The following is a 121896-nucleotide window of genomic DNA, read 5'->3' as shown; positions in this document are numbered from 1 at the left end:
CTTTATTCGAGACTGCAACTTGGGTTTTTGCTTTTTGCTTGGATCCCATGGAATCACTCCCACTTCAAAATTCTTGATAATTAACCCCCGCTGCCCAAGGCTCGCTTCACGCGTGGACCATGGGACTGTCACTGACTAGCTTGCCATGCAAGATACTCTACAGTCTACACTATAATAAAAAAAGAGGAACCATTTGTTTTGTTTGTTTGAATCTAATAGGCTCCGGAACTACTAAACCGATTTCAATCATTCTCTCACTGTTAGAAAGCCCACTGTCTGCGCTGTTTTTGGACTATTTTTTATCCGGGTAAGGGAAGAAGTTTCGCTTTGACGCGGATGCAACAGCGGGAAATAACATCAAGCAGGAAATAAAAACAAACGTTTTAAAAAAATCATTCATTTATTCAAAGTAGGCTGAAAATTCGGTACTTATTGAACGTCAAAATTACAAAAGACAGCTAAATATTTTCCTGGATATGTGTTACCTTAGTCTAACTTATGGATACGTTATAGGTAATAGAACTTATATAATTCTCGACGCTCCCTGGACGGTTAATTAAATTGTGCAATATTACTTACTTTACTCTGCAAAATTTACTGAGCAAAATTAATATTGAAGATAACAATTTTAATTGCTCAACATCTCTTGTAATATTGCACAATGTTATAGCTTCCTTATGCCAGGGTTGGTAACTATACAGAATTGTACCTATAATACATAAGTGGCGAAAAGAGCCTCTTACGTCGTAATGTGTAGGGGCGACGGACTTGGGGAAGTTCCCACCTCCTCGGCCCCGCGGCGGCGGCGCGCGAGTGTTGGCGCTGCTGGCGCGATGCCGGGAGCTCGACACCTATCTAGCGCTAACTCCTGAACTATACGTCACAACCTTCACCTTGTCTTTAATTTGTAGGGTTGTTGCTTACAAGTCGCGAAAGTTTAAAAAACTTTATAGCCTCTAAACGACGGGGTCGTTTCAAAACACTAAAGATATGGAACTGCTTAAATTCATCTAAATCGACAAGAACATTGCAATCAAAATTGTGTTTCAAAATACCCTTGTTTTAGTGTTTCTCTTAGAAACACTCAACTTGATCCTTTTTGCCTTCAGTCTTAAAACAAGACATTATAAATATGAACACAATCTTAATTTAGTTCAGTCTTTATCTCACTAAAACCGACATCTACATTAAAAAATAAATATTTTTTTACATAAACTCTTTTGAAAAAAAGGCATCTTCGCGAAATCTTTTTTTTAACGATTTTGTATATGTTTCAAAAGGTTTTAATGACTGGAGTATGTTACTAGCATCAAAAGGGTGAGAGTATATTCTTAATTTGAATTTTGGAGAATCGCTACTAAACTGGTTAAACATTGTTCTGAACTAGTTCTCGGTAGAAAGTCCTTCAGCGTTTTAAGGAGTTTTCGGTGTGATTTTAGAAAATCACTTCACCATTTACATACATTTACATTTATACTAAACCATTAAGTATAGCTGACAATTTTTCTAAAATGTTTTGATGTACCAAAAAGTCTATCAATCAGTTATTATAGTATAATCAGTTTTCTGAAAATCACATCGAAAACTATACAAAAACTTTCTTAGCAATTTTGCTAAAATTCAAATTTAGATTAGACTCTAACGCATGCTTGACAAGCCCTTTTGAAGCAAGTAATATTTTCCAGTCATCAAAACCTTTTGAAACAGACATAAAGTCCTTATATCAAGATTTCGCAAAGGTGCCCTTTTTTTGCAAAAGAGCGTTTATTAAAAATTCATAAAAGGTTTCCATTTCCACATTTCAATAATATAATCTTATGGTTCTAAAAATCTGGAGAGTAAAATAAATTATACTATTCATGTTGATACACCGTTCTAAAAATGCGTGGCAAAAAAACCCAACTTCTAGAGCAATGCTTCAGCATTTTACATTCTATTTTGAAAATCCCGCCAGTATAGCATATACTGGAATATTTTTTTACTATACCCTTTTCGCGGAGGCATGAGCCAAAAGGTAAACAAACCATAAAAAGGGTTCATTATAAGTGACGATTGAAGTAGTGAGCATATTTTATAATAACCACGGAAGTGTTACACTGACGAACGATGTCTGTAGAATCTGTGTAATCCTTTTAGACTTATTTGAAATCAAATATAATAAATGCCGTAAAATATTTTCTTAATTTTAACTAAATATGTATTAAGTCGTGTGAAAGCACCTAAAAGACTTAATTGTCAAATATGGAACCCTACTAAATTGTAAAGCACAGATACTGCGAACATCTTATAATATAAAAATGAATCGCAAAATGTGTTGGTAAGCGCATAACTCAACAACGCCTGGACCAATTTGGCTAATTCTTTTTTTGTTGTGTTTGTTATTGTCAGGAGAAGGTTCTTATGAAAAAAAAATAGGGTAAAGTAGAGAAGTCAGTTGACGGGAGCGAAGCCGCGGGCAAAAGCTAGTTTTACATAAAAATGTAACGTTTTGTCATCGGTCGGGTTATACCCGCCATCTCGAAAAAGGGTTGTTCTTTGTTTACCATTTGGCTCACGGCTCGGTAAATAGGGTATAGTGCGTCACCTTTATCTACTTATAGTTAAACAAGATTTAAAGATACGTATGCTTTGATGTTATAGTAAAAAAAAAGAGTTATTGACAAGGCAAGTTCTGTTACACACATTCTGAACCACACTTTTTTTGCTCACTGTTTAAAAAAATATTAGCATCTTTCTTTTTAACTTTTTTTTTTTAATATAAGAATGATGACGTATATCGGGTGTGTCGTACTTAATCATATTAAATTAAATACATTAATATACTGGTTTTTTCTTTGTGCAAAGAAAAAACGTAAAAATTTAAAAATGAATTTTTCAAACAAAGTAAATAGAATAAAAGTTAGAACACCATATAAAAGTCGGTCATTACAAGCAACCGAAATTCTCCCAAACAAAACAAAACATTCACTACTCTTAACTTTATCTCTGCTTTACACATGATGGAACACTGAATGGATTAGGTTATTATTTTTTTCAATTCGCCATAGAATATCATAGTATATATGATAGGATTTAATGTGATTAGATACGACACACCCGATATACGTCATCATTCTAATTTAAAAAAAAAAAAGTAAAAAAGAAAGATGCTACTTTGACGGGTTTCGAGTTATATCAGACTGAACAAAATTCGTTACAATCACACTGACAACAGGCGTGTAGAAACACGCCTTGTGTCCCCAGCAGGGTTGGTATCAGATTGACTAGATCTGAAATTGACCATGTCACAACGAGTTATGGGGAAACTCGCCCCTGGGCCGCGGCCCAGATTACCATGAGAAATAAGTGGCGTAGGTAAATCGACTCATTGGAATTTAGTTTCTATGAAATCTGGTAGTCTTGTGACATTTTTCACAGCTCAAAATCTTCAGGAGGCAAAAAGTACCATCAAATATAATATCAAGTTTTTAAAATTTGATAAAAAAAGTGGAGCTCCTAGATTAAGTCAACAATAATAGCAATATCGAAAAGACGTAAATATAATAAATAAGCAAATTTTAAAAAATACGGTGCTACAAAAAAAACTTCAACAAACCCCCTTTTGGCTTCAAAAGTATTTTTGTAATGCTTGAGTTGACATTGCACTTATGGACGTTAATATTTTTTGACGGAATTTATGAAAAGATCTAAGTTTTATGCCTCCTGACGATTTTTCAATTATTATTAAGTACTTAGGAGCTCAATTTGTTTTACAAAGTTTATATTTTAAACTATATACTAAGCGTCCAGCATTCTAGATGTAGTTATCGGCACGGATATTGAGCTCTCGGCGGAAGAGTGGGGATCGCTTTGCGCACTGTACACATAAGGCAATAAACCAATAAATCGCTTCTGCGCAGGTGAAGGTCAGGGCTCAATACCCGTGCCGATAACTATAAAGTATTTTACTTACAATGTCTTTGATGGAAATTATGAGAACGTTCTAAGTCTTTTTGCCTCCTGATGGTTTTGAGCTGTGAAAAATTTCACAACTACCAGATTTCATGAAATTAAATTCCAATGGGTCGATTTACCTGCGTCACTTATTTCTCATGGTAATCTGGCATGCACATTCAGCCGAGTTTTCCAAACTGTTTTTAGCCCGTGTAAGCTGGGTCGCAGCCCAGGGGCGAGTATTCGCCTAACCCGTCACAACGCCCAGCAGATTACCAACAGAATGTATCCAAACTCAATGATATCAACTCTGTATGGGCACGTAAAAAACCGTGTGGACTTCATTATTTATGAGATTTGATCTTTGATTATGCAATTAAGACATTTTTCGAATGTGGGATTTTCTTTTTCATCTTTTCCTAGCTGATGCCTAGATGGCGCTGATTTTAGTTCGTTACTGGAAGGGACGGAGCCTCACATCTTATCAAATCAACGTCATATAATTTTGAGATTGTATAACGAAACGTACTCGTCATCAATAATTTTAAAATATATATAAAATAGGGAATGAAAATAGAATAAAAGGAGAAAAGTAGTCAGTCAGATTATTCTCCGAATATCCCGAGATTTTGAAAACAATTGGTCCAGAATTTTGACTTTCTTGAAGCTACGTGTTAACCTTGTCATTTTAGCAAAGACCCGGTCGCGTAGTAGGTACAACGCCATCTATCACTGTGTAAGGAACTATCTTTTAATTTGTTAGTTGTCAAAAAGAAAACCTCCCATTTTCCAGTTGCGTGGTCAATTTGAAATCTAGTAATTCTGTTACCACTCTTGTAAATCGCCGCAACGCTTAAAAAAACGGTTTTACTGGATGGAAGAACTACTCTCTAAATGTTTTCCCTCTGAACGGCTTTTTATAAGAGAGTCTTTTTCTCTTAATTTTTCTTGGAGATTTGCCCAAGTAACAGCTTGCGTTTCTGTCTGAAATTTTTTGTTATTTTGTTCATATTTTTTTGCTAACTCTGTGGCATGTTGAGAGGGTTTATATTTCCGCTCATTTTGGGAAAGCTTTGAACTCTCGCTGTTTGCGGGGGATTTCACTGTTTGGACAGTTTTTCGCTTAAAGAATATGGGTTCTAAAGAAACCGCCTGTGTTTTTCTTTTAGTGGGCTCTAACCAGTTATTCACCTTCTCTATAGACTTTTTCATTTCTGTGTCTTGTGGCAACATTAATGGGGTACTGCTATTACAGTACGAAGAATTTGAAGTACTAGGTTTTTCCAACTTATTTTCAAAATATTCCGGAGTGCATAGTTTTACCGGTGTGTCGTTGTTAGCATACAATTTCAACAGCGTTGCTATGGCTACATTTTTTTCTCTTTTCAAATCATAAGAATTCGATTTCGCGGCGTCGCTAATTTTAAGCTTTAAATTTGTAGCATATTCTTCAATATTATTTTTATTTTCCGGTTCCTTGTGACAGTTTGATGAACTATTAGCTTTTGGTATGAATGCTTCCACTTCTGGGTTTAAACTGCTTTGTTTTGTAATAGCATAAAAGTAATCAGAAGCATCGCCAGCATCTTCTCCTATATAACTTGTATCTGTATTAGAATTATTGCTATTAACCTGAAAAGAAGCAAAACATTATTTCTGATGGGTAAATCCTAACTAGAGATAATTTGGATAAGGCTATGTTTAGCTATGGGCTATGTGCGCGACGGTGGCGACGCGTAGTGTTCACAACATGTGTTGAAGCTGTCAAATAATAACAATGTAAACAATTAAACATTATAATTTTCTTTGCAACTATAAATAAAACCAAAGATTAAAATAGTATTGTTGACATTATTTAAGTGCAATTTATTCAATAGTTTTACTGTAAAATTAATATAACAATAAAAACCGGGTTTGAAACTATTACCCATAATATTAGTTTCCAACCACAAACTGAGACAAAAGGCAATACATTAATAGAAGCCGAGCATGTAAGAAATGTGGAAGAACTGCGACATAACGGCCAGAGCTACTTAATACGAGCTCACGTAATTCGTCAGACATCTGTGACACTAACACCATACAAAACCAGTTTAAACGTAAGTAATGTTTATGTGATGCCAGAATGCTATTACATGTAAGTCATTTCCAATTTACTAATTGTAAGCTTCTTACCCTTCTTATTATTTTTTACAGATGGTGCTCGTGCCGTCACTGATTAAGATGTGACTGTGTCTAGGTATAATCAGAGCGGAAAGTGCAAGCATGTTAGTGCTTTATTATCCTATGTTAACAACACCAAAAGCTTGTCAAAGACCAGTAATGAACAACAGTGGGGCAATTTGTTCAAAATAAATATTCTAAAGGAAGATACTTTGAAGATATGTTCCCACCAGTTGCAAGAAAGAAATATAGTCAAGTGCTTTATTTTGTAGGACGCTCTTGGGAAAATATAAAATTTACATTTGCTATTGAGGCCGTTATTTTTGCAGTTAACAAGGCAACAACAGTCATGGCCCATTTCTTTGCTTTGATTTTGTACTGCAATCAACACATTTGACAGCTGATCATCCGCATTTGTTTCCAATTTCTGCCGTGTTGTGCGCTGCGGTCGTTATCTGTCCGCCACTACTCGCTTTGCACATAGCCAATACAACACTTTTCACTGGACTGGAAAGAAAACTATCAAGGTGACTTACCATTCTTATAATTTTCCGTAAGCCGATGAGATCTGGCGCCTGCTGCTCTGTTTGAATCGCGTTTCTCTCAACTCCATGTCCAAACATCATTTGAATTTGTTCATCAGCTGGCAAAAAAATAAAAATAAAATACTGATTGTAGTGTGTAACCATTCAGGTGTGCAAACAGCCAATTAATTTATGTGCTTCTTTAGCAATACTGTCTTGTAATTGTCTTAACATGTCTTTTCACACAATAAACCGGACCTTCAAACTAAATGGACGAATTATTTCAATTCTTCTAATCTATCGTGACCAGATCACACCACATGGCGACCCTGCCATACTAGCGACTTCATATATTCTACCTATGCATGGAATTTCTACAATATTTTTCAATCTTCTAGACTTCGGGGTATTGATTGCTTTTGGACATTGCATTGGCGTCCATCAAGCTTTTTTTTTTGGAATATCGACGAAGAACACCAACCCAGAACAAACCAACGCCATGGGCACAAGGCAAAGCAAAGAACAAATGGTCATTGCACAGTCTGCAGCCGGAAGCAACCACGCAAAAGCGACGGCGGAACACCTTCAGACGAACAATATCCTTCTGTCCATAATATGCCCTGTATGCTGCTGGCGGTGTTGATCGGATTCTTCTGCCTGTACAAACGATGCCACACCAACCGGATGCAGAAACAGTTAAGGAGTGGCGCTTTGGAACGAGTCCTCGCGCGTGTCAGCTACCGACGTCGCAGGTAACGCAGAGAGCATGAGGACCCAGAAACCAAGGTGTAACAGTGACCAATCTATTGTGACCAACAAGTTAGTGATAATTAGTACGCGCATCTTAATTTCTTTTATTTTAGTAATTTTACTTGTTTTTTTTTGTATTATTGAGCCTCTTAACACGGGTTCCGTCTATTTGGCAGAATTTTATTTGGCCGAATTTTATTTGGCATAACACACTTGGCATAATTTTTTTTCAACGAATGTTTTTAAGGCATAAAAAATATTTAGCATAATTATTGTTTCACCGAATATTTATATGCCCGAATTTACAGTTGCATACTTTTAAGATGGCAGAATTTTATTTCGCATAATTGCTTTTGGCACAGTTAGAATTTCGCATTATTTCGTTTAGCATAATGTATATTTTGAGAAACTATTATTTGGTAGGTATAGTCTCTTTTGGCGTACTATGAAGATGGAAAAATTTAATTTAGATTCAATTTATTTAGCAAATTGCCATTTATAACCTTCAATTAAAAAACATTGTATTAAAAATTGAAGCTAGTAACGAAAACGAATCGCTGCAAAACCGACTCCACATAGTCTTGTCTGCCCTAGCCCTAGAGTGCAATTCAAAACCGCGTAGGCGCGGAGGGGCGAGGCGACCTGCGAGCTGAAGCGCAGGTAGTTTTAACGCTTGCCCTCTTAACACTTGTTGCATGCAATTATGAGTATAGCATTAAAATTAGTAGATATTTATAAGCAATTAAACATTGTACGGTACGGATTTTATTTCTAAGTTAGGTCCTGCAAGAATTGTAGGTAGTAATTCTGAGAATAAGATTTTAGAAGCTAAGAACTTGTGTGTGTCGTTTATAATATTTTGAGTATTTTACCTAAAGATACGTCTGAAGAATTATTATTTTTAACCGACTTCCCAAAAAGGAGGGGGTTCTCTCTCTCTACATCTCTCTCTCTACATCGATTACTCCGAGGTTTATAGACCGATTTACGTGATTCTTTTTTTGTTCGACGCGGAATGGCTGCCAGTTGGTCCCATAGTCATCAAGTCAGGATCTGATGATGGAAACCCTGAGAAATCGAGGGCAACCTTCGAAAGTTGTAGGGATACATAGGATAAAAACTTGACACTCAGGTGTATGCCTGAAAGCACTATTCAGCAGTGAAGGTTTGGAGCTGACCTGATGATGGAGACCAGATAGGGTTGAGGGAACTCGACAACTGAATATGTAAAGTACCTCGTGTTTGGGCTTATATTCTTTGTATTGATGAGAACTTTCCTCTTATATGGATAGTGACAACTATTCGTATCACTGAAAAGCTGTAAATAAAAAAACTTTTTTACAAAAAAATTAAACCGACTTCCAAAAACACTAAAAAGCAAAAAAAAAATGGCAAAATTAACTTAGTAACATCCATTAGACACCGACTTCTAGGCACTTCGATGCACCTAAAATTAGTTTGTTTTTTTTTTTGCTTTTTAGTGTTTTTGGAAGTCGGTTTAATTTTTTTGTAAAAAAGTTTTTATGTTCATGTATTTTTTATAATGTACAAGCTGTTGATTTGCATCCGTGCCATATTCAAGGAGATAATTATGCTAATGATTCTCGACCCAAATCAATAAAAAATTTGGTACGTAATTTTTTTTTCGGAATTCCATAAATGTCATCTAGCCTTATTTAAACTTGGCGCGTATGTTACTGGCATTAAAACCGTGCTGCACCCTCACACAAACGCAAACACAAAGCATACGCAACGATCACTCATAAATTTCATTCATAAAATTGGATTACTTTGGAAATACCACGACATTACAATGACAAAAAAAGCAGTGCATATTAGTTATTTCCCATCTACTGTAATTCCAATCGATTATTTACGTATTGTATGCCCTCCTCCTGAACTATGGCACAAATGCAAATCAACACCTTGTATTTATAATGTCAGGACACCTTTTCACACAAGGTCGGTTAGCCCCATGCTAAGTTATTAATTAACTTGTGTTATGGGTGCTAACACTACTGATAACCTACATATAACTACACATATACAAATACATATTTAGAAATACATATTGTAACACCCAGACCACGGCCAACAAGCATGCTCATAACACAAATGTCGACCGAACCGGGAATCGAACCCGGGACCTCAGGTTCGGCAGTCAGGCATGGTGACCATTGCGCCATCGAGGTCGTCATGGTCACCATGCCTGACTGTATAAACAAATGCTATGATAAAATTTTGAATTTTGAAATGGAATCTATTTATTTACTCGTCTACTACTTGTTTGTTATGTCCTTCTGTTTGTTATTACTGTACAATAAAGAATATTCTATTCTATCTATTTCGAGTGGTAGTCAGAGTCAAGATAAATCTGCCACAATGTCGGTGGAAGGTGACAAGTTTAATTTAAAGACAGCTGTAAGCCTATTGCCTAAAATGACCGGTGATGATGAGGTGACTAATGACTTAATTTCTGCTATTGAATTGTATGAATCAATGCTTATTGATGGTGATATGTCGATTTTAATTAATTTTGTTTTAAAGAGTCGATTAACTAATGGAGCAAAAATGCGTTTAGCTACTTCTTATAGTTCTGTTGAGTTGCTATTAGAAGATATGCGTAAATATTTACTTACTCGCAAGTCAGATATAGCAGTATTTACTGTCTAGACTACAAAAGGCTAGGCAGGGTGAAAAGTCTGTTACAGAGTTTGCTCAAGAGATAGAGAAGTTATTCGTAGAATTTACCATTTCATTATCAAATGGTGATCATAAAGCGTATGAGGTATTACGTGCTCTTAATGAAAGGAACAATATTAAGTAGATGTTTTTCCGAAGGGTTAAGTAGTCAAAAGTTAGGTACATTTATTTCAGCACGAAATTTGACCTCCTTAAAGGATGCCATCAAGGTAGCCGAAGATGAAACTAGCCTAACTGCGGAACATCAGACCGTCAAGTCATATAAAAGTAGGTCTACTCGCACTATTAATTTTGGTCATCGTGGATTTCGTGGTCGAAATTCATTAAGATATTTTCGAGGTAACAGACAGCCGCATAGTGCGCATCAAAATTTAACTGCGCCAAGGAACACATGGCGGGGCAGCCGCGGTGCTCAGGTATATCGGCGAGGAGCGTCAAGTTACGGTGCCTGGTATATCCGTGGGAATCGTGGCAATTACGCAAACTATTCTAATAATAGAAATCTAAATCATGTTACAACAAATGAACGACATAATTTCTTTTCGACTTCAGAAAATAGTAATGATCTTTCTTCGGACCAGAATTTGGGATCATTTTTAGAGTTCCGTACCTAAAGGGTAAAAACGGGACCCTATTGTATTTTCGTTCCTCTGTCCGTCCGTCCGTCTGTCACCAGGCTATATCCAATGAATATGGTGATAGTTAGGGTTGAAATTTTCACAGATGTTGTATTTCTGATGCCGCTATAACAACAAATACTGAAAACTAGAATAAAATAAATATTTTGGGGGACTTCCAAACAATAAACGTGATTTTTCGCTAATTTTTGCTCGATATCGATAACATTGTCCTTTATTCCGAAACTTTGCAGCTATTGTTGTGCCACTAAACAAATTATGTAGAAAGAAGGTTCAATTTGAATTTACTACAGAATGTCAGAATGCCTTTAAAACTCTTAAAAAATTACTTTTAGTCCAGTCAATTTCAAGAAAAAGCAACACTTTCAGACAAACAAAAGTAGACACTCAGCTTTATCTTTTATCAACCTGTTTGAACCCATCCGAAACAACAAATAAAGTAAACAACTATTTTGTTAACGTTGGCAAAAATTTAGCTGAAAAAACCTTTTACAGAAAGATCAATGTTTGCCTGAGACACATAACTCTCTGGGGTCTTTCGTATTGTTAGAAACAGACGTCCAGGAAGTGTTATGTATAATTGATGGTCTAAAAGTTGCTGCTTGCTTAAAAAAGCTGTCGTAAGCCCTGTTTTTAAAGCTGAAGGACAAAGCCAATGTCACTAATTATCGACCCATTGCAGTATTAACAGGTCTTTCAAAGATTTTGGAAAAAATAATAAACAGTAGATTAATTAAGTATCTTGAAAATAACAACTTACTATCGGATCAACAATTCGGATTTAGGCCTAAAAGATCTATAAAGCAAGCAGTTCATAAATTAACAAATCTCATCTGTTCTAATCTAGATAATAGCATGATCACTATTGGGATCTTAGACCTTGCCAAAGCGTTTGACACCGTTTCTTGTTCCCTATTATTGCACAAACTGGAAAAAATGGGGGTAAGAGGAGCACAATTAAAATTATTTTCTGACTATCTCAGCGATCGTCACCAATGTGTAAAAATTGGTCAATACAAAAGTTCTGACCCAAAAAATAGTGGTTTCGGGATCCCTCAAGCAAGGCAGTATTTTAGGCCCCAGCCCCACCCTTTTCTTAATTTATATAAATGAATTAAGCAGCTTGTCTCTTGCAAATGGTGTCATTATGTCATATGCTGACGACACAGCTCTTGTGTTCTCAGGCAAATCTATAGATGAGGTTTATGAACTTGCCCAAAATGGTTTTAATATAGTGTCTAATTGGCTTCACAATAACCTACTGACATTAAATTCAGATAGAACCAATTACATTTTATTTACTATAAGAAATACTAACAATACGAACACTAACCTACACATTTATGCACACAATTGTCATATGAGTACGTCCGCTGACACAGCATGCGCTTGCCCTACATTAGTAAAAACTGACCATATAAAATATCTAGGTGTCACGATTGACGCCCAGCTTAACTTCCGGAAACATATTGACGCATTATGCACTCGAGTTCGTAAATTGACATTCCTTTTTAAAAACTTGCGTAACATAGCAGACTTCACTTTAATTCGGCAGGTGTATATGGCCTTATGTCAGTCTATTCTTGCCTACTGTATTAGCTCCTGGGGTTGGCGCCCCTAAAACTATCCTCTTGCCCTTGGAACGTGCCCAAAGAGCAATCCTGAAAGTCGCAAGCTTTCGTCCATTCAGATTCCCCACCCACCAGCTTTACAAGGAATGCAAAGTGCTAACAGTACGCCAGCTATTTATTTTGAATGTAGTACTACTCCAGCATGTAGAACTTGGTTTCAAGCCTGTACCTTCTGGCAAAAGAAGAAAGGATTTAGTTTGCACTAACTCTCGGACTAAACATGCTTTCACTAACAGGTTTTATTTATTTCTAGCGCCTTATTTGTATAACAAACTTAACAGATTGCTAAATGTCTATAGTGTTATAAATAAGTGTAATATAGTACTAACAGAATATTTACAGTCCCTCAATTACTCAGACACGGAAAAATTGCTAGAAGTGTTAAAATAAATTGCTTATCTTAGTAAATTATGTATAATTAGAATAGTGTTATAATTAAGGAAACTTTGCCCTTGCTTAGTCTAATAATTAAATAATTATGTAATATGATTATGTTGTTAAAATGATATCCGACAATGCTTCTGAGCCTTGATAGCCTGAAACACAGGTTTAAATAAACCTAGTTCGGGTGGTCCCTATGTTTAGAATTAGAACTGTTTTTATTTTATTATTGCCTGTATGTAGATATTAGCCTAGATTAACTTAGTTTATCCGAATGTTATTATTAAGACAGTTTGTTTTACCTCAACATCTGAGACATTTTAATTACTAATTCATGTGATCTATGTTTTTAAAATATTTTTTTTTTTTTATTTAGACATTTGAAGTTACATTAATTCACAACAAGCTGACAATTGGTGAGATCGTTTAAAATATAATAATATGTAAATAAAATTTCAAAGTTCCCCATGTTTCCCCTGTATGGAAAAAAAATATTCAAAGTCAAAGGTAAAAAAAATATATTTTTTTTGCGCTTTTTTGTAATTTCCAGCAAAACGGTAAGTTTTACAATAATAAACTCTTTTGCAAAAAAAAGCGGGCACCAATGGAAAATCTTGGTTTTAAGGACTTCCCGTGTATTTCAAAATGTTTTAATGACTGTAGTATGTTACAAGCATCAAAAGAGTTAGCCGAGCATGCGTGAGAGTGTATTCTAAATTTGAATTTTGCAGAATTGCTAAGAAACTGGTTAAAAGTTGTTTTGGACTAATTCCTGGTAGAAAGTTCGTGAGCGTTTTGAAAAGTTTTTGACGTGATTAAAAAAAATTGATATTGAAGACTTAATTAATGATTAATGTTCTTTTCTGTTACATCAAAACATTTTGAAAAACTATGCGTATTCTTTCACTGTTGTGAAGATGCTTTCCCCGAGTAACATAACAGGCCACATTTCTGGGTACAAGAAATTGTTCCCACGGGATCAGGCAGACAAATACTTCATTATTGCATTATTCATATCAATGTGGGGCTGTGGTTACCACCACATAACTGATAGCCAAAATGAGTGAGACAAGGCAGTGTTTTTATCATGCTCCAGTTTAAATTGATAAGTACATAAATGTAATTCATTAAATCTTTAGAAATTGATTTTAAGAAATTAAAGGACATCAGAGATAAGAGAATAATGCCCTGAAGATTTTTTACTACTACAAGAATCGTCTACAATTAACCCACAGGCTGCTATTGGACTTTGAAAATACAAAAAAATCACACAATGTTTGAACATCACATTAAGACCCCAAACTGAAGGAGGCAGGCGCTGCCTTCAAGCAACTCCTGCCCAACCTGAGGGGCCGAAACGCTTTTTTTTTTTTTCTTTGATGAGAAATCATCAAATGACCCCTCCCGCTGTAGGTTAGCAGCGTGAGGGAGTGTCATAGGTACTCCATTTGAGTAGGCACTTAACTAACAGTAAATAAACTAGATAGGCCTTTTTTTATAAGTAAATTGTTTAAACTAGCCGTTTTCCCGCGGTTTCACCCATGTCCCGTGGGAACTACAACCCGTACCAAGATAAAATATAGCCTATATTTATAATCCAGTAAAATACCATATTGTTGCGGAGTAGGTATCACTAAGTTTATTGGCAACTTTCAATATATATTATATATATACATATTTGTGCTATTTTATAAATATATATTTATTATATGTATATGTATTTATTTATTTTTTTATTTTGTCTATTTTTAGGTATTAATATTATACATAGTACACCAAAAACTACCTGCAATACAGTTATTTCTTTTTTATTCTCAATCCATCCAAAGGTTGTCTGTAAGAGATCGCTTTTAGCGATAAGACCGCCCATTGTGTCACCGACTTTTAAATCTGTAGATCAGTGTTTTGTTGTTGTTTTTGTTTTTTTTTTTTTTTTTAATTTGGTGTACATAATAAAGAGTATATCTATCTATCTATCTATCTATCTATATTATTTGCAGATAATGTAGCTTTCTAATGGTGAAAGAATTATTTAAATTGGTCCAGTAATTTTTGAGTTTATCCATGACACACAAACAAACAAAGTTTTCCTCTTTATAATATTATTATAGAGCAATACACTGCTGCTTAAAATAATGATTCAATTGATTAAATCACTGGTATTTATTATATTCACAATGATTTTCAGCTGCATTTCATTTTTAATATGAGTGTTCAAATAAAAAGTGTAGTAACAAAATTGATGACTCATGAGTGAAGAATGCAGTGAATGTTATGACATGTCTTCACTTGAAACAATATCATATGACAACGCATTACGAATTCTGCAACTATAAGAGTGCCTTATTGAGGAAAGTAAACAATGTATGTCTCAGATACGAGTATAATAAAATTATGGAACATGTTTACACATGAATTAGTTAAGGATGTGTAATTCTATATAAATACTATTAAGGGCAATTTGTATTTCTGTTTGTAATAGAACTCAAAAACTTTGGGAAATTATATGTCTAGCAACAAAATTATTTATTGGACACATGATTAAACTTCTAATTTTATAACTAAGCAACGGGGAAATGACATAGCCTCTAATAAACTAATTCGTCTTTTTTACAATGCCAACTAAATATTCTATAGAAAGCTTCAAGTAAAGGTCATCAATTATTGTGACTTGTCCTTCTTATTTATGCATTGTCATCTAATTTACTAACTCTGCCGCGTTTTTAGCATATTGCCATTTATAACCTTCAATTTAAAAACATAGTATTAAAAATTGAAGTTAGTGATGAAAACGAATCGCTGCAAAACCGACTCCACGTAGTCTTGTCTGCCCTACCCCTAGAGTGCAATTCAAAACCGCGTAGGTGCGGAGGGGCGACGCGGCCAGCGAGCTGAGGCGCAGGTAGTTTCAGCGCTCGCCACCGCGGCTGGGGCTGGCCGGCCGGGCCGGTTGCTTGCTTACATTTTAAACGTACTGAGTTAAAAAATTAGAAGCCAAATAAATATGTTTTATGATGTCATTTAATAGTATTTTAGAAGTTTACTGTTAGAATGCATGCTACAAATTTTGATGCTAAAAATAACCATCATGCTGAGTTGTATTTAGAGTGGATTACTTAGGAGATAACTAGTGGTTAAGATAGTATTATTTAGATACTCGTTAATTGTGGACAAATAGGACAAATTACAGAATGTGGTGTTTTTGTGATTTACCATGAGCCACTGAACAAGAAACTGAATGTGCAAGAAATTAGGTAAGGAAATTAATATTACCATCTTCCTCCAAAACAGGCGGCGGGACATCGCCCACAACGAGACAGGATTCTATTCCCTCATTTTTCCCAATTCTGCCCGAAGCTCTTCTAATGTCTTTTAGCACCTCTTCCTTTGTAGACCAAGCTTTCACGGGAGCCATTTTTCCTTAAAAAGATCTGGCGTCACCAACACAATTCGTTTTAGGGGTAGACAAGAAATGCTATTCAAAATAATACAAATAGGGAGCAACTTACAGATTGCTATGTGAAGCAAGCTAATTCTTCTTATTTTATTTATGGGCCTTGTCAGTGTTTGTGGAGCTGAAAAAAATGGCATAAAACATTTTTTACTCTTAGGAACAAACAAACAACGTCACAGTTAGAACATAAATGTTTAGTAGTAACAGCGAAATAAGAGTGTAATATGTAATAGGCGTTTGTTATAAATGGATCTGATTTACGCTGATAAATTTATATAAGACCTTAACAATGGGGAATTGACTAAACTTAGTAAAACTGGTATGTTAATACGTCGTGGGATATCATTAGAAAGAAGGTCATACAGGGGCGTAATAAAACGAGGGTAAGAAAATAATAATCCTCCAGTGTACCCTCCCTGTCTGGAACCAAATTTACAGATAGAATGATATCTGTCTCGATCTTAGCTAGAGAAACTGGTATGCAAACAAAACCAAGGCGCAGTGGAATGATGACAGATGTAGTCAATTTATTAAAATTAGTAAGTACCTATGCTTACTAAACCAATCTTTATGACGTACAAATGGTTGAAAAAATCCAAAATCTTTTTTACTTACCTTTAACCTTAAGGCTGTCACAGGGCGCAGCTACTCACAAATTACCAGAGTGCTTAGTGCGAGTTTTCGTGAATTTTTTTACGGACTCACATGAGAGCGCGTATACTAAGATTTGTATGGAACAAAAACAGCTCCACCTAGTGTCAAAAATTGGAACCTGTTTTTGTTCCATACAAACAGTGTTGCCAACAGTTGTAGAAGCTTACCACCAGAGTCAACTTTTAAAACCACCAGAAAACCACTAACAAAAATTTATCCCTCACTTAAAATCACCAAATTCACCACTAAAAAAATATTGTTTATATTTTATTGTAACCTAAAACAATTTAATCATCCAAAGATGTAACTCGGCAACGATAGAAAATTAAAACAGACAAAGCATTACATCTGTTTAGCAATTCATCCGACCCGATCCGAATCCTTCACAAATTATAATCGGCGTAGTAGTTTCACAAATTGTTTAGTTACGCATTTGACCAATGAATGAGTACTTAATATAATTATATAGTAGTCGTTCACCTTTTTGTTTTGTAGATGCTTTTTTGACATTCCGTGAGACTTCAAATCTCCATAGTGACTCCTTAAAGTTGTACCACAAAACTTACATTTCGCTACTTGACCCGCAGTACTTTCAACATTTCGCCACTAAATAGGGGACTTAAACCACCAGTATTAGTGGAAAATCCACTAAGTTGGCAACACTGCATACAAATCTTAGTATACGCGCTCTCATGTGAGTCCGTAAAAAAATTCACGAAAACTCGCACTAAGCACTCAGATGTAACAACTAGCAAGCGCAAGCTCGTGTGACTTCATGCACTGACTTCTGTCATGAGTCATGTCAGTCAATTGGCGACTTATGGTCAGTGTTGCCACTTGCCAGCGGCAGATAGTCAAACATAAAGCCCATCGCCATTGTGTACACGGGGTATTTGTATGTTGGCGGACTCAATCAATGTCAGCGTGCATTCGGCGAGTTGTCGGTTTTTTTGGCACACATCAAAAGAATCGTGGCTCAGCGTGGCCGGTGGTGTTACACATTGGGCCAATGTTTAGTTCATCACCGGCATTCACCGGCCGCTGAGGATAGTACACTTATGTGTTGCGTGTAAAAATAAATATAGTAGTGTAGTATAATATAAATATACTAGTGTAGTATACAAATAAACAGCCCCAGCCGTAATTACCTCGATGTCCATCGCAAGTGGCTTGCCAGGGCCCCGATTCTCCTAATTTTACTTAAGCGTCATACGATTCACGTTCGACTCGATTCGACTGAGGTCCAATCCCGACTCGATTACGATTGAAGCGTATGTGGCATTCCGCTATTATTTCTTTGAAATAAACATTTTTATCCTTTTCTGTCATTCAATAATGAATCATTTTGTCTGCAAATGATTTACGATTGCAAAATGATTGTACAGCAAACTACCGTATAGACCAAAATCACCAAAATAGCAGACCAATCGCACACCAATCAAATGTCAATCGAATACGATTGGTCTTTTATGAATAGCAGAATGCCCGATATGGTTAAAACTGCTATTGCGATCATATTCGATTCGATTTCTATTCGATTTTGACAATATTAACTTAGGAGAATCGGGCCCCAGGGAGCAATGAGCCATGCGCCAATGTGTACAAACACCCTTTGATCGTGGCCACATCATGGTGACAATTTGTGCATTGCAAAGCTTGGCCCAACACGGGCCAATGTGTACTGGGGGCTTAACAATTAACCTGAGGCAGCTCAAAAAGTAGCATTTTTACGAGAAAAGTAACATTTTTTTTTTACTTGACATGACTTTTTGACTTCGTTCGCGTGGAATAGTGACTTCCGGCAGTTTTTGGTTTGACCAATACGCGATGGCGCTGTATGACCGGAAGGCGGAATAAATTTTATTTTTAAATTTCTTTGTAATAAAAACTACCCTATGTCCTTTCTCAAGCTCCAAACTATGTCTGTACGTTTAGACGTGAAGAAAAGACAAATAGACAGAGTTACTTTCACGACAAAACGGCATAATATTATCTAAGAAATTCTGGTCAAATTGCTTTCAAAATCTCTCGGGACACTCCGGACACACGGATAATAATCTATTTTTTTAAAGAAAACCTACAAAATATTGCTGTGCGCTGCCTGTGGTAGGAGAGCGCTACAGTAGCGCCAAAATTATGGCCCCTGAAGTGCAACTAATGGCCGATGTAAAGTGCGAAGTCCAATCAAGTGAGATATATTAACTGTTCGAAATCTCTATTCGGAATTGCAATTTGTATACATAAACTTATATGCGGGCCACATTTACAATCTTAACGTTATCTTCTCATACAACATTTCGAAACTAAACGTTCACCGCTGACAGTGACAGTGATATAGTAATCTGTGCTTCAAAATTGACAAGAGTGGGAAGGAAGAGGATAAAAACAGGCTAATCGAAAGAAGCAACAACAAAATCAATTGTTTATTTCTATTAATCTTTGCTAAAGAACCGGAAATCTCTGATAAATAAATGGGTGACGAAAAGCAGCCTGATGATGCTCAATCAGATCTATCAAATGCAACAGAAAGCTTAAAAATTGAAGTTGATCAGAAAGAGAATGGAGATGCATCAAAATCTGACAAAGTAAAAAGTAAGATTCCTAACATTCCCTTCTCTTAATAGCGTTGTTAATGACTGTTGATGTTATACAAATAATATTATTCTTCATACATATGTATAATAAGTTACCTTTTAGGATGTGGGGAGTGCTGGATAATTGTCAGTAAACACAGATTTATTTGTATCCATAGTTTTATTATTGTTCATTTAATCACTCTGGTGTCAGTTTTTATGGTAACATCAGAATTTCTGTCCTAAGCTATACTGTAAAAGCGAATGTGAGTTGGTGATGTGGTCTGAGATGACAGTCATTGTCTGTGGGCTTGTTGACATGTTGTGACCTCACAATTTTAGTTAATAGGTGTATATAATTTTACTATGATTAATGTAAATATTTCAGATAATTTAAATAATATTTAAATAGAAGATATCTCAATGACGATATACCTTTCTTGTATGCCACTTATTATAGAACAATAGAAAATCAGTTGTGTTTCATGTTTATCTGCACACCAGTTTACAACAGGATATTACTTTGATTATAACTCCATTTCCAGTTGACATCCTGTTGAAAGCTACAGGCAATGCTCCAATTATGAAAAAGAAAAAGTGGGCTGTGGATGCAGAGAAACCCATTGGATGGATCATGGAGTTTGTCAAGAAATATCTTAAATTAGAAGCAGATGAGAAACTGGTATAATTTTATTTTAATATCTATCGGAAATAAATCTTTTTTAACAGTGTCTGTGGCTTAGTGAAGTCAAAGTCAACAAGTGAATATCTTGTGAATAGCAGAAATAGCCATTTCCCTAGCACATCTTACTTGTACCGCCACATAGCTTAGTATAAGTGGAAAGGGTCATAGACACATAGAGGTGATCTAATTCCAATTTCCATTATTGATGTGAACCTGCAATCCATCATAAAAGCTAATGTTAATATTAATTTTATTTGGAAAATTAATGTAGCTCATTACTAGTTTATTTAGCTTTGTTATTATCCAAAGAGGCAGTCATAGCATAAATACATAACATATGTACTTTATATTTTCAGTTTCTGTACGTGAACCAGACGTTTGCACCGTCACCAGACCAGTTAGTGAAAAACCTTTACGAGTGTTTTGGAACTGACGGTAAACTAGTGTTGCATTACTGCAAAAGTCAAGCTTGGGGCTGAAATGCCAACTGTGTTCCAAAGTAAGCTATATGAACTTTAAAGACAATTTTAACAAGTAAGGGCTTGAATTTACTGAATAAGAATTTATCTATAACATAAGGTTCATTGTGGGAAATCATTCACATTGATATTTTAAATGCATTCTGTTTTATCTGCAGTCTGATACATTTGACACAATGTAGAAGGGGCAAAATATGTATGAAAAAATGTCAAAATCAGAACACAGGTATTAAATTCTTTATTATAATTGTTGCTTTATCCCAAAATGTTTTCCTTTAGTTTATATCTAGTCATTGTCAATGTTAAGTTTTTTGGTGATTTATCAGAATTTGGGCAAAAATATATTTTTGATAGTGAACACTCAGACTAATTTCAAACAGCCATATGATAATAAAATAGTTTTGATTTCATTTGTTACTAAAGGACAATGAGCGTTTTGGTCTACCTCTCCTCTAGCATTAAGTGATATGTCAATAGAAAGCTTGTGTTATGTAGAGTATTTTCTTGTATGGCGGCGATTGTCATTTGTTAGTATTTAGGGAGTTAGAACGTGTTTAGTGAAATAATAACTATGCCTAAAATCTGCTGTAGCTTCTAAAGTACTGACAATTTGTTAGAGGCATTTTAGTACGAAATGTTCTATTTAAAAATGTTGTGTGTATAAGTGATAGTAGTGATAGTGTGTATATAATTCATTACTATATAATTCATTACTAGAGAAGGAATTTAAGAACTTGAAACTAACTATCGATACTATTATCTAAAACAAGCTCTAACTTCTAAAGTACTAAGAATAACTTGTATGTTAGTACAAAATGTAACGCTTGAAAAGCCCTTTCAAATGATGTATGACTCATTACTAGAGGGGGAGTAGACGGCGCCGGGTGTCGCGAGATGACTCCCGGCCACCGTAGGCGTGGGTCTGTGGGCGGTGAGTTCGGGTGGCTCATCGCTCATGTCTGTTTTTAGAAAACAGACCCGTGTCGGCGGCGCGCGTTGTTCCACGCGCTCCTCAAAGAGATGTCAGCAACCCCAGCGGGGCCCAGCAGGGCCAAGGCCTGCCGGGGGTCATTTGTTGATTTTTTACGTCGTTAAAAAAAAAAAAAAAAAAAAAAGGGGGAGTAGACCAACATCCAAACATTTCGCCCATTGTCCTTTGCCAGAATTTCCACCTGAAATAAAAGTTATTACAGTCTGTTGTATACATAAATAGATTGGAATATATGTATTTCAAAATTAATTCTTACATAAAACTTTGCGTGTAATCATGTTTTGGGTCCTATCAACATTTAGAATAAAAATATATGGCAACACTGACACTTTCTGACCACTGCTATATCCAATCAGACTGAGAATGAGAAGAAAAGATGGAGAAGTTTATTCCATTTACGTAATATTTTGCAACTAATATCATAACACCTAAACCATTCCTTTACAAAAAGTCTATAAAAATGGCAAGGACCTGGTCAAAAATGCTTGCTGGGAGAATGCTTGTGTGTGCATTTTTAAATGTGATATTATATAAAATATTAATTGTATAAGCGTATTTAATAAAGTTATAATGACATTTTAATAGTTTTTGTTTTTTTCTTAACTTATTTCAGGAGGAAAATAAAACTAAACATATTCCAAACAAGTTTATTCTATGAAAAAAATTTCGTAATAAATATAATTCGAGAGTCATGAATACTTAGGACCAATTGTAACATCTTATGGTAATTGCTTTCGCTACTATTCATGGACAGTAACGGAAGGCAGTCTGCTACGCAATCGCTTAGGCACAACACTCGAATATCTGGGCCTATTTTCTGTCACCACTGCCGCTTACATACTCTTTGCTTGTCGTCCGCGTTGGTAGGTTATCTACGGAAGGATTGGACATAATTAATCAATCACTGAAGTGAGCCAAACAATAAGTTGACGTGTTCTATTGTGCTTGGGGCCATACCTATGACCCACTTTCTAATAAAAAGTACTAGTAGTCCGATGTTTTTCCATCCTTACCTGGTGGTCTACAGCATTTGATTCCGGTGGGAGGTTTAGTTTTATCGGTCTTCTTGCTGTTGTCAGTGCGAGCGGTGTCGTCGCACGGGCAGCACGAGTGTACGCTGCCGCGCGTCGTATCCATTGCTTCGATTTTTTCAGTCTGGAAACAGATATCAAAACATAATTTTTCTATTTTTGTGCCTGTATTTTTAAAAATCCATCAAAAAACATTAGCTGCTGACCGCAATAATGCAATCAATATTTTCATCTTTGGCTTCAGCCACATCTTCACTTTTGTACTTAGTTAAAACATGTAAGCTTACCTTATTAGGTGCTGCGGGCACATAGGGCCGGTCTCCGGCGGCCTTGTGCGTGGCCTTCTCCGCCAGAGGTAGTCGGAGCTCGTCTTGTAACGTCTTCTGGGAGGTGGCCGACGTCTGCTTGCTTTTAGGCGGTGTGGTCTCTTTGTGGATGTATTGCTGTTTTGAAAGGAAGACTTTGAATATTCATAATTAGAATTTCATTATTTTAACTAGGAACCCGGATTCGCCCGGGATAACAGTATTTCTCCACTATTAAATGTACCTATGTTATTATACATATAAACCTTGCTCTTTAATCACTCTGTCCATTAAAAAAAATGCATCAAAATCCGTCGCGTAGTTTTGAAGATTTAAGCGTAGGTACAAAGGGATACAGGGATATAGGGACAGAAGAAGCGATTTTGTTTTATACTACACAGTGAAGAGATAAATAAAGTTTGGTGATAGTGTCAAGGCCTTGGTACCTCGGGCACGCGCCACACGATGATGCTGCCGGCGGCGCAGGCGCTGACGATGTAGCGCGCGTCGGGGCTGAAGCGCGTGCACGTCACGGCGCCCGCGTGCCCCAGGCCCATGTGCGTGTAGATGCCTTCCTGGTACTTCCACAGCTGGGCATTATACAAAACATACAATTGGGTTCAGAGAATAAGAGTTACTGAGACTAAAAAACCGTCGTGTTCCGTCATAGGCCTTTTATGTACCAGGGCCGCGGTATGAGACTGAATTCTGAAACTGTAGGTACCTATCCTACTTATTTATTTATTGCAAAATGTATACAGTTACAGAAATGCAGCCTTATCTCAGGCATACATTAACCTGTTGGGGCGCTTAAACTTAAAACTAGATAACTTAAAACTAGATAAGTGGGTGTTAAAATTGTATTAGGTACCGTGTACGTTACCCAGGCCAGATGTTGTCGAAAATGGTCATTTGAATCTTACAGATAATTAGTTGTGCGGCTTCTGTAATTGTTGCGCACATTTTTAAATTTGTTGCGCTTATAGTTTTTTAGTTATTTCACAAAAACATTTCCTGCTGGCGTAACGTTACGCCAGCCAGACCTTTTTCTTTCTAATGGGAATATTTAAATAAATATTACCTATAAAATTAGTTGTCTAGATAAAGTAAATGTTGTACCATATTTTGTATTTGTTCTTTCTTCGGTTGCGAAGTTATTCGAGATTTTGCTGGGGTAACGTTTTTGGTTTTGCTAGATCTTTGAAATGGTTAAGCGGATTCTTATCAAATTTTGTACAAGACTTCCTAGGAATTAGTTTAAATTTGTTCGGCAATAATAAAACCAAATTAAACCATGTTTTTTTTCAGTTAACACTAAACTTACATATGTTTTATTTAACAGTGTATATTTAATAGTGTACGCGTCTGTACCGAAATTGTAAGGTGTATTATACTAAACATTTCAAAAGATAGTATAATGTTCTGCGTTTTCGCTTTTTCGTAACCACCTAAACTTGGTCGGGTTACCACGGTCATTCACTTCCTAATGACTTTAATCGTATTATCTCATTAATTATCCAATGTACTGAGCTGAAATTTTACTGACATACACCTGATCTATATAACTAATTGTTGAGATAACATTCAGTTCATATATCCAATCCTGTGGCCAAATAACACCGCGCGCATCAAGACCGTGCTCGTGAAGAACTGAATATCATCATAACTTGTTAAATACTCACAGGATGCTAATGAAACTTCACATACATTTGAAGGCAGTTACAAGCTTTAAAATAACGTTTAAAGTAAGTTTTTAGACTTCTTATTGAGAGTGCTGGGACCAATTGAAATGTTTTTCCATTTAATGAAATAAACCTTAAGATATGCATTATTTTGGTTTTATTATTGCCGAACAAATATAAAATAATTCCTAGAAAGTCATGTACAAAATTTGATAAGAATCCGCTTAACCATTTCAAAGGTCTAGCAAAACCAAAAACGTTACCCCAGCAAAATCTCGAATAACTTCGCAACCGAAGAAAGAACAAATACAAAATATGGTACAACATTTACTTTATCTAGACAACTAATTTTATAGGTAATATTTATTTAAATATTCCCATTAGAAAGAAAAAGGTCTGGCTGGCGTAACGTTACGCCATCAGGAAATGTTTTTGTGAAAAAAACTAAAAAACTATAAGCGCAACAAATTTAAAAATGTGCGCAACAATTACAGAAGCCGCACAACTAATTATCTGTAAGATTCAAATGACCATTTTCGACAACATCTGGCCTGGGTAACGTACACTTAGGTACCTGTATATTTCTTAGTATTTACTATTTTTTTATATAAAATTTTACATTATTTTATAAAGATGACAATACGGTTCACTTCCAAGACAATAGGCATGATGACAAATTTTTAAATTCCTTTGTATGATGTAGGTATACGTCTATTTTATATGAAAAATCATTAATTTTAAGAAAATGCGAAGTTTTTTTATCAAATAATTGCATTTTTCTCTGTCCACTTTGAATCCGGCGCGAAAACGCTTGTCAGTGTCATGTCGTCACTTGTGACGTCACAACTGAAATTACAAGACGCAAGTAAACAACGCTCGTGCAATAATTAAGTTTTTTTGTGTTATTAAATATGAATTCGAAAGGGCATAGGTGTTGTGGGGTCCCCCAGTGTAAGAACACATCCAAAACAACTCCTGATGAGTTATTTGTGTACGTTCCTCACAATAAAAAAATACGAAACAAGTGGCTTAAACTTGCAAGGCGAGATTCAAAAGCAATATTGCCCAGGGTACAACTTTATTTTTGTGAAGATCACTTTGATGTAAGTTATTACATAGTTCTCTAGATTCTAGCATAGTTTATAATGTAAATAACTATTTCGAGGTTAGGTTTCATCTCTCATTGTTTTTTAATTAAACTAGTATACTTACATGGAAGTTTTAACATTTCTAAATTCAGCTGAACAAAAATCTTTATTTGATGCCAAAAACTTTCCCAGCATTATGATATCAATTCTAGGCAAATTAGCGCTGTTTGCCTTGATAAATCCGGGCTCCATAACTCGTGTTATAAACAATTAATTAATTAAAAACAAAGATCGCAGTGGAAGTTCACAATAACGAAATGTGACGTTCGCGCGCTTTCGCGCGAGTTGTTTTGAGAAATGACGTCACGAGCTCTGATTGGTGTTCAAGATATCATGGCGGATTGCCTTATTTCGTAATTTTATTTTATAAAAATACATATTAATCACATTATTAATAAAGAAAACAATGCGCGTTTTATATTCCAAGCTTCAAGTTTAATTTAATAAATATATTATTTTAATGATTTTTGATTACTGTCATCATGCCTATTATCGCGCAATTGCAATGCGCCAGCTATGGCTTACAGGCACGGAGGTACACTCACCTTAACCATCTGATCGTTGCCTCCCGTAGCGAAGAGTTCCCCGTTCTGAGTAATGTGAAGTCCATTGACAGCACCCACTTTGCTCGCTTCCAGCTAAATCATATTATGAATTTATATCTTATAACTAAAGAATCTAAAATTTAAGTGTTCCTTAGAACTCAGAAAAATATCAAATGCTCAGGAGTTTATTGTAAGAGAATTGTATTTTTTTCCCAACTATGTGATTTCTTCACTAAATAAACTATCTATAGATGTTCTTTGTATCATTAACACATGAAAGGGAATCTTACTTCTCTAGCCAGATTACCGCTGCCAGTCTCCCAGTAAGCCACGCGTCTATCGGAGCCGCCGGTGAGCAGCTGACAGCCTTGCGGCTCGAAGCACACACACATGAACAGCGTGTTCGCGTACATCACTTGGCGACGGGATAGTGAACTGGGAGTTGAAAATACATAAACATACATTCTCGTCTACTAACTCTGCCGCTCTGAACTAAGCTATTCTACGCCTCTCCTTTATAATTGTTAGGTTGTCGAGAACAATCTCGAATTGAACTGTCCAAAGCCTTTGACTACCTTCATCATGAGGTACTAGCTTCGTAAAAACCAATAGCTATGATATTATTGTTCGAACCGCAGTAAAACCGAAATAGATGAATTACCTACTTTAAACCGCGTCTTGCGAAAAACTTAATGCTACATAATGCTTATCTACTAATTTACATTAGGTGTTCCTCAGGGCTATAAACTAGGCCCATTCTTATTTGTTTGTGGGAGTTACAGGTTGAAAGTCCGTGCTAGTTTTGTTCACTCATTTTGACAAGCCACGAAGCAGTTACTATATTATTTGACTAAATGATTAGGACAAGGAATTAGCCCAATCTTAAAAATTCAAACTCCGACTAAGTATTTTATCTAGGCATTGTATCAAATGTATAATATTCAATACAAGTTAAAATAACTTACATCAAATCCCATATAATGCAGGAGCCATCAGTGCCAGCGCTGACTGCCTCAGTGTTGTTCGGCGACACCTGTATGGCGGACACGGGGCTCTTGTGTTCCTTCAGCACCTTCTTCAAGGTCTGGCGTTCTGGCTTTATGTCCCACACACGGACCTAACGTTGACAATTAATAGGGAAGATTATGCGGGCTGTTGTTTGTAAAATAAATAAAATGACAATTTTAATTGGACCGGACCATATGTTGATTAATTGATCCGTAGATCTTTCACTGTGTCTTGCTCTGTCTAATCTCCTCTCTTGGTGTGGAGAAAATTGACAAATCAAAACCATTTTTAGACGTCAATCTAGATGCATTTTTGGATAGTTTTCCAATAGAAATTAGGTACAATAAAATGGAAGGCACTAACACCGGGACCTTGGATCCTGTGCCCGATATCGGTGGCCATCAATTTTTATATGTATTCTTAAATATTTTTCTGTATTGAGTATTTGAAAATGTAAATATGTGCTATAAAATAAATGAATGGAAGGCTAACCTGCCCCTCACATCCGCCGGAGATCAGGGTCCTACCGTCAGTGGTCATGTCGAGTGCAGAAGTTCCCTTGTTATGCGTGTTGAAGATGCAGTAGATCAGGCGGCCCGTGAGGGGAGTGAATGCACGGATATTGCCATCGTTCCAAGCTTACAAAAAATAATTACTAGCATACTATTTAAAGTTCATGGAAGAGTAATCAGTGGGAAACAAATTCAAATTGAATTAATTGAAAGATAAATCACACAAACTGCACTAGATAAGCAAGGCTGTAATAATAAAGTTGTATTTCTCGTCTTAGAACGTTCATGTTATTACAATAATTATAGTACCTAAGATTTTTTTGAGATGAATATTCTAATATAATTGTTGAAGTTTCTAGAAGAGACACGCCTTCTGCAAACCCCATACCATACTTTTGTAGGATGGTTGGCGTTCTTTGGGGGTGGCCTACGTTCTGCAGTGGACGGTAATTGCCTGATATGATGATTATAGGGTATTTAAATCATAAAACACAAGAAATTACAAAGACATCTTACCTGATACAATAGACTTGCCATCGCCAGAGAACAAGACAGCGGAACATGTAAAGTTGGGCACCACGATCCGCAGCAACTCCTGACAGGTCTCCAGACACCACACTCTGACGTCACCCGCCCCGGCTGTAGCGAACACTCCTGACATACCTCTGAAATAGGGAGGTACCCAACTTTTTCAACATACATCCGTCTGTTTTGCTAAGCGCTGTTTATTTTGAAAATTGTATGAGAAAATTCATAGTAGGTAAACAGTCGTTTTACTAGCTACCTACTGAAGTGTGAAGTGGTGATAGACTTGTGATAGTGGTTGCAAACGCAGATTTATTTAAGGAGTAAGTCATTAATCGTTTCACATTCAGATATCTTCCACTTGATTGATACATCGCGGATATTATGGCGCCCAACACTATAGAATACTTAAATGCTGAAGATAACGAGGAACTCCACCTAGAAAATAGGAAAAATGTACAAATTCACTTCAACGTACCTTGGAAACGCAATATCATTGATAGCACATCGATGGCAGGTGACGACTAGCGTGGGGTTGAATGTGGCCACGTTAATGGCGTATATCTCGCTGCTTCTAGTACCGGCCAGGAGTAGGCGTCTGTTGCCTTGCATTGTAGGCGACTCCATCAGCTCCAAGGAGGTTATACTGCCTTCTAGCTTTGTTGATTTTAGCTGAAATTAGATTGTGACTAGATGTGGTCACACGTCTCGTCGAATCCAAGGTAGAACGGTCTCAAAAACGGGATTTCTGTATACCTAACACAAATCCCACAAGTAAACCATTATGTCCAGATAGCGGTTATGTAAATACCTGAGTAAAAAGGATGGCAAAAATAGACTGGCTAGGTAAAGAGACACCTAATATTTCCTAAGGATAGCATGAAAAAGCTAGACATCTTGAAATACTTACAGCTTTAAAATGAGGCTTGTTAGGGTCGAGTATCTTGCCCTTGGGAAACGACCCCTTCCAATTGATCTCGTCCAGCACATCTATAGTGCCGTCTCCACCTCCCACAATAAGACATCCGTCATCCATTATAAGTATTGATTCAATTCCTGAAAAAAAATATTTTGGCGTTGCATAATGCTGTTTAACTTATAACCCCTTCTTATCGAGAGAGCTGCAGTTTTAATCACCCAACAAGCAGGGCCGAATCCACCCCATATAGCCCGGTCAAAATAGACATTTGAAATAACAAAAATTCCCACAAAGCTGATTTTTGGTGGAGAGCTAGATTTGATCATTATAAATAAAATACTAAAAGTCCCCATCAATCCCATGTGTGCGTCAAAAGTTATTCGAGGTTAAATGTCAAAATTTTAGGTTTTTTGACTTTTTTTCGAAAACGGTAAGTTTTATCAAAAAAGAACATCAGACCAAAGTTGTAGATCTTAAAATTTTCTACAAAAATAGCATCAACAGTTTTCTCCTAAATGTTACCATTCCTGAGATATCGCGATTCAAAGAGTCACACTACACATGCTATGCACATATATAAGCAATGTATATACGAGGACTTTGAGTGTCAGACTCTTATTGACTAAAAACCGTCGTGTTCCGTCGTAAGCATTTTATGTACCAGGGCCGCGGTAACTCTTTCGAACAATCCCGCAGCCCCGACAGGCCTTGGCCCTGCTGGGCCCCGCTGGGGCTGCTGACATGTCTTTGAGGAGCGCGTGGAACAACGCGCCGCCGACAGGGGTTTTTTGTCTATTAACTAGACATGAGCGATGAGCCACCCGAACTCACCGCACAGAGACCCACGCCTACGGTGGCCGGGAGTCGTCTTGCGACACCCGGAGCCCTTGGTGTCTGCCAGGTCCAGCGCGGCGGCCGGGATGAGAGGTGCGAACTCTTTGTCGTTTCGCCTCCTTCTTCTCGGACGCGAGAGGTCGCCGCCGCCTAAAGCCACGGCGAGGACCCGAAGGTGCTCTTCCCACACAGGGCACACCTGGACTGTGTGGTCCATCGTGCCCTTGGGGCTGTCCGCACAGTGGTGACACCCGGGCGCCTCCTCACGACCGATTCGATACAGATACCTTCCGAAACAAATGTATCCGGTGAGCCGCCATGACTCCTTCTGAGCCACTCCTCAAAGGGGGGACTTACGGCCACTATGGTGGCGTGCCCTAATTTACAACATCATGTGTAAAACAGAGATAAAGTTAGGAGTTAGGAGTTTACAGTTTAACTTTCAGTTGCATTGTATAATTTTGTCAGCTTACTATTGTTAAGTAATAGACTGTTTGTAAAAATATTACTTTTTAAAAGAGTGTCTATGGAGTTTCTAGCCGGCTCTTCTCCATGAGACCAACTTTTTGTTTCATAGGAGCCTGCAAAGGCCTTTTTGAAATAAAAGGATTTTGATTTTAATTTAGAATTTCAATGTGGGCACTCTAGCTTCAGTGACAAGCCACGTGAAGGTAGTTCATAACCCGCCATGATCCAAGATAATATCGAGGCTAAGCGGCAGTTAATTCTCGCAGACCAACATGTAACATACCGTGACATAGACCCGTGGCCGATTATTTTACATTCCCCAAAATGAAGCAAAGTCTTCGTGGTTAACGTTTCAGCACACCTGAAAAAGCTGTTGACTCACACAAATCGGCCATTTTGACTACCCCCACTTCAGAATGGAATAAATGTTTCAAGAACTGGTTTAAATGCATGCAAAAGTGCATTAAATATCGCGGAGAATTCTTTGATAAACAATAAATGTTATTAACCTATTAGATTGTCTACACTTATTTCAAACGACACAACTTAAAAGGCAGCCCTCGTATATACGTGGCTCATATGTGCATATCATGTGTAGTGTGACTCTTTGAAGCGCGATATCTCAGGAATGGTAACATTTAGGAGAAAACTGTTAATGCCGTTTTTGTAGAAAATTTTATAATCTACAATTTTGGTCAGATGTATTTTTTTGATAAAACTTACCGTTTTCGAAAAAAACACAAAAAAACAAAAATTTTGACATTTGACCTCGAATAACTTTTGATGCACACATGGGATCGATGGGGACTTTTAGTATTTAATTTATAATGATCAAATCTAGCTCTCCACCAAAAATCAGCTCTGTGGGAATTTTTGTTATTTGACCACTACTTTTATGTCTATTTTGACCGGGCTAATAAAAAAGTTTGTGGGAATCTATTCTTTATGGTTGAAAATTTACATACATTCAGGTGAAGATGGATGAGTACAATACCTATCTACAGGGGTAGAACATAAGGGCGTTTATAAGGAGAATAAATGGGAGAGTACATAAGCAAAGTAAATAAAGAAGTAGGTACACAAAAACACACAAGGCTACCTGACGTAGGTGTTGAACCTGGGTCCCCGTAGTCACCGCGACCAACAGAACAGTTCGTGACCAACGGACCTACTAAAAAACCTTAAATAAACCTTCATAATATTTAGTAAAACCTTCGTAATATCACGAACCTTGACTATAGCAGAGAGATTCAGGTCTCTTGCCCTTCTTCCATGGGCCGCACTTGGCGAGGCAGCCGATCAGCGCAGGCTTGCACATAGCGACCGAAGCAGTGGGATCGGACGGGTAGTTGATTGAGAACTTTATCATGTCACCGGTCCTGGAAGAAAAATGGGGCGAGTAGAACATGTTAATGCAATTTGGATCATGGAGGATATGTCTGATATGTATGATATGATCTATGATCATACATAATTGGCAACAGATTTTTTTCTATTCTTTACACTCCTAAGTTAACGGATATTGGATTGCCCGGGTAACTGGGTTGAGGAGGTCAGATAGGGCGTCCCTTGTAAAACACTGGTACTCAGCTGCATCCGGTGAGACCGGAAGCCGACCCCAACATAGTTGGGAAAAGGCTCGGGAGATGATGACACTGGTAAGTTTATATCCCATAATTATTTGGAATATATTCCACTTGGTAATGGTCCCTAAGGGATTGAGAAACAACTCACGTAGTGCCCGCATATCCATATGTATCGTCCCTGCTAACCGCTATACAACGCACGCTGCGCCGGAGTTTGCCGAGCGACACGTCGACCACGTCCAGATTCTTGCTCTCGGCGCGAATGTTCCACACTCTAAGGTTGGCTTGAACATAGTGGATAGAAAATGCAAATAAGATGGAGCTCAATGTTTCATTGTTCTATATCGCTGGCATGTAGGGGATGGCAAAATAATTCAAATAATAAGGCTGATGTTGTTTCCTACTTTAAGTCTAGGTAGGTTTCCAAACAGTATTTTCTTTACTTCGATCATCCTCCTAATAATTCGAACATCAGTTGTAGAAGCCTAAGCCTGAGATAGTTCGCGCAGTTTACTTGGCGTGGGAACTTGTCATATTATCGCATACAAATCCGCGTGATACTTACAATCTCCACCAGTAACAAAAGAGTTGACCCTCAAATTGAGAGCAGTTAGCGTCATAGCATCTCCTGTAGTAAGCTTAGATGCCGCGGCGGTGCCCGTGGCTGACCCTGCGAAGCAATCCCAGAGCACCACGCAGCCATCATCACGACCACCTAAGGATATCATGTAGCGCTCGTCTGATGAGAAGGTTAGCGCCTCCACCCGGACCTGGTGACGGCAGAATAAACAAAAAAGTATGGTTAGTATGTAAAGTAATGGTTGCGTCTTCCACAGGTCCTAAATAAAATAATACCTATACCGTATCAGAAGGGCCATATCATACCTAAGCCTATAGTTTTATGATGTAGGAATTAGATATTGCACTTGCCTTATGCAACTCATGACTCCCAAGCAGCGTCTTCTTCTTAAAATCCCATACTTTAGCAGAAGCTTTGAAGCCAATGTGATTTATTTGTCCAGAACCCACGAAGGTGCCTTTAGGAGACAACGCGACTGTCGACACGCTGTTTGTGTGGCCGCTGAGGAAGAACATTTTCTTGGTCTTCCACTCTTGGATGCAGACTTTGTTACCCATTGGGTACACAATATGTTCACTGTCTGGGTGAACTTTTAGACCTCTGATGGCGGATCCTGGAAGGTGGGGGCACAGGTTTCATAAACATTTCATCAAAGTCAGACAAACTTGGCGACCCGTGCTCAAAGGGTTTTTTGAGTAGGTAACAGAATGCATGAGCTTGGCAACCATTTTTACCACTTTCATGATGTGTACAATTTAAAATTTTAGCAGGTAGGTAGCTAGTGTATTGTGGCTTGGTCTCACTTGAGTGTTAGGGTTATAAACAAGAACCTGTTGAATTGCAATAAAACTTACCATCAAATCCAATGATAGCATAAGACTCCAAGTTTTTTACATCACCCATGTTGCTACACTTCAGTCTTTTATGTTTTAGTCTAATATATGAATTACCTAATATTTGTATAATAAAATAGAGAATATTAAAAAATATTATCAATGCAGAAGACTTGATGTTTGTTATGGTTGCTTAGCAACATGTAAACAGACCAGTCATGGTTACCAACATAATGACAAAGCTTTGTTTCAAAGAGGTTGTAATAGCATAAAATATGTGTGTGTTCTTTTTGAAAATAATGGAATAAGAAATTAACAACCTGAAATTAATTCACATTGAGATATTTTTTGCACTTATTATGATAGAGCAAAAAAACTAGCATTTACAGAAAAGAATGAATGAAGAGGCACATAAATATTTAAAAACCATATAATTAAAATCATTTAATTGAACACATAATCATTATTATTAAGTTACAAGCTAATTTACATAATATGATTTCAGTTGAGTCTTATTTCCTTCCAAGGCATCTTCTTCGAACGGCTTTAGCTTGCTCATCAAACTGTTCTTTGGAAACTTCAGCCAGGCGCTTGGTTTCATTCACCATGTACTGTTTTATTACTGATAGGAATTCTGATAACTGGGAACAAAAGAAACATGGTCTATTAGCTTAGTAAAGATATAATCAGTTCATACAGTATAGTAATAATGTCTGAGTTCTGGTTTCTACTGCTAGAGAGATACAATCAAAACAAACACCAATGTAAAGAGCACAAGTTGATAGAAGATTACAATTAATTATTGCAGTTGAAAGTGTGTTTCTTAATCACCCTGGACTTTGTTGTTGGCAGTTGGCACTAAACACAACTTAAACAAAAACACAAGATAAACTTACCAGTAGTTCATCCTCCTTTTTACCAAGTTGAACAAATGCACATTTCATAGCATGGCTCTTATGTTCTTCCCAAGGATCATCTTTAGCTTCCCAGCCATCTAATTCCTTGCCACAAAGGAAACATTTAGCAGCATCGGCGTCCTCAATCCCCGTGGCCACTGAATAAAAGCCAGCTTCCGCCATGTTTCGTACGTTACACTTATCTTTAGCACTGAATGGCCAATTCTTGAAAGTCTTTATCCTTTCTTCGACTAAAAATAAGGGCCGGCTTTCTAGTACAGCCTTTGCCATTGTTGGTAAGTAATTTATTATTGAAATTAATGTAAAACAAAGCGTTAAGCGATTGTATGCAGAATGCAGAGGCGGTTTACAAAATTCAAATGTTCAAATGTCATTACGCTGACACTTGTCTGTCAGTCAAGTCAACTCTCAATGAAATAAAATTAGAGTGAAACGAAACGTAGATCGATGTGCGCAACTGCGCACTGCGCAGCAGGTATTCTCGATAGTAGTGGTTCCTACAAATTTATATTCAGGAATTTTAGCTCAGAAGCATACGAATTTAATACAAAAGTAAAAAACTAATATAAATCCAATAAGGCATTAAAAAGACACTCCAACTTTAGTAGAATTGTCTTATTCCGAGTATACTTTTTTATGTGTTTGATATTCTCATCACGTTAAATACGATTTTTTCCTGCGAAGCACACAGCTCTTTTTCACTGCTGTCCTGCTGTACTTCAATTCAATTATTTTCATTCATTTCCATTCTCTAGAATCGCTCGAGGTAGTAATTTCGTCTGATTTTTCGAATTTTAGGTTTGTTGAATTTTATTCGACAGTTTGATATTTTCAATAAAGCACGTAACATTTTATAGTTGACATAATTATTTGTCATTCATTAGTAGTTCATTACCTCTAAATAGAGCGATTGAAAACGAAACCCAAGTGCCTAGAACATTTTACAATCTTTTGTTGTTTTCACTATTTATCGACTTTCATTTGTTTTCGTTTGGTGTTTAGTGATTTTACAACAAGTATTGCGATGATCCGAGCTGTTTTCTAGCATCGTCCAGTTGAATAAAGTATTTTGGTAAGTGTTAATTTCTTTACTTTTCGTTTTTCTGAAAGGGAGGTAAACGTGAATCTAGCCATGCGTGAATTTTAATTAAACCTATTCAAATTAGTGGTTATTGTACGATGAAATGACCTTTAGAAGTAACATTAATACTTTTACTGCAACTTTTAAGTAATAAAGCCGTCACTACAAAAAAAAGGCGAAGTTTACGACTCCGTTTAAAATAATTTATTTCGGAGTCTGTACTGACGAAAATGGACATTTTAAAAATAGATCGTATTTATAACGTGAAAGAGCGCATTCCGCTTAAAATACTTAACCACAAAAATTCGTGAGGTTTAGTTGTCGTATTATCAAGGTAAAAAAGATGTGGTCCTAAAAATAGAGGCAAGATTTTAATAAACGTTATTTATTTTTCCCTAAGACGACCCACTGACCCATAATAATCATTTTTCTTGCCACTCACCTATAAATAATAAGGCAACATAAATATTTATTTTATAAGGCCCAACCTTAAAAATTCAAAACAAAATAATAATTGAATTAAGAAACAATAGAATGGCCATTTCTAAATTGTCAACTTTCTAAATCTAACTAGGTGTTCATAGAAGATACAAGGTTATCCACCAGCTGTTTGGTCATGTTAAACATATGGCTTCATTTGAATGAAAGATTGGCTTTTGATGGTTTTTATTATTACATAATAACATACCTGTAATCAATATGTTTACACCCATTTATGTTAAAACTTTCCTAAATAACATTGTTAATTCATGCCCAAAACCATCTATACTCTTATGTTCAAAGCCGTTTCAATAACTGATTTTGTTCATTATTACAAAGTAAGTTTCATTAATTTACATATGTAGTAGTATTAATAATGTACATAAAAACGAATGGTTATTCATGTATTAAAAAAAGTAAAACAATAAGTTATCCTTCTTAGTTATTTAAAGTACACAGGACATTAGACACATGAATCATTTGGTAGTAACTAATCTATTTATAGCTTATCTTTGGCCTGGTTGTATATGCCTGTCGCTCGCTCCTTGATTACCTACTGTACAAACTATTCAGTTTTTAAACAGTAAAATACAACAGTTACCATATATAGAAACTGAAAAGACGATAAGAACGTTTGTTTATTTTTAACGAACACTAATTACTCCCTGTAGGGGTACCGGACCATACAATAATTAATCACTACAAGTGCATAAAAATATCAAAATATATAGATTGTATGGAAAAACAAAGCTTAAATAATAAGTAAAAAATATTAATTACTCCCTATGTTATTGATAAGTAATTAAATAACATCAAAAAATAGTTTACTATTGGTGAATGGTTTATTTAAAATGTTTGAAATTAAAAACAGGGCAAAGCGTTGCATTGGTGTGCTAAAAAATTCAAGGCTATGCATTGTCTAAAGAGGTCGTTAGTCTTTAAAAGTACATCTCTGCTACTGAACAACATTGTAAATCATAGATAGCGATTACATCGTCCATATTTACTGAAACCAATTTTAGCACATGGTCCGAATTTTTGGCGGTAACCATCTAAAATTGCGCATTTGGCGCGCTTTAACATTCCCCCATTCTACAGATTATTAATTTTATTTCTGATTTCGTGGTCTGGGACACCGACGGCCGGTGTGACGTATTAGCTCACGCGATCTCCATGTGCATGTACCTCACGCCTACTCATTTGAAAGTTTCGCGGCAGACTTTGGCACACGTGAGGTCACAGATCACGTGTCTAATAACATGTCTAATAACATGTTTCGGGTACATTCATGCGCCGAATTTAGAGACATTTTCTTCGTAACAGAATAAAAGCCACCTTGTGAGACGTGAAGCTTCAATTTGCCCGTTTTTATCAGCAATAAAGTTGCAGCCCGTGTAGGTAGATATTTTATTAAAGGACTTGTTATTGCCTATCACGTTTAATTTCTTGGCAATGCCATAATTCTCAGACGGCGCGGCGTGGCATGGTGTTCATTCGCTAAGGTCACGATTGCCAAGACCAGCTGGAAATAGGAATTTTTCACATAGCTCGTATTATTATTAGTAAACGATGTACTGAAAATGGTTTATGAAGGAATTACTCAATTTTTTTAAAAATCTATTCAATCAATGTGCTCGTCTATTATTACTATCAAATCGTCTAGGAATTTATAATTCTCTAGAATTAGAGTTAATCTTAATCAATCATGCTTTGTGTCAATGGATTTAAAAACGATAAGCTGTTTTAGCGATATACCATTGAATCATTGCTGTGATGGTAGTTTAGAGAAGTAAAAAAGTACTGAACTTTTTGTTCGACGATGAAAGGTCAGTAAACGAGACTGAATCATAGGTCAGCCCAGGCCGTCTTATCGCACAAGATTCGCTTCGAAATTGAATTACAGTCCCAAGAGCTTCCAGAACCATCGATTCCTCTGATCAAGGTCTCGGAGTTGTACGAATATCGTACGATAACTTCTTACTAGTTAGTAACAAAGGTGCGTAGCTACAATGAATGCAGTTGTTCGCTAAACAATGATCGTGTTCGCATTTCGTCTTAATACGCAAACCGGATCACGTGTGGCATAACTTAACGCGATATTGTTTACTAATAATGAAGGCCATTGCCCGTCGCGTCGCGAAATAATTGAAAAACCACCAGAATCAATGAGAAGTTAATTTAGGACCAAATTGAAATCTATACATTTCTACAAAACTACATTAAGAAAGAGGTCACTCTCTTAATCTAGTTCAGAACCCTTTCGTAGCTTTTGGAGTTCTATCGTACGTAAATCAGCATATATCTGGCGACAAGAAGCCTGAGTTATGTTATGGTCCGACAGTAAAGTGGCGACAAATATCCCGATGGGATCAACCACCATGAGAGGGAAATGGAACGGCATTTGTGACTCGCATTTCGCTTTGTACTAGATTTGTTACTGTTGCTTTTATTATTTCGGTAAAAGTTGTTGACGCTGGTATGTGGGTGCTGTTATTTGTTCCTTTTTATGAGAGTTGAGCTACTTGGCATAGGTTGCTCTGGCATTGTTCATCAACTCCAGTAATTTATTTCCATAAAGGCGTTGCCTTCAAACTATTAAAGTAAATATCCATGCATCTCTGCCTCGTTATGGGACAATTGCGAGTTTTTCATTTAAGTATGGCAATAAAAATAATTAAATATTCAAGGTTAGTGCTCACGGCCTGGGCAGCTATATTGTCATCTTACAGTTACATATTGCTCACGAAGTCACGACTGACGTGTTAACTTGTCAATTATACAAGTATTTTTAACAAATTATCGATTTGGTTTTAAAGAAAATTTTAGCCTGACTAGAGGTAAGCTTAGGCTTCATCTTAAAATAAAAAATGCGATATCGAACCCGCGATTATAAGTCGTCAAGACCAAATTCTTCGTTTCTAATATTCCGCTGGTTTCTTCAAATATAAAGTTATAAGACAGGCCGTAACGTTCCATTTACTGCTTACATGAATTCCCGGAACATTTCGTAGGAGGATCATGTTACGGTTCCAGCAGGCTAAATGGCGCGGTGGTTTCCGGGATAGCTTGGGATAGGCCTGACGATCGATGCGGCAGCCGCACTGCGGCTCATCTCGAGTTCAACGAGCCTAAACTAGTTTTGAAGTATTCAGAAATTAGTAACGAGGCATTTAAGATAACTGCTTAAGCAGTTTTTAGTACTTAACTTCATAAGAAGCTGCCTGAAGTTACAAATCAAGTACCACTTAGTGGTGAGACTTGCAGACCTCCCAAATATTTGAAACCGCTTAAAAGGAAATTTAAAGGTAATCAAAGCAAATAAATCCCAAGAAAGAGCATTTATCATAAAATGTACTAAATATATTCTGACTTCATATTTGATGTAAAACTTCAGAGCGAACAGGGAAGAGTTTGTATCGGAACAAGCACTGCATTTCCTAACTTTTAACCGTCCAACTTGATTCTTGCACTGTTCTAACTTCGTGCCGTTGTATCTCCTGAAGTTTCTCGTTCTTCAAGGAACTTGAACTAATGAATTTAAACCCAAGCCTGACCAGTTTAATGGATTGTTTACAAAGGAAGCAAGCACTGTGTCAATCAATTAATTGATGTCAATGACTGCCAATTGACTCTAATTAGCTATTTCGAAAACGTTGCTGTAGTGATACGCCACATTATGATTTACATGTCAAGTGGTAAATAAAATTGTTGATGCATTTCTTATTTAATGAACTAGACTAAAAGCCTAATAGGGGTTACCTTCGACCATATTCTCTGGTGTAGCACTCCCTAAAGGGTGCTTTATCAATATTGTTTGTAATTTTACCCGGTCTCCCATATTCCGGTTTATTTACGAAATGGTTACCATGTCATTTAACGACTCAGACAGGTTACATGAAAATAAAGCTGATTTTTCTACACAACGTCAACTGGATAATGTTTCCCAAATTGAACGATCATTACGGATAATGAGCCGTACATAAGTATGCGTTTAGGTTTTATCTTCATCGATAATGGATTATGTTTGTCCTACATAAAATATTGGGTGATTTGGGAAATTAGATAGTCGACAAGGGAATGTGCTTTTTTTGATTCGCAAATTGAGCATTTTTATTCAATATTATACTTAGCGATGAATTCACATTTATTCTACACTTTATTTAAAGCAGAACTTACATTTCATTTGTCAACGTTAACTACCTTTTTCACCTTCTTCATTCTTCGAGAAAATGTACCAATATAGCTTCCTTCGCCAAAAAGCAATAATCTTTCCATGGAAAAGTTTAAAACTTGGCATAATCAGCCGGTTATTTATGTTTCTTTTTTTTTTCTCCTGAATGAGTGTGCAAGTATGTCTACTGAACACGTTGTTTATTAGTGTTTCTGTTTATTTTGTACATGGTAAATAACAGGTTTTTACATCATCGTAACTCATTATCTATCAAGATAATTTTCCAAGTTATACTATACCAGCTATATTTTGCGTAGGTCTATTACTTCCTGATCCTTAGGTAATCACTTCCACATAAATCGATTTCCGACTCGGACACATAGGTTTAGTCGTGATATTTCTCTCGGCGGTATCAGGTGTCAAGCGATTGACTATGTAGGTCATGTCGGCTATTTGCAACCGCCTCCCATAGCTTTTATTTGAATAGGACATTATGTTTGCTTCGAGTGTTAATTTAAGCGAACGGGGCCATGTCGAACATAGTCCGTTTTATACTTAGGACTGTGTACAACTCATGTTATGGTAATAACTACTGGGTATTCGTTCATTGCTTTATTATTACACTAAGCATAATGTGTGCAGTGCCTATGCCAAACAATAATGTTTGTGGCAATTGTAGTAGGCTTCATAGTTTGCAGCAGCTGTTTCGTAACTGCATTCTATCAATCGGACTGTATTGTCAAGTGGTCTTACGTGCCTAATACATTTGTTTCCAAGTGTTGTATTTTATGTCATTTTCCTATTTGTATTCATTGCTGGATATCGGTATTCTGTTTCCTAAATGTGCTTTTGTAATTATAACGTCGTCTATGTGCACAGCAAGCAACGTGGTGCTATCGACTTCTTAGTCACATTTAAATATGTAGTAATCTCTTACGACACTTTAAGGAAGTGACTAGATGTTGGCATCTGTTGCCAAGACAGTGCACACAGGCGAGTTACGAGTGTAGTAGTAAACTTACAACTGTCTATCTTTGACAGTGAACTAGAATATTCCGTCGGGCGCATTAAAAATAGCCAACTGACCTAAATTGAATCGAATACCGCCCGTCTTGTGCCGGCTCATCCAGTAATCCGTTTAAGTACATACATATGGCTTTATTAAACTAATTTAGATGCATCTTCGATAGATAGGTTAATGATACCTATCAATTTTAATTGTAACGTCATAGAACTTTAGAGTGTGATATATCATTATGTACATTATCTTTTATGGGAGCATTGTTTGCAGTATGACTTTTTTCAGGGTTTCTGACGATATTCTCATAATTTTTTTCATCGGTTTTATTTATGCGCATAGCTTATTTTTGTATGGAATGCGGCACCACTCTTTTAGATGAGCACCGGATAGATTTATAGTAACACCTCACCACGTTTCTCCTTCAAAGTTCATCAGCATATAATTTACAGCGCATACTCAACGCTGTTGCATAATGTGATAACGTTGGTGCACAGACACTTTTAACTGCGTATAACCATGCTAGAATGCACTCTATCAAACGGGTAATAAACCCGATAATTGATTGCATCATACTACGCGTAGGTATACCTAAACAGTCACATAGTATACAATATGTATTTGTTTTGTTTATAAGCTGAACACGTGTTGTAGATAGTTGTCCCAAAGTCTCTTTGTTTAAAAAAACAATGCAATACATAGTTTTCTTTACTGTAGTCGTAAGTATTGTTTATATGGTTATCGAATTATAAATATCGAATTGTTGTACCTACTAGTAGTACTAGTATATTTTCCAAATTGGTTGTATCGCTATCTACGTTATCCTGCCGATAACCCACATGTTATTCAATGATGGCGGCCTAGTTTCTGACTCTATTGTTCTCCTTGAAGATATTTTCATAAATAAAAGTGGTCTTTCCAGTCTTCCTGTCATTTGTCTTGTTTATTGCTTCTGGTGACGCGTCCAAGACAATATTTTTACCGCGTTTGAGTAATTTTGGTCCTTTATCATTTGAGTAACTGACTTGTGACGGTCGTTAGAAAATTTTCCTAAGAAATACAAATCTTATGAATCATATTGTTTCTCACCGCGAATAATGATCCTTGCAAGTAAGCCCCTACAGATAGTCATTCTTTTTAATCTCATTTAGCCCCGCTGAGTTATTGCTACACGAATAATATTTCATTTCAAACTTTTTCACGGGCCCTGAATGGGATCATGTTGGAAAATTCTCGTAATGAAATGAATTTTACCCGCTGTTATTAAGGCAAAAATATGCGAATGAAAACATTCTATTAGCATAGAGATTTTTGACGTTACACGTATGAGTGGGTCTGTGACTTTTGCTCATCGATATGGAGCAAAATGATAGCGGGTCTGGGTTAATGCGTTATTTAAGGCTGTTTATATTTCCACGTTTGTTCCTGTGGGTCGCATTTGACCTCTATACATCTTTCTGTCATACGCAAAAGGTTCTCCCTCGTGGTTTCTTTCATTTAATCTAGAAGCCTACAGAGTTGTTGGTTATTACATAAAAAGCTTTTTTATTAGTCCCTGCCCTAATTTACCGATTTTTTACCACAACATTTTCGGATAAAAATTCATTGATGGTTTGTGACTTACTTGGCAATATTAGCTCTGTGTAATAATCGTTTCATTGTGGAGGTCACGTTTTATTAACATTGTCAGCAAGTTCAGGTTTAAGATCGTTACCACACTCATTCATATTTGCTGAAACTAGACCATTTAAGCTTATGATTATGAAAGACTCGCATTAAAGAAGTTGCAAGACTTTGCAGTACTCCATAAAAAGTAATCTTTCAATAAGCACTAATATTTAGGACAGCAAAAGCCCTCTTGTTAATTCAACTACCTCTAAGAATGTCCAGGTACGCGGAATTTTCCAACGTGGTAATTTAGCCTAATTCTTTTAGCAGGGCCCGCACTTAGTGGTTCTCAGAACTTTGTTCTAGAGCTATTCGCCCTTGACCTTCATATAATGGTACTCGATAAAGGGCTTCTTGGAGCTTGATTAAAATATACACTCACTTATGACTGCGGTATAAAAGTAGATCCTAAATGCTTTGGTTATGACTTTGTTTTATGATATTTAGACCCTTTGTTTGGCATACAATGTTTTAAGGACTATATAGTTTACTTAACATGAAGAATCGGCCTTAGATCTTTAATGACTTTTTGCCTGACAGAAATTGAAAACATTCTTCGTCAGAAATTCCAGCCACGATAAATGTGGAGTTCTTAGCTTACATAACTAATTTTCTGGTTAGAACCGGCGCGCGAAATTGCCTGTTTACGTCAATTTTAAATATTCCAACATAATCGTAGAGCCTAATAAACCGGGATATTGTTTGTAGAGGCTTCAGTATTTAGACGCGCTCAATAGAGCTTCGCTTTCATCGCCGCCCTAAAATGTGTTTACATTTTTAGGATCCTTTTGCTAGTTAAATGCTTAGACCAAGGTTAGATGTAGGTTCTTCGGATTAAAGGATTTTTCAATGTGACTTTGAGCATTACAAATAATCTGCTTAAGCCGATTGAAAATTATTATTCTTTTAACTAAACTTGAAAAAATACAAATGTATGCAGTTCACTGCCTTGTGAGGGGCTGATGATCCCTTGAGCCATCGGGCTTAGATTCTCTCGTCCCTCAGAAGGTCACACGTGCGTAGTAAGTCAATTGTCTTGGATCCATGTGTCGTTAAACCCCTGTGTCAGGGAAAGTGGCTCCTTGTTTAAACAGTAAAATATTCAACGTCAAATGACAAGAGTAACAAGTCTACCAAATGTTGTGATTATTTATGCTCTTGATAATATTTGAGTTGTGCGAAAATTTATGGAATTTCCTAGAACTGATGATGCTGGATTTTCTTTAATATTTAACTTCGTGTAGTCTGCTATGCTTTCATAACTTATTTCGGATTTATTTCTTTGTACATTTCGTTTTATGTGTTTTTATATAGTGATAATATTCGCTGTATCTTCAACACGCAAAATTGTATTTAGCAGTGTTGGATCAATCTTTGCTATTTCTTTGAACCGTTGATGAAGCGCTTGATATTATATTTTTTGTTTTACCGAAAACTGACATGAAAGGCAGATTCTCTTATATTTGTATAACACAGTTCACTACAGCATAATCTCTTATTCTAAATTCAAGTGTAAAAAGCTCTACATCTAAATGTCTAGTGTAAAATTAATTTTCAACAGACGACATGTTAAAGTTTTTTTTGCAGCTGTCTGATAGCCTCCCCGTCCAACTCAGTTGAGAGTTGAGAGATTTAAAAACTGCGATGCAGTACGTCGACCCTTGGAAAATTGTAGAATATGCTAGAACAATTTACTCTGCCATGATTACTTAGCGTCGTCATGCATTTAATTTGAAAACTGTTTCTCTTAATGGAAATAGCATGCTCCATTTGTTTCGCTTTGCGGTACTCGTTCATTAATTTTATAGTTTAGACAAAAACCTTGGTAGAGAACTACTTAATTAAATTTTCAATGTACCATTCCAAGTCAGTAAACGGATACTGATTGTAGAATAATCGGGTTTCCTTGGATATTCCACTATATTTTACCAGGTTGGTATTAAAACAAAAAATGTCTTTTAATTAGTTTAAAAAAGGACTGACACAAGTTTTAATCAGGAACAAATATAATGACCACCATAAAATGCTTTGATACCCTTAGTTTTGTAACCAGAAATATCTACTGAACACCAGAAAAATAAAGTCTAAAAATGTAATAGTACCAGCTATTTTAGTTACGACTTCACTTTAAATTGTATTCGACCACCAAATTTAGTAAATGATCACCAACTCTTGACGACCAAATTAATGTATTCTTTTTGCCTAAATAAGTCACTGTGATTGCCATAAAATGTAGGCTTATTACCAAATAAAGTATTATGATGCCATATTAAGTTATGTGTCCGGCTTGCAATGCATGCGTGAGTGTCAGTATGACGAGTGACAGGGGAAAATGGAAGAAAATGACATATTGCGCCGACCCCAAGTAAAATTGGGAACAGGGCAGGAGAAAGAAGAAGAAGAATGTGTTTCTCAATACACTCCCTCGAAAACACACTCTTATCGCACTGTTTAGAGGCATGCAATAGACAATTTTCCACCCTAGTGCAGGAAAAGGGTCCCCATAATGTTATTACATTTATTGTATCAGGCGGAACTTATTTTTTTGGAGTCAGTTTACTTAAACAGGATAGCAAGATGTTAAAACTTTGATTATAATTATATTAAAACGCTGGTATAATTTTGATGATCATTTACTATTTTTAGTGATCATTTACTACTTTTGGGATAACAATGATTTATTTGGACTCATTTTGCTTAAATAGGATAGCAGAATTTAAAAACTTTGGTTATAATCTTACTTTAAAATGGTGGTTTAATTTTGGTGATCATTTACTATTTTTGGCTTACGCATGATTTATTTTGGAGTAATTTCACAAATAGGATAGCAAGGTCTTAAAACTTTGGTTATAGTTTTACATTAAAATGCGAGTTTCTATTTGGTGATCATTTACTATTTTTGTCTGCTATTTGTTACTATATCTGGTGATCAGTTAAACATAAGCCGTTTTAATCTTCTGTTTCTCATTTATACAGCTTCTTGCTAGAGCTACTTATATGTAGTCTTTTCTTTATCCATTTGATTTTGCCAAGAAATGTACAGTCAGTTTTTCTATCTTTTCTTCTCAATTTAGCACTAAATCCCTAGCTCCGACGAAACAGTGAATAATGACCATCGATTGTTCTCAAATGTATTTGAGCAAAACCACCGTCTCATCCATCATTGGAACGCAGACTTTAATATGAGTTTTCGTAGCATTAAATCGTCTGTAAATAAACTGATATTTTCTTTCGTGACGTAAAATGATATAGTAGGCTTTATTGTTAATGCTTTTGCTATTATTTTTGTAGCGTTTTTATCATCGTCACGTTTCTTGTCAGCTGAGTAAATTGAGTCTTCATTTGGTATGACCGAACTCTACGCCTTTTGTGATTATCAAACTCATCATCATACTTATGAGGTCCATCGTTAGATTCTAAAGACCTGTATCTTCTTTCGTGACTCAGCAATTAAGAGCAAAATGTTCAGTTGCTGTACCATACAGTCGTACCTACTTATCTACTCGTGTAACAGTAGAAAATGTTTACTCTGCCAACACTCGTAATGCCATGACAACTCAGGTAAATAACTATCTCATCATACCAGCACTGTAATTATTTATTTAAACGTACAAATTCAGTCCAAACAAATAGTTGTATGTGTTCAAACATGAGGATATGACAATGGTGCCTTTATCGCTGGCAAAACAATAGATAGTTGAACCATTGAACTCGCTACTGTACCATTATCCAGTTTAGCAAGGCACGTGTCAATATCAGGCATTTGTTTTTTTATAACCAGTTTTATAGATAGCCTAAAATGACGAGATTCATGCTTATTTGCTAATTCAATTGCATAAGTCATAGAAAACGTGTTTATTGAAGAAGATAGTTCTCTCGCGGTGACTCAAATTGAAGTCACACGTTGAAACGAATTCTAGCATCATGATGGAAAGATTTCGACACAGTATATTATGTACCTAGCTTGTGATTCTTGTAAAGATTTTGCAGTCTTAAGTATTTCTAAAATTATGATACTGACTTATTTCGGAGTTTATGGCAGTTACAGTTTCAAGACAGTTACAGTTCGTTAATTTTGTCATTCTGGCCGTAATTCAAAGCTTCTTCGTAAGTTAGTAAACATGTTTCATTAACATGGAATATTTTCTGCATAGAAAATATCGCTGTCTACATCGTTGTCCGTACCGTGTCTGATATACAGCAGATCTGTAAAAATCGATAAACACGAACAGCCAATTTATCTGTGCTCGTTAGTCTGAGAACTAGCTGCTTCTAGTCGTGCATGAACATATTGTTGTGCTTTTAGTCTCCGTGTTATTTTTCCATAAAGGATTCCTCTATTTCATAGTAACCTCTTCATTTGAGTCAACTGCTCCAAACATTTTGACCGCGTGGATCGAACCAACTGTAATCAGTTATGGTTCAACATTTTCAATTAAAAACAAGTAAAATAGCACTATCAGTGAGTTTCATGCCTGTTTTACCTATTTAACTTTCTATTAAAATCTTATTCCATTAAGGTAAATAAGCGTTTAGATTGAAGAATTGAATTCAGCACAGTCATAAGATACGGTGAGGTTGGTTCTCGTGAGATAATTTCTTACGCGTGCGTAGTATTGAGTACAAGATATCAAGAATGTACTGAACACGCCACTTCCTCTATAGGCTGGCTTGGATAACGTTATCATTAAACATAATTACTTTGACTAAACTACTCGTCTTTAGGTATTCTACATATGCTTCGATCATTGACTTTCAGAACAGTAGACAGCTGGAATAGCAACACGTTTTTTTATACCAACTTTTGTAACTGTTTTATTAACATAAACTGGCCATTTATTTATTTGCACCAATAAAAAAGAAAAAAACTTTTTACCAAATTGTAATTTATCTACCGATATATCCATATCAATATTGATGCTAATCGGTTAAAAACGTGACCTAGTGCCGACTGAGCAATTTGCAATCATTGAAGGCGTTTGGTTCAAAAGATTTCCGGTAAATAACTGATTTAATCTGGAGATTATTTTGTAATATGTTCTTCTGTAAGTTTAATCGGTTGATAAAACTATCGTATCATGAAGTATATCGGTTTATCGACAAGAACAGTCACTTGAACCTGTCACGTTTTTAGAAGCATTAACTTTTCCATGAGTTACAGGAAAAAAGAAACATTTGTTTGGAGGATCAACGTTGCTAAGACCAGCTTATTATGACATATTCGTCGCACTACTAATAAGTTAAATCAAAGACGTCTACAGGACCTAGTAGTCATCTCACTATCATTATAAGACTGCTATCCAACTTTATGTCGTATAAGTTAAACCTTATATGACGTTTTTGTTTGTTGGGTAAAGACCGAAATCAAATTGTTTGCAATTAAGGCATTACAATGATCATCATGTTGAAGCAGCGAAATAAATAGTATTAAGTAATTAAGTCTCGATGCTTTTTAAAGCCGGCGAGATAATTATAATAACAAAATTAAATAGCTAATTACGTATAATAGTGTTAACGACTCTACGCATCTCGCGGTCCGTTATATAAAACAAATACCACGTGGCATAATGAGTTTCCTAGAAACGTACCAAGATAACCGATAATAACTTATGTTTATCTATTCAGTACATTACTGAATTTCAGTTCATGATATTATATTTTTCTAATTATTTTAATAATATTCGGAGCGGCACACAACTAGAAAAGGACTTAGGCTTAAAGGGATGGCATAAAACATGCGTTCTTTATAATTTGATGTGCATTCGTCATCCGATGTGGGTCATCTATGTGTCTTTAACTTACGAGTACTTACAAACAATCAGATGGAATGTTTGTCCAATCAATAGGCCACAGCTTGTTATTATCATAATATTAACTTTCGTTTGAGTGACTACCAATCGACGTACCAATTTATAATAATACTCCATTGTTAGAGGTCCAAAATTCTAGTCACTTCTTCCATGTTATCTCTCTTAACGACATTTATCTCGTCGATGTGTGTCGGGACCTTTGGATTTGTCACTGTCAGTTTCGTCGCGATCATTACTACGTTAAGTAGTGTCCGTCTTTTAAGTTATTTTAATTAAATTAATCATCGAATGAATGCGTGCTATGTAAAGTGAATTACTATTTCATGAATTAGTGCCGTTTACGTGTTACTGTTGCGTTATGCTGTGGAGATCCAAATCTCATTTCAAGTTTTGCATATCGTAAATTGATTCCTATCAATTCTTTACAGAAATAGACATCACATGTTCACAGTATAATCCCACTAAAGTTTTCATGATCGGACTTGCAAATCTTCGTTCTTGTATCGTGGAATCGGAGTGAACTGAGGAATTGTATGACCTCAGTGGTCATGTCGTTCAGTGGTGCTTAGTGATAACACGTAATTTAACGTATTGACCGAGGACACCTCAACAGATAATCTTTTATCTGACTATTAAATAATGAACGGTCGGGAGCGCGCGCTTTGCCGGCCACTTCGCAAGTGCGTCCGCGCTAGTTCGGAGACGGACGCTCGGCGAGAGCTCACAGTTCTTCTTTGACATCAAACACGCTTCGGACTGGACTTCAAATACCTTCACAACTATCCATATAAAGTGTCAAACATAAGTGAACTTCGCTACTATCATAGTTCAGTGCTCCAAAATTATCGTGTTTTGAACTAGTGTCAGTTAGACAGAATGAGGAAATTCAACAATCAAATGATAATTCAGTGAGAAATGTGGTTGTATACATTGAAATTACCGGGATTTGGCAGCAACAAGAACGTGTTGTACGAAGAGAGTGCCAAAATGGCAAGACTCGAGGTGCGTCTTGTTTTTACTTACATCGTAGTTGTCGTGTTTTCATTAGTATTTTGGTTTCAATTTTCTATTTTTAAGGAATATAGAAAACAAGTCATACATCCAAGAATATGCTAGCTTTTCAATGCCAATGTCCATTACTTTGAGGGTCATGTTAAATTCTTCAGAGACGATTCAATTTGTCGTAAACACATCAAGTTTTTAATAGTCCTTTATTGCTTACCATTTTTTGTTTTGACCCACATTTTGAATTTAAAACAAATCAACGTATATTAGGAACGCGGTTAAAGCAGTTGGCACTTTTCAATGTTGCTGTTGGCGACAGTTTGTGAAATTGTGCTAATGTTGATGTTATCGACCTCTCTTTCAACAATATCGGCTTCCTTAACCTGTTGCTCGCAATTTATGCCAGATTTTAATTTACTCAGTTCTTAAAAATACTTTTAGACTGCATGTAGTTTATATTCAGTAGTAGTTACTCTGCTGCAAAGAGACTGAGATCTTCAGTTAGATATGCCAGGTACTTCAGCTAGGTTATGAATTGCCTTTTCTACGAAAATTCTTAATACGCTGTACATAGATAGTGTGTATATCGTGTTTACTTACGTGATTTACGATTTCATAGTAATCGGTAAACACAATGCGTACCCGTTGAGGAAAATCGATCAAATAAAAGCTCATTAGAAATATCATAGGTACTCAGATAGCAATTTGCAGCTCATTTTCTCCTAGATGAAAAGTTAAATAAAATATTGTTATTGTAATTAAAGCACATACTTTCAGAGAAAGGAGGTTAGCCAATTTTTGATAATGGCCTGGTATATCGTTCCTCAGATAGCGACTTCATTTTTAAACATTGTTTAATACATAAATTCGTTGCTCTAGTTGGCTTCTGATCTATTATCTTTCTTCGTCTGATAGTGCCAAAAAATATGAGCTCTTTCCTCAGTAATTGCTTCTTTATTGCCAAAAACATCTTTTACTTTTCCAAGTCGAAGAGAATCTGGAAATATTTCCGTTGAGGAAACTGGATTGAGTTTGTTTCTGCGATTATTGACATGGACATGTTATTGATCATCTGCAGTAGTGAGTTTTGTGACGTTAGTTTATAATGATTACATTGTGAACACATATGTAACGATTATGTGTTAGTCATTCAACATGTCGCAATCGGCTATCTTGTCAAAACACTCGTTATCTATATCTAAGGTGTCGGAGGTTAAACTTCGCTTTTCATCTGGAACGTACGATAAAGGCTTGTTGTTAAACTTTCGCTGCGCACTTAACCTATGATTATTTTGGCTGCGACTTTAAAAACAATGTGGCATGGTTAATGATCCTCATTGTCTCGTAGACAGACACGTGCATACAATTAAATTTTAATAACTACCATCATTCATTATTTATTACTTATCGTTCAGGTAGAAATATTGTTATACTTCTCAACTCCGAAGAATAAATCAAATCAAAAACTTTTGGCAATAAGAATACTTATGGGGAGTCAAACTTTTGTTGCCCGGTTTCCAAAATTTTCCATAAAGAAGTATAAGAGATTCACTCAAACAGCAACATAATTTGTTTGTGGAAGTTTGAGAGGGCAAAACTGGGAGCTCTTCAAAAAATAAGAAACGGGATAAGGAAACGGGTAATCATCATTTGCTCGCTGCACTGAACCGTGAACACGGCTAGTTGTTTAATGTGCCGCAGTATTTCCGTCACTAATGATTTTTTCCTTAGGTTGCTGACATTTACGCGTAAATAGGGCGCTGTACCTACATGCGTTAGGTTTTCGTTTGCGGTTAACTTACTGAATAAAATCCGCATGGATTAAAAAAGTGGGGCCATTGAATCAGGGTTCGTACTTTTTTCTTTCCATAGCGCGATCTCAGTGGTTGTTCGCGAAATCATCTCAGCACTTCTAGAATAACGTTTCTTCTTTCTCTTAATACTTCGGGCTAAGTCGGAACTGAACGGGACCTAGTTAAACTCCGATAGCTAGTACAAATGTGTTCCGTCACCTCAGCCATTCATTCAACTTGGCCATCGAACCGCACCACATGACGTGTGCGTCTAGATAACTTATCAACGTGACCCTCGACTCGAGATTGTGATTTTTTATTACAGAAGTAGAACTTTATTAATATCGGTTATCAAGAATTTTAAAGGTTTTTGAACAGATAGATAAAAAATTATACGTGAGCAATTAATTTGTGTTATGTGCGTGAATCTTGATTGAAATAGGAAATTATTTTGCTAACAAAACAATGGACTATTTAAAGCAGGTCTGTTAGGAAAATCACTTGAAAGCTTGTGAAATTATTCTCAGGTATGTACTTACTTAACCACATTCGAAGGTGTTTTAACTAATGTTACGTCTCTTGATAAGTTGGAAAACAGCCTTCTTGACTATTACGTAACGTATCCGTAGATCTCGACAAGTCTGGCGAAGTGCCAACCCAGGCCAAGTTCTTCACGCCCTTGGATTTGATCTTTATTTCTCCTCAATACGGTATAATTTATCTTGACCGCTTTAGTTCAGGCCAAATGATTCTGAGATGTTAATGTCAACAGTATATCAAGAGATGCTGAGAAACTGTGCCTTTTTTTTCATTACCGATTTTTATAGACGTCTTGGAGACTACTTTCTGACCTAGGGTTCTGTGGTTGATAGCTTCGTTAATTAGATGAAAGATTTATACGTTGATTCAGACCAGTGGTTCTTAACCTTTTTGACATGAGGGACTATTTTAACTAAAGTTTGTTTTGCCGCGGACCACCCTAACGGTTTACCTAAATTGAGAGTCCTGTGATAAATGCGAAATTTTTATCGGACTTAAACCAAATATTACGTAAAATTTAGCCCAAACGTACTTAACTTTTTGTTTGTTGACAAATGTAAAAACAAGGGCATATAGGTTCTGAAAACGCGAGCGAAGCGAGCGCGAAATTTTAATTATTTTTTAAGACTCAAAACCAAAATTACGTAAAATGTTGCGAAAACCCGCTCGCGCATATATAAGCCGATAAAAATAAAGCAAAATAACGTATAACAACGTCGCGAAGCAAAGTTTCGCGGACCACTTAGAATGCCTCCAGGGACCACCAGTGGTCCGCGGACCACCGGTTAAGAACCACTGATTTAGACAGATATCTAATTCACATTTAGCTGTCTACTAATCTTCTAAATCTATATTTTGCGTCAACAAATACTGACGGTAGCAAATTATGCCATCATTATTGTATTACAAATTATAATTTACAAAGTACCATAATTTCCGTCGCTGTATCTTCAATCTTTTAGTGGACACGACTGACATGTCAATCCATCATCTGCTAGACGGGAAGGAAAAGTTCAATTTACTGCTATGAATTTCGTCTGGATTACATATTAATAAGATCCTGTTTTGCTTAACTATTTATCTTATATCGCTGGCAGTGCTTCAAAAATTGGGTCAAAGTGAGAGAATTGGATGAGCCAGAAAATAAAAGTTAATAGCCCAATATGTATACAAGATAGAAGTTTAGACAAGTGGCAATATACATGTCTATTAGATTGGATTGCCTCTCTAACGCCGGCGCTGCGGCTATCCTGATTGTTTTAAGGATCATTATCAATTGAGCTCCCGCATGACAGGACGCTGGTTGTCACTCAATTGTCGTACTCCTGACTGGAACAACTACCTACTGATTTATAAAGGTCCAGGAGTTCCTCAAGTGTTCCGTGTAACCATGACTCGAGAGATGAGGAAAGTACCAATGCGTCTTCTTCGAAGCTATATTTCGACTTATCCCTTTGTCGAATGCAAGTATTCGGTTGCAATACTTGGCAGCATTCGAGTAAGCTTGATTATCACGAATAGATGGTGCGCCCAATTTCTGAAAAATAAAAGGCCATTGTTATCGAGTAATCAATAAAATTTAAAATGTAGAAGTCACCGCAGATGTTAATGAAAGTAGCAGTTAAAGAAATGTAATTACTACCAACAATTGAATTCGATTTCTTATAGTATTTTTTACAAACACAATAAGCAATTCGATTTGTTTGTGTATTGTTATGGCTTCTTCTGGTGGCTGTTCACGAAGGTCGCTATATTGTTGGCACGAGTAGTTTCGAACTTAGATAATTCTTCGATAATGATTTTGGACCGAAATATTAGGCGTGCGAATGGCTATAAATCGTGTGACTTTTACTAATCTAACAAGCCATAGAGTCAGAGTTTTCTCAAATCCACTTGACTTCCTCGGACATGAAATAGTACCTACCTAACTATTGCTTTGAACTCAGGAACTCAGTGTGTGCAACACAATTATAGTAGGATCCCATATTACTAGAAATAGTTCTCAAACAACTGTACAGGGAGGATGTAAAATATTCTTATTTCATTATATTTGCTACAATGCGCAATGGTTCTATTTGTTTTAAACCCCTGTTCAACTCGCTCGCAACTTTTCTATTGTTGCCGATTTCTGTAGGCTGCTGTATTCAGGATGTATTTAATACAATGTCTTTTCATACAATCGGGGATTTCCTCCATTGTTTATATGAATGTGGTTTCTGTGAAAAAATCCCTTGGTTTTATTTTTCTAGTTTTTCTAGTTAATGGAACACTACATTGATATATTTTATCGTAGTGGTGATTCATGCAATTGGTTTCGATACTAGAAGATGATTACCACGTGTATTTTTTAATATCCTGCGCACTAATTTACGCTTGATTGTTTTTTGAAAATGATAATTAAAAAGGATTATGTTGAACTCTGTGAACATTTCCAAAGAACAAACAGCCATCCCAAGACATTTTCTTACTATAAAAGAATGTTATTTCATAAATCAGGAAAAAGGAACGACAAATATGATAAAAGAAAAATAATACTTAATCCCAAGAATGTGAGTGTAATGGCTTGTATGGAGATTGTCAAAGGAATTCTTTGAACATACATATTTGTATATTCCATTGGAATTTCAAGCGAATGAATCAATAACATTATAATATGTTTTGCTTTGCTTTCTTTGCTGTTTATTCAAATAAAACTGGAATGTTAATCTAGGTCATGTTCTATCAACGTACTTACTAGATTAACGTTCCTTATTCCCTATAGTAATATTAGTAGACTTTTTTTTCTCCTCTTTCATTTAATCAAGCTAACCATCGTTACCTAACTTGTTTATTTCATCTCCAGCTTCAAGTCGCATGCTTGCGTCGAAGTATTTTTCCTCAAATCAAATATTTTCAAAAAAAGTTGTTTATCTTCCCACCTTTCTTGCGTTACTCGTATTGCCAAACATTGAAATTATTTATAGTATTTGACGTAAACCGAGTCTGGAAGATGGCCAGTCCGTCTGTCATGTGTCCCATGTGTTGAGTTCGGAATTAGCGCCTATTATTGCGAGATTTCGAGATTTCTAAATAAACGTGTTCACGTCAGAATACGGTGTTAATTTTTGGTACAGAAGTGATCCTTTCGACTTTGTACTGCTTTTTGAATATTTACCCAAATATTGTGAGGTAAATATGAAATCTTATCACGATTTATATAATTGTAACGGAGCAACATAGAAAAACATAAAAAGAGTAAATAAATTACATTTCTGTTTCAACTCTTTTAAATTAATACAGTGCGCTCTAGAATTCGTTGTATTTAGATTACCTACTGTTCTCCAAATAATTGGTAATTAGAATATTTTTATCGCACCAAAGGTAAGAAGTAATCTCTTCTCAAATAATATACATCTCTTTGCAAACGTATCTGTCCACTTAAACATCGTGAAGGAAGTATTTGAATTCTAAAATAAAATTAGTGTATCAGTGGCCTCTAGGCCAAGGTTTTAGACAAGACCTTCTTGACGTATCTTTTTAGAACATACTATGTATTAGCAAATACATCATTACAAAAATACGTCACTAAGAAGACATATCTTGATAGGTTAACCCACATTAAATAATATTTATTACCACGATATACAAATAAAACTAAATTAAGCATTAATCTGTCTCAACAAACTAAGCGTACCAAATTAATTAAGACACGAAAAATAAACAAGAATTTCTTGTAATTACTTTCAAATGGGTTAATCCTATCACGAACAGACTTATAATTACTACTAATTTCGTCTTAACTATCCCATTAAGCTAATATGTGCCTAATGTTTTCAGAAACTAAGTTCATTATTACTACTGTAAGTAATGGAGATGTAGTAAACACTAATGATTATTAAATAGGGTTATTCTAATGGCAGACAATTGTTTTAAGCAGTTCTTTAACCTCTGAACCTTAGGCTTGCAGATTTCATGAGCGGTTGATTGCTTAATTCAACTAACGTGAACTTCAAGTAAATCCTTTTTATTGTTATTGTGCTTTTTGTTGTGAATATTAACTAGATTTATTGTCAGCTTGCTCGTTAATATCTTGCATTGGTAGGTATTCGAAGCAAAGTTTTATAGTTCTCTAAAACTTTGATGTGATTTCTTAACCCAGGTTAGTTGCGTAGCTATCGAAGGATCAAATGGCTCTTTGAATAACTTAATCGAAGCATACAGATACTTAGTTATATTTTCAACTAAGATAGTAGCAGCCTTGATCTAAGATTAAACAGTAAACGATTGAATTTCAGTAGCCATGAATTAAAAATAATGCATTCTGTCCATGGTCGAGAAATACGCAAGGTACACAATAAGTATACTTTCGGGCAGGTAGCATAAAATATTTAAGGGACAAAGTCGGACTCCTACCCCATTTCATGTATTTTTCATGTTGCTTAAGTTTTAATGTTTTCTTACTCGGTACGTGCAAACAGAAAGAAATCCAATAGCCTTTTACAGCAAATATAAATTCAATGCCCAAGGCTAGGTGTAGAAATTACGATACCTACCCCAATTGTCTGAATTTTTATCTACTTGTTTACAATTTTGTAGAAACTAGGTACGGTGTAAAATGCAGGTTTTGAGTTCACATAGATATATATCGTCTGCAGATGTTTTCTAAAAGCGATTGTTGCAAGACCACAGCAGAATACTATTTCAATAGGGCCATACGCTAGAGTTGTAGTGAATTTCAATATTTTTCTTTAAACACATAATTCTCTTAGATAATATAATTTTTCTGTTGTTTTGATGTTCCATACTTCACCGTCAGCAGACCGGACACAACAATACATTAGTCATTAACTTCAAAGTATTTTGCCTACGCCCAAAGTTGTTTACCTACTCTTTGACAAAGTTTATGAGCTTTACTTTCATGATTTACTACAATATTCTTGAAAAACAAGTCCCCATACAACCATGTTCGAATATGCTGAGACGGCTATAAGAAAGTCATATAAGCAAAAAAAATTAATTTAATAAAAAAGAAAACACTTTCTATGGCTAGTATTTGAGACTGAAACCTTCAGAAGGTCGATGGTATTGGTAAAAATGTTGCCAAATTGGCTAACCACAGTACTAGTAAGCTAAGTTATGAGGCCAACGTACGACGTTATTCACTACCTCTACTTAGTATAGAAAAACATTTGTTTCAAAAGTATTTGTTTGCTATGTAGCCTTGCGTTAGCAGCCCTGGTATTCTGTAATTAAATGTTCAACAAATAAAAAGCAAGCTGAAAACTGTTGTGTTCGTTGCTTTCCAGATATGTATGTGCTAACGTTTTCTCTATTAAACCGTTTGCCTTTCAATCGAGCTGTGTTGTAGCTTTGTTGCGAAAAACGAAACTCCAACGTTCGGATGAACACAGCACCGCACGAATTGGATTCTATTAACTTTTAGAACTGGAATTGTTACAGCGAATAACAAATGTTGTTTATTTTATGGCAACATGTTATTCCATTACCCTTTGTCTTTATTTACACAAGCTGATAAAAGTTCAACCTTTTTCATTTTGTCAATGGGAGAGCTATTTTATTATTCATAATTTATATAAATGAAAACCCGGAACATTTTATTCTGCACACAATTTTGGTAGTCCAGATTGAGTAAAAGCCAGTTCCCTAGTTTAAATGGCGTGTCGTTTGTTTAAAATACATAATTTATGATCGGGCATGCTCGGCCTTCTTCGGCACGTTTTAATCTTACCTTAGTAGCAAGTCAACAACAGCCTTTACGGGTTTTGAGCATTCAGGCTAATCAGAGAAATAGGCTAATGCAGGCTGGCTACAGGTGACCCTATTCTGAAACAGGTCATCCCACATGATGCAATGCGGTTGGGGGAACAGGACATGGCAGATTTACAGACACGCCTACATTTTATATGAAACATTTGAATTCGCTGCCAAAAATAGAGCAATGGTGCGAGCACGTACTAACATGTACTCCCGGATTTACCGTTGTAACTGTTGTGTGCCGTGAAAGCTTACATACGCGGGGAATAGTTTGGAATAATTTTAGTCTCAAACGATATCAATATTTCGATAATTTTACGAACTCTGTATTACTTGAATCCTGAGTTAGATCCTATTTACACATATATTTCAACAGTTTTTTTATTATTGCCACTTCAACGTTAATTTTAACATGTAATAATCTGTCAGTTCCATCGTCAGTTACCTGGAAACACTCGAAAATGATACAAAAAACAGGTCACAAAAAATACTATTACGTGAAATGGGTCCTTCCGAGCAAAAACCAATATAACAAGCCATTTAAGCCCGCTGTGAGACTACAAACTGACAGGGTGTATTTGGGACTCGGGCGAAGGATTAGAGCAAAGCTGACGGACTAATTAGTTAATTAACAACAGGTAACGAACTTCCCAATTCATTTGTTTTCTATTTAGTAGGTCCCTCGATACACGTGACACCTCATAATGTAATACTAAAAGTTTTTGGCTGAAACTAGCGAAGTGCACATTTATTACGAAACTTCTGATTGTTCCCAAGTTACTAAGTTTCAGAAATTTCAGCTTTACCCAACACAAAAGTTTACCTTAAACCTCGAAACTTTAGTAATTTTAAAGTGAATGTAATATAGCTGTAAAATACAGTGATATTGTGGGCGCAGTGGGCGGTTTATTGCGAAAAGGCCACAAGTGTTCTTTGTTGTCATAGGTCGTTGTAACAATAGGCGGTCTGACGCGACTGCCAGGCAGCTCCAAGAACGGTTTCATATGAACATCTATTAAAAAAGTCTTTATCGTAAGAGTCACCTTTTTAAGGGTCGCTCCACCGTAGGGGTCCTTCTATTTCATTTTAAAATAATACTGTTTCATTCCGAGAATGCTTCACAATGATGAATGGTTCTCAAAGCATTTTGGAAATGTGTGTTAATAAGTTGACGTTCATTACTAAAGTCGATAATGACAGGGCACATATTCACGAAGCTCGTTGACGAAGTAAAACAATTAATACAAAGTGGCAGAGGTCGACGTAATTAGGATTTAGGACGTTTCAGGCGTCGGAAATCTCCGAGTGGGTTGAGTGCCTTGCTAATGTGATGCCAATTACGTTCCCAACGTAATTTCGCCATGTCATCTTACTCGTAATCTACTCAGGAAGGGACAATCTTGTTAGCTACTACACAGACAGGTGCGGGTTCAATAGGCGAACACAATATTCATTTGTTTCCATTACATTACTAAAACATTTCCAAACAATTATTTCGCTTACCCTGAATTCTTTAGTAACAAAGGCAGCAATCTGACCTTTCGTTTCGCTGCTTTACCTTTTCCAATAGCTACACGCAATGGAGCAAAGAAAATGTAACAATGATATAACTTGTGATATAACCATGTATAGTAAACGACAGTTGAACGTTCCTTAAGTTGATCATATTCACATCTATAAATACAAGAAGCGGTCTTGCACGGCCTCTCGACGCGTCCATTGTACTCCAATCAACGGTCTCTGCAGATCGACGATTTAGCACTTGGAGCATCCGCTGCAGATGAACGAACGACCATTATACTCGTTTCCTATTTCAGTAGATAGAAAAGAGCCAATTAGAGCGGCTCTGGGCGCTCGGCTTATTCGTATGTGCGTAGGTCAGGTGACAAGTCACTGCTTGGAAATAAATCAAATATCTCTGAGCACTGGTGAAGATAATATCGCTCTGAAGTGGTAAGATCAGTTTGTTGCGGGTTATGTGATAGGTGTTTACAGTTTCTGCATCGTAGGATGTAAGCATCCTGTCGGTTTCGGGTCAGTAACGTGTGTTTTGTGTTGTTGCAGCATGAGGTCACGGCGGTGGTGTGGTGTCCGCATGGAAGCCCGGCGGACTGCTAATCAGGCGCTGCACAGGTTGCGTGCGCAGTTCCGTCGCGCCCTGCCGGAATGGACCGCGCGCGCGTGTCGCCGCCGCCGGACTGCGCGAACCATCGGCCGCTCGAAGGAGGACCCCGCGAAACCGTCAATACCGCAGCCTCGCCCGCGGAGGCCCTAAGCGAGCCACAGAGTCCGCGGCCCGCGCCGCGCGCGCTAGCCTCCATCCCCGAGAGCGAGCCGCTGCTCGCCGCGCCGCTCAGCGTCGCCGCCCTCGCCGACAATGCGGCCCGCAAGCACAACGGCCGGCCGCTGCACGTGCAGTTCGACGCGCAGTCGCCGCCCGCGCCCGCCTCGCTGTCGGCCAGCAGCTCGGCGTCCAGCTCGTCCGACGATGAGGACGTGTCTATCGCCGAGGCCCGCCCGCCCGACGGCGGCTGGGGCTGGGTCGTCGTGTTCGCCTCCTTCATGGTCAACCTCATCGCCGACGGCATCACCTTCAGCTTCGGAGTGTTCTTCCCGCACTTCCTCGAGTACTTCGGCGAGAGCAAGGGCAAGACGGCCTGGATCGCTGGCATCTTCATGGCCATGCCGCTGTTGTCGGGGCCCATCGCCAGCTTCCTTACTGATAGATACGGCTGTCGGCGCATGACGATATTCGGCTCAATCCTAGCTGCCATAGGATTCGTCATATCCGCCTTCGTAGATAATATGGAGACATTATTTTTAACTTTCGGCATAATGGCCGGATTCGGATTAAGTCTGTGTTACGTGGCGGCAGTAGTGATAGTCGCATATTACTTTGAGAAGAAACGTTCTTTAGCCACCGGAATTTCGGTTTGCGGTAGCGGCATCGGAACATTCGTGTTCGCGCCCCTGACCTATGTATTATTAGATGAATATGGGTGGCGCGGAACCACACTAATATTAGCTGGTTTATTTCTAAATATGGCAGTGTGTGGACTGCTATTTAGAGACTTACCGTGGACGACCACGATGAATGAAGAAAGGGCTAAGGAGAGGAAAAGAAAACGTGAAAGGAAACGGCTTAAACGTTATCAAGCTTCGTCAGCTGATAGCTTTTCGGACAGTAAAAGCAGTGCTGCGGGCTCTCAGAAGGTTAACGAGACCGCCGATATAGAAACAGTCACATCACCAATAGTTCCACAGTTCAGTTCTTTGGTGGACTTGCCAACATTTATGACGGGTGGGGAAGGAGTGTCACTGGAGGTGTTCGAGTTGATGTCGAACAGGGGTCGTGCATACGCCATCCTTGCGCAGAACTACCCAGGGGTGATGCTGCCTTCTAGAAGCTTCAGCGACAGTGGGCGGCTGCACGAGCAGTCCCCGCCGCGGGCACTGATGTCCCCCACGGAGCGGCCCGGCGGCGCGGGCGAGACCGGGGCAACGCGCCCGGCGCCGCAGGGCACGGCGCCCATCAACGACAAAGCAGCGCTGTCGCTGTGGCTGCGGCGGCAGGCCACCGGCTCCACTAAGAAGCCGCCGGCCTTCCTGAAGGACCTGCGTGTGCACAGACACTCGCTCACGTACAGAGGCGCTATGCTCAACATCAACCGCTACCGGCTGCGAGCGTCTTCCTGTCCTAACATCTTCAGGAACTCTATGACTACCATTGCTAAAGAAAAGGTGAGAATTTTTATTGATTCTGTTTCTAATTTACAGGAAACGTCATTGTTTTTGTTCCATCCTAGTATCATATAATGAAATTGATGTGTATGATGTTGACGTGTTACAAGGCTGTTATTGTGGTCTGAATCATCCAAAAAGTTCTTCAAATATCAATTTAGACAAAATGCCTACAAGAGGCTCATAAAGAATAGCGTTGACTCCCTAAGCTGTTGCCTCCAAAAGCTGTTTGCTGACACAGCAGTACCATTTATTCAATAAAACGTATTTAAGTAAAACTATTGTGTATGATTTCAGGTCCAGTGGTACGCCGGGCTTTGGGACTTCTGGGACTTAGCAGTGGATGTTCTCGACTTCTCCCACTTCTCGAATCCAGCGTTCCTGATATTCGCGATCTCGAACTTTCTGCTGTACATGTGGTATGACGTGCCGTACGTGTACATTGCTGACAACGGCATGACGATGGGCTTTAATGAGTCCCAGTCGTCCATGCTGATTTCCATCATTGGGATACTCAATATGTTTGGAGAGGTGAGTTTGAATTATTTTCTACAATATTTTTCTTGGCTGTGTCTGTTAGAACCAAACGTCTGGTGGAATGAATGACGATCAAAGCGTATTATTGCATTTAGAATAACTACTCTCATATCTTTATTATTTTCGAAGTATTCGTGCCGGTGAGGACTGATTGTTGTTTTGACTATCCAAAACCAGCTCAGATTTTTTTTTGAAAAAACGTTATTGTTACTTCTTCACTTATCATAAGTTATCGTACAGGAATACCTTATTTATCAAACCAGAACATTCCTTTTAAAGCCCGAACTCACTTTCTGTCACACAAAAAATACCCATTACCCTTCACTATCTCCACTTTAAAGGGTATTACTATCAGTGCCTACATAGTATTGTAATTCTGGTAGTTAGCAGTTATCAGCCGTTATCAGTAGGCATTGTTTAACTTGACCCATTTAAATCATCTCGCTGATAACCGCGAGACTGTTACGTGAGCAATAATTATTGAGTAATTTATAATTACGCATGTCATGAAGAGAGAATGTGTAATCAAAGAAAACTTTGTTGCATCAGAAGTCATTTTATTAATATTTTCTTCCTTTTAATGCTTTTGTCATCAAAAGATAAACATACTACATTAAGAAACTAGCTACGCTAAAAAAAATTGGCGAGAATTAAAGCTGACCTAACAGGGTCCATAATATAAGTGCCTAGCTTTAAGCCCCTTTTAACATCATTGTAACATTATGGTAAGCAAAAAATATGAATATGACCTTATCAATGTCTGCCTTCCAGATCCTGCTGGGCTGGGTGGGCGACTTCCAGTGCGTGGACGCGAGCGTGGTGTACGCGGGCTGCATGGTGGCGTGCGGGCTGGTGACGCTGCTGATGCCGCTGCTGCGCGGCTACGGCGCGCTGGCGGCCGCCGCCGGGGCCTTCGGCGCCGCCATCGCCGCCAACTACTCGCTCACCAGCATCATACTCGTCCAGCAGATCACGCTGGAGAACTTCACCAATGCGTATGGGCTGCTGCTGCTCATACAAGGCGTTGCTAATCTGATTGGACCGCCGTTGGCTGGTTAGTATTATTATTTGTTTGGTTAGTTTGCTAATGTCGCGGATCTAGTTTTCTTCATTTAAATGACCTCCACGACCTAAACACCGGGTAATCTTTTGTGTACCAAACTTAACGCCTTAATGACCTGTTATTCTAAATTCTAAGATCTATATTCGACTCGAAAACGAAACTATTTTGTACTTAGTAATTTTATTGATGACATTTCTACATGATTTTTCATCTAAACTTAGTGAACCCACCTATCATCTTCTATGAACCTACACATTTTCTATACTCATCAAACTTTCTCATTTCCAGGCTGGGTATACGATGTGACCGGCTCATACGACCTATCATTCTACCTGGCTGGTGTGTTCATCGGAATATCAGGCCTGGTCCTATTCGTCACGCCGCTCATACGCTGCGTCAAGTACTGCGCTAAGAAACCAACTGCCGAAGAAATTAAGCCCAATGGGGATATCAAGGTTAATGGCAAGCTCATGGTGTAAAGAATATCAGAGAGGAGGGAATATGAGAAAATTGTTAACAAGTGCTAAGTTTACCCATATTGTGTTGTGAGAAGAAAATAGGGTGAAGTAGAATGGTCTTGGTATGTACTTGAGAAGGAAAATCAGGATTGGAATTAAATGGTAATTTGAAAAGGGAATGCTTTTTGACAAGTGCATAAATGCAAATCAATTTTGTTGAATCATTATAGTGAAATGATAAAGCAGTATTTTAGACTTTGCCCTGAATAAAGCTTTGGCTTCAGGGCTTTACACTTTATACAGTGTAAACTAGAAAATAATATCTAAAAAACATGCATATAAAATCAAAAGATTTTCCAAATATATGTGTTGTATTGGAGAATAAATTTTCAGATTTATATTGTTCTAATTTTTCACATTAAGATTTTTTAATTTTAGCAGAGGATGTCAGAAATCATGGAAATTTTAACTAACCAGTGCTAGTTAGTCTCAAAATGCATACTAAAAAAACAAAATAAATATGTATGAATATTATTATATAACTTTTCTTATGCCTGTGTGGTAGAATGCATGAACGAAACGCGACAGAGTGATGTTATACTAGACATAAGACCTAAGTCTCCGCTCAATGAAAACTTCCTTAAAATATAGCGACATAAGTATTTCTAGTGCTGTATACACCCTAGTGTCGATATCGATATTTTAAATAATTGACAAATCAAACTGAATTAAGTCAAAGTGAGTTAGGCACTGTTTTACCACCTATAAGATAGACAATTAGGCATTGTCTACCATTTGAATACATAATTTTAAGATCACTTTTATGTAATTAATCTGGCTGATAAGAATCGATGGTGAATCATTATATAGCAATTGTGACGTTTAATGAATGTTATTTATAAGGAGAAGAGTAACTTATAGTTACTAGGAAAAAATATATGAATCGAATTTGTAATGTAAAAATGTAGTGCAAGTAGAAATTCGGTACTAAGGTATCAGGAAATTTGGGAGATAATAAAAAGATATATAACTTAAGATTGCCGTAGAACAAAGTATTTTGGCTTTGAGAAATTAATTTGGGTGTGGAAATCACAAATGATAGTACATGAAGAGTATAACAAAGTGAGTTTTAGAATGACTAATAAGCAATTTTCTAATTAATTATTCTGGAATTGTAATGTAAAGTTTTTCAATGGAGATAGTGTAGAAAAAAGAGATTGTTTTGCTGTGGAAGGTAATTGCGAAAGAAATGAAAATAATGTTGAGTAGGGAATGGAGTTTTGTTGGATTACAGTTGGTTGGTAAAAGTTGTAAAGTTTTATTCAGGAATACATTGTTAACTGTCCTTTATGTAAATATATCTTACATTTAAGGCAAGGAATAAAATGGTTCGTGTGGTTTTAAAGATAACGGCCTATTGAATTGCGTTTATAAAAATGATAGAATAAAACTTTACATAGAAAAGAATCAGTCTTAAATTGCTGTTCGTGCACTGATTAAAAAATTACAAATGTACGTGTCGTTTAAAGCTGAAATGTTCTTTTCAATGTGTAAATAACGTAAAAATTATTAACCTAATTATAACAATATTACTAATTAGAAACTTTTAAATCGAATCTCCAAAGACTGCCCCGTAAAACTACTAACAAATTATTCGTAGTTTTATGAAATTCAGAAGCATTAGAGTAGATAAACTTTTGCTTTCATTTCATTATCAACTTAGCTGTGAGTGCTGGCTCTAAGGGGGCTGGATCCACCCTCAAATAGTTACTATCTGCTTCATAATATTACACAAATTAAAACCTTCTCTTTTTTTGGTAGTAACAGACTACCAAACGAGAAGGACACCAAGTCATGATTATATAAATACCACTTGATTTTCTCAAAATAAATAATGTGCATTATTCAAATACGTTGTAGTGTTAAGAATAAAAAGCGCCGTGCAGTGAAACTCGTGTAAGAATTGTCTTCATATTGAATAAGATACTTGGAAATAAATGCTGATATGTATAATCGAATGATCATAGTGTAAATAAGTTGAATCGAGGAAAAATAAACAAATTATGTACCAAAAAAATGTTATCATGTAGCTTTGTTTGAATTTTGTAGTCTTAGGTGTTATTAAGATTTAATGTCTTCTAAGCTGACGAGCACTGTATTACATTAAAATAAATCTTTTTCAAATAAATCGTGGAATATCCTGTAATAACCAGATGCCTTAAGACTTGTAATTTTTATAATAATATAGTGCTATTTAAAAGACACAAATAATAATAATGAGTAATTCAGTGCTATTTGTAATATTCTATCTCACTTTTATCGATAGTTTTTCCCAACACTAAAGTACCGAGGTCCTAAATAAAAAAAACCCTTTGTTGTCTTTTAACTTCATCTGGTCTGCATGTCACATTTAGATAATTATACAATTGTTTCTTTTTTGTCTCTTGAGAAACTTATTTCTTTCAGTGTTATACTTTTTAAGCGTGCTATTTAATGATACAAATATTTTGTTTTTAATATCATGACAAAGGATTCGAATGCAATTTGTGAGTAACTAATTGATAATTTGTTTGTGATATTTGTAGAATATTGTGCAATAATTTCGTCACCAAAAGCTCTTGCCAAAATAACTCAATGTGTGGAAAATATCGTTCTAAATCGGGCAGCTTATATGTATATAAGTCGAAATTTTATTCTATCAACAAATAAACGTATGTATTCGAAGAGTTTGTTGCCCCGTTTATCGAGGGAATAGTTGCATGTTCGGTTTGGTTTCTATTAGGAAGATAATTGTCGCTGCTATTTTAAAATTGTAAAACAAGTCATAATGTAAACTGCGATAAGAGTCATTTTGCTCTGCACATCACAAATTACAGCTTCCAAAAAATGCCAAAGTTGAATCGACTATCGCGTTTGACATTTTGAACTCTATTTCATGCGCAACAGAGTTGATAATAATGTAATGGTCATTAGCATCACAATCAAATTTGGCTTCTGAGTAAGTTTCTAGAATTTTTGAAGGAGATAAGTTCCCAAATGTCAATGATATTGCATTATAAAAAAGAATAGAGACAGTAACTAATATCCAAGTAACTAGGCATGACAAAAACTTGTTCTGTGCGTTAAACAGCTGACATCAAATATGGATAAACTGTCTTCATATTTTTCAATATACCTAATATCATTGCCATACAAAAATAATTGTGTGTATTTAAGTAGTTAAATAAGTATAAATGTATGTTTCGTTCGCATGTGTCGGTCATAACATGTAAAGTGATTGTACTAAACGGGTATACAAACAAATGTATTATGTATATATCTGATGCACCCTCTCGTGTGTATGTTAGTAAAATTCTTTTTTGAATTTATTTTTTCGTTTGTTTTATTTTTCTTTTCTTATTTCAAACCTGTCACTCCTTTCCTTCTTTTCTTTTCTATTTATGTAATCAGTAAATATCCTTTTTTATCGATATCTTCAAATATTTGTATGAAGCACTACACTGTTGGTGATTTTTTTACAAGCGAAGTTTCTCAAGCAATACCTGTATATTGAAAAAAATACAAGATTTACATTTTCGTAAAATATACTGGGCAAGTGCAGTGAAAGCTTAGCGCTTTGTTCTTCCATCAATAAATATTTAATCGTTTGCTGAAAATAAACACTACATTAAACTGCTTTGCCCCTTAACTATGTACTTGACATGTCTAAAAATAAAAATGTGATAATAAAATTGAGAACTCGTAGTAAATATCGGAGAAAATTAATACTAAATTCTAAGAGTAGCTAGTTCTTACGTAGTATTGGAAATAGATGATTGAACTCATTCAAATTTGACCCAGAAGCGGCTGGTTATAAGACTCAAATTAAAATGTAACTGCGTCACGTTACACTAGGCATTTTCGATAATTCAACAGAGAGAAAATAATATTAAAATAAAGTTACAAGTTAACGAATCTTCCATAGTATTTTTTGCACTATCTAGAATATCGGCACAACTTAGAACCGAAATGGTTGTTAATTAAAGACTTGAAATTCCGACAAAACAGTTTTGAGACGGCTGTTAGTGTATTTAATAATAGTTCTGGCCATTTGATACTAAATATAATATCCAACTTGATATAAATAACTCCAATAATATAATTCATACTGAATTGGACAATTTTCATGTTAAGATTTTACAATTTAACTTAAAGGACTTGTGATGATAACAGTTTACACCAAATTAAGCAATCATTTACATAATAATGTGTATTATAATAAGTAAAGTTTGTTTAAATATTTATTGTAGAGATTGTTAATGAAAAAATACCTCATGAAGATATTTTATTGGTGGGTCTTTTCTATTTGCTGTAGAGACCTTACTGTATTTATGAATTATCAGTAAAACTCATAATTATGAATGATTATAATAAAGACCATTTTAGCTTGATTTGTCTTTTACTTTTCAACTGAATTACCCATAAGCACATGACATACCAAATCTAAACCAATTGTCATGGAGATAGTATTCGTTGTCATAAAAATATGTTATTTAAGACTGAATAAGTTATTTTTAGAGTAACAAATGAAAAATTCAGTGACACCTACTACCATTTACCGGCAGTTTCCACTCGCATCCCGGGGGAACTGCCTACTTCCGGCACATACCCGGATAAAAACGGTCCTTTGTCCAAATTGTCCTTCCCCTGTTTTGTATCTCCATGGCAAACAGCAGTTTAGCTGTGAAAGTGTTTAGGGTGAAGATATTCAAATATAATTTTCAAATATCATTGGTAAACGATTTCGATGCTGATATTTTGATAGGGATAAATGCCATTGCTATTAGAAGCTATAATATGATAAAAGAAAAAAATACTGCCACTAGTGTCTGCAAATACCTAATTGAAAGTAAACAGTTTTGGTTATTATCATAAGTAGAGAAATAATACCTGCATGGGTCAGACCTATATGGTACAGCAGACCAAAACTGAAGATAGTAGGTAACCATGCCTATCAGATACTACCTACCTAATTATTTTATGACCCAACTTCCCAAATTTTAATTTATCAATTTAGAAGTGAGTTTAATTAATCTAACGAGTCACGGTTGGCATTATGAGGTTCACTCATTTAATATTCACCGACGACGGCTCAAAGACAAACTTAATTAAAACCCCCTGCTTCCTATATCACGTCTGTAAATTTATTATTCTATGACGACTCCGTTACATACATTCTGTTCTCGCAGAATTGTTGAATTATATACGAATTGTTTACCTGCTTCGAATACGGCTGCAAATTATACTGAAATGTTTTATTAAAACGTGACTTCCTACTTCGTAAAAGCTCGTTAAGGTCGCACGGGTCGATCTTTCAGCAACGCTTAGCATGGTCGGTTGGTGGATGGGTATCTTGACTATCTTACCACGACGAGTTCTTACGTGTTTCAGAAGGCACGATAAACTGGTGCGGCCCGACTGTCATTTGAACATCTTTGGCAGTCGTTACAGGTAGCCACCAAGTTACCAAGGGGTATGGAGTTTCCCGGGTAATTGAGTTAAGGAGGTCACGTAGGCAGTCGCTACATGTTAAACATTGGTACCCGGCTGCATCCGTTTAGACTAGAAGCTGACCCCAACATAGTTGGGAAAAGGCTAGGCAGATGATGAAAATAGCAATAGCCAGTTCTAAATTATTTACTTATAGGTAGACAAACTCTTGTTACCGGCAACTGACTTTTACTGAGGGTTTACATGTAATTCAGTTCTCTCGCAAACCGGAAAATAACATACACCCGAGTACCGAATTCTAATTTAAAAACCTGTCGGTTTCAATTTGGAACGCGTTGTTCCCGCCGTCACAAACTGCCACCTAGTGTTGCCACTCTCTTTGCTTTAGTTTATTGTCTCTGTACTGCAAAAAATACGGACCTATTACTATTATACTACTATAGTACCTAATATGTGGTAAAGGTATGTTTTGCTTAGGTTGGTACAGTGGATAAAAACTAAAAATACGATAGTCTTTTATTTATCTTTTTCAACGAATTATTGGAAAAGTAAGAGATATAAGAATAAAAAATATAAGGCCAGCTGCATTGAGGCATAAATAAAAAATAATTAGTATGAACCGTGAGTCTGTAAAAAGTTACTGAGTTAGTTAGCAAGTAAATAAGGATGCTTTCTACTTTACTGTATAAAACTTACCTATAAGAATCCGGAGCACGGTACTGTAAAAATAAGAGTATAACAAACTTCCTTGTAGGAAAATTCAAGGAAATGTAACGAAAGTTTAGTACCGATTCCTTGGAGAATGGTTGAACAGGACTGCCCGGAGCTACGCGCTGAACATTGTCAAACAATATGGACTTACGTACTGCTATACTTACCCACTTTACGGCGTACATTTCGTACAATGTTGGGTTTCATAAGAGTATTGAATAGAACCTGTTATAGTTGACGCATGTGACCCGATTCTACCTAATCATAGTTATTTGTTAGATTTATATGTTGTGTAGGTACTCGATATTTTTTCAGTCTATGACAGAGTGGCAGAGTGATTCAATGATTTCGTTTTCTTCCATCAGTTCTTGAAAATCAAGCACATTACTTAAACTGTATTATCAGTCTATCCAGATCGTCAAAAACCGAGGTAATACGAACATATTGGATTGTAGTATGACCCAAGATACGTAGATATGCTCCCGGAAATTGTAGGAACAATTTTATAAAGCACAAAATGCACTGGATACCTAATATTATTTCCTTCTAGCCAGTTTTGTATCGCAAGTATCCGTGATCATGGGATAGTCAGGTCCCCCGTGGCCGGCGTGCGGTCGAACAACGTCGATAGCTGAGGGAATACAACCATTCTTTTGTTTTATCAACTTTCATAAATGTATTCATGCAGTAGAGTGCCTGGGCAATTTGAGGACATGCCTCGTATTTGTATTTGGTAAGAATTTTTGATAGTAATTGGAATGAGGAAGAAAGTAGTTCGAATTCATAATTGATGTTAGTCCAGAAGTTTTGTTCTAAATTGGAATGACACGGTATCCATTGTATGAAGACTGCAGATAATCTTTTTTCATGTTTTTAATCATGAAATTGAAATCAAGATATGTCTTAAATGCATAATCAAGATATGTCATAATCAAGATATGTATTTATTCAGAAGCATCAAAGAAAAATACAAATGTAAAAATATGGTTTTCCTTTCTTTAAAGATTCAAAAGGCTGCCAAAATCGGATTGACGTGAAGACAGCTCAACCGTCATATCACAGATATCCGGACGAGATTACTCGACACAGAAAATGTCGAATTTCCACCAATGTATGAGGAAATTGGTATATTTCATTCCAAAGAAAATCGAGTAGATAGTGTTATTAGTAGATACCTACATAATGTTATTGTTATTCTTTGGTCTTTCAATTAAAAACCACAATCGTACAATAATCTTTATTATCGAATATCAAAAGTTCGTTTCGTTTTAGTCAAACGAAATAATTTCCAAGAAAAATCTGTTTTCTTCGTAGTTTCTGTAGTTTAGTTAACTCGATTTTCTAGGAACTGAACAGTCTTCGTTTCGCTGTGGATTTAAAAAATCAGTTTGTCAAGCTATTCCTCAAAAGACATGGGTCAAATAAACTTAGGTATTCCTGGGAACACTAGTTATAGAAAAGTGTAAACATTTTCAAACTCAAAAACGTTTAAGTATTCAAATTAATCTGATAAATCAGCACAATCTAGGTATCTACACGGCGATCAAAGACAATATTTTTTTATTTTTAGACTACATTATAGTCGGATATACCCATAGATGTAATATAATAAACAAGATTGCGCACGCTCAAAATACATATTTACGAAAATGAACTCTATTCCAACGCAATAAGGTACTAAATTTGTTGCATAATACACAGAGGCAAATCCGAGCCGAGAGGGATAGTTAGAACGGAGGCCGTTTGTCTCTTTCTAACACCTTGCCAGCATAAAAAAATGTTGTGGTCAACAGTTTTGTCTTCCCAAAAAAACAATTGAATCACATATATTGTTATCTTATTTTAACAATTGTAAGTCAACAAATTAATAAAAATCGCATTAATTTATTATAAGAATAAATTATTTATATAAATATTCTTAAATACTATAATATTCTTAAAACATAAACAACATAAATTTTTATTATTTTTTTTTTCTAGCGGTAACCCTGAACATTCTTGGCGCGTAATCAGCATTTAAAATTTTGTTTATATTTTTTGTATTAAATCAATTTAAACTATTTAAATGGTGAAAAAGTTTTGTGTTTATACTTATAAAAGTGAATCCTATGGTGGTTGCAATATATCGTTCCACAGGTTAGCTAATAATAACATTTTCGTAAACCAAACAACTAGGGTGCCCATGAATTCTTGTAATGAGTGAAAATATGGGTGATGGATTTTAAAACTGTTGTACTATTGTTATAGCTTCCCAAAAAATTAAGAAAGGCGACATAAATGGCTCAGCAGTCTATATGTGAAGTAGAAATACAAAAAAAAACAGTCTTCACTTCGAATCTTCCTGCTTTTATACTGCTAATTCCCGCTAATTATTAAAAGCCTTTATAAGTATCTTAAGGTCACAAACTGCGTAAGTTAAAACTTCAATACCAATCTGCGTTTAATAATCTTAGCAAATTCGGATTTGTCTCACATAGCTTAATCTCATAGTCACCCTATTAGAAAGGGACAGACAGCCTCCGTACTAACTGTTTCACTCGGCTCGTTTTTTAGGTTTATATGCGCAGTCCTGTTTATTAATATTAAGTCTATGGATATACCTAATGTAACCAATATTCCTGTCATGCTTCACCAAAATTCATCTATGTAGTAAAATATAACATCATTTCGAACTACATACCATCTATATATAAACCTATATTGTCCTTTCGGTTTTTCAATTTTATAATATTAGTAGGATTATTTATTTTAGTTCAACTTTTGTTGTTACTGTCAATTTTGTTTGAAGTCACTTCCTATTGTGAATATTAAAATACATATGGATTTTGTAATTCACAGAGACTCTAACTAAACAGAATAAATAATAATGAGTATCTAGGTATTAAAAAATCGTGCAAGTACGATCAATTGAATTTAAAATAACATGGTCAATTTAAAACCACACACGCGGTTTCAGTAACTAAAAACGCAAATATAACAAGCGGTTCTAATTGGTCCAACGAATCAAATCGGAGTATCCAATTTATGAGCGGATTTGTTATTTGCACTGGACTTTATCATGTAGGTATAAGGTAAATGAATTAGGTATTTACTTACCTTTATAGTTAAAGCCCAATGATTTACTCTATACACTGCTCGTGATTGCAATTCGGAAGCTGTATTGATAAACTTGCAACAACTTATTCCCGTAGTAGATGGATAGAAAGTAGCCTTTGTGATTCCGCAGGCTGTTGAGTTTGTGTATGACAAAACATTTTATAAGTTCAGTAGTTTTTGCGAAAGTGCAATAGAGTTACAATTTATTTTATTTTGTTAACATTTTATTCTTATATCCTCGAGATAAGGTCAAAAATCAACCCTTCTAAAAAACGTAACATATGAAACTAAGACGCTGCAATAACTTTATAGCCAAGTAGATCACACATACAACCTTCCTACACTTCACAGTCATTAGTATTCCGAGTGAAGTAGCGGGCCTATCTCAGGCCTCGGCCTCGAATTTTGCGGGCAGCGGGGCGGCAGCGGCGGCGGCGCGGGCGGTCACCGCTTGACTGGAGTGCACCGCTCGTTGCCCGCTCCCGCGCCGCTGTATTAGAGGGCCGGTCCATTTGACTATACGCGTAAGATCCTGCCGCTCCCGCGCCGCCGCCGCTGCCGCCCCGCTGCCCGCAAAATTCGAGGCCGAGGCCTCAGTTAGGTATATGGTAGAGGGTTCACCTCGGTTGAAGAAGGAACATTTTTTGTGGAGACCAGGCTACCGACAGACAAGGGTGGGATGACTTGCCTAGTATTTCAATTGATAGACGTGACTTGCTTTGAGGGTTTTAGGTTCAAGAATTTTGCGGTAATCTGAGTTTGTTTAACCAAATATATTAACGTATGTAATACAATTAATACATTTTGTATAAGACGTCTTTACATTTTACACTACTGGTTAAAACCATCCACAAACAAATATATTTGTCGAATATTCTGTACGTACTAATGGAAAACTAGAGCACACAACAAAGTACGGTAGTTGAACAAAAAGTTGCAAAAAACTGCGACCATTTTACATTTTAAATCTCTTCTAATCTGGCGCTCGGACATAAATCGATAAATGGTTTACCAATAGCCTTATCGAATTAATCGAAGGCAAACGAATGAATGAATGAAGTTTATTGAATCAACGACATAATTGTGGGTTGGTTTTGAATTTTTTTATGGTACTTGCATTTCTTTGGGCACTTCGAAACTGGGATTGAATAGGTTTTCAGCGGTAATCGTCATTATATGTACCGTTTACCAACGTTAATTTAAATATACCTGATGCTGATTTCTTCGAAATAAAAATAGAATATACCTACCTTATTCGCTTCATTTTTCGTTAGCATTTTGTGCAAAAACATAGTTTCCGCAACACGAATCCTTTCAAAACGACTTTCCATTTAAATAACCGGCGTCCACAAAATAAAAAAAATAAAATCATAAAGTTAATTTTAACTGTAAAAACTGTCATCCTAAAACATTGATGGGTGCTCGTGCTACGTAGAAATAATAAAAATGTCGCACGAAAAATAACTCTAACATTATATTCGGGGAGTCACGTAACATACGTCATAGAGCTATGGTTGTCAGGAGATGGTTTATATGGAAATGTTTGCGTCATACATGTTACAATTTATGGGAGACCCACTTCTTAGAATGAGTTCGTATATGGGATAAAAATAGATAAGAAAGTGTTACATCATACCTTACATCCGAGTTATTACATGTTTAGGTAGTAAAAGAAATTACGTGTCTTGAGGTGACTGCACTTAAAAGATGGGTCTGCGATTGCTTAAGCAACTAATGTGTAATTGTGTTCTTTTTTAAGCTTGTTTTTGCACAATTTGATGGCAATTTACAAGGACGTTGTTTTAATTCTCACTACGAATTAAAAGTAGGTATAATTGATTTCCTCATAGCCGATTATCGGCTACGGTGGCTGTTCTCATATATGGAGATCAGCCAACTGCTCGTGCTCAGCAGCCGCTCTTGCGACAGCAAGACCAACGAGGCAAGTAGGTATACCTAATACTGAATCTGACCACTAGGTCAGATAGACAGTCGTTCCTGGAAGCCAATTCAGACTGTCATGGGAAAAAGTAAAGTCGAAGACGTTGAATATGTTACACCAGTCATTCATCTTACCAGAGTTTCTTCATAGACAACCCTATCGGCTTCTAATTCTCAAATTGTCTGTCGGTACATAAAAGCGTATTAACATTTTTACAGCTTCGATATGGTAAATTGGAAATGTAACTCCGCCAACTTGTTTTGGACGTAACAACATTTTATGTGTAGGTACCAACAAGTTGTATGTGCCTTGTTTACGATATTCCCAGGATATATGATGATATACGGTGTTTGAGATGGATTATCGGAAAGAAATAAGTTGTAAAAAGGGAGTTGTTAAGTGCCGATGGACTTTTGATGTTGGTTTTATGTGACCTTATGATACAGGTAATTTTAATATGTACTTACCTTTGAGTTAGAATACGCCCATAGTGAGTAGGTACGTCACGTTGAAAAGCTGATAACCTTAAACCTTTATTTGAATTTTGCAGCAATTCTGAACTTTTTGCTTAACAACTAACTTGGAATTTAGTTTTAGGAGCTGTTTTTTTTGTTTTTGACGTTCGCAAAGTGCTGATTTATCAGTCTTATTTGAACAAACGTTTTTGAGTTGAGTTTAGATTAACTCCAAAAATGCTTTGAGACGACATTGAAGAAATTCATTTGTTTACTAAAACTGACGCTAAACCCCATATCCTGTGCCTAGAATATTAGCAAAGTTATGAAGTACGTCGCTATAAATAAGTGGACTTTACCAACTAATTACGCGTGGTATCTGCATGAACGTGTGCTAATAAACTGGGCTTAAAATGTCTAATTAGTGGCGTGTCGTTAGATCATAATGCGGGGTAGGCGCGCCGGATTAACTTTTATGTTTTATTTCATAACTGAGCTATGTGCTGGCGTATTACATATGGGATGGTTTTTAATAATATTTTACAAGTTTATTATCAGTGTTTTATGTTAGAAGTTTGATTCAATAATTTTATATCTACACTAAGCACACCTGGCAAAAAATTGAGCGATATAACAATGAAAAGATGGTTCAAATCAGATATTTTGTTCACAGGGATTAATTAAACATTTTACACCTTCTAACTTTAATCAGTACCCAGCTTTATGTTATCGTCGGCTAATCACACGATTATCGAAACGCGTCGTACCATCCTCTAACTGCCATTACGCGTCTTTTACATACAAAACAGTATAACAAATAATATAAAAAGCCAGCCTTGCGTAACAGTGTGTGATCCGCCATAGATATTCGTTTGATTACTGACACCGAGAGCTTCGGGAATCGATACACAAAGCATTGTCACTCGGCCACTGACTGACCACGAAACCGCAGTAGCCGAGTTCAATCAATCGATTTGTTACAAAGATTCGAGTTTCTCATTGAAAATATTACGCTTATTTCGTGGAAGGATGATGTGTTTTTCGCTGAATGCTGTTTCATTTAATTATTTTGTTTTATCAATTGTGCAAATAAGGGTCATCTCATATAGCGATTATGTCATGCGTAATTCAACATTGATTGACTTAAGTTTCTACTGAACTTTGTTCCTTGTGGTTCCACCCGCGTCCGAAATGTAGATTTCAGGGTAGGTATGTATTTTTTACTTAATGGTCATAAAGTAAGTAAACTATTTCCTTCCTTGGACTTCAGGTTTTCTGTCTGTGTAGGTACCAATATTATGAAATCGATTTAGTATTTTTGGCATAAATTTAGGACAGGACTGAGATTAGACGGTCATGATTCAACATTTTTAATGTAACATTATTTTATTAGTTAAACTAAAACCCTTGTAAAGATTCAAACGTACACATTTATGTTTAAGAAGTAAAATTCACAGGACACATTCCACAAAATATAACTTAGTCTCCCAAACCCATCACCAGTCCAACATAAACATAACCTTCCCAAACGTGTCAAATTATTCTGAAAATCCTAATGATGAACATTAGTTATTTCATCAAGCTAAACTATAACAATAAGCTGTAAAGTTCCAACCCTCCGGGTGTACATTATGACGTCACGATAAAGCCTGTAAAACAACAATATTATCTGAAACAATCCCGTATTTCACGTCTCGATTCGCACGACACATCCGGATATTAATTTAATAGTACTACGTTTAATATTAAAGTTGGGAGAACAAGTTTTGGGAAATAGCGGAAAGAAAACAGACGCTGTGAACGTTTAGCAAACGGTAACCTTAGAAAATATTTTTTTATATTTATCTGTCACATAAGTTATTTAAATTTTATTTACAAAAGTATATTTATCTGAGTCACTTGTCTTCATGTAAAAAGCTACCTGCTGCAAGAGATTTCTTACGAACAGTGCCTTTGTACTCATTTGATTGTTCTACTTTACTTTTGGTCTCATCGACTGTGTATATCTTTGTTCACTGAATCAATAAATAGAAATCATTTTGACATCGCAGCAAATATTCACAACTATCACGTGTACTGCACAAAAAAATAAAACCGCGCTCTTATCATGTCTGCACTATCCCGCCTGCATTCGCAGCGCTCCGGCCGCTAGATTACCCATTGTGGTTCTAAAAGAGCAGTTTTTCGGCCAGATTTTAATAAGTGCTACCCCCGAATAGGATTTAATTTCGCCCTGTCACTGGCAGCCAACAGGCGAGCTCTCCGAAAAATTCGTTGCCAAAATAAAAATATAAGTAGATCTCGCTTTAGAATTTAAATCGCGCCCTGAACCGGTGGTGGTGGAAACCGCGGGAATTAGCTGTCTTGTATGTTATTCATGTGAGTTTTAATTTGTCCTAATAAATAAGTTAAGATTTCTTAATATTAAAAGAGGCCTCTACTTTAAAAGCAAAGAAGCAGTAACTTTTTAATGTTCCTTTACATAATTATACACGTTCAAAATGTCAAAAATGCTATGTTTTTATTTAATCCAAGAAAAAATAAAGATTCAACATGATGCAAACCAACTACCAAGGATCACCCAAAAAGTTTGACATTCAGCAGAACTATGCTCGTTCACCGTTACCCTTATTTAAATAGAACAGACGTTAATTAATAACGTAAGCTATGTAAATTGTGCTGGGTATGGAAATCGCGGATGGATTAGCTTATTAAGATGAGGAGGCAGCCAACCAAACGACTGGATTACAGACTCCGAGTAACGTATGAAGGGCGTGTTTTGACGCCGCCGATTCTAATTTGGTAACATGTCATTTTGTATTAAGGGCTGTGAGTGTATTTCATATTTTATTTTCTACTGTATTTGTAGGGTGAAAGCAACTTAGTTACTCAACTTGAGTAAAAATGTGGTTTTGCTTTGTCCAATGGTTTGTTCACTTACATATTCATTTCATGGATCATCATGTCGAAATTGCTTCACATAAATTACGCGGTATTTTTGTGTAAATTTTAGTATTCTTGCATAAATTACAAAACAAATGTTATAACATTAGATTAAAATGAAAAATACCACAACTAATATTCTCGTGTTTCAATAGACATAAAATTCTCTAGTTATTAATTTAAAGTTAATTAGTAGCGCAAATAAAAGTGGGTGAAGCAATTAGTGGTGTTCAGTTCAATCGCACGAACTTGCACAACTTGCTAGATTCGTGTTACTGCGCTTGGCTTTAATTAATTACAACTTTTTACTGCCCCTGCTATATCTTGTAAAGTTATTATTGATTTCATGTACCTAGTAGATAGTTAGATACTGTATATTGAGTTATGGGTATTTTTTCACAATATTACTTATAACTTTTAAAAAGAAAACCAACTTTTCAAAAAACTTCTATTGTACAAACTTTTATATTAAAATTCAATCTCCAAAGACCTTCACAGTAGAATTGTTTGTAACACCGTGCAACGAAGTTTGTGCTACAAAAACATTAATAGGTTAACAGAAAATGGGTCAAAATCGAACGAATTCCAAGACATAATACCCTTTTAATTAAAGCAAGAATCTTGATAGCTAAAATACCTCCTTACGCAAAACAGTCGTACCTTCCGAAACTCCATCAGCCACCGAGCCATTCAAAGAAAACTTCTCGATTTATTAAATGCTATTTTAGCCTCTATCTGTACGCGATAATGGCTATAATGGCGTAACTTCTGGTCGGTAAGACTGGGAAGCTGTCAAAACTGTACGTGCCGCGATCATTCTCCTATAAAGATTGTTGAGACTGTACAATGGGATATTGTAAGGAGTGGAAAAATGTTCGAGACGTGCTTCCTCCGGGGCAAGATAGAGGTGACAAGGAAGAATGTGGGGAAGATGACGTAGCGTGACGTCGTGGGGGACAAAGCAGCCGGGAGGGGGGAGTTCCTCGTTTAAGTTGGAGATTTATCGGCGGTACGTACGATTAATCTGATGTTAAGCTGAGATTATGTTGTATTTTAGTCGCGAGGCTCCGTGCTATGAATTAATGACATATTCGCCTGCGCTAGCGGTTTATGGCAATATGGCTAGAGGCTGTTAATTGTTGGATCTGCGTTAGTTGCAAGAGAGCCCTGTTTGTCTTTAGTTTATGGTCGCAATCATGAACTAGTTAATCTTCTACCTAATCTCATGATCCTTACGAAATACTCCTGTCGAAATAAAAATCCTTAGACAGTTAAACCTATAAAATATAATCGCCTAACTTTCACATTACCTAAAAGCTATGACTGAATCCATTTTTGTCCGTTAACGTGGTCGTATTGAGACCCTTTTGTGGCTTATCTTCACTTTACACGAATGCACTAACCTAGATTACTTTCATTCGAAGTAATTGAATTACCCAGGACATCTGATTACACTGCTTACTGCTGGACCTTAGGTTTTATTTTTTTATACATTAGTCGGTAATGGCGTTTCAAGGAGTTGTTTTTAGTGGTCACGTTATTTGTAGCATTTATACTTTTTTGCCGACCATTTAAAGTTCTGGAGATTACTCCTACTTCGGAGTATTAGTTCTAGGGGACGATGAACTGACATACATTTCTCAAATGGCCATTAAATACATTTCCTATAATAAATATAAATCCTATAGGAATGAGCACATATAAAATAGTTATATAATAGTGCGCTCATTATGCATATCGCGTAAAGTTCGTAATAACTCCACTCCACAAAGAAAGAAGAACATTTTTTAAACATTACTCGTGCTTTTACATTAAAAATAACCCTAAACGTTTTGGCATGTTGCTACAATATTTCAGCGTTCAGCTTCAAACGGGTTGAATTTAAATTACTTACTTTATATTATTTTTATTTTTCGAGATCCGCTGCGCTCCGGTGAGTGTTTGTCTTTCTTTCTCATTAATTTCTCAGCTTTCTTTGCTCTTGTCCAGTGTTGCCAGACTTGCGATCCACGGTACAAAGCGCCGTTAAAAATAAACGATCCTTTAGCCGGTTAATAGGATAGTTAATGTAAATGATGTGAACATCCTTTGTTATTTAGTTAACAGTGTTTGTAGGAACTTTGTTATCGACTGTATTTATCTTTGAACTATATGCTTGGATATCTGTAAAGTAAATCTCTGATTAAGGATTTTAACTTCTTACACTAGGGTCCTTGAACCCATATCGTGACTTTTGATCTGCTACAATTTCACGTAAATACATTACTTACTATATGGAACTAGAGATATATATCATCTCTCATAGAAACCAATCTAAAATAGGTATTTTTGCCTAGCCTTTTACTTCTCATAACTTTCTTCGATTATTAAACTAATATATGAAACTTTTAGCATTTTCTCATTCTTTAGTCACGTACTTAGATTTCTTTTATTAAATCTACAATTGGGAGGCGAAAGTTTCGCGAATTATATAGAAATTGGCCAATTTATTGTTCAACTACTTGGAAAGTGCGTCAGCCATTGTTAGCGAATCTCTGAAAAACGTTATTAAGTTATCGAGTTTGTGAATCGACGTAAATCCTCCTAAGTGCTGGCTAGATATGAATTGTGGGATGGTTTGAAAATATTTTATTGTTTTTGTGAATAAATGGTTGTAGGTATACCTTATCATAAAAGATAGTAATCACGTTAGGCTTAAAATTCACAAAGAGTGGATAAAAGACCTAGATTTATAACGATGATTTATAAAAAAGTCCTTTACCTATCACATTTTTACAGGCTTCATTTAATAAAATTTCTTCATAAAAACGTTCAATAAACCCTTCGGAGTTCCATCTGAATTCCCAGCAAATTTTCAATTCCACCATCTACGAAGCCTTTAAAATGCCGTCAAAGAGAAAACATAAAGCCGTGCTCTGATTGCGTTAGTGTCGGGTTCAAAGCGCTCCAGTAAGGCCTAGCAAATAAATACTGCAGGAACGACGGCCTGCTAAGCTGATCAGGTGGCCCCAACCTCGCTGATCGCCCCAGACCAGATCACCCCACCACGGTGACCGCGCTGATCGGATCACCCCCACCAGTCTCAGCTAGTTACACAACCACGGAAGACAAAGCAAGAGTGTTCGAGAGACGTCTTTTTGCTCTACCGGATAAGGGCGGCTTAATGCACTGAGTGAACGCAATCCTTAAAGAGAAGAGTTTAGAAAAAACGATCAAATAAGTTGTATTACGTCTGTGAGTGGGCGGGAATCTGTCTGTAGCTGTTAACATTTTCGTCACTTGAATTATGTTATATTGAATCTGTTGGCTGAAATTGGTGCCTATTTTTGCCTAGCATGAAATACAAATAGAACCAACAAAACCCTCACTCGAAAAACTAATATAAACATACATATTGAAACATTCTACTCGAGAGGTATTATAAAAAATAAACTAAACTATATTCTAACACTGAAATAAATATCAAAGTTGTTTACTACGTATTTTTTAAAACTGAAATACAACATCTATACATATAATAAATCTGTAAAAAAACTGTGTCTGTACATTGAATATATTAAAAAAATAATAATTGGGTGGGGTTTAGAAACAGTAATGGAGCACAAATCCAAAAAAAAAATTCTGTCTGTATGTCTGTATGTCTGTATGTCTGTTTGTTTGTACACGCTAATCTTCCGAACTACTGAACGGATTTCAATGATTTTTTCTTTGTTGTATCAGTATTAAGCCTGGTCAACATATAGGCTATAATTTATCTTCGAAACTTGAAGACCTGATGCAGAACTCCAACAGACCAATAAAACTATAAGAGATACAAATATGGTGCCGTGGCAAAAATTGTTTCATTTGATGAGCATTTTCAGCTGAGATAATAAATTTTAAGATCTGGAACACCTGATGTGGAACCCCAAGAGCCCAGCTTCTCTGTACCATATACAGGTATGACGTTTTAGCAAAAGTTGTTCAATTTGATAAGCACTTTCTATTGACTTATACAAATTGAAGATCTAAAACATCTGATGTGGAACTCCAGGGGCCCAGCTAGACTATAGCATATAGAGGTATGACGTTTTAGCAAAAGTTGTTCAATCTGATAAGCACTCTCTGTTGACTTATAAAAATTGAAGATGTAAAACACCTGATGTGGAACTCCAGGAGCCCTGCTAGACTATACGAAGCATAGGAAGATATGATGTTTTAGCAAAAGTGGTTCAATCTGATAAGCACTCTCTATTGACGCATTTTTAGGGTTCCGTACCTCGAAAGGAAAAAACGGAACCCTTATAGGATCACTTTGTTGTCCGTCTGTCTGTCTGTCTGTCTGTCTGTCTGTCAAGACCCTTTATCTTAAGAACGCGTGGACGTATCAAGCTGAAATTCACATGAAATATTCGGGTCTATTGTCCCTTTAGGCTGTGAAAATATCAAGCTTCTAAGCCAAGCCAATCAAAAGATACAACCGATTATGTCGATATTTTCAACAAATTCTCGACACTCGCAAAGGAATCAAAACCTACAGGGTACTTCCCGTAAACTCAGAATCTTGAAATTTGGCATGAAGCATTGTTATATAATGCAAATATAGGAAAAATTGCGAAAATCTCATTTTTTTTGTTATATAATATAATAAAAATATTTTAATAAAATGAAACTTACTACCTTATTTCTCACGAACGAATAAAGGTACCAAATTGAAATTTATACCAAATACCTAGGTCTATTGTCCCTTTAAGCAATGAAAAAATCAAACTTCTAAGTTAACGCGATCAAAAGATACAGCAGTTTTACCGACACCTTAGACGAATTTCCGTCACACGCTAGGGAATCAAAACCTACAAGGTACTTCCCGTGAACTCAGAATCTTAAAATTCGGCACGAAGCAACGTTATATAGTACAGATAAAGGAAAAATTGCGAAAATGATAAATTTGAAGTTACATAAAATATTAAAATATTATTTTTGCTTACATGACATAAGATATTTTTTTAATAATTATAAACTTACTACCTACCCTTTTTCACATGAACGCGTAGAGATATTAAAGTTTTGAATAAAAAGTGAAATTCATATCAAACACTTCTTAAATATAATGGCCTCTAAACTGTGAAAAATTTTAAATCATTCAAAGGTCATTGGGCATCTTAGTATGAAAACCATACCCACGGCGGATACGAACGAAATATAGCACAGTATAATGATAAAGGCTCTGATTTACTATGGCATTAGTCGCATCAATGTGAACCATGGGAATCTTGAGAAAATCAGGTGTAAACATCAAATATTTTCCTCATTTCAATGGGGAATTTAAACGACCAAGTTTGACGGATTTGAGAAATCATTTCTTTGTAGTGAAACAGTATACTCGCCGTTTATTTCCATTGTCATCAGGTCAGGATCTGATGATGGAAATCCTGAGAAATCGAGGGCAACTATCAGAAATTGTAGGCATGCATAGGATTAAAACTTGATTCTCAGATGTATGTCTGGTGATACTATCAAACAGTGAAGGTTTAGAGCTTATCTGATGATGGAGACGTGAGAAAGTCGAGAGAACTCCTCAACAGTATGTTTTAGTTACGTCGTGTTTGGGCTTATATTATTCGTATTGACGAGAACTTTTCACAAAAGTTAAAATAAAACTGACTGACTTGCCGTACAGCAAATTCTGTAGAGCCCTATGAAAGTGGCTAATTCAAGAGAGTTTTTATAGTGTTAAAGAGTTCCTCAACAAAAGTAAAAGTAAATGTCGTTTTGGTGCCCACTAAACGCCGTACTGTTCATATTCTTCTTTTGTTATCGTAATTTAAGAGTTGCTATTTTAATTTAACTTATTTTAAATATATTGTTTTAGTTTTAAATATTAGCTTTCGATTAGTTTTAAGTATTTGTATTTTGCATACCCGTAATAAGGGTGAAATATGTTTCTGTACACAAACTTACACATAATAAGATCTAATGTAACACCATATTTCCCGCAAAATTATATAAAAAAAAAAACTTTTTACAAAAAAAAAAAACAACTTCTAAAACAACAAGAAAACTGTTTATATGCATCGGTCTAGATCTCGGTGGTTAAATAAATATAGATGCATCCTCTAGACACCGACTTCTAGACCGATGCACCTAATATCTTTTTAATTTCTTTCTTGCTTTTGTTTTCTTGTTGCTTTTTTATATGTTTGAAGTTGGATTTGTTTGTAAAATGCTACAAAATAAAATAATGCCGACTTTATAAAACAAAGAAAGGGACAGAATTACACTTTTGTCAAGGCTCTAGAAACGTAAAGCCAGCAGCCCCGAATCCTACTCTCTAGAAGTCGTTGTTACAATTCGACAGCTACAAGTCGTCAGGCGGTTTCGAAAAAAACCTGAAACTGGGGCTCTTTAGGTGATTAATCCCTCAAAAATAAAAGATCCCATTCCTGCAATGGCTGCTTTAACCCAAGTTAGTAGTGAATTCTCATCACCTAAAATAAAATAAGCTCCAACACAAGGTTACGTTATAAATTGTAAAGGAGTTCCCATAACTATATCTGATCTTAGCTGTCGATCCCACAATGGCAGTCAAACCTATCTTTGTGGAAAGTCTTCGCCAATACGAATAAAATAAGCCCAAACACGTGGTAGTTGCAACATACCGTTCGGGAGTTCCCTTGACTCTCTGTAGTCTCCATAATCAAATCAGCTCCAAACCTTCACTGTTTACCAGTACCCTCAAAAATACACTCACATGTCTGGTTATGACTCGATGCGTGCCTACAATATTCAAGAGTTGCCCTCGATTTCTCAGGGTGTCCAGATCCTCATCAGATCCTGGTCATCCGGATTGGCACCTTCCTTCTTTATGAAATGTCTTTAACAATAAAAACTAGCATTGCAACCTGTACAATCCTCTGAAACTGCTTGTCTTTTATATTTTTCAAACGATCCTGGACATTCGTCTCCATGGAATTTTAATAAAATATTTATATTCAAAGAAACGTCATACCATTCTCCACGATTTAAAACTACTTTGGTTCATGTCCGCCACTTGCGGGTCAGATATGCCCCATGACCTTTAAGACATAATTAGTTATTTTCAATCAGATTTCTGAATGATGACTATAAAATGTTGTAAATAAATAACTTCAATAAAATAACTTTTACAAGGTACTGGCCTACTATTTTAGTTATATTATAAAATAAAAAATATTAACTATTTTGACTCTCACGAAATTACCATAACTATGATTGTTCTAAACTGAACGGTTGGCGCGAAACTCACTTTTTAACTATCATTTGTACGGAACCCTCGGTGCGCGAGTCCGACTCGCACTTGGCCGGTTTATTCTTTTCTCTCTCACACAAACAAATAATAACGAAGATACAACAACGCTTGAATTTCGTGTTAAGTCGCTGCTTAGTACAAATTTTACATACCTAGACGTGGCGTCACGAGCCCCCACTCTCTAACTTTGTTGCGTTATATCTCATTATTATTTTGTACTAGCTGTTGCCCGCAACTTCGTCTGCGTGGGCAATATAGAATAGTCAAAATACTACTTATCCCGTAGGTGCATTCTTTCACGTGACAGTATAATTAGGATTAGCACTTAGCAGTCACATAGATTCATTGATCAAGGTTGTGTTGTGGATGTGACCATTTATCTAAACAAAAGAAGTAAAGTTTGTGACGTTGTGAATATCTCTGGATCTAGTCAGCCAATTTGGAAAATTATTACGTATGGTGCGTAAGTAATTTTCACAGGAAACAGCTATAATCTATGTCTATATGCTTTGAGTCTGACAAAGCTGTCATTTGTACATTTTCTGCAGCTGCCGCGACTAATCAGAAGCCAGAAAGTCTGTCAGTCTTACCATAGATATCGTCTTGTGTAGTTGACTGGATTGAAGATAGGTAGATAGGTAGTCGCTCCAAGCAAAATATTGGTACTCAAACAGATTCGGTTACTGGAAGCCAACACCAACATAGTTGGGGAATAGCTGGATGGATGATAAAATGAGTCATCATCATCAGCAGGCGCATAGGGTAGGATAGTTTCACTACTGGGGAGAAACACTTGTATGACGGGGATTTTCTGTGCACTTACTCACTATGATAAGGCTGACCCCACATTAGGCGTGCGTGATCCTCGGGCGTGTGAGTAGCGCGGGCGTCGCGAGCGCGCTGCGTGAACGTCGCGTTTTGCTGCCCTGCGGCCTGTGTGAAGAGTCCAAGCGACGCGCTCGCGGCGAGCACGCGGCGCTCGAGTTGCGTTCTTACCCCTTCGCCCGCTATCCCCGCCGCCCGCTAAACGCCTTAGCAGTTAAACGTCAAGGAGATCGGCGCGTGCAAGCCGCGAGCGCGCTGCAAATGCCGCAGGGCAGCAAAACACGACGGTCACGCAACGCGCTCGCGACGCACGCGCGGCGCCTGCGCTACTCACACGCCCGAGGATCGCGCACGCCTAATGTGGTGGCCTAAGCCGGGACTCCACCGAAATGTTTGCATTAGTTCACGAATAGGCAAAATGTACGTATCTGTGCGAGTCCACTTCATGTGTTCGTACTTGAAACCTGCAGTTTTGCCAAGATTTTCAAAATGTACGCTCGCAATTTGCCATTTCTTGGTGGAGCCAGCAAATCAAAAGAAACATAGGTAAGTGTTGTATACTGTGCGTCACTACCGCATACCGGGAAAATTTCGCTATTGCGGAGGACGTTTATATACCATATTTTGTGTCACACGTAAACAGGACGACAGTAAGTATCCACCGAAACACTGTCAAAGATCTGATGAACAAACAAATCAGACCTGACTTGGTCACCTGGGGCCAATCAGAGCTCTATGAAGCGATCATACGCTTTGGCTCCTACTGTTATTGTGGTTTCTGAAAATTTAATCACCTCATTCAACGATGAATGTAATTCTGATGGTACTATTAAGAACACTTGCTTAGCGCAGAAGCTGACGCTAGCAGGTCAAGACTTTTGACTTCTCGAATAGGATACCATTGGTTTTTGTGCAATGCACACCTGCAATGCATTCTGGATTAGGATAGGATATAGGTGGATAGGATTTGCAACAGATAACAATTCTGTCTTTGTGATTAAATGACATCAAACGTAGTTTTATATAAAAGGTGTTTTTTTAGACTTGGCTCGGGTCTTACTGAGACTGTTCGTAATCGTGAACAGTGTATTTGCGATCAGAAGTTGAAAGTAAACTTGTCTCTGGTATGCGGCGCGTAATTTGTACGTTTTCAGACGCATAAAGCATTTTACGTGTGTATAGTATTAAATCGAGAAAGCTCCCATTTCTTATCTGCACTTTGTATCTGGGCTTGTTTTTAAAGCTACAGAATCCTACATTACCTACCTCACGCTTAGCAGCGCCTGCGAGAGATAGATCCTCATTTCTTCTAGGATTAATTTTACATATTTTGCATCAGAAAAAATAATTAAGGTCTACTTAATACTACTCACTCAAAGTAATTTGTTTTAAGGCCACCACATTAGTGGAAGATAAGCTAAACTATGTTTATGAAAAAATCCTGATATGAACTCCATCTGTAACTTTAAATGATAAGTAATTGTTCCACTAAAGTCATCATTTTTGACATAATGTTCAAAAAATAATTTAGATGGCACCGTTTTAAATTTGGCCGAGAACTATTAATTTTCCTTTCATCAAGGTAATAATTATAGTTAGATTTTGATGTGGCACGGCAAACTGACAAACACAATTGAAATGTCTATCGAAAAATTACACTTCGTGTTAAAATATGTGAATTACGGAAAATACACAACTCCATCTGTTGAAATAATAATCCTCTATAAAGAATGTATGGTAATATTGTCATTTACCACCTCGCTCCTTTGACAAATTGATGATGTATTTTATTTACCACAGATGGAGCTACTTTAACCTTGGCTAAACAAAATTTTCATTTTTTTTTTTCTTCCGAAGTTACTTATAAAAGTGTGATTTTCTGTGTAAAGATTAATAATAGGCCGATCAACTAATATAAGTACAACATTCAAATGTACAGTTTTGACAAATAGATTGCGTGTCGTAATATTTTACATCTTGAATTCACAAAATTAATAATATCTTTTGATAGAGTGAATCGATTTCGATGAAACAAAAACTAAGTAATACCCCAAGTTACGTAGAATTTTTGTATATAAGCATTGTCTGCATTTAATTCGTAGATTTTACGTGAATCCCGAACAAACAAACAGATAAACAGACAAACAGACAAAAAATACAAAAATGATGGAAATGGGTTCTGTTAGTTATCCTTTAACATGCTGGCTATTTTTTTTGTCAATTTCTTCAATGTACAAAAATTACTTTTCTACAGATTTATTATATGTATAGATGTCTCTTCCAGACCTCGGGACTACAGAGTTCCGAATTTTTGGGAGGCAAACGTGGGGCCGAAGCCAACACGCTGAAGTCCTTTTGAGACAACTTTAATGAAATGGTGACACAAAACCGACGATTATCCCTTTATACACTATAGAAATGAATCCAAGGACAATCCCCGGTGGACGTCGTTAAAAAAAGACAATCCCCGGTTCTGTGCTAAACTATTGCTAACTATGGAGGAAAACTACTTGGGCTATTGTGATGGGATGTTAGTGGATGACAATGTATTAGGTACATGTAAAAACGGCAGGTGGAGACTCGCCACCTCACTTACTGGGCCCCCGGGAACCAGTCACTGAATAGCAACAAGAGGGCAACAGGGACATGAGCTGCTGAAGGGTGAGGATACCTCGGCGGACTTTAAACGCAGATTACGCGCTCCCTGTGCTTACCATGAGGCACCTACCCTCCGAGCAGGGCTACTAATCCTGCTCTAGCGACTCCACTCTGGACGGCCAAGCCAAGCCAGAGGCGTGAGACCTACCCCCGTCATGGTTTACTCCGACCGGCCGGAGATGGGGGACAGTATACACTCCCTGGAGAACTCAGTATATATAGCCCCGCGGGGTCGCTACTCCCCGTCATCAGCCTCAGATGTCCTGCGGTGCCTATATCTCATTATTATTGTCGTTATTATCTCAAGAGCCTTTGTCCCAATTATGTTAGGGTCGACTTCCAGTCACGATGCAACTGAGTACCAGTGTTTTACAAGGAGCGACTGCCTATCTGACCTCCACAACCCGGTTACCCGCTCAACCCAATACCCCTTGGTAAGACTTACTGGCTTCTGACTACCCATAACGACTGCCAAGAATGTTCAATGACAGTCGGAACCTACAGTTTAACATCCCCTCCAAATAACGGTCATTGGTATCTAAAATATACGTAGAAAGTACATACGAACTTAGAAAAGTTGCATTGGCAGGCACTTGCCAGACCTGGAATCAAAGACGCACGCTCATACTTAAGAGATTGGTTCTCTACCCACTAAACCACCACGAATTCCACTAAGTCACCACGACTTTGTCATCTATTTAATGTTTTTTTTACGTAATATTTTTGCCACACACAACTTAAATGCGGACTAATTAGAATCACTACTTTTATCCCTATGTTCACGTCTATTGCGACTATTCAGATCTTTGATTTTGCTGACCCGTAGTCGCTGGCATAAGGGACAGGATCCGCGTACGAAGTCGCGGGCAGAAGCTAGTTTTTAAATAAAAATATTAGTTCAGTATGGTTTGTAATAGCCGCTAGGCAAATTGACTATAAACAATTATTTAAAACGCGGAAAAGAGATTTGTTTGTAGGTTTACGTATTCGACACTAGTACGAGTGTGATTATGACACTACTACACCTACCAGATGATTCTCGCGTCCCGTGGCAACTACTACACCTAACCGAATAAATGTCTCCTCGATAAATGGGATATCTAATATTGAAATATTTTAGATTAGCGTTAACTTACAAAAAATCTTCAGATTTGTTAAATTAGTAACACCATTAAAGCTGTGTTATGTTTTTAGTTTAATTTCAATAATAGGATTTCGACTGTTCAAGTCAAGCATAATTATTATCTGCTTTTTTGAATAAAATTATCAATCAATCAAATCAAGTGATAGTGCCTCTTACATCTCTCATACCTAATCTTTTATTAATATTCCTACAACTTTCCATCTTACTACAACATTTTACAACCCGGGAAATCTGACCTCACATCCAGATAAGATTGGCCTTAAAACTACAAAGACAGACCAATTTCGTATCACATCCAAATATAAGTATTCAACGCCCAATCAATTTGCTTCATTGAAAACCGGTTAGAAGGGTAGGTAAAGCTATAGTTCAGTATAATGTATAAATAATGTAACATAGGGTATTTGGAGCGGGTACTCGCCACTTATCTGGTAGCCAACCACAGTTGTGGTCTTAGTACTAAGCGACCATTTTCTCAAGCGTGTCCTAATATCTATCGGTTTAGTAATTGGAGGTCCGCTTGCGGGTTTTCGACCTTAAATTATTCATAGGTGAGTACTTTAGGAAATTAATAAAATAGGTTTTTTTCTGTGGTAGCAATATGATAATAACATTCGAATGATGATTACATTATTTCATTTGTTTGAAATACCTGTGTACGTTGTATGTTTTTAATCAGTAAGAACACTTAACGTTTATGTTGATCGTGTAAATTGACCGCAGTCGCTTACTCGTAAGCAATTCAATTCAAACGTCGGCTACATAAACGATCGCTCGTAAAACAACTTACACGACGATATTCATAAAGTCTTATTTTGTAATAGCTCCCCTCCCCCCACCCCCGGGCATAGACGATCGTAATTTTTCATTAGGGGGAATATAAAAAAATATTATCGCGGGAATACCCACGATAGCACGACTTATATTAAAGTAAGCGGATCAGGGTTTTAATAATAGTCCGTTTTTAATATTAAAATATGGCAGTTGTAATGTTTTGTAGTAGCAATGACGGGGTATAATAATTCCGAGAAAATGTAAAGATATTTTTTCTATCTTGAATTTCTTGTGGACGGGGTCAGATGTGATTAAAATATGGATCGGCGTTTTAATCATTTGCTTTTTCGGCTTTTGTTGGTGTTGGCATGGATAGCAATGTTAGGGGAAAAAATCGTTACAGTTTTTTTTTGTTATTCACGTACATAAAAGAGTAATGAACGCCCGTGACTGACTTACTATAGTTCTGAAGGTGACCCTAAGGAGGACTTTATACCGTACATAGAAAAGTATTTTAACTAAAATGACCAAAAAGATATTCTCCTTAGCCCATCAAACATCCTCCGAGCCTTTTTTCCAACTATGTTGGGGTCGGCTTCCAGTCTAACTGGATGTAGCTGAGTACCAGTGCTTTACAAGAAGCGACTATTTGACCTCCTCAACCCAGTTACCCGGGCAACCCAATATCCCTTGGTTAGACTGGTGTCCTTAGCCCCATTTACATTAAAAACCAAACCACAGCAAAATCCTTCATCAAAATACTAATAAACTTTGACAAATAGAAACCGCTATTCATATTTAACCGACTAGCTAGAGTGTAATTATCTCTCAGTAGCGCGCACTGGCCGCAAGTGAAAGTGGGCGAGTTGGAACTTTGGCGAATTAGTGGTCAAAAGTGGGCTCATATGTATGTTATCTACAAGGGGTGATGAGTGGGTATATGACAGTTTATAATTGTGTACTCGGTTGTGTAAAAGATTGAGAAAAGATTTCATGGAAATTAAAAATGGAGAATCGGTACTTTTCAACATAATGGGATGATAACTATAGGTCATGTCGGTACAAAAGTTTCCCGTTTTAGTTTTTATAATTATCTGTAATAATAACGATTTTGCATAGTTTGGGGTCTTTTTCGTACTTAGTCTGTTCGCGTAAATAAAAAAATAAATGAAGGCTAAAAAAGCTTCATTGGACGATTTAAAAGTTAAAAAAGAAATTATTTTTAATAATTATTATTTCTTCGGTGATTTTAGTACCTAACAATTAGAGATATTAAAGTTGAAATTAAAAAATCTATCATTAAAGAACATTATGAAAGTTTTAAAAATGACTGAAAATTAATATAAATGATAAATATCACAAGTTTTTGAAGTACAAATTGGCATAAAATTTATAAGTGCACATACACGCAATATAATAATTTTATTTACATTTACCACGTTTTTATGAAAATACCAAATGTATCTTAAGTAGAATTACTAATGAGCGTATATTATGTTCCATTACGTTGATGAAAGAAATATGTAATTTTACTTTTATTAATATTTACTACTAGCTGTTGCCCGCAACTTCGTCTGCGTGGGCAATATAGAATAGTCAAAATACTACTTATCCCGTAGGTGCATTCTTTCACGTGACAGTATAATTAGGATTAGCACTTAGCAGTCACATAGATTCATTGATCAAGGTTGTGTTGTGGATGTGACCATTTATCTAAACAAAAGAAGTAAAGTTTGTGACGTTGTGAATATCTCTGGATCTAGTCAGCCAATTTGGAAAATTATTACGTATGGTGCGTAAGTAATTTTCACAGGAAACAGCTATAATCTATGTCTATATGCTTTGAGTCTGACAAAGCTGTCATTTGTACATTTTCTGCAGCTGCCGCGACTAATCAGAAGCCAGAAAGTCTGTCAGTCTTACCATAGATATCGTCTTGTGTAGTTGACTGGATTGAAGATAGGTAGATAGGTAGTCGCTCCAAGCAAAATATTGGTACTCAAACAGATTCGGTTACTGGAAGCCAACACCAACATAGTTGGGGAATAGCTGGATGGATGATAAAATGAGTCATCATCATCAGCAGGCGCATAGGGTAGGATAGTTTCACTACTGGGGAGAAACACTTGTATGACGGGGATTTTCTGTGCACTTACTCACTATGATAAGGCTGACCCCACATTAGGCGTGCGTGATCCTCGGGCGTGTGAGTAGCGCGGGCGTCGCGAGCGCGCTGCGTGAACGTCGCGTTTTGCTGCCCTGCGGCCTGTGTGAAGAGTCCAAGCGACGCGCTCGCGGCGAGCACGCGGCGCTCGAGTTGCGTTCTTACCCCTTCGCCCGCTATCCCCGCCGCCCGCTAAACGCCTTAGCAGTTAAACGTCAAGGAGATCGGCGCGTGCAAGCCGCGAGCGCGCTGCAAATGCCGCAGGGCAGCAAAACACGACGGTCACGCAACGCGCTCGCGACGCACGCGCGGCGCCTGCGCTACTCACACGCCCGAGGATCGCGCACGCCTAATGTGGTGGCCTAAGCCGGGACTCCACCGAAATGTTTGCATTAGTTCACGAATAGGCAAAATGTACGTATCTGTGCGAGTCCACTTCATGTGTTCGTACTTGAAACCTGCAGTTTTGCCAAGATTTTCAAAATGTACGCTCGCAATTTGCCATTTCTTGGTGGAGCCAGCAAATCAAAAGAAACATAGGTAAGTGTTGTATACTGTGCGTCACTACCGCATACCGGGAAAATTTCGCTATTGCGGAGGACGTTTATATACCATATTTTGTGTCACACGTAAACAGGACGACAGTAAGTATCCACCGAAACACTGTCAAAGATCTGATGAACAAACAAATCAGACCTGACTTGGTCACCTGGGGCCAATCAGAGCTCTATGAAGCGATCATACGCTTTGGCTCCTACTGTTATTGTGGTTTCTGAAAATTTAATCACCTCATTCAACGATGAATGTAATTCTGATGGTACTATTAAGAACACTTGCTTAGCGCAGAAGCTGACGCTAGCAGGTCAAGACTTTTGACTTCTCGAATAGGATACCATTGGTTTTTGTGCAATGCACACCTGCAATGCATTCTGGATTAGGATAGGATATAGGTGGATAGGATTTGCAACAGATAACAATTCTGTCTTTGTGATTAAATGACATCAAACGTAGTTTTATATAAAAGGTGTTTTTTTAGACTTGGCTCGGGTCTTACTGAGACTGTTCGTAATCGTGAACAGTGTATTTGCGATCAGAAGTTGAAAGTAAACTTGTCTCTGGTATGCGGCGCGTAATTTGTACGTTTTCAGACGCATAAAGCATTTTACGTGTGTATAGTATTAAATCGAGAAAGCTCCCATTTCTTATCTGCACTTTGTATCTGGGCTTGTTTTTAAAGCTACAGAATCCTACATTACCTACCTCACGCTTAGCAGCGCCTGCGAGAGATAGATCCTCATTTCTTCTAGGATTAATTTTACATATTTTGCATCAGAAAAAATAATTAAGGTCTACTTAATACTACTCACTCAAAGTAATTTGTTTTAAGGCCACCACATTAGTGGAAGATAAGCTAAACTATGTTTATGAAAAAATCCTGATATGAACTCCATCTGTAACTTTAAATGATAAGTAATTGTTCCACTAAAGTCATCATTTTTGACATAATGTTCAAAAAATAATTTAGATGGCACCGTTTTAAATTTGGCCGAGAACTATTAATTTTCCTTTCATCAAGGTAATAATTATAGTTAGATTTTGATGTGGCACGGCAAACTGACAAACACAATTGAAATGTCTATCGAAAAATTACACTTCGTGTTAAAATATGTGAATTACGGAAAATACACAACTCCATCTGTTGAAATAATAATCCTCTATAAAGAATGTATGGTAATATTGTCATTTACCACCTCGCTCCTTTGACAAATTGATGATGTATTTTATTTACCACAGATGGAGCTACTTTAACCTTGGCTAAACAAAATTTTCATTTTTTTTTTTCTTCCGAAGTTACTTATAAAAGTGTGATTTTCTGTGTAAAGATTAATAATAGGCCGATCAACTAATATAAGTACAACATTCAAATGTACAGTTTTGACAAATAGATTGCGTGTCGTAATATTTTACATCTTGAATTCACAAAATTAATAATATCTTTTGATAGAGTGAATCGATTTCGATGAAACAAAAACTAAGTAATACCCCAAGTTACGTAGAATTTTTGTATATAAGCATTGTCTGCATTTAATTCGTAGATTTTACGTGAATCCCGAACAAACAAACAGATAAACAGACAAACAGACAAAAAATACAAAAATGATGGAAATGGGTTCTGTTAGTTATCCTTTAACATGCTGGCTATTTTTTTTGTCAATTTCTTCAATGTACAAAAATTACTTTTCTACAGATTTATTATATGTATAGATATTCTTAGATAATTCAAGACATAGGTCATTTAAGGACGTGGTCTTACTCTATCAATTTATGAATACAAACAATATGCTCTTTTGAAGAACTTCTCAAAAGCTTTCGACTCTATAAATCACAAGGGCCTGATCAAGAAACTTCAGAGTCAAGATATCCCCAACAATATCATAAAAATTATCGAGAACTATCTTGAAGGCAGAAACTTGAGAGGTAGATTCAGAACTACCATAACCAATGATAAACCGGTACCCCACGGCGTGCCCCAAGGCTCGATCATTGGTCCGGTAATTTTCAATTTATATGTCCATGATATTTGGAATATGCAAGATCACATCAGAGGCCTCAAACTGTCGCAGTATGCTGATGACCTTTGTATACTCAACAGAGCTCTGAATCCAGAACACGCGACCATCCGTGCTGAGTGGGCAGCAGAAGCCATCGTTGACTATTACACGAGATGGGGGCTAAAGTGTAACATAGAAAAAACAGAATGCATCATGTTCTCGAAGAAGGAAAAGTACCGGCCAACGGTGAAACTGAAACAACAAATGTTACATTACCAAAAGCAGATTAAATATCTCGGTGTCATATTTGACAAACATATGAAAATGAACCAACACACTGAAAAGGTCGTAAAAAAATTAAAACAAGTCAGAGGAGCACTCGGTCCAATAATAGGATATAATGCAAAAACAAAACTAGACACGAAACTGGCAATCATTCAGGCCTGCCTATTACCGCTGATGGACTACGGAGTGGTACAACTACTCTCGAGGTACAGCGCAACCAACCTCAGCAAAATCGAACGCCAATACAGACTGGCACTGAAAAATGCCGCACAACTACCAAGACGAACACCCACTGAAGTGATCTGGGAGATGGCTGATATTGAAGCCGAGGACCTCAACACTAAAATGCTGGAAAATATATCAAAGCTGAAAATAGAAGATCTTGAATCCCCTGGAGACGCCTATATTGCGTACGGTGAATTCAACCCCCTCAGGGTTAATCACAGAATAGGTGACATAATATATGATCCCTCTAAAAAAGGATACAAGCGCTGGCCGTCCGACAAATCGAAAGCTCCACGTTCTCTTAAAATAAAATAATAATCTCACGTAAAATGTATTACATATGTATAACATCAACAAAACCCGTAACCTGTTTGTGAAATCTCACTGACATATTACGAATCAATAGAACACAGCAAACACAGATCCATTAGGACATAAGTTAGTTGACTCACCTCTGTATGGCTCACCGGCCACAGAGACATTTTGTAAAACACAAAGTAGGCAAATAAATGTTATTCTGATTCTGATTCTGATTCTCTTTTGAAGAACGTAGTATTTTTTTCATTTTTATGTTTCCAGGCCATATTTTCATGCAAGAAGTACAATAAAAATCCTTTTAAACCTACACTATAAACACTTGTTTAATAATATTATTGAAAATCAATAAATAAAGACCACAGCGTACCAACACTATGTACCAGGGCACCATTAAACTGAAGAGGTTTATTCATAGTCTGGATACAAACTGATTAATACATAACTGAATTCGGATCAGCTAAATAATTAACTGGATGTTTAATCCCTATTCATAGTTATGATTTACAGGCATCAGTTAACGTGAAAGTACTTAAGAATTAATGAACTCACTTGTACAGTAACTGTTCAATTTGTGTTGTGTGTGTTGCAGGCAAATGTAGATTTTAGTCAATTGTTGAGCTTGACTGTAACGAACAGGCTTGGTGCGGTCCATTTACCTTTTTTAATCTCAAAAAGTATGCTAATACATTTGAGTCGCTTTTGGCATTTACTAGTTTGAAAATAGATGGTTTGATATTCAAACTTGTCAAAGTGGCATTGTTACCAAGTGACTGGAATGTAGGAGTTATTCAATACCTCTAAGAGTACCTAATATTTTATTATGTCACAATCATTTTCTAAATCAGTGTACCACTATTAAAGTCACATCACACAAATCCTTTTTTACCGAAAACAAATGAAATGATTCGAGCTTCTTAAAATTTCCCTAAATCCCACTTGCACAGCAACACACGTATACATAAGTAAACACACAAGTAGGTACAGTATGCATACATGTGTAATGTCGGGACCTCGCCGTGATAAATGACGCAGGATATTACTCCGAGTTTGGGAGCACTTAAAAGTTCAATGTTATTTATTAATATGTTACTTTTTGTGTGAGAGGTTTCCGCTGATCCTTTTATTTGTCTTATTTTTAAGAGGTACGTAGCCATTGTATTAGAGATGCTAATTGGTAACTGTGTATGAGTATGAGCTGTATTCATGTTAAGTACCTAGCTTTAAGTTGACCTGTTGAGGGCTGAAAGTTTTTTGTACCTAACGAAAGTAAACCGATTTACATTTTAGCATAGTTTTTCTACAATGTCGTTGTAGGGAAATAAATTGAAAAGACCTATGCTTCCTTTTTACACGCAATCAAAGTCTAACCACCTACAAGGCTACAAGAAACACAAACATAATTGTAACATTTTTTCTCATAAGTATTATAATAAGTTAACTGAAAACAAACTCGTGTATTTACAGATCGCGCGTCAAGGGTACTTATTAATAAACATGAGCTCACAACAAGTGTTTATCATACATTCGCAGCTCACAACGTTTCGAGTCTGTATATCTGTACCGTGTCACGTATTTAACTCTATATGTTAATACTTTATTTCATAATTTGCTTTAAGATTTTTTATGAATTGCATAAGCCAGTTTGAATTGAGTCATTTTGACTCACAACCTGAGTTAAAACGAAATGTACAGGCCCGTTGCTGGTATTAGATGTTTGGCTCATTTCTGCTCATCCCTACACAATTAAGCGTTATGATAAGTCTTACAGCATCAAGATATGATAAGGTACTTAATTATTACCAAATCCTTTTCTAATTCAATTCCCTAACGCGCTACGTCATGGAGAATCAAATCCGTTTTTTTATTATTATGAGTGTTATTCGGGATTGAAGCCCTAAGGAAATTCGTGCCTTTCTTTATCGAATATATTTGCGAGTCATTGATCTTTTGCTGTTGAATTTTCGTTCCTTCGAAATTAGGGTGCAGGGTGAAATCTTTGCAACTTGTTTGATTCTTTCTGAATATATGTTAATGTTATATACATGTAGTATGTAAATGAGTGTTTTTGTACGTGACCTACTTCTCAAAAAGTAAAGGCAAATGTTTTATGGATTACGGAATAATGAACACTCGTTCGCCAGGTATATATACTTGTAACTTACATTTGGTTGGGAAACAAGTGAACAAAAGGCAAAGACAATTTAATTTTAAGCTGTTAGTCATTTCGAATTTTGATACATACATGTCATATACTCGGACATTTTATATTAGGTATTGTAATTTCTTAAATAATTTTGTATGCCTATCGGCGAGACATGGTTTGTACATAAATCTGTAGAAAACACCTGTAATCACCCCTGTTTCACAAAATAAATAAATTGATTTGATTTGATCCGATCATATAAACCCTAAAGGAACTCTGTTTAAAGGAGTCTGTACACAGATAGTTTTAAATCATTGCGTTTTTTTAGGGACAGGAAGTAGTTTTCTAGGGACTTGGGTGGAGCCATGAGGAACAGCCAGTCAAAAATACATCAAAACAAATATTGTTATGTAAACAAAATCTGTTGAAGATCTCTTTGATCTAACGATATCCATTCGTTTAATGGAAAAAGGTATAAAATATAAAACCCTATACAGCACACTGGCGCCTCATTCACAATATTCATAAGGATAAGCGTATCATATTTCCGTTACGTTCAAAACGTTTGCCAAAGTTATCGACTTTTTCAAAGTAAAAGTAACCTCTATTTATAAAGCCGTCTCTTTGATGTAGTTTGTTGAGTTAACTTCAATAGTTTCCGTGGGAATGCCGACAACTGTTGCATACTTTTGTAGTTAGTTTCGCTCTAACTTCTGGAATATTCTTTTGTTATGTTTGAACGGTTTAACTTTGACTTGATATATGAAAAGGGTTTTTGAGACGAAGATGGAGATGAAACTTTTTGTATACGATTCAATGTTATGTAAAATGGTAACTACATTTGAGTGAGACTTTTTTATGATTTTTTTTGTGAGTCTGTGTATGTCTGTCTGTTTACAGTATTGTACCTCAAAAAACTAAATTAATTTATTAGAGAGCGGTTTAATTACAAAGCCAAAATGGTGAAGATGATTTTTTAATTCATTCGAGATATAAACAATTTGAAATTTAATAAAATTATTATCTACGCAAAGAGTTCCCAACAATTAAACACTAAATATTCAAAATACAGCTACATCAAGAACAATAGTGGAACACGAAAAGCTCGTCTGAGTAACGTCCTGACTGCCACAAACTGAATTACCGCAGGATTTCATGAAGGTAACAAATGTTTTGTGAAGTACCCCCCCCCTCGCCCACCGCACTGCGCAGACACCCGCACAAACTGTGCAGTGCGAATTGCACATGTGTGTGTAAGTGTTACAATGCAGAAAGTTTTTCATGTATTTTGAATGCAAAGTTTGCTAATGTACTCGGTTATTAAGAGGAAAGTTTTGTGTGTGGGTTTAAATTATTTATGCAGTTTGATTGATTATGATTGTAAATGCATGTAACTTAGAGGTTTGTGAAGAATCTGTGTTAGTAGGTTATTTAGGGCCTACGTTTTTGGGGATAAAATATGCTTATTTCGAACTCACATAAGTTTTGTCTCCAAAAATTGTATGCGAACAAATGTGCAAAAATGCGATTTGGAGGACTCTCCTTATGGTTACCCATCAATAAACACAGTATAAAAAAGTGCGAAGTAACCCCTATTGATCGACTTGAGCGTGTTTCCAAGAAATTCGTAATTTTTATCCTAATAATCCTTGTATAATGTTTTTTGGCAAAACCCTCGTTGATAAAGATGTAGAAAGACATCTCTGTGTAAATTTTATTGCGCTAATAAGGTTGGCCATGTTAATTAAACTCAAGACAAAACGCGACGAATTTACCTAACGCAGGGACAAATATAAGGAGTTTGTTTGTTACGTTGAAGTGCGAGCTTTTGGTAGGAAATATTTTTGGAATAAAATTGACTTCCTTTTGACTTAACACAGTATTATCTATAATAATCGTCCTGTGTATCCTGTGATTTAATAATGTGTGTACTGAATTTTTTTTATTCCTTCTATTACTTTCGTGTCTATTATGCTACTCATATGGTTTTTAGGAACACCTTTTTGTTCTTAGGGTTCCGTACCCAAAGGGTAAAAACTCCATTAAGACTCCGCTGTCCGCTCGGGCGCTGTGACCAGGCTGCGTCGTACTGTGATAGTTACATTTTTCACAGACATATTATTATTTCTGTAGCACCTATAAAAAAATCTAAATTAAACCAGATTTTTTTAGGGTCCCAGCTGCCTAGCAACGCATCAACTGCCTAGCCTTTTCCCTGAATCCCTTACAACGAAAATACATTTTTCATTAATTGCATGAGAGTATGTAATTTTTGTATCCATTCCTCCGATATTCCGTTCCATTTAAGTTTAGACACACCGTCGCACTATATTCGCTTGGTCGTGCTGTAGCGGAGTCGTCTTAATCCTCATATTTATCCGCTGGCCGCAGCCCCGGGTGAGCTGCTAATTATTCCTGCCAGTCTGTGCGACCCAACACTACAGTGATGTACGAAGAAACGCCGATGAGGCATCTTGAGCTGCTTGATGTAGGTTGACAAAATAAAAATACGAGTATATTGAATTTCCAAACAAGGAAAGGATTGTATTGGACATTTTTATACTTAATTAACTGACTACCCAAAAAGGACGAAGTTCGCAATTCGTATGCTTGTATTTTTTAATGATGGATTTTTATCAATGTTTAGTTAAATTAGTTTAAATGAGAAAACTGACACCAAAAATATATAAAATAAACCGTGTAAAAACCCAATTTTCCTTATAATTATGCAGAGCTTTGTAAAATATTCTAAAACATTCCATATTATGTGTATTTCTACAAAAATGTAAATGGCTAACTTTCAGTTTAATTCAACGCTATAGCGTAATAGGTGAGACTGGGACCTCCTCTGTCACCTACATCGAGGTCCCAAGAACGACTGATAGTTCAAGCAAGCTTTGATAAACACAAAGTTCGTAGCAACAACTCGTAGCGACACGCGTAGCACTGTAGCGGCGTAGCATCGAGAGCTTCGTAGTACCGTAGACAGAGTGTCGTAGTAATTTGGTAGATTTTGTGGTTTTCGTTCTAATCGAATTAAAGTGTTTCTTGAGGAATATTGCTTGGAGAATGTGAATTATATTTTATAGGGAAGTGCTTATATTTCATTCGTATTCTGTTTTTTTAGTATTCAAACAGAATACGAATAGGTACTGTGTGAGAAATATTTTATTTATTTTCATGCCCGTGATATGTTAATCATTAAGAAAAGTAGGATATTCTCTTTAATGTTACAGATGAATTTTATATAACAAGTATGTTAAAAGTATTTCCATAAGCCATCGCTTCACATTTTCATTCCAGAAGAAGTCAAATATTGATTAGTATGTTATAAAGCAAACAATTACGATTTATGTAATTATCTCCACTCATTAAGATCGTAAACTTATTAACGATCATTCAATTAATTTGACTTTGGATCGAAGACATCAAATGTTGAGAGACTCCTTCATAACATCCAATTTCGTAAGCTTTATAATTATAATTTTGTGAATGTAGAGGAATACCCAAATTGGCATATATATATTTAGTACTTTCTTTGAATAATTTAATTTACCATTACCACTTCCATGGCATATGAAGTACTCTTCTCAGAATAAATGTGAAACCGCTTGTTTTCACAAGCATATATTTATAAAAATTAAATGGAGTCTTCTCTTTCGTGTTAATGTGCCGCGGTTAATGTACTGAGAACAAAGATAAGATACTTGTTATTACCACTACATATATACTTTACCAATCTTAATTCAGGTTACAACATAAACTAAGGATATTGAGAAAACTATGTAGGATATTGAGTTTACAAACAGTTCCAAACTAGGCCTTCATATCATTTGGTATTTGGAAAACAATATAGACTGATAGTAGGCCTCTCAAGGACCTAGTTCGGTTTGTTATTAAAACTTCGAAGGACAGTGTAAAATATATATTTTTATATTTTTTTCAAATAGTATCGATGATTTTAAATAATGTTAGATTCATATAAAAATAAAACTATCCCAGAAGTTGTAGGCGTTGCTTAAGGACTTAGATTCGATTCCAAGTAATGAAGCTTTTGTAAAGTATAGTAGTTGAAAACTGTTATTCTGATACCTATCGAAATACTGCAATGAATAAAAGAATACTAGAGTATTGTTACTTTCTATTTTACAATAAGAAAATCCTAAGTTTCTCTAAAAAAACACCTTTTTGAAAACACTATTAGACTATATTCAACTATAAAAAGCAATTGTAACAAAATATGTGCGGCCATTGAAATCTCGGAATGTTCACAGAATATAAAAGAAGTAATATTGGAAAATAGGAATTTCAAACGGCACAAAAGCAATAGTCCTTTTTGTTATGTGTGAATAGCACATAGTATTATATAAGTACATTAAGTTAATAGAATGGTTCGTTACATAATGGTATAGTGGTGTAATTGCCATTAGGAGTACCCTGCACACTGCACATGAAATAGTCGGCCGACTTCATAGTTTTCATTCTTTTTGGGTATATCTTGATTCCAATCAAGGTTGTTGGTCTTATATCGTCTAAATACCTGATCTTATTTATGCGTGTAATTACCTACTACCTATTCATACTGATTTATGAGCCCGAACAAACTGATTGCTGAGTAAAAGTTTGCAGTGTGTCGGTACTCTAAGTGTATGTACTATAATAGTCATAGTCATTGTTTTAATGGTATTGTGAATGCTTTGTGGTCGATAAGAGCATACATATATAGGTGTAATGTGTACGCTAATGTAACTAATGGAAAATGATTGAAAAACATTTTGGTTAATTGTTAGTGGTACCTATCTATGCATTAATTTTAGAAAGTTGTAATTACTTGACGACCTCGATGGCGCAATGGTCACCATGCCGGACTGCCCGACCTGAGGTCCCGGGTTCGATTCCCGGTTCGGTCGACATTTGTGTGATGAGCATGCTTGTTGGCCGTGGTCTGGGTGTTACAATATGTATTTATAAATATGTATATATGTAGCTATATGTAGTTTATCAGTTGTGTTAGCACCCATAACACAAGTTAATTAATAACTTACCATGGGGCTTACTGACCGTGTGTGAAAAAGGTGTCCCGACATTATATGTCCCGACATTACTTAGATAGTACAAAAAATAACTTGTCGACTGATATTAAAAGTCAGTGAAATACATCTAGCTAAAAGGTTGGTTTAATCGTTTTTTTGATAATGCGTGACCTAAAATAAAACAAACGTATCCCTTCATTGCAAAAGATGATTGTTACTTATGAATACTCGCGACAGCACAGATCGTATTAGGTATATAGCTAATTCATTAGTCAGATTAATAAAGTAGACCTCTTAAGATTAACGTGTCGGAAATGAGACTTACTAAGAAATAGAACCCAAAAAAGCATGAAGTCAAGAATTGCTTGAGTACTCGTTCGAGCTCCGTGTTCACAAGCAGCGCCACAGAAACAGTGCTAGCAATAAATCAGTTGAACTCCGACTGAAGATACGCTCCGCGCGAACTCATCAGCCTGCATTGTTGTACCGATCACTGCGCCTCCATTGCCGAACGATACGATTTGTACCAGCATACGATACGGTTTACATATGATTTGATGGTTCCTCAGGTGGTTTTTGTACATAATATCGGGCAGTCGGTCTCGATATATGGATATAAATGCTGACATTTGTACTTTAAATATGTGGCAATTCTCACATTAATAACAAAGTTTGATATTTCGCTTGGTGAGGGTTCAGTATAGGTATGGATGGGCACTGGTCTACTCTTCCAGAGCCTTAGAAAGTAGGTTTGCCCTGTTTATCATAATTTCAACAAGATTTACAAGTCTTTGATAGTCAGTTAATCGACCAAGGTATGATATTTATACTCAATCGCTGGAGTAAAAAAATGAGCGGAATTACAATACTTAATTTACCGTTATACCCGAATAAGAAAGCTGTAAAACCTAATTAAGCAATTAATATATTTTTTAGGGCTCATAACTTAGAAGCCAAATGGTTATAATGGCGCTAATAATTTTTATGAGTTTTAAGTAAAAGCGTTATGCTTTGTTTCGGCTTTTACTTAATATTGCGAGGTTTAGGTTCAAACACCTTGGTGAACGTGACTTGTTGCTCTAATTGACGTTAATGTGTTCTGAGAATGTTCTATGAAAGGGACAATGATTCTTGTTAGATTTTAATTGGTGAGTAAGACAATCTATACTAATATTATAAAGCTGAAGAGTTTGTTTGTTTGTTTGAACACGCTAATCTCAGGAACTACTGGTCCGATTTGAGAATTTCTTTCAGTGTTAGATAGCCCATTTATCGAGAAAGGCTATAGGCTACTTTTTATTCCGGTACGGGAAGTAGTTCCCACGGGATTCCCACTGGCAGACGCTAGTGTAATATAAAATACACTATATTTCAGTAAACTATTGTTCTACTTCCAAGAAAAAAATAACTGACGGAATAAAAATAATCGATGGAAGATTGCCACTAGCTGGTAAAAACAAGCTAAAAAGATTTTCCATAACATAAAATAGCCAACAGTAGTATAGAAATAATGTAGAAAATCAAACAGCAAAAATATTAAAAAAAAAAACTTCACACATTAACTCGACCGTAAAAATCGACATACTATTATTAGCACTGAATTCCCCAGTGCAATGGAAATACGTATTATTCCAATAGCGAGCGATCTCGGCGTATGATTGCCGAGGAATGTGTCGGCCATTCAGCTGATGACGTCAGCCAGTCAATTCGAAGCATACTGTTTTACATTTGTGTGGACCATCTTTAGAACTTGGGGTGACATTGTAGGTTACTACTAGCTGTTCTCACATGTGGCTGTTCATGTTATTGCAATAGAACATGGATGGGTAGGAAGGAAGAAGGCCAAGAAGGTAGGAAGGGTCTCTCGGTTTTGCCACTCAGAAAATCCGCACGTGTGAAAATACTGTTAAAAATTCGTTCTGTAGTTCTTGAGTGAACGAGAAATATTTACATAAACGTTCAAGTTTATGAAATTAGTTTATATATTTATTGTTATAGCTAATGCTTAAGAAATTGGCATTTCTGTTCAGTATGGGGATCGTCAATTGTTTGTACTAGCTTATTTTGAATTTCAGAACCGATTCCAATGCGGACATTAGTAGCGAATACATTACCATGTATGTGTAAAAATTGTGTCACAATATATACAAACAAATTCGGCGGCTTTATCCTACTTTAATAAATTTAAAAAAATAAGAAGGATAAGAAAAAGGTAGAGAAATTACTAAGACTAAATACACTGATTGTGATGATAATTTAACGCTGTACACGTGCTAGGCGGTATTTTTTCATTTCCCATGAAATTTTCCCTTCATAATCTACTGAAAAATGTCTGTAGAGAGATAATTTACAGGCGTGTATAACAATAAAATAAATGACGTCACCCAATAACGTTTTATTTCAGTCTGTTTTGTTTCCTTATTGCTGTTTTTTCCTCTCACTGGACGCTGTCGAAACGCACCCCTCGTAAATCTACGTTTAGTTACTCCGAGAAATGTATAAAAAAGTTTTAAATTTTATGATTATTTGTCTTGTATATTGTCAATGATTTTTGTACTGTATACATTTATTTTGTAAACAGTAAATACATTGGAAAAGATAAACAGAAGGATTTGAAAGGTTTCAGTCCTACATAAACAAAAAGTTGGAATAAAATTTAGGTCTTACATAGCTTTTTAAACAGTGCTGGTTCTTAGCATGACCTTAATACGTCGTCTTACTTTATTTAGCTTTAGTCCTAATTTTGAGTAATGCTATGCAAGTTCATAATTTGTATTTACTTATAATTTGGAATATTTTAGTAATTTACCGAGACTAATATGACTGATTGTGTTTTAACCTTTGATTTGTATTTTATTATTGTATGCCTTAACGGCGGGACATAGCTGAACTTATTTTTATTATTTAAGACCTGTATTTATGATGCATACCTATAGTCCACAATAAAGATGATTTGATTTGATTTGAAATAGAAAGGATTTTTTTTATGTAAGAATGAAAATAACATAATTATTAAACTCAACTTTTTTCTTACCCAGCTTTAAAGCTTCGTAATAATCGAAACTTTGTAAAAGACAAATCTCCGCCACCATCAGTATCCGGGTGTTAATTTAATATCAGGTTGAAGCCGGTTGGAACCAGTAATATCGCTCTGGTAATAACTGGAATCAACCGGATTACCGACCGCAATATCTGTTTTATTGGTCGCTAGTACTTCACCCGCGACTCCGCCCAACTTAAACTTTTAATGACTTTCTGAATTTAAAAATGCGCAGAATTTTTAAGTTACGCATTTTTGTGCCTGTTTATGATGAATGAAGATATTGTGAAGTCGATAAAGTTTAATCTGTTCTTACGTTCAATTTCTTTTAGTGGTGTTGAAATTATTTCGGCGATAAAAAAGTTTAATGCGAAGAGCATTTTTGCATAACGACATCGCAATTTTTAATGGCCTTTATTTATCGGTGTTTATATTAACAAACATACCTACTTAATATCTAAGTACTAATCCACTTAGTAATTCTGTCAGTCATTAACTTGTATCTGGATATAGTCATTGAGGCCACAGAGGACAATAGCTCAGATTGACTCTTGAGCCGTGTCATCTGATAGTCTGCTTACAACTGGATGCGAATCATGCCTAATGTAACTGAGAACTAATGTACTGGAAGTAATATGTAATTAAATTAATCGGTATTAATTATACTGGTCGCAAGTTATGATATAGGCTATACATTTGTAATGTTAAGATTTTATTAGCACAGTCGAAATAATGACATATTGACTTTAATGGATCAGCATCTCGGGATAACTATTTACAGCACCTGGATAAATGGCAGCCTATATCCATGTCCTGGTTACCCGTCTCTGTAGTAAATCTCATAATAATCGGTTCAGTAGTTTTAACGTGATTGATTATCCCGTAGACACACAGACATACAGTGAGTTTAATGGTGAAAAATGGCATGTTTAACGAGAAACCAGTTAACTGGTCACATGTAAATAAAAATGTATGAATAAAAGTATTTGTAAATAAAAACTTATTTAATATTTACAAAAGTTGACACATTAAACAGAGATCAATTCCATTAAAACTCAACGAGATGTGATACAGTTATTTTTCCACTGATTTCAGTCCATACTGCGCAGATATAGATTAAAATTAATTCAATATTCATGTGTAATTGATTCGGAATCAAATGGTGTCATTGGTTGTAATTAGTTAGTGAATGTGGTAATGTGGTCATCCGCTTATGTACGCAAATGATACGATCATAATTGTTTAATTAATTGTTCAAGCCTAAGGTGCTTTGTGGTGGGTTTTATGGGCTGATGATTTTTTCTATCGGTTTTTGAAAAAGTGGCTTTGGAAAAAACATAGTTTAGGATGTCTTGTTGCCGAAATCCAAAGATTTGTAAAAGATGGCGGGCAGAGGATGCAGGCTGCCCAAAATCGGGATGATCGTTGCACGGCTCATATTAATAAATGCAATAGGCTTTCAATGAAATGTTTTGTATATCAAAGTTTTAATAATATAGTTTGCATGATCGCAGATATAAAATGAAGCTCTCAGATTGCTTTTACGCATGCCAGGGTAGCAAAAAGCGGGTTTCACGAATTTTATTATTGCACGATTTTCAATATTACATGAAATTCAATATCTGTAAAGATGTACCTATATTTTTCTGTTATAAAACATTCATTTTCACAGTAACAATTTCCGCTCCCAAAGTGAGGCAACATTAAACATTTTCAGCCATTTTAGAAATGTCAAATGACTCGAAGTAAAATGTCAATGCTATTGCACAAGTTTGATAGGTCCTAAACAGTTTTAAAGACAGACGGACGGTGTCATAACATTTTATGATTATGAAAGGGAGCATTTTTCGCTGTTACAGACCCCCGCGACTTAACGACGACTTTTTAATTACGACTTTTAATTGATTCGCGTTAAATGACTAGTTAAGAGACGAATATTGTAATATCAGGCAGTTTTTGTTAAGGTTCGGGTGTATGAGTCAGGTTTTAATAATGATTAATTAATAATCCGGTTTTAATAGTGTTTCCTATTGTGATGTAATTTATATATCTTGGCGATATTTTGGTCTTAGGGTACGAAAGTGTGCTACATTATCAAATGTGAAAGTAAATGTAGGTCAGTCATTGTTTAGAGTACTGCTAATAGTTATTGAATTTTACACAAATGATTCCTGAAGTCATTATTTTGATAGGGATAGGGGAAACTAAAAGTGATCGATTAAAATAAAGAATATTCGACTATTTAATTCAATTGTTGTAATATAGAGAAATGTAATAAAATATCGAAATGAAAATCTAATAAAATACATATTTAGTGGCAACACACGTACCCAGATAGTTTGCAAACCATTCAGTATAATTGAAAACAGTGATAATCCAGATTATACTGATGAAATAGCAAACTACTGGGTTTGTGTTTATGCCCATCCTTTTTATACCTGACCCACAATTTATAGCCGTATGACTGGGTCTGAATGTTTCAGATATGTTACGTACTTAGCTCTTGAAAGTAAGCTCATATTAACATAGGAGATAAAATAATATAATACTATTTTTGTCTATTCCTGTTCAAATGACCATCTGTTTATCCGATGCTATGTAGGAGTCGGCTTCCAGTCTAACCAGACGCAGCTGAGTACCAGTTTTTAACATGAAGCTACTGAATGTATGATCTCCTCAACTCAACTCAACCCCTAGGGAAAGCTGATACTCCTTGGCCTGGTTGTCAAATTGTTTGGCTTCTGACTATCCGCAACGATGTTCATATGATAGCCGGGGCCCACCAACTTAACTTGCCTTCCGATGAATTTGTCTTGAAATTCAACTACCAATGTAATAAAAAATAACCAAATATTTAACCAGTGAACCGAACACTAACTCCAACATATTTTATCTTAAGATTCTTGGAAGCAGTAAATAGTAGTAGGTTTGGAAAATAAAATAGATTTTTCATCGAGGAGTTACTCGGGAGGAATACTAATATGTTCCACTGTCATAACTATGAAGAACGGGTTCACGTGATTGGGATATTCTAGGGTGACCATCATACAGGATAAAAAAGGACAGTAAATATATTGTTTATGTTCAAAATAAGAAAATCGGCCAGTCTGGTCCTTGTGGTCACTTTTTATGCTACCTCCTTACTGCCAAAGTTACCTGCTGTAGCATGTTATTTTGCTCATCATGTTAGTATAAAAGTTTTATTTTGTGCTAAGCAGAGTAGAGGCGGAAAATTGATTAATTTATTGCCTTTTCTGAGGACTTTTCGGTTCAGGTGAATGGATTACTAAAGCTTATGTGGTAGTAAAATAAATCTCGTAAAAACAAATGTGATGAATGAGAGACAAAATTCACAGAAGTTTTTAATTTTTGGGACATAATTATATTTTTGGGACAGTCCATCCTTTACCAGAAATTATGGTAGTCCTAGTATAGAAATAATGTTTCACTTCACTGAGTCCTCTTTAGTCAGATTTCTGCCAATAGTGATTGTGTGTACATATTTTCATGTATGTATGTATGGTAATATTTACAGTATTCCAATATTGTGTAGTCGACAGTCCTTCAGCCAAATGTCAGTAAAAATAAGACTTTCTGATATGATTGTTGTAACTTTTATTCTTAAGACATAAAGAAGCTGCCAATTGTGAGATCTAAATAATACTGATTATGTTATTTATCTCTTAGTTTTAATGATGCCGATGTATCTTCCGTGTCTTAGAGTAAAAGCTTTGAAGATGGACTAAGTTCGCCTAGAAATAACCTATTCATTCACTTTTTGACATTTCATATAAATAATGATATCAATCCTTTTGATATTAGACTTCAACAAAGGACTACCAGCAATACATCCCCAACATTTAATTTGCGAGTGTGCAGCATCTATCACAAAAGCCCATCTGTTTAGGCTGTACCCAGTGGCAGTTCTATGTGGGCACCATTCCACAATTCGGTGCGGAACACTAAAAAGGTGATAAATGGCCCAGGCCGGATTAAGAAACCCGACACGGGTGTAGTAAGCCCAACAAATAGGGGACCAGCGAATTTGTTAAATTACGGATTTGTCGTTTTGGGGACTCGCTGGAAATTTTTGAATAAAAATGTGATAGACATTCGTTTCAAATGCTGTGTTTTTAGGATGAACTGTCGTGTGACGTGAATAAGGTTTTTCGGCGAGTTATTTTTTTATGGTATTTCATTTGTAGCCATGAAATATTTTATTCCAAAAATATTTTAAAAGGGAATATTTATAGGAAAAAGTTGCGTTAAAAATAGCAAAAAAAAACAAGTTTTATTAAATAAATTGTTGCAATGTTGGTATATAATATCGTTACCGTGAATTTTTGTAGTGGTATGAATGTTGTATTTGTAGCAGTTTTATTCAAAAAGATTCTCATATAGGATTAAAAAAGAATGTAATTTGAAAGTAACTTGCTATTTACCGCTTGCTTGATACTGAAAGGGTTGTGTATGTTCCAATTTGTACCCAACATAACATACTATATGTTGGACGCACGTGTATATATTCCTCAGAGAACAATTTATCACATTTTTGTATTCGCTGGAGTTACGACAGTATATAGACGGGTAAATATAACACACACTATATTATTTTTTAGTATTTCTGAGCAATAACTGGAGTGCCTGAGATATGGGTGCCACACATAAGTAGGCCGTTTTTCCAGGTGGGAAATCATCAGATGGCCATTATGGGAGCAGTGAGAGCGAGTGTCTGCGTTTTACTAACTTTCATCAACCTTGTTCCTTCTGGAGCTCTTTGTGTACCATGGCTGCGGTAACTCTTTCGAACAATTGCAAACCGCAACAGTAATACTGAAGGTAAATGTGTCTTTTCTATTTTAGCTAAAACTGACTAGCGTAAAAAAATGTTCGGAGTAAGTATTTCACAATTAACTTGACGGAAACTAATAACATCTTACAAGCCTTTTAACAATTTTAGTGACCACTAACCGTATTTTTATGAGATGAAGTTACATATTTAATAAAAATAATAAAAGTATCAATTATTCAAAAAAAGGAAAACTGAAAATGTAGGCCAACATTTTATTACTCCACGCTCAAAGAGATTTCAAAAGTTGGCAAATCGAACGTAAATTCAGTGGAATTTCAATGCGAGATCGTATTCATTATTTTGATATTTTTTACTCTATACCAAAAAAAATATACACATACAATTATAAGTCGTGTTAATTACAAAGAATAAATAAAAAATGACTTAACCAATTTTGCTGCAAATAACGGGAAGGTCAGAACCATGAAAGATCTACCTTACCTTTTGTCCTCATCTAGTTCCGAGCAGTAGATCCCTTCTGGCGACGATTTCAATAGCATAAAACTAAGTTGTAATAGCTATAGAATTAGCTCATTATTTTCAATAGTTTCCACCTCAGAATAAACAGAACCTCTACCAAGGTGCATAATACTTTTAGTTTTTCTTTGCAAGAACACGAGAAAATTCTTGCTTATTTTTATGGCTAGTTATACTTATTACAAAGTACTTGAAGTTTTAGCTGAGAAAGCTCCCGGCGCGGCTCAAGACTTAGAAGAAATGTAAATTAATACGATGAAACATTACGCTAACTATGTCGAGTATACTTAGCTTCCTACCTCGTTACCATCCAATTTGGTTTTAATTTTTGATGCTTTTATAAACTTCTAGCTTAGTAGCAGCTGTATTAAATTAGCTCTTATTTACATTATTATGAGGTAGCGTCTGCTAAGAGCGATGCATTCATATCAAATACTCTATCTATAGTGGATGTTAGTTTCAGGAGAATTTGAAATCTGTAAAGAGTTGAGAGAGTGTGTTCAGTACGTCGATTCTATAAAATCTCACATTTCACTTCGACATCACTCTCACTTCGCATTCGTTCTAAAGGTAGAATTCCGTGGACGCGACAATAGTCAACCTATGAAAATGTATGGCACCGTTGCCGAGGCCCGTGACAGTCGCGCGCGGCCGACGAATTTCGTAAGCTGCTCGCGGCATTGTCAACAATTTAATTCTGGTTTTACTAAAATTCTATAGATGTTATTAAGCGCTAGACCATGTTGAGAAGCGTACGGCCGCGAGCGGCTCACGAAATTCGTCGTCCGCGCGCGACTGTCGCGGCCCTCGGCAGCGGTGCCATACATTTTCATAGGTTGACTTTTGTCGCGCGCGGCTGCGACAATCGCGACCCACGGAATTCTACCTTAAAGTTTCGTGATTGACATTGTCAAACTACACTAGCGCTACACTTTCGAGCGTGTTGACAAGTTGAACTAAATTAAACTCGAGATTTTGACAGATCTGTCAAAATCTGTCTATCTATAGGGGAGGTAGGGGAGAGATGGGCAGTTGAGAGACATGATCAAATCAGAATAAAAGGGGGGTCCTTTTATTCTGATTTGATCATAGTTTTGTTTTTTTTTATTGGGTAGTTTACGTTACCGACTGGTAACGGTGTTCATCCATAGACTATCTGTCATTTCTGTGAGTTGTCAAGAACAAACACTCGTAAAAGTACTTAAATATTTTGTTGCGGTTTCGGATCGTTATAAAGAGAAAACTAATGAAAGGTATGTGTATTTTCTATTATTAATAAATTGTCAATAATAGAATAATAAAATAATTCTCAAAATGTCGATGGAATCCACACCTTTTATACCTCTAGAAGAGAGTACTACAGCAATAGTTAATGGGCCCCATGTTTTTATTTTAGTCTAATATGACCAGGACCACCTACGTAGGTTGACAGGTAAGTAACTATTTATATTTTCTAGTTTTCAGTGCACATAAGATAAAACCGTTTAACTTAAAAGTTTTTTTACCGATTTTTTTTTTATAAACTAAGTCAAAAGTGTCCAATGCTCCCTATGGTAGGGAGGCTTGGACATACCATGTAATGAATAATTTGTAAATTTTTGTTCTTCTTCGTCAGTGAAAATATGTGAGGTTATAAATCTGCGCGAAAAATCCTTTATAGAATCTTGTTTCAGGTACCGTTGCCAACTTGATCTAGGGACTCCATATTTATCAGCTGCTATTTTTATTTTTGAACCTTTTGATACCTCTTGTATTGCTCATTATATCAAATCTTTAGGAATTTCCCGTCGCAAACCATTCTTTTTGAATTTAAACTGCATCTTTCTGTATTTGACAATAGTTAAAAATCCTCAACTGAACATAATAGGCGTTGGGCATGCCCAAACCACCCGCAAGTCTAGATGCCCATTTCTCTCTCTGTAAACATTTTCGATATAAGTTACCGGTATTTTTTAGCATCTATGTATTTAGGCTTGGATTTCAGTTTAATTTATAGATTAGTAAATAAACAATAGATTAATAGTGCACATAAGATAAAACCGTTTAACTTTAAAGATTTTTTACCGATTTTTTATTTTCTAGTTTTTAGTATTTAATGAAAATGCCTACCGAATATTCCTCATTCTATCTAATTAATTTAGTGCATCATTATTACACGGTCTCTTACCTGATAATTTATTACAATCTAATTTAAAAAAAGTCTATTTTTTTACTACGCCAAAAATCATCTAGTGACTCCTCCCTGGGTCAGCAGCGTTAAGGGAATGCCAGACTCTTACTAACTAAAAACAGTTATGTTTCGTCGTAGGCCTTTTATGTACCAGGGCCACGGTAACTCTTTCGAACAATCCCGCAGCCCAGGCAGGCCTTGGCCCTGTTGGGCCTCGCTGGGGTTGCTGACAGTACTCTACTTGTGTAGCCCTTTCATTTGATACCCATATTGAGGGGGTTGTGCCATTTTGTGCCGGCGGCCATATTGGATTTACAATGTTATTGATATTACTATATTGTATTGTCATAGGAATTAAAGGTGTATACAAAATTTCAGATCAATCGGTTGACAGGAAGAGGATGAAATTTGAATTACTAAATTTAACCCAAGAATAAATAATAAAACAAACGCGGTGAGCTAATTAAAACCGTTTAATAAATATCTCGTAATGTTGAAACTGATTGTAATTTTTAGGAAAGCTCTTTGATTATATCTAGCCAAACATAAGAAATGGCAATAAAAGTTGATTATCTGTAAAATCGGATTGTTTATGCCATAAATAGTGAAAAAGTGCCCATCCCTCCCCTACCTCCCCTAAAGTATGAAATGACATTTCGAATCGAAGTGAAATGCGAGTTGTTGTTCGAATTTTATAGAATCGCAGTACAGGAGTTAAAGTCGAGTATTGAGATTATCTACTAAATACTATAATCCGAAATAAACTTCTGAATATATCTGTGAATAGATGAACTAACCTATATTTTTACCACATCATGAACTATTATTACATGTATCTGTAGTTTTTGCTGATAGCTAAGAAAAAGATTTTCGTGTAATCTGCGTGTAATCACGCAATAGATTAGCATTTTGTGCGTTATTATTTTTAGAAATAAAAGAATTACAAGTAATTTATTAAAGTATTCTTTATGTAACTTCAAAATATGTTTTTTTTTTTTATATATTAAGTATGTGTTTTTCATTTATTTATTTTTAAACATATAAGTTACATTTTTAAATATTAATTATAAAAAAAAAACATTATAAACATAAAAAACATTATAAACATAAAAAAAAATTGTGTATTATTATAATATAAATTAAAAAGTCGAGGTGGCCTAGTGGGCAAAGAACCAACCTCTCGAGTATGAGGGCGCGGGTTCGATTCCAGGTCAGGCAAGTACCAATGCAACTTTTCTAAGTTTGTATGTACTTTCTAAGTATATCTTAGACACCAATGACTGTGTTTCGGATGGCACGTTAAACTGTAGGTCCCGGCTGTCATTGAACATCCTTGGCAGTCGTTACGGGTAGTCAGAAGCCAGTAAGTCTGACACCAGTCTAACCAAGGGGTATCGGGTTGCCCGGGTAACTGGGTTGAAGAGGTCAGATAGGCAGTCGCTTCTTGTAAAGCACTGGTACTCAGCTGAATCCGGTTAGACTGGAAGCCGACCCCAACATAGTTTGGGAAAAAGGCTCGGAGGATGGATGATTATAATATAAATTATGATTATTGAAGAGCTTTTTGTATATGATTCTAATTTAGCGTTAACCTATGAATTATTATTTCTAAAAGTCAAATATAATTTATTTTAAACAGTAACTGTTTCTTGTGTCATGGATTATTATTATCAAAGCCTGTTTATATTGCTGCTATGTCCTTTTACAGTTTTGGTCGAACAAGTAATTCAGCGACGAGTGTTATAGATTTTACATTACCAGTAAGAGTTTTAAGTCGAATCTCCTTTGACTTGCTATCTGATAATTCTGCTTACCCTCATCTACATTATCTCGACAATATACCTAATTACAATATTCGAATACATAAGCAGCAATAAAATCTTACAGCCAATACGTCAGAGCAGATCATAGCAATAATTAATGGGCGATACTCACGGCTGATTGCGGCCGATTAGAAACGCGATTACATACGCATTATGGCGTAATGATGGGGTATTATGTCACGGCTATGGTTTAATACTATTGCCATTATTAATGGATTTGTCGCTACTTGGTGGCTACTAGGTGGATATTGTACGTGGAACTGATTTGATTGATTGCTTGGCAATAAAAAAATATTTGAATGATTGCATTTCTGCAAAATGTCGTTAAGTTGTATTGTTCTGAAGTGGTTTTTTTTTTGTTAATTTTGGATCTCATGGTCAAAAGAGCCTGGTTAAAACAATCACCAAGTGTTCAATCACCAGATGTCGTATAGTTTACGTAGCGAGAAGATTTCTAGTCAAATTCCAATGCCCAATCAATATTTCCAGATAGAAGAGGCTAATAGATATATGGACGCTAATAGAAATATGTACACACTAGCGTCCGCCAGCGGCTTCGCCCGCGTGGTGTGTTGATAAAAAGTAGCCTATGTGTTAATCCAGGGTATCACCTATCTACGTTCCCAATTTCAATCAAATCGATCCAGCCGTTTTTGCGTGATTGAATAACAAACATACATCCATACATTCTCACAAACTTTCACATTTATAATATAAGTAAGAAGTAAGATTAGCTTTTTAACAAAATGTTATTAAAATATACGTCAATTTAGCGTGTGAAATGTTTCATATTGACAGACATCGAAACAAAATGAAAAATGCAACACTAATATTTGTATCGAATAAAGTAATTGTGCATTTGAAAATAAGTGTAAAAATTGTAATATTTCGACATTGATACATATTTTTCACCGTATTTTTATGAACTTTTGCTTCAATAAAATTTTTGCTTTTTTGCTAAATGTATCCTTGATCTCACGGATAAAAAGTTTAAGAATGTAGTTAAAAACATTTTGATTAAAAAGGCGTATTATAAAATTCAGGATTACATTAATGACAGTGATGCCTGGCGTTAAATTAATATTGTTTTTTCTTTTTCTCTGCACATGTGGCTTCCCCGGCGACCACGGGCACGGGAGTGCCTCCGCCCAGACCAGCCAAGCCCAAGCCAGCAAGACCCCAAATTGTATTATATAATGACTTGGTTACCCAATATATTTTTTCTTTGAATTGTATAAATTATTTTTCCAGTAACGATTGCACAAAAATTATCTTGTATAATTTATTAATACATTTTTAGCTCAATTTGGATTGTATAACATTCTCAGGACTAGATAGAAAACTGTATGTTTGTAATTATTTTTATTTTCTTTTAAAAAGAGTGTCCATGGAGTTTCTTGCCGGTTCTTCTCCATGAGACCAACTCTTTGGAACCGTGCACCTAACTTTGACGTTTCGAAAGAGCTTTCATAGGCCTATTTGAAATAAAAAAATTTGAGTTTGAGTTTGAGTTTGAGTTTTTTGAATAGAAACGCCACTGAAATATTTACAAGCTAAAATGATTGGATCATAAAAGCTGATTAATCCATTAAAATAATCATACAATACCTATGAATATTTTAAAAACTTATCATAAGTTTCATACTGCATATCTAAATAGAAATATCAAATATATTTAATAGTAGAATTTCAGTAAAATTAATCTAACTGAACTAGTAAATTTTTAATCATACCTTTTATTGTAAAACCCAATTTAAAATATAAATTGCTTAAAACATGATTGGTATTATAATATTCATTTGTGAACAAAAGTTAGACAAATATTAAAATTAAGCATATTTAGAGTACTCCCCACACTGCAAACTTTTAGTCGACCGATAGTTTGTTTGGGCTCATAAATCAGTATGAAGATGAATAGTAGTACCACAGATTACTATAATAGTTACCACCTACGTAAGTAGTACTCATATAACCATTTTCAGGTATTTGGCTTGCAATAAAACTGGCCGACTAAAAATGTTGTCTGAATTCATTAATAAAAATCCAACCATCGACTGTTTATTCTGCAGTGTGCATAAAATAAACATAAGAAATACAAATATATTAATTAGCAGATATAAAACCTAAAGACAACATATAAACTGGCAACTAACCCAGATGCTTTAACCAGCAGGCCACCATCTATACATATAATAAATCTGTAAAAAAACTGTGTCTGTACATTGAATATATTAAAAAAATAATAATTGGGTGGGGTTTAGAAACAGTAATGGAGCACAAATCCAAAAAAAAAATTCTGTCTGTTTGTCTGTATGTCTGTATGTCTGTATGTCTGTATGTCTGTTTGTTTGTACACGCTAATCTTCCGAACTACTGAACGGATTTCAATGATTTTTTCTTTGTTGTATCAGTATTAGGCCTGGTCAACATATAGGCTATAATTTATCTTCGAAACTTGAAGACCTGATGCAGAACTCCAACAGACCAATAAAACTATAAGAGATACAAATATGGTGCCGTGGCAAAAATTGTTTCATTTGATGAGCATTTTCAGCTGAGATTATAAATTTTAAGATCTGGAACACCTGATGTGGAACCCCAAGAGCCCAGCTTCTCTGTACCATATACAGGTATGCCGTTTTAGCAAAAGTTGTTCAATTTGATAAGCACTTTCTATTGACTTATACAAATTGAAGATCTAAAACACCTGATGTGGAACTCCAGGGGCCCAGCTAGACTATAGCATATAGAGGTATGACGTTTTAGCAAAAGTTGTTCAATCTGATAAGCACTCTCTGTTGACTTATAAAAATTGAAGATGTAAAACACCTAATGTGGAAACCCAGGAGCCCAGCTAGACTATAGCTTATAAAGATATGACGTTTTAGCAAAAGTGGTTCAATCTGATAAGCACTCTCTATTGACGTGTAAACATCGAAGATCTGGAACACCTGATGTGGAACTTCAAGAGCAATACTACACTTGAAATGTATAGAAATGAATGTTATGAAATAGGTATAGTGAATCAAAATAAGTAATTAGTCCGTCTTTTAGATAACCCTAAAATAATGGACACGCATTTTTCTTTTCTCTCTCTCACAAACAAATAATAACGAAGATACAACAACGCTTGAATTTCGTGTTAAGTCACTGCTTAGTACAAATTTTACATACCTAGACGTGGCGTCACGAGCCTCCACTCTCTAACTTTGTTGCGTTTTATCTTCATTATTATTTTGTATATCTCTTCCAGACCTCGGGACTACAGAGTTCCAAATTTTTGGGAGGCAAACGTGGGGTCGAAGCCAACACGCTGAAGCCCTTTTGAGACAACTTTAATGAAATGGTGACACAAAACCGACGATTATCCCTTTATACACTATAGAAATGAACCCAAGGACAATCCCCGGTGGACGTCGTTAAAAAAAAGACAATCCCCGGTTCTGTGCTAAACTATTGCTAACTATGGAGGAAAACTACTTGGGCTATTTTGATGGGATGTTAGTGGATGACAATGTATTAGGTACATGTAAAAACGGCAGGTGGAGACTCGCCACCTCACTTACTGTAACCAGTCACTGAATAGCAACAAGAGGGCAATAGGGACATGAGCGGCTGAAGGGTGAGGATACCTCGGCGGACTTTAAACGCGGATTACGCGCTCCCTGTGCTTACCATGAGGCACCTACCCTCCGAGCAGGGCCACTAATCCTGCTCTAGCGACTCCACTCTGGACGGCCAAGCCAAGCCAGAGGCGTGAGACCTACCCCCGTCATGGTTCACTCCGACCGGCCGGAGATGGGGGACAGTATACTCTCCCTGGAGAACTCAGTATATATAGCCCCGCGGGGTCGCTACTCCCCGTCATCAGCCTCAGATGTCTTGCGGTGCATATATCTCATTATTATTGTCGTTATTATCTCAAGAGCCTTTGTCCCAATTATGTTAGGGTCGACTTCCAGTCACGATGCAACTGAGTACCAGTGTTTTACAAGGAGCGACTGCCTATCTGACCTCCACAACCCGGTTACCCCTTGGTAAGACTTACTGGCTTCTGACTACCCATAACGACTGCCAAGAATGTTCAATGACAGTCGGAACCTACAGTTTAACATCCCCTCCAAATAACGGTCATTGGTATCCAAAATATACGTAGAAAGTACATACGAACTTAGAAAAGTTGCATTGGCAGGCACTTGCCAGACCTGGAATCAAAGACGCACGCTCATACTTGAGAGATTGGTTCTCTACCCACTAAACCACCACGAATTCCACTAAGTCACCACGACTTTGTCATCTATTTAATGTTTTTTTACGAAATAATACCTACGTGTAATATTTTTGCCACACACAACTTAAATGCGGTCTAATTAGAATCACTACTTTTATCCCTATGGTCACGTCTATTGCGACTATTCAGATCTTTGATTTTGCTGACCCCATAGTCGCTGGCATAAGGGACAGGATCCGCGTACGAAGTCGCGGGCAGAAGCTAGTAATAAATAAATAAATAAATAATAAATATTGGTATATTTACCCCAAACAACACCATAGCCAATCCATCAATGACATAACATTATCATACTTTAACCATTCCACTAATACCTACAAATTACTAATTCCATTAACAGTCGCTATCGGTGACGTCACAACGCATCGCTTGATTGACGCACGTACGACGCGCGTCGGTCGTGTCGGACGGAATTCCGACCAATTACTGACGCCCAATCAGGGGTAACGGTTTATGTATGTGGGTTATCGTAGCCCGATATTCTGGTTAGGTTGTAAATGCTGGAGGTATTTTAATGGAATAGTTACTAGGAATAGGTAATAAATAAAAATACAGCATATTAGTTCCTTATTGTTTTTGGGAAAACATTTGTAACCTCTTTGGGAAAAGACTAGGCAGAAGAAACCACTTTATGTTGTGCTTAGTAACCGTAAAATGTATTTCTTTTTAATATGGTATAGGTACCTGCCTACCTTACTCTGTCTTAACTTCAAGACGAGACAATTAGTTTCATCTATACTTCGATGATGTCTCTTAGAAATTTCATTTCATGTAAACACATGATCATTCCGAACTTACTCCTTCTCCCTACAATCCACCCTTTACATCGATATTCCGATTTCATTACTACAAACGCACCTGTCTGCCGCAACACGCATGACACGGCGTGTCAGTGTGACGCGACACGTGACAGACACGTCGGAAGATTAGCCCGTGACGCCACACGCCAAGGGTTAAACATTTTTTCGAAATGTTAAGCTGTGTTTGCTGTGTTGTCAATTTCGTTGGCTTGTCTATTAAAAATAGTTACTTTTTAATTATGTTACTTGGCAAGTTTTCACACACCTTGTTATAAACCTACTAAACGCAATGAATCAAGTATATAATTTTCTATTAAAACTTGCCAAGTAACTATTTTTAACTGAGGTATGTGTATGGAACTTGGTACTTATTCAGATCTCACTTCTTTTATAGGCGAAGCATTGACATATTATCGAACTTGGCAGCCTTTCACATTTTTGTTTTGGGTGGGATTTCATTTATTTTTGTAAGGTTGTTTATTTTATTTTTTTCTTATGATTAAGTTAGTTAAGGAAATGTCTCATTTATACTATCTTTCAGATTTTTGAATATGCAATATGCTTCTTACAAAGAAATGAACTAGTTTAACTAAATGGACTAGATTTACCAACTGACTGACATGACATGTTATCATATATTATGTTCGTGGATCAAAGTTACACATTCGTTTTTTTCGAAAGTGACTCACACTTGGCCGTTTTCAGATTTTTACTTTACTTTGACTAAATACAAACCTTTGTAACGAATTCCAGATCGGTACGACCATTCGAAGATATATTATATAAATATAGATAAATTTAGTTCGTTTTAGTTCCTTAGGGGTATAAATCTGAATTATTTTGAAAC

General features: G+C 36.2%; 5 protein-coding genes across 7 annotated transcripts; 2 read left to right on the top strand and 3 right to left on the bottom strand.

Moving 5' to 3' along the window:
• Positions 1–381: 381 nt before the first annotated feature.
• On the bottom strand, positions 382–17616 carry LOC124633128. 2 transcript variants are annotated; one of them, XM_047168229.1, is made up of 6 exons: positions 17572–17616; positions 16793–16841; positions 16233–16298; positions 15997–16154; positions 6633–6739; positions 382–5565 (listed from the first exon to the last, which is right to left on the bottom strand). In XM_047168229.1, the coding sequence occupies exons 4-6, from the start codon at positions 16136–16138 to the stop codon at positions 4801–4803; spliced, it is 1014 nt and encodes a 337-aa protein (XP_047024185.1). In that variant the 5' UTR covers positions 16139–16154; positions 16233–16298; positions 16793–16841; positions 17572–17616; the 3' UTR covers positions 382–4800. The 2 variants fall into 2 exon arrangements, with proteins under 2 accessions (XP_047024185.1, XP_047024184.1); XM_047168228.1 differs by having other exon boundaries at positions 15997–16143.
• Positions 17617–19173: 1557 nt separating this feature from the next.
• Positions 19174–20815, top strand: LOC124633141 (autophagy protein 12-like). Its single transcript, XM_047168264.1, has 3 exons — positions 19174–19423; positions 19950–20086; positions 20446–20815. The coding sequence occupies exons 1-3, from the start codon at positions 19303–19305 to the stop codon at positions 20566–20568; spliced, it is 381 nt and encodes a 126-aa protein (XP_047024220.1). The 5' UTR covers positions 19174–19302; the 3' UTR covers positions 20569–20815.
• Positions 20816–22192: 1377 nt separating this feature from the next.
• Positions 22193–33872, bottom strand: LOC124633416 (cilia- and flagella-associated protein 52). The gene is made up of 16 exons (XM_047168629.1): positions 33557–33872; positions 33053–33315; positions 32688–32892; positions 32271–32406; positions 31767–31915; positions 29226–29371; positions 28794–28987; positions 28307–28455; positions 27771–27916; positions 27236–27387; positions 26561–26705; positions 26271–26363; positions 23342–23485; positions 22878–23033; positions 22573–22714; positions 22193–22431 (listed from the first exon to the last, which is right to left on the bottom strand). Exons 1-16 carry the CDS (start codon positions 33603–33605, stop codon positions 22370–22372), a joined length of 2331 nt encoding a protein of 776 aa, XP_047024585.1. The 5' UTR covers positions 33606–33872; the 3' UTR covers positions 22193–22369.
• Positions 33873–33966: 94 nt separating this feature from the next.
• LOC124633415 (baculoviral IAP repeat-containing protein 5) lies at positions 33967–34831 on the bottom strand. Its single transcript, XM_047168628.1, has 2 exons — positions 34432–34831; positions 33967–34176 (listed from the first exon to the last, which is right to left on the bottom strand). The coding sequence occupies exons 1-2, from the start codon at positions 34720–34722 to the stop codon at positions 34048–34050; spliced, it is 420 nt and encodes a 139-aa protein (XP_047024584.1). The 5' UTR covers positions 34723–34831; the 3' UTR covers positions 33967–34047.
• Positions 34832–35190: 359 nt separating this feature from the next.
• Positions 35191–66939, top strand: LOC124633005. 2 transcript variants are annotated; one of them, XM_047168079.1, is made up of 5 exons: positions 35191–35524; positions 59837–61513; positions 61811–62044; positions 62822–63104; positions 63402–66939. In XM_047168079.1, the coding sequence occupies exons 2-5, from the start codon at positions 59939–59941 to the stop codon at positions 63590–63592; spliced, it is 2283 nt and encodes a 760-aa protein (XP_047024035.1). In that variant the 5' UTR covers positions 35191–35524; positions 59837–59938; the 3' UTR covers positions 63593–66939. The 2 variants fall into 2 exon arrangements, with proteins under 2 accessions (XP_047024035.1, XP_047024036.1); XM_047168080.1 differs by lacking the exon at positions 35191–35524 and adding an exon at positions 48951–49682.
• The last annotated feature ends 54957 nt before the right edge of the window (positions 66940–121896 follow it).

The sequence above is a fragment of the Helicoverpa zea genome, chromosome 9 (assembly GCF_022581195.2).
Source record: "Helicoverpa zea isolate HzStark_Cry1AcR chromosome 9, ilHelZeax1.1, whole genome shotgun sequence".
NCBI classification, from domain to species: Eukaryota; Metazoa; Arthropoda; class Insecta; order Lepidoptera; family Noctuidae; genus Helicoverpa; species Helicoverpa zea.
The sequence above is the reverse complement of the archived record's forward strand: the minus strand, read 5'-3'. Positions and strand labels throughout refer to the sequence as shown.

Coding starts and splice junctions, on each gene's coding strand:
- LOC124633415 (XM_047168628.1), bottom strand. CDS start 34,722: ATGGCAAAGGCTGTACTAGAAAGCCGGCCCTTATTTTTAGTCGAAGAA. Junction 34,177..34,431: donor AAAAGGAGGATGAACTACTG/GTAAGTTTATCT, acceptor TTTTGTTCCCAG/TTATCAGAATTCCTATCAGT.
- LOC124633141 (XM_047168264.1), top strand. CDS start 19,303: ATGGGTGACGAAAAGCAGCCTGATGATGCTCAATCAGATCTATCAAAT. Junction 19,424..19,949: donor AAAATCTGACAAAGTAAAAA/GTAAGATTCCTA, acceptor CTCCATTTCCAG/TTGACATCCTGTTGAAAGCT. Junction 20,087..20,445: donor TAGAAGCAGATGAGAAACTG/GTATAATTTTAT, acceptor TTATATTTTCAG/TTTCTGTACGTGAACCAGAC.
- LOC124633005 (XM_047168079.1), top strand. CDS start 59,939: ATGGACCGCGCGCGCGTGTCGCCGCCGCCGGACTGCGCGAACCATCGG. Junction 62,045..62,821: donor TACTCAATATGTTTGGAGAG/GTGAGTTTGAAT, acceptor TCTGCCTTCCAG/ATCCTGCTGGGCTGGGTGGG. Junction 63,105..63,401: donor GATTGGACCGCCGTTGGCTG/GTTAGTATTATT, acceptor TCTCATTTCCAG/GCTGGGTATACGATGTGACC.
- LOC124633416 (XM_047168629.1), bottom strand. CDS start 33,605: ATGGGTGATGTAAAAAACTTGGAGTCTTATGCTATCATTGGATTTGAT. Junction 27,388..27,770: donor CCGGCGGATGTGAGGGGCAG/GTTAGCCTTCCA, acceptor TGTCAACGTTAG/GTCCGTGTGTGGGACATAAA. Junction 23,486..26,270: donor GCAACGATCAGATGGTTAAG/GTGAGTGTACCT, acceptor TATAATGCCCAG/CTGTGGAAGTACCAGGAAGG.
- LOC124633128 (XM_047168229.1), bottom strand. CDS start 16,138: ATGGCTCCCGTGAAAGCTTGGTCTACAAAGGAAGAGGTGCTAAAAGAC. Junction 6,740..15,996: donor GCCTGTTTTGGAGGAAGATG/GTAATATTAATT, acceptor TTTTTTTGCCAG/CTGATGAACAAATTCAAATG. Junction 5,566..6,632: donor TACGGAAAATTATAAGAATG/GTAAGTCACCTT, acceptor GCTTCTTTTCAG/GTTAATAGCAATAATTCTAA.